At 37.3% G+C, this 101,317-nt stretch overlaps 1 protein-coding gene and 1 pseudogene across 8 annotated transcripts; one reads left to right on the forward strand and one right to left on the reverse strand.

Moving 5' to 3' along the window:
- Positions 1–15,276: 15,276 nt before the first annotated feature.
- Elmod1 (ELMO domain containing 1) lies at positions 15,277–84,776 on the reverse strand. 8 transcript variants are annotated; one of them, XM_048795595.1, is made up of 13 exons: positions 84,447–84,776; positions 62,237–62,326; positions 54,649–54,783; positions 49,975–50,120; positions 49,822–49,850; positions 48,911–49,008; positions 45,089–45,218; positions 33,595–33,728; positions 29,648–29,716; positions 29,129–29,152; positions 25,467–25,517; positions 24,025–24,158; positions 15,277–16,691 (listed from the first exon to the last, which is right to left on the reverse strand). In XM_048795595.1, exons 4-13 carry the CDS (start codon positions 50,117–50,119, stop codon positions 16,519–16,521), a joined length of 987 nt encoding a protein of 328 aa, XP_048651552.1. In that variant the 5' UTR covers position 50,120; positions 54,649–54,783; positions 62,237–62,326; positions 84,447–84,776; the 3' UTR covers positions 15,277–16,518. The 8 variants fall into 8 exon arrangements, with proteins under 8 accessions (XP_048651552.1, XP_048651551.1, XP_048651554.1 ...); XM_048795594.1 differs by lacking the exon at positions 84,447–84,776 and adding an exon at positions 57,948–58,076; XM_048795597.1 differs by lacking the exon at positions 84,447–84,776 and adding an exon at positions 57,948–58,076 and having other exon boundaries at positions 49,975–50,158.
- On the forward strand, positions 73,646–74,804 carry LOC125613893 (annotated as a pseudogene).
- Positions 84,777–101,317: the final 16,541 nt, after the last annotated feature.

Here is a 101,317-nt window from a genome sequence, read left to right on the forward strand (position 1 = left end):
TAATATGGGTTTGAACAGCATTCATGACATTAATTTATTCCATCTAGTCTGCCGAGTTAGATCAAGATCATCTCCTCTATTCTCTGCCTCCACTAATTCATTTCACACAGAGATTTACAGAAGTGAGTTTAAACATGTGGGTCTAGAAATTAATTTAGATGGTCTCTAAGTTTTTTCCCTATGTTATATTTTCATCATTCTGAGAATCAGAAACTTGTCTATGGTTGTTTCAAATGCTTTCAGCATGAAAACTCTCTTAAAGTCATTATTTTACATGAAAGAATAGTTTGTGGAGAATCAAGAAAGTTTTTTTGAGCCAGAGAAAAATGTGATCAGAGCTGCTGCTTTTGGTAAGTTAAATTTCACATTGGAATAGGATGTATTAATTGGGGAAGTTGTACTGGGGGACCTATTTTGAGACTGCTTTGGTTTGGATCTGGAATGTCTTTCAAGGGCCTGTGTGTTAAAGGCTTGGCCCCCAGTCTGTGGTGCTGTTGGGAGGTGGTGAAATTTTGGGGGAGGTTGGGCCTAGTGGAAGGAAGTTGGGTCACTGCGGGCATGTCGCTGAAGGGGATATTGGGACTCTAGCCTCTACCCCTCCAGCCCCTTTGCTTCCTGGCCACCATGAGCTATGAAATCTTACCTGCCACATACTCATACTATGACATATTGTGCTACCACAGACCCAAAACAACATGGCCAAGTGGCCTGAAACATCTGAAACTGTGAGCCAAAGAAACTCTTCTTCCTTCTAAATTGACTATCTCAGGTATGTTGTCATAGTGATGGAAAGATGGTGAATACCGAGACCAAAAGAATAGTTCATATATAAATTCATAAGGACCTGAATTAGACAGGGAGTGGTCAGTGAAGGATGAGCCGTAAGAGTGGGAAAGGAGGAATGGTCTGCATAGTAGATCTAGTAAGATTGAATACTAGGGTAAACTGTGGTTGACAACAATTATTTGCATGTTTCAAAATAGTAAAGATGATTTTCAGTGTTCCCAACACAAACAAATAATAAAGGTTTGAGGTGATGGATATGTCAAATATCCTGATCTGATTATTATACATTGTATCCATGTATTAAAATATCATTCCACACTCCATAAATATGTACCGTTGTTCCATGTTTTATTCAGATTATACTCCAAGCACTGATTCTCAGAAGGTGAATTACACCGTTAAAAGTTCAAACATTCTTTTGGGCTTCATGGCCTCGTGATCTGACTTTCTTGTTTGGCTGTCCATATAAATTAAGCAACTAATTGTGAGTCTCCACTGGGTGATCTGAACCTAGGAGACTCAAGCCTGGCTCTAGGCCAAGCTGAGGTGAATAACATTCACTTTCAACGTTCTTTTCATCCCTTTCTCTTTCTTCAGTCCTTGATGAATCTGCAGAGAATGTGCTATGCAGGCACTGTTCTGGCACTACCTGAACAAAGAAAGCCGAATTCCTGGCCTGGAGGAGCTTCAAGTCTGGGGAACAATTACAATTTGGTGACACTGTTTGTAAAGGACAGGCACTGAGCTGAGCTGAGGGAATAATAGAGAGCTTCCTCAACCAAGACTTGGAGGTTCAAGGATTTTCAGAGGAGCTAAAATTTGAGTTAAGGCAAGCAGAGGAATTAGACACTGGCATGAAATTGGCTCCACCATTGCTATGTACTAGATGTAAGACCTAAAGCAAGTTTTGAGCTTCACTGAACCACAGTTCTCTCATACATAAAATAGGGATGATTACGCCTACTCCACAAATTGTTGTGGAGGGCGTAGAGAATGCTTGTCAAGTATTTGGTACATAATGATAATAGCAAACAATTGTGTAGCATTTACCTGTACCAACCATTATTCTTATTCAACAGTTATTTGAATTTCTCAGGCAGTTATTCTCAGGCAAGTAAGATCATCAAATCCTTATAAAATCCCTCGGATGTGGATGCTTCTTTTCTTCTCATTTTATAAATGAAGACACCGAAGCCAAAGGTGTTAAATAAGCAGCTAGCTTTTTCGTCACTCGTAAGTGGTTAGACTGGAATTTTAACCTATGCTTTTAATTGCTATCCTATAGAGTCTCCATAAAAAGTACAAAAATAAGGGGTTATTAGTAAGAAGAAAAAACACACAAAGCAGAGGAAACAGTATGTTTTAGCACAGGAAGTAAAATATAACACTGTGGCTTATCAATAAGACTGGTTCTGGTGGGATATTACTGTATTCAGTTAGGATTTTCATTAGCCAGATAAGGAAACCAACTCAAAACAGCTTAAGATAAAAGAGAATTTGTTAATAATGTCAGGGGCTCACCTGATGGATAGGAGGTTGAAGAACCAGGCTTTAGAAACATTTAGGATCCACAGAAGCCTATGGATACCAATAGGCATTGTGGGAAGGGAAGAGTTTAATGAGCAGCACCTAGAAAGAACAACACCCACCCTAGCCCAGCTGGCTCAAGTTCAAAGCCCTTGGAAAATGCCCTAATGGTGGAGCTTATTAATGTGTTCTAAGGATGGGGGAAGGAAGATCTGAGCTTCTCATCTTCTACTAAGGGAAATGGTTTCCAAGAATTATCCTCTCTCCAAAACACGCAGTGAAGAGTTATCTCCCACCAGAAAACTGGGTGGTATTGGCATGGACTATTAGGTTGGGATGGATATCAAAAGCTCGGTAATGACCTGGAGAAGTACGTGTATTCAGATTAATGATAGTTGATAGAAGTGTCATTCCTGATGTCATCGAATAAGTATTTATTTGAACTCTGAGGCTTTGAGTTCCCAGAAGAGACATTTGATCATTTTTTCTCACAGTCATAAAAGTCGACATGGCCTCATTACTCTTAGGGGATTTGAAACATTTCTGGAAAAAAGATAATACCCAAAAGATTATTCTTTTTTATCATATTTGAAGCCTAATATGTATAGCTCCCTCATCCTCAGCTTTGAAATGACAGTTTTTTGGCTTTTTCTCTCTTCTTACAGTTCCCTGGTAAAGAGCTGATTCTTTAACTAAAATTAAGGTAGATGAAATATCCCAGAAATTACATGTTCTGTTTTATGGCTGGGTTCTTTAATACAGAGTGAGAGAATTTTTAGAAGTGGAGGAAATGTTAGAAATTGCCTAATGTCTTCATTTTCTGGATGAGAAAACTAAGCTCCAAAGACTTTTGTGGCCAGCCCAAGGTCAAACAGAAACAAAACTCAGGTTGTTGATTTTAACTCCCTACTTTTTCCATTCTGATTCAGATTCTTCAGTAAACTGTCTGAGCTTCAAAATTTGCAGGGATTATATTCTCTCTGGGGATTATAAAACGGCTTCTCTCCATTTTTCCTGCATCCCAACATTGTCTCTTTTTAGTTTCTACCTCATTTAGCTCTTGCATCTGGCCAGTGAGTATTTGATCGTATTGGAAGGATCATTATGTTCTCTACACTCTGAGTATTAGTTTCTTCTTCTCTGCTCCTTTATTTTTTGCCCAGATACCCTGTGCCACATAACAGTATTTCAATACATGTGTGAATGGAAATTTGTAGATTGACTAGTTTGATTTCCCAATCACTCCCCACCTCCCCCCAAATTTCTGTACTTCAAGCCTCAGGCTGCCCGCATGCCCGCTATGGCAACCTACTTAGGCTACAGCTATGTGTTCATCTCTTTCCTACTCTGTTTCTAACCAACAAAATGAACCCACTATCTTGGGCTTAGTTACCCTTGTTAACTTTGATAACCTCATTATTAGGCATAAATGGAGAATGTCAGTTTCAGATACCTTCAGCTGCATCATAAACTGCCATGGAAATTAGTGGCTGATAAACCCAATCATTTATTATTTCTCATGAGTCTATGTTTGGATGCATCTGCTGCTGTGGTAGAGCCTGGTTAATCTTGGCTTTTTCAAGCATCTGCCGTTGACAGACAAACCGGGGACGGGTTGATCTAGGATCACTTTGATAAAAACAGCGTGGCTTTTGCCACCTGGTCTTTGGCCTTCTGGAAGGCTAACCTAAACTTGTTTTCATGGTAGTGGCCAAGCTCAAATAGAGAAGCAGTGAAAAATTCAAAGGTTCATTTTCAAGCCTCTGCCTGTGTCATGTTGATACTATTGGTGAAAGGAATGCACAAGATAAGCCAGTAGTCAGTGGAGGAGAGTAGACAGATTAAATCCAGGAAATTGTGAAAATTGGGATGGTCTAGTACAACATCCAAATTGAATTAAACATCAAATTTTTTGTGTGTGTGTGTGCACGCACCCGCGCTCTGTTTTAGTGCAAGATAATAATAGTAATCAGTGGAGTGTACTTTAGTTGTTGCTTTGGCCCTCTGATCCTCTGTTCATTTCTACCATTTCTTGCAAAAGTACCTGTTTTCCTCAGTGACTCCTCCTCTTCGTGGTGTATGTAATTTGGGAGAGCGGCACATGACCACATTTCATCAATCAGAATACCACCTCCCCCTAGCCACAGTGTTGTTCAGGGATGGACATATTTCTCAAGTAGGGCTAGTAAGGGTCTGTATTCAAGATCTTTATTTGAAGCAGCCTTTCCCAACAAACTCCTTGTCAGGGCACAAAGCTAAAAGTATCAAGCTTCGTTGCTTTAGTTACTGACACTGTGGAGCCAAGAGATGGAGACAAACTCAATTCAGTGATGTTTTTTGAACCGCTAGATGTATCTATATCTGAAGCTAGATGTATGACTTATTTTTTTCAGTCATGTGTGTAACCGAAAAAATACCAACCCTAACCTCATTTTCAGTCATGTGAATTAATAAGTCTTGTCTTTTTATCTAGATGAGTTCAAAGGTTAAAAACACATAAATAATTAGATCATTTACTGCAATAATAAGCACTTAATATGTGTTATTGCTTGTTTATACCAATTTGAGTTGGGTTTTCTGTGGTTTGCAGCACAAAGAATCCTAACTGATGCAACTAATGAGAAAGATGTCAAAAGGATCCATTTACAAAAGCAACAGGAAAAAAACTTAAAAACCAAAGCTATAGGGATTAACCTACTGAGAAATAAGAGAGACAAAGGTGAAGACAATGACAACACTTTATTTAGGGACCAGAATAAGACTTAAGTATTTGGCCTGGGAATGTGGCTCAGTATTAAAGTGCTTGCTTGGTATACATATGGCTCTGGGTTTGATTCCCAGCATCACAATAAATAAATAAATCTGAATATTTGAAAAGAGGCAACCAGAGCCTGAATAGGAAATTCCTCATTTTAAATAGATAAAATTTCCATAAAATAATCTACAAAAATGTTTCTTTATTGGCCCCTTATTCCTTTCCTATACACTGATCCACCTACCCCAACTCTTTAAACAGAAACTCTTCTCCTTCTGTAATCATGGACTAATTCCTTCTGATTTACTCTTTCAAACATTTTCTGAGTCTGTTTCTTCTTCTGCATGCCTGCCCCAAACTTCCAGTTTGGGTCCTTATAAACTGTCACCCATAGTGCAATATCAACTTCCCAACAATCTTGCAGACACTTATTTTTCTAAAAATTTTACTGGTTCTTTTTAGTTGTACATAATGTTAGGATTCTTTTTGACATAATTATAAAAGCATGGAACATAATTTGCTCTAATTCAGTCACCGGTACTTCCCCTTCTCCTCCCTGCCCCTCTCCCTGTTCCCTTCTCTCTACTCTACAGATCTTTCTTGCAGACTTATTTTTGATGCTTCAAATTCACCCTCTAGTCCCAGCTCTTTAACAAAGCATTGAAGACCATCATCATCATCGTTGTCATTCTTACCCCATACTCCCTGTTGTCTGACAACACTCAGTGGCTTGCAATGCTCTGCCTAGACTCTGCTCTACCTTGCCTTCATCCCTTAGTTCATGTTGTCCCTGAGAGTGGCTTCTCCCACAGCACCCAATGTTCAGCAACAGACATTCCAGTTGCCTCCCTGAAGGGCAATGACCTGTTTGTGTGTTTACCTCCCAGCTTAGCTTGCAGGTAAAGAGTGTCTATCATTCATTTTGGTATCCTGGTGCCTAGTACAAGGCCTGGTATGTAGCACGCCTTCCATGAAGACTTGCTGATGAGTAGATGAAAGAATGCATCTACTCATTGGCTATCTAGGTCTCTGATTGCACAAGAGCAGGAGAAGTGACTATTTCTTTGATGGATTTTCCAACTATATAATAGGACCATAAGGAAGCCTCCTTCAGGCTGTGAGTGGGAGGAAACAAAGAATATTCAGGGTTGAGCAGTGAGTTGGAAAATGAATGTGGTCACTTGTGCTGAAACTGTCATTCTGTGCAGCAGCAATAATAACAAAACATAAATATTCATGTTCATTATACAGAGAGTTATGAAGTGTTGGCAGAGGATGTGCTGTCTGGAATTTTTGCTTCAGTACCTGAAGTTATTACTGATTAAAAACAAAAACAAAAACAAAACAAAACCTAAACCTAAACCCAGTGGTCTCTGAGAGCCAGCAAGGTGATGAGAAACTCTCCCAGTAATGGCTGAGCAAAAGGAGGTTCCTGGTGAGTACCAGCCCAGAGGGCTCCTGTCTGCCAAGACTTTTATTGGGAATATCATTAGGGTCAGCCCCAACTCCTGGTTGAAACCCAAGCCTGATTATTTAAGACAGTTACTTCTTGTCTACCAAAGAACATGCAAACATGTTGGCTCCTGAAGCTATTCTTTCTTTCTCAGAGAGTATTATTTTATTATTTAAATGAAAAAAAAATTTAAAGATTATAGGCACTATGTATACTCATGGAAGAAAATGTGGAAAAAATAAGATGTATAAGATAAAAGTAACCACTAATACTTCTACTCAAAGATTACTATTTTAGCATATTTTCTTTCAGTTATTTTTCTAAAAAATACAGAATTTAACTGCTGAACTGGTGGGATCTGGTTGTATCTGGAGAGGGTTAAAAAAGCTGGTTTTGCAACATATTCTTGCCAGTTGCTGGCTGAAAAACTGTGATTGGGGCTGTTCCCATTATCATTATTTTTAATAACTTAAGTCATCTAGTGTCAGAAGTCATCCCATACTCCTCCCTATATTGCATCACTACAACCAAGAGTTAGCAAATTCTATTGTTCTCACATAGTTCGTACTACTCAAATAAATTTCCTCCTCTTTGAGGGACACAGTCTTATTCCCTCAATCTCTTTGGTTCAGGCCCTTGAACCAAACCTTGACCTAATACTTGACCTCATAATTAATGCAAAAATTAGCTCAGAATGTATCACATATTTAAATGTAGAGTATGAAACTATAAAATTTTTAGAAAACAAATGGAAAATCTTCAGGTCTTAGGGCTAAAAAGAATTCTTAGGCTTATCCAGGCAGGGAATGCACACCTATAATTCTAGCTTCTCAAGAGGCTGAGAATTGAAATTTTGAGGCTAGCCTGGGCAACTTAGAAAGACCTTACCTAAAAAAAGAAAGAAAGAAAGAAAAGAAAACAGGTATATAGCTCAGTGACAGAGTTCTTGCCTAGCTAGCTTGTGCTAGGGCCCTGTGTGTGATCCTTAATAACACACACACACACACACACAAAACAAAACAAAACAAAACAAAAAAACAACTTACACTTGACACTGAAAACATGATTCATTAGAGGTACATTGATATATTGGGCCTCACCAAATTTAAGATATTTTGTTTTGAGAAAGACTTCCTTAAGAGGATGAAAAGAAACTACAGACTGGGAAAAAGTATTTGCAAACTGAATACCTGACAAAGAATTAGTATCTCATATATACATAAAAAAATCTTAAAATTAACCAAACAATCCACTTAGAAAATGGGCAAAATCATGAACAGACATTTTACTACAGAGGATATAAAATGGCAAATAAACATATGAAAAAAGATTTAAAATCCTTTGTCATTAGGTAAGTGCAAATCAAAACCACAATGACACATCCCTGTACCCCTATCGGGATTGGGGATTGAATCTAAGAGTGTTCTACCACTGAACTACACCCCCATCTCCCCTTAAAAATTTTTTTTTTGGATACAGGGTCTTTTTTAGTGGCCTCAAATTTGTGATCCTCCTGTTTCAGTCTCCTGTCTCAATTTTCTGAGTTACTGGGATTACAGGAATGTGCCACCTACCCAACTTCCTTCTATAACATTCTTGAATTGATCAAACAATAACAATGGAGTGGTTGCCAGGGCTTAGAAACAGGGATTGAAAAGGAAAATACATACAGCTATAAAAGGGCAGTGCAAAGCATTCATATGGTATTGGAACCATTCTAAATATTGACTGTGATGGTGATTGTATGATTTTTTTTCTATAAACATGAAAAAACACACAAACACAAACACACACTTCCAAATTAGTACATGTACATCTGGTAAAATCTGAACAAGACAAATGGTTTGTTATTGATGTCAATTTTCTAGTTGTTATATTGTAGTACAACTATGCAAGACATCATTGGGGAAAACAGAACAAAGGGTAGATGAGATGGCTTTATGTTATTACTTATAACTGAATATTGTATGAAATGCAATTCTTAAGAAGTTTAATAAAACATGCTTTCAAAAGTTGGAAAACACCTAATTAATGTGATTAAAATGTTAATCCATAAAAACAATAAACCCACAGAAAATTAGTGGTATTTTAGATAGATCCTGTTTAGATGGTCCACGTATACATACTTTTGTGTAAATGGAGGTAATTTTTAAAAAGAAGACCCTTCACATTTATGTAGTTTATTCATTCATGTTAATTCAGTTTATATTTAAAAAGGGTCAGGATTTAAATGGGTAAGAATGAGCAGGGAAAAGACATCAAGCCAAGAAATTAGCTATGTGGCTTATAATAAAGATACATATAACCTCAAATCTACAGCTTCATAAGGATGTTTAAGTAGCTTTCTTATAATTGACATGTGTTTAATATTGTTTTAAGTTCATCATCTTTATTCTAGATCATGAAAAAATGTTCAGATTATTGTTATTCTGTGTGATACTCTTTGGTTTATTTAAGAATGGACTCTATCTTGTTCTGCAAATGTTTTGTTCCTCTCTTAAAATAAGGTCAGAACAGTTGAACCCTCAGAATTGCATTATTTGGGTTGTATTGTTGCCTTTAAAATTCCTGGGTTCATTCGAGGAAGCACAAGGCTTTTGAAATAACTTCCACGAATAGTCACTTTTATTGACTGAATTAAGCCCCCAAATCCAATAATATGTATTAGAAATAGTTATTTGGAACAAATTAAGGAAAAATGAAGTCATAAAGGTGAGGCCCTAATCTAATAGGATTGGTGACCTCATAAGAAAAGATCTCTTCCTCTCTCCTCCTGTCTCCATATGCATGCAGCGAAGAAAGGCCATGTGAGCACACGGTGAGAGGTTGGCCATCTGTAAGCCAGGAAGGAGGTCTTCACCAGAACTTAACCATGCTGGTACCCTAATCTCAGACTTTCAGCTTCCAGAACTGTTAGAATGTTGTTTGAGCCACCCAGTCTATAGTATTTTGTTATAGTACCCTGAGCAGACTAATATAGTTGTCATGGTACACCTAGGTAGTTCTATTCACTGAGAGGAAAACTTTGACTAACAAGAGTTTGTTTCCTCCAGCATCTAGGAGGCTGGCCATCCTGACAGACATCTTGAGAGAAGGAAACTCTTTGAGAAAGACCATCAGTGGGAATCTGTACCTGGGGCAGCAGCAGATTTGGCTATTACAGAAAGGTTCCTAAGAAACATTCGAGATGGGGAGGCAGCCCATCCTCCAAGGCTGGTGTCCAGGGTGATGGCCATCCTCCTCCATGCTAACTTGTTTGCACCTCCAGAGATGAAAATAGAATGCACAGTCCTTCTTTGTTAGAGGTAGGCACAGGGTCAAGTTACACTAACAGGAAAGTTAGGGAAAACAAAGGGTATGTTTCATTCATTTCGAAATCATTAACAGCTAAGGCCAAACCTTGTCAGGTTTCAGTGGAGAGCAACCAGATCAATATTCTCTAAAGCAGTACTTCTCAATTTAATGTGCACATAAATCACCTGGTGAGGATGTTAAAATGAAGATTCTCAATTCAGTTGGTTTGAGGAGGGGCATGAGGTTATTAATTTCTAACAATGCTCATACTGAGGGGACAAAGACTAGATTTTGAGAAGACCCTAGACTATGAGGTTACTGAGAACAAGGCCAATATCTTGTTTCTAATTTGATCCCCAGACTTGGCACGATGCCTGGCATGAAAATAAATTTTTGATAAATATTTGCTGAATTGAATTAGTGGGGACACTGACTATAAGGATAAATTTTATAGATTAATTTTCTGTTAGAATAAGCTCTTAGCTAAAAATCAAATGGACAAAAACCAAACCATAATTAAACATATATTTATTACTTTGGAGTTTCCCAAGCACTTTAATTAATAATACCTTATTTTATTTTTGCTGTTACCACAATCCTTTGAAGAGCAGTGATCATTATTATTTTGTTATGGATGGTGAAGCAAAGTCAGAGAGGTTAAGACAGTGACTTAAGGAAGGCCAGAGAACATACACTGACCAGTACATGTTTTTTTTCTGTTGTACTCTGCAGAAAAGATAAAACTTGACCAACAAAAAAAGATACTTTTGGTATCCTACAATTTGAGTTCATGTCTGTATTTTTCTATATGTTATACACTTGGCGCAGAAGAGCTAACATGTCAAAAATGTAGTATGGTGTGAGGAGATTTGTCAAAAATAGCCAGTGTGCTCTCTGGGCTACTTGGACAAACCAGCTGCCACCGAAGCCTCCTTTCTCCCAGCAGAGTTTGCACCTGGACTTAGCTTCCCCTAAAACCAAAGAATTTCTTCCCAAGGGCAACATCCCACAGACCGAAAGTGTTGGGAGCCAATCTGGACAGGAGCTATGTATATACCTTTAAGTCCTGAGTAAAGAGGTACTGAACTGGTATTGCACTCATTGCAATGCAATTGGACCTTACCTCCACTTGGATAAAAGAGGTGCAGATCCAGGAGTGGGCGTCACCTGATGGAGTTGGATTACATCCACATGTTTGTTGTAACCCTACCCCTTGCTTCATTTGAATGGCTTCTCCCTAATAAAACCCAGTGTGCTCTTTCTCTTTCTTGCCTGCCTTGTCCCCCTCATGGGAGCTGTGCAGTCACTGAACCCAAAGAAAAGGTACTTTGTGTATCTGCATCTTTATTTAGTCAGCCCAAATTCACTTGGAGTGACCCTGATTGGTTTAGTTGCGTGTCCCCCAACCAAGGACTCCAGGTGCTGGGCTCCACCTGGTTTCCAACTAGCTGGAGGTAGATCCAGCTTGCCTGGCTCATCACTCCTCTGATACAGCTGCTTTTCTGCTTACCATAAAAGAAAGACAAGTGTGATATGTCTCTATATACCTGAATTCATATCTGCTGTTAGAGTTTGGATCCGAGGTGTCCCAGAAAGCTCCCGTGTTAATGCAGGTGGTGAAGTGATTAGATTAGGAGAGCTGTAACATAATCAGTCCATCTTAGTTTGAATGAACTAACTGTAAGCAGGGAGTGGTTGAAGGAGATGGATCACTGGGGATATGCCCTGGAAGGGTTTATCTTCCCTGCAGCCCCTTCCCCTCTAACTCTGCTTCCTGGCCACCATGAGGTGAACAGCCCGTCTCTGCCACCACCCTTTCACCATGATGTTCTGCCTCATCTTGGGACTAAAGTGGTAGGGTCAGCTGACCTTGAACTGAGACTTCTGAAACCATGATCCTAAAATAAATATTTCCTCCTCTAAATTAGTCTTTTTAAAAATATTTTTTTAGTTGTTGATGGACCTTTATTTTATTGATTCATTTAAATGTGATGCTGAGAATTAAACCCAGTGCCTCACACAAGCTAGGTAAACGCTCTACCATTGAGCCACAGCTTCAGCTCTCTTAATTGGTCTTTGTCTGGCTTTTTGGTCACAGTGATTTAAAGACAATACCTACAGTGTGTCTAGTGCAGTACCTGTCAAGCCTTGGGGCAATGGAATGCACTCATACTTTCTTCTCTTGCTGATTCTGACTTCAGAAATTTCCCTAAAAAAGTCTGTTTCAAACCCGGAGCCCCGTGATGCTGCAGAATGCATCTGAACCCATGTGTGCTAGGCAATCAGAAAGGGACCCCTTACCTGGTACTGCACGGGGGGGCAGGGAGAGGGGGTTAATTATAGTTTTACAAATTTAATTTGTTTTCCCTTCTCTTTGACACACTTTCCTAATTGCCATAAACCTGTCTTCTATGTCCCAAAGCATAGCACAGTCCTAGGTAACAGATAAAAATAGCCAACATTTCAGTCTTGTAACCTTGCCCTGACCCTTATCTTTACCATCTCTGCTGAGTTTCCATGAAATATCCCAGGGAATTAAGGACAACACCATTTCTGTTAGTTTTTCTGATTAGCAGCATTCTGGAGGTTATCTTAGGTTGACAGGTCACTAGGGAGATTTTCTTTCTGAAGAGTGCACCTGTCCAAAGCCCCTTGTATTTCTCTTCCCACAGAAATGCCCTGCAGCATCCGGCCTGAGGATGCCCTCAGCTATGCCCCACAAACCCAGCTTGATGAGGTTTCCCTCCAGGGAGCAGGAATGAAATATGCAGCACTACACCACCTGCCTAGGAAGGCAAGGATCAGGAGAAAGAGCTTAAAATACTATCAGAACTGTCATGTATCAAAGGGAGAAAATTCTGATTAAAAAAAAAATGTGGGAAGTCCTGAGGAACAGTGAGGTAGCATTTGTGATGTGCAGGTTTGAATTCATCTTGCAGATATCTGAACAAGAAATATTTATTAACACATACTGCTTGGGGCAGTATGGTGTGTGTGTGTGTGTGTGTGTGTGTGTGTGTATAAGCACACACATGAGTGGGTCTGAGCATCGTAGGTGTTTATAACCCACCAGTCACCTGGAATAGTAGAGAAGAATTCTAGTTAGATAGATTGCATAGCATAATGATTAGATGTCTGGGCAAAAGGCCATTTGTCTAAAGGTCTAGCTTTTCCCTTTACCTTTCTCTTGAGACCCTTAGCAATAAGTCAAGAAAAGAAAGTAAGAGTGCAAACTCACAATCCCAAAGACTCAAAAGCTGAGGCAGGAGGATCTCAAGTTTGAAGTCAGCCTGGGCAATTTGGTGAGGCCCAGTCTCAAAATAAAAAATGGAGCTCAGTAGTAGAGTGCTCCTGGGTTCAATTCCCAGTACTAAGAAAGAAAGAAAAGAAAGCAAACAAAAACCATTTGATTTCATAGATTGTCAGGAGATGACACAGTCCTGGGACATGGCATAAGAGCTCATTAAATCTTAGCTCTTGAAATGGAATCCAAGCCAGCATCTTTTCCTTCTTCCAGGACTTCATGTTATCTCTGTTCTGCTTTCCTGCCTTTTGTCTCTAGATTAGGGCAATTATCTCTGTTACTTCCTGGAGAGTTAGAGGCTTGGCTTTGATAGAGTACTTGCCACTATGGCTCAATTTCCCACATGTGGATGTGGGTTCACTGTGCTGAGAATTTTAACTTTTCTTTTTGTCTGTCCCTTTCTCTTCTCTCTATCATCCCCCATCCCCTGTCCTCACGTTGTACCAACTCTGGTCCAGTCCTCACTCCCAATTTGAGTCTTATCCCTTATGTTTTATGGGTCAATGTAATCTGTAGCCATGAAGTTGGAGTGCCAAGTTTTATTTCCCCATTACTAATTTTGGCACAGTTTTTGAAGTTGAAATTCTCAGCACAGTCTAAGCCCATACCTTTGAAAGGTCTCTGTGATTTGGGGTAGAACCCTATGATATACTTCTCTTGCCAGAGATCAGAAAGTTAAAAAAAAAAAAAAAAGGTTGTATTTGCCTAACAGAGTTGAGTGGACAATTCTTACATTTATCTCTTGGTCTACTGTGGTCACCTAACATCACAGTTTCTTAAACTTCCCAGTTTACCTTGATGTACTAAAGAAATTAAGAGCATCTTCTTTATCTCTCAAAAGTGACCTGGCTTGGAAGATATGCTATAAAATTCACTCTGTCTTTAGGAGTTGGTGTATAGTTAAGTTTCTTTTCAAATATAGGAGAAATGAAGACTTTTTTTCCCCATTACATTAAAATAACAAGATGTGTGAGAAGGAAAGTCAGGTTGAAGTCTCAAGTTCCAGAAATGGTGTTCAAAAAACATTTTTTTTTCTTTTCCTATAGTCCAAGCTGGAATATATTTTAACCATAGCAAGCAGTGTTTGAAAAACACTTGCAAGAAGCTTGCTACACGATTTACATTTTACGTGGTCAATCCTTGTTCAATGGAATAAATATAAGCAAGCTAAAAATACTCTGGGGAAACACATGCGCGCGCACGCACACACACACACACACACACACACACCACATTTCTGGAGCTTTTGGAAGCTTCTCTTTCTCACCTTACTTTGTGTTACTGGGTAGCAGGCATCTTCCAGAAAGAGGTGCGAATGAGAAATCTAATAATATTCAGAACTAGGAGGAGTTGGCAGAGCTTTTTCAAAATTGTGCAGCCATGTTAAGATACAACAGAGAGACAGCATTAAAGGAGCTGAGAGGGGAAACTCTTAGCTTTGTTAATGTCAACTATCTCTACCTGAACAGAGGAGACATGAGCTGGTGTAAGTGCCACACACTATCAAGCCATGGCAGTGACACGGGACCACAGCGGATAGAAAGAGACAGTGCCCACATGTGGCTGACAGAGGCTGAGCTGCATATACAATAATGCCTTCATCTCCAGCAGCTGCAGCTGCACTGGCAATTGAGCACTCTTAAGACAGGCCGCTTACAAGGCTTGCCGTTTCTCACTTCCCTGGAGAGGAATACACATTCTTGTCATTACTCATGATATGCATCACATGTTAACCAACTCCTTCTCTGCATTCTAAGAAAGGGCAGGGATTCTAACAGAGGCAATGCAAAATGCTGCCACCAGGTACAGGATCAAAAAAAGGCAGAGGATGAATCACACAGTCCTGGAGGAACTAGATTAGGTGAGGAAACAATGGGTGGTATGTGTTTTCCTCAGCTGTCTAGCAGTGGCCACGCAAGATGGTATAGGAAATAAGGAAGAAAAAGCTGGATCTTATTCTTTCATTAAAGCACCATAAGACCTTGAAAATAAAGAAGTTTTTCAGACATAATTCATGCTAACTCACACCCAGTTAATCTGAAAGATGGCATGATTTACAATCAGCTTCAGGTCATCTGTCTTTGACATTCTACCCGATATTTGCATATTCAGAAGCTGTACGAGCACAAAAATTATTAATATGAAATCCACTCTCCATTACAGTAGAATGACATGTAATTTATTCATATATCTGACAGTTAGGCAGTACTCAAAATTCATTTAAATAAGCAAGTGATTACACAAACATCTAATAATACTAAAATTGATAGTCTGAAAGTATAAAATACCATGGGTATGAAATGCCATGGTAAATACTATTCAACAGACTACAATCATAATTCCAAACTAAATCACATTTTTTTGAAATGATTTTTAGCAGTTTTGGAATGATTTCACTTTACTTTTTCCAAGCAATTTACTTCTTCCACTGATAAGATCATTATTTTCAAGAAATATTGCAGAATGACATAGTTTTGGTTTCTCTCTTGCAACACATTTTCTTGCAAATTGTTTTTTAATATTGCCCATTGACATAGAAAACAAACCAGTCAGCACTCAGTTCCCCAAGCAAAGATGCTTGGATCAGAACAGTGCTGAGGGATAACTCTGAGTTCAGCAAGAAGAGGAGGGCAGTGAAAAACCTTTTGCAGCTTTTGAAATAGGCTTACTTCTCTTCTGAGGCTCCAAGAATCATGAACATATTTAGACATCCAAGCCAGTGAAATTATGAGAATAAAAAAAAAAATCATTTGATCACCAGATGACCATGATACAATTGCAACTGGAATTAAGTTACAAAATAATTCTGCAGAACTTCACACAAAAACAGCTCCTACCTAAAGTTACTTCTTGTAAGCCTCATTACATTTTTGTGAAGCACAGCTAGGTTTGCAGGAAGAGTTTGGCTTATCATGTGTCTGTCTGTATTATGTTAAAGTCTTATACTTTATCAGAAATGAGGTCCAAGCATGAACCTGGCTTGAAAAGCTAGCAGCAGTAGTCATGAAACATATCAATAAATTAAAAGGCTTTCACAGAACAAGATTCAGCTAAACCTCTTACATACAAAATACAGCTAGTGAAATACAAGTCTTTAATGTTGAGTTATGAGGGGGAGGAAAAAATTTAAAAAAATAGAAAACTCTTTCCATACCTGGGTGTCAAGGCAAGATGTAACACTGTATAATGCCATAATATGAGCAGTCACTGGAGGACAGATAGTCCAGAAATAGTGATATTTGGGGATCTTGGAATTATGACCAAGAGATGAAAATACTGTATCAAAAGGCATGCATATAATCACTGTGTGCATTCAGTGAGTGAGCTGTGACCTAAGCAGAGACCTAACACGACAATGAGGCAGTGTTCCAGGGTATCCATTAAAATCAGCGTGGGCGACTACATGTTGATTAAACCTTCAGAGGCAGCAAAATGCGGGCACAGCGCCATGTCTGGATTTTGCAGCTGTTTTATGATCCTCTTGCGGAATTTCTCCCTCACACGATTAAATTCCATTATGTCCATGGGATCTTCTTCAATCCAAAACTTGTGAAATTCATGCATCAAATAGCCTGTTAGAGATAAGGCAGTGATAAGAGCACAAGAGATAAAGGTTCTTAAACATATTAAACAACCATCCTGAATGAGTTAGGCCAAAATCACAGAACCCATGGAGCTCAAAGAAACTCAAAATTTAGCAAATAAGACTATTTAAGATTATTTTGGGGTTGGAGGGTAGCTTGGTGTTAGAGTCACTTGCTTAGTATGCTTGAGGATGTGGGGTTTGATAATCAGCACATCAAAAAAAAATTCTTTATTCTTTAAGACCAGTGAAGCAGAAGCTAGCAATTGGTTAAGATTTTTACAGTTGGTCTTAAAATTATTCTCAATTTCAGGAAGCAGGAAGACAAATCAGTTCTGCCATCTCTTGAATATGGATCACATGGGGAATATATTCTGAAAGGCCAACAGTGACTACTTCATCCTTCTCCTCCTAATTAAATTAATATAATGGTTCAATTTTTCAAAATTACTCTGCTCCACCTTTTTTGTTTTGACTTTTGATTTAACTGCATTTTAAATTACCCTGACAAATCAAACAAATGCATTTTGACAATCTATTATGAGACAATAAGAATGGTAAATCAACTCTGAACAACCCAGACTGGTCATTAAACTATGTGAAATTGATAATAAGACTTCCTTGCTCTGAAACATAATTTCATATTCAAATCAAAAATGTTATCTATGAATGATCTGGAGTGGGAAAATTTTGGAAAAAATGTGAAGTCCTTGATACAAGAATCTATTGTGTCTGTTTCCCATAGTGCCCCCTCCCCTCCACCACATTTAAAATTGAAATGTGGATTGTTTTTTTTTTAAAGACAATTATAGGTATTTGTATGTAATAAATTCATTGCAAACTCTATCTTAGAAAAGATAGAAATCTATCTTAGAAAAGAGTATTTAAGGAAATAATCCTATCAAAACAAACATTACACAAGCTTTTTTGTTTGTTAACTTTAGAAAGTATTTGAAAACAGGAGCCAAGACTGGAGCAAGACACCTGGTTCAAATATCAGCTCTTTTACCTCTTTATGTGAACAGAAATGAAGACTCATATTAGAAAGAATATACTCAGTTTGAATATTAAAAAATTAACAACTTTTGTTTTTCTGGTAACTAGCAATGTATGGGAATCCTTTTGACAAAATTCCATAAACAGATTTTAAAAATCCTTATTCATATATATAATACAAATTAGAAGTAACCTCCCCCCAACATATATGGCCAGGTGTTGACCCACTTGTACTCTTGTTCCTCCCATCAATATTCTTCTCATTATTTTTGTTAGGTATGCTCATACATCCATAAGTACACGGTCTCTACACAAATATAGGACAGAGAGAGAGAGTATTTATTTTATGTTTCTTTTGGGTTCACTGTTCCATTTCTTTTAGGACTAGTCTGTCTTTGGGCTCTTCACATGCAGTAATTGACATGACTGCTTTTAACATTTCTGATAAGAGACACAATCCACCCTCACCCAACTGGCCCGTGGTACACACACTAGGGCTGACTATCAGAAAATACTCAGATCAGCAGTATCAGTCACCTGGGAGCCATCTTCTCTGTGTTCATCTGATGCTTGGATTCCCCAAGGCAGCCCAAGGTGGCATCCAGGCTTGATGGTTCCATGGATGAGAAGCTTGTCTCTTAAAATGGTTCTCACATGGAGCCTAAAGCTTTAGGTTTTATGGAGCAAATTCAATCCTCAGTCAGATCCTTCAGATCCAAGTATCTGAAGTGTGCTTTATGCCCAGTGCTTATCTCATCTCCAGGCTGTGCATCCCTATTTCTCCTCACCATTTCTCACATACCCTGTTGGAGTTTATTTATCAGCCTGGTTGTTTTGGTGCACACCAAAGAGAAACTTGTTTCCTCTAACCTCAGTCTTATCCAATGAAAAGAAATCAATCATCTGCCCATTTCAGTGACTGAACAAATTCTTAAAATATCCCAGGAGTGATTTGGGGTACCAAACTTGCAATTCATTAAGAATCCTGTGTTACTAAAGTTTGAGAACCTATGGTCTAGAAGATGACATCTTTTTAAGTTTCCTTGGCTTCCTTCTAAATATTAAGATTTCTATGGTTCTAAAAGAAATCTATGATAATGTATAATTTCTTCTCTTAGTATATAAAATACGCATAATTTTCCTGACTGGTTTTTGAGCTCAAATAAACATACCTGAGCTATTTTGCATGGAAAGTCAAGTTTCTAATACTATGAATTAAAAATGTCCATGATGTATCTCATTAATATCTTATGAGTGACAGCATCTTTACTCCTGTTGACAATGATAAATACGTACTGTGAAAAGTCATCTTTTAAAAATTTTATTTTTAATTGCACTATTTATAGGGTACAATGTAATAATTTGATACATGTATACAGTGTGGAATGATCAAATTAGTGTACATAGCATTTCCATTGCAAATGTTTATCATCATCTTTTAATAATTCATTTTTCTGCAACATACATAAAAATGTTCATTCTTCTATAATATGTAGATATATTTGGCAAATACTCTAAAGATGATGTAATGTGGCACAGAGTTCTAAAATAACGCAGTTCCATTTAGTTTTTTAATAATGCTTTCATTTACAGTATCTTTTATATATTATATATATTTTTAAGTTGTTGTTGGACCATTTATTTTATTTATATGCAGTGCTGAGAAATGAACCCAGTGCCTCACACAGGCCAGGCAAGCACTCTACCGCTGAGCTGTAACCCCAGCCCAGCTCCATTTAGTTTCCCCTGTTTTCTATCTTATGCACAATTACAGAACAACATCTTGGAAATTTTAAAAAATTGGCTAGATGAAGTGGTTCATATATGATACCATTCTCATGATACCTCCTCTTAAGGCTACAAATTCAAACTGTAGAGCTTGTAGACAGATTCCCTGGGATTCTCTCTATTCATTAGAAAAGCAATTAGAGATCATATAACATGATTGTAATAAAAATGCAGAAATGGTGGCCCAGAATCCCAGGTACATATTACAGTCATAAAATTCTTCTCATTTTATATAACATGGGGTGTTCAAAAATTCATTTGGCCAATTGGCCAGGTAATCCATCCTCCAATTACAAATATGTAACAGATACAACATTAGGTACTGAGGATGAAGAGAAAGGTCGAGTTCTGTGTTTCCTAATTTCTCAGTCTCCTGGAGAGAGGGAGACAGGTATGCAATTTCCACTGATGATCTGTTAGCTCAGGAAGCTAACAAAGCAGCGTGGAAAGCAGGAGAAAACAGAGGCCAAGCTATGGCTAACAGTCTCTCACTTAATTCTTACAACAGCTTTGTGGGGTAGGCGATGGAGATTTTATATCTCTATTTCACACCAGAGGACACTGGGCTTAGATAAGATTCTTGAATGGTGCATAGTTACACAATGACAGCAGGAAATCAGGACCACAAACCAGTTGATTTCCCACAGCCGCAACAGCCAGCCTTTCCTGTGCATTCTGTTCCTCTGGTTCTTATTCTTATTGAATAGTTCTTCTTCTGAAGGTCAAAGAAAAGACAATTCCTTTTCCTCTTCCGGCCATTGTGTGTTCCTTTGCTCACTAGCCTAACCTCACTCCATTTCAATGGGGGCTGTGTGTTCAGTAGAGCTTTAGATTGAATGCAGTTTTTGTAACATAGTCCCTTGGCAGTGCAGTGTCACGGAATAATGCTGTGAAGTCATAATGATGGAGCCATTATGTTCTTATATTCTTCCACCTAGATGAAATACTTATTTTGAATACTAATTTGGCTTTCCATCTCAAGCCTGCAGCAAATTTATTGCTGCTTCAATGTGTCTTGGTTTTGCTTCACTGCATCGGGTTAGTAGAGAGCAGAGACGTGTGCAAGGACACAGGTAATTACAAAAATATTACAGAGGAGACGTGCAGAACTGATCATAGTTGGTGAAGGAATAATGAAGCTAGGGCACAGTTTGCTTCCTCTAAAGACTCCCCAGTTCCTCTGCCTATGAGCCAATCCACAGGGAACTGCTGCTGTTTCCAAAACCTGAGGAGTGCCTTGGGAAATAAGTAATCCTATGGCATGCTTACTCATCTGCTCTGGGACTCTCAGAAACATTTCAATCCAGGACAAGGCTAAAATTTTCCAGATCATATAGTGTCCCCTTCCCCCTATAAAGAACATTGCCCAATATTGTAGCTTCCTTTCCATTCACCCATCCATTCATCCATGCATTCAATAAATAGTTACTCAGTGTTTACTCTGTACGAGGTTCTGTGCTGAGGGTATGGCAGTGGACAAAACAGAAATGCTATTTCTCTATAATTTTAACTTTGATTATTTTCCCGGGAAATGCCCTTCACTGTGTGGCACTGATTTTCTTCCTCAATGCTGATGAATTTCAAATCTGTAGCTTGTGCCATTCAGATTCTTCAGAGCTCCAGAGCCTTATATTAGAATGTCCATTCTGTGGCTCTACATGGATTTCACTCCGCTTGTCTAAAATTAAACTCATTTTATTTTCCCTCAGAATTTCCTTTATTTCCATAAAGAGCATGGAAAACACAGAATAGGCTAAGTGTAATGGACTAAGGAAATGTAGCATGAGGTTTTATTTAGCTATATGTTCATGCTCTTTAATGTGGCCTTTGAAGCTCTTTGAGATCTGGCCCCATTCTACTCTAATATTCCCAGTATCACCTCTAGTCACACTCTGTCTCCTCCCTGACACTCTCTGCTCTACTACTTGATTCCACTTTCTTCGGTTTTGTGACCTTTGCCCTGCCACTTCCTCTGGCCCAACCACTCAGCTACTATTGCTTTATTTTCTGCCACTCGTCCTTCAGGTCTCATTGAAAGTGGCAGTTGCTTCAGGGAGCTTTCCTTAATTCCCAGACTTAGTGAACTAGGAAAGCCATAGGTATTTGCAATTTTTAAAAACTAGCTTTACTTTCTCAATCACAAAAGTCTTGCCATAATGTTTTACTTTCTTGTTTAGATGTCTTTTTCCTCCCAGAACCTGACCTGCAGTAAAATCTCAATATTTGTTAGAGATGGTCAGAGTTATTACAGGAGTAAATATAATCATCCAATTGTCAAAATAGGAGCTGTAATGACATTATATGTGGGACTCACATTTTCTATGGACAAGTTATAAAGTATATGCATCTTTAAATTTCCTTTTAGTTTCTAACCTAAGTTACACATGCATATTGTTCAGAGTCAAATAGTTTAACAAGTCTAGTTTCAAAAAAAGAGAACAAAACAAAAATATTCCAGTTTCACTTGCCCTAATTCTTGCATTTCAACTCTTTGAGCTGATTATTTTGACTACTGACCTCTATAGTTCTAAATAACAAGGTTTCCATTGCTTGATATTTTTTTAAACTATTTTTTATAAGAGATGAAGACTTTGCTCCCTTTCACCCACCTAGACATATGACCATTTATTTTCTCATCTCTTCTTAGATTTTTTAACTGCCTTATTTCTTATTTGCTTAGTTTTCCACTTTAACCTTAAACCATCTCTAAAGTACGCCAATGTCCTCTTAATGTGCTTGAACGTGATAGATACTATATTTTTTATGGTATTGGGAATGGAACCCAGTGGTGCTTTACCACTAAGCCACATCCCCACTCCTTTTAATTTTTTATTTTGAGAAAGGGTATCAATAAATTGGTAAGGCTAGCCTCAAACTTGAAATCCTTCTTCCCCAGCCTCCAAGTTGCTGGGATTACAGGTATATGTCGCCATGCCTAAACAAAAAATGGTAGATAGTCTATCAGTTTTATATTCTGCAAAGAGTCTACCAGAGCCTTCTGTACCTGCTAAAATACAAATTTCTTTGAGCCTATTGCACAGACTTTATCTTGGGCTTTCTCTTCACATTACCCTAAATATCCCCTTCACTTCTCTCATGGGATAAATCCTGTCTTCTGGATCCATTTATTCATTTTAAGATTATTCTCAGGGCTGGGGATATAGCTTAGTTGGTAGAGGGTTTGCCTCCCATGCATAAGGCCCTGGTTTCAGTCCCCAACACCACACACACACACAAAAATATTCTCTTGTTGTGTGGAATTACATCTATTAGGAACTTCCTGATAAAAGTACCAGAAAGTAAACTGTTCAAGATCTTGCATTTTAAAAAGTGTTTATTCTATTTCAGTATTTAACTGGTAAGTTAGATGGGGACTAGAATTATAAACTAGAAATCATATTCCCTTTATGTTTTCTTAAATATTTGCAGACATTTTCCCATTGTCTTCTAGACTACAGGGTTGCTATTGAGAATTCCAATGTCATCTCTAGTCCAAATTCTTCATATGACAACTTTGGAAGATTTCAAGATCATATCTTTCCAGTGTCATGATATTTCACAGTGGTATTTTGGTGTGGGTCTATTTTCATCCACTATGTTGGTGCTTAGTAGTTTAAATATGAAAGTCCATCCTTCAGTTCAGAAAATTTTTCTGATCTATTTCTTTGGTTCCCTTTCCTTTCTTTTCCTTTTTTCCAGGACTCCTGTTTTTCATCAATGCCTTTTTTTTTTTTTTCTGGGCAAGGTTTTCAACCTTGTCTTGTAATCTTGGAGATTTCATTTCTGCTAAAACATAGATCTGGCAGTCAACTCAGGCTGTGTAGAGAGCTGTACTCTTGAGTGCTATACCATGTGGGATCAGAGGGAGAGAGGCACTTGCAACTTCTTTAAGTCAGACCAGAAGCTGACACATTGAATATCATGCAAAGCTGGAAAGAGTAAAATTCATGAATCCCAAAAATATGAGTGTAGTTTCTGAGTGAGAAAGTAATCTGTTTTAGTCAGATTTTTTTTTTTTTTTTGTCACTGTGATCAAAAGACCTGACAAGAACCACATAGAGGAGGAAAAGTTTATTTTGGCTCATGGTTTCAGAGATTCAGTCCATGATTGGCTAACTTCACAGCTCATCATAACAGAAGGGTGTGGCACAGGCAAGCAGCTCAGGTTATGGCAACTGGGTAGCAGAGAGAGAGAACTCTGTTCACCAGGAACAAAATGTAAACCCCAAGGTCATGCTCCCAATAACCTACTTCTTCTAGTCACACCCTGTCTGCCTATAGTTACCACCCAGTTAACCCACATCAGAAGGTTGATCCACTTGATTAGGTTGCAGTTCTCATGATATAATGAGTCATCTCTGAGTATTTCTGCCATGAGTGGGGGATATCAAATAAAAAATTCACAACCAAATAAAAAATTCAAAACCAAAGGAAGGAGTTCAAAGGGCCCAAAGCAGCACAAAGATTTCTCAGCTTTGATCCTTTTCTGGAGTGCTCTATAGACACTTGTATTGATAATTAAATGACAGAACACTTACAGAACGTTTGTTGGAAGTGAGACAATGTTGGAGCTTCTGGAGCGATGTTGTAGAAGTGGGTTTTTAGTGCTCCACTGACCAGTAGATTATATGCCAGATCAGTTATATTGATGCCCACAATTGCAAATGAGTACCTGTGAAGTGAAAACCACAAAACCAATAGTGTTGCATATATGGGAAATAAGCATTTTAATGATAACCTGGGTTTTCAATTCCTATTACATTATCAGAGTGGCAAATTGCTTTCTTTTCCACCCTATCAAAACCTTGACTTTTATAATTGATCATAAGGTTTAAATAATGCATACCCAAAGAGTTGAGAGTTCATATGGTTTGACTTGGTAATTCTACTTCCAAAATATCCAAGTGGCCTGGCACGGTGGCACACACCTGTAATCCCAGTGTCTCAGGAGGCTGAGACAGGAGGATCATGAGTTCAAAGCCAGCCTCAGCAATAGCAAGGTGCTAAGGAACTCAGCGAGATAATAAAATACAAAATTGGGCTGGGGATATGGTTCGGGGTTGAGTGCCCCTGAGTTCAATCCCTGGTACCCCCCACAAGATAAATAAATAAAAAATTTAAAAGCCCAAAATATACAAAGTGGGCAAATCTTTATACACAAAGATATTAATCACAGCATTATTTATAATAGCAAAATGTGAAAACTATTCAAATATCCTAAAAAAAGATGACTAGAGAAATAGATTACAGTAATTTCATATACCATATTACAGCTGACTAAAACTATATTTTTAAATACTATTTAAGCAGGATATAAAACTTTATGTATTTAACAAGCCAAGTTTAAAATATATACAAATGTGCATGAAAAAAAAGGCTAGAATGAAATGCCACAAAATATTAATATGGGTACACAAGAATAATAAGATCAGGGTGATATTTTGGTTTACTTTCTATGCTTCAGAATAAATCATATATCATTTAAGTGAGAAAAATTTAAATAAGCATATTATCACAAAATGTATTTTATAGTCCCTTTTCTATATGCCTATTTAAAATGAAAGGAGAAATAAGTTTTAAATACTCTTTCTTATTACAAACCTGCACAAAAATATTTTTGGATGAAATGGGCATTTTAAAAGAGTTTCTAAAGTAAAATTTTATCTAATAAGTTCAATACTTGGTAAAAATCCTTCAAAGAAAGCTACCAAATCAAATTCTAAGTGGTGATTTCTAAAAATCCCTCCCATACAGTTATAACTATCTAAACCTCATCAGTTGGTTCCAAAGTGGTATAATGAAGTCATAGAAATAAATCCCAACACATATAAATGGTCCTTTTTAAAATTCAACAGGCTTACATATTTCTATCAGGACAAGTGGAATTCCATCCTTGTCACCTTTCACAGCACTCTTGGGGCACTTTTGCTCTGTTTGTGGTTTAGTCTGTCATTCTTTGTGTATGAAATTCCATACTCACCCAATTGCTTTATCCATCCTTTTCTTCTCCCATTCTGTTTTGCTGAATTTGCTGAATAAATGAATGAATAAATAACATTTAATCCTTTATGGGTTCTTGCTTTCTTTTACTGCTTATGTTAAAGTAGCTAACTGTATGCAGAGAAGTCTAGAACTTGAATCAGTTCGAGTATTGTCAACTTCTAAAGCAACAGTGAAAGACAGCCTTAAAGGCCAAACATTAAGTACTCCTTTATACCCTGTCATTACTTATCAAGTACTCCTCCTCCGAAAGTTTGCCTGGCATCTCTTTTCCCCTAAACAGAGGTTGCTTTACACACTCATGTTTCTTCACCGAATTTTGTTGGGTTTTCATCTCATGGTATTCATCCTGCCCAGTCCTATATGTGATGCCTGGTTCACAGTAGGTGCCGAATAAATGTTAGTAAGTAAATGATTGAGTCAGGAAAAGAAGGAAAGAAGAAAGGAGGGGGAAGGGAGAAGAAGAAGGGGAAGAGGGAGAAAAGACAGTAGATAAGTTTTAAAAAATTCTGTTCTCCAAGTGCGATGATACTTCTTCTAATTGAGCTCCATTTTAATCTATTTTATAATTTGAGATCCTGAATATGACTGTTTGAAGAATTTTCTGAAAATCCTGCCTTACATTCTATTATTTTGCATACTGTGTATCTGCCCCTTCCCAACAACATCTTGTAGGCAGAGCAATGTTCCACTCTTCTTCATGAATGATGTAACCTTCTTTCAGTGTTTTATGCTGAAAACTGACATTAGCACTGAAATGAAATAAAATGTAAAAACTAAAGACGTGAATACTTAGCTTCTGTCTAAGCAAAAGAAAGGAGAGTCCTCTCAAATACATGGCAAAACATGCAGATAATACACACAGCACACAACCACAAAAACATTAGGCAAAACTGATATTTAACTCTGTATGCTTTCTGGCTATGTAAATGACTGGCTATAATTAAAAATGACTGCTTTTAATTCATTTAAATATGCCATCTGTTTTTAAAGTATAACTTCTAACCAACAAACCAGTCAGCCAGAGAGGCTTCAGAAGATTTTTCCTTATAATACTCATATACAGCTGTGCAAGGTGGCATACACCTATAATCCTAGTGACTCAGGAGCCTGAAGCAAGAGGATTATAAGTTTGAGGCCAGCCTCAGTAACTTAAAGACCCTGTCTCAAAATAAAATTGGTAAAAACATCCCTGGGTTCAATACCTAGTAACAAAACAAACAAGCAAACAGAAAAAAAAACTCATTCAAATTAAAAAGAATTTTGTGTGAAATTTTAAAAAATTGTATGAGAATTTATGAGCATCATTTCCTCTTTAACAAAGTCTTTTTAGCACGTAGTGTCTCTGTTTGTTAAATTAAATCTTTATTTGCACTGGAAAGTATTGAAAAGGCCAATATCTTCCAATTATTTGATTATAGAATACAATCCTACAACCAACAACAAATGGGATCATTTTCTTCAGAAAAAATAAATCAACATAAAAGCTCACAGTCATAATTCTCCTTATAAACTGATTTACTTGTATCCCTCAAGTTCTTTCTAGACTCTAAAGGTAGATATTTAGGACAGCAGTAATACATCATGCCTGCTGAAAGACAGGGAAAGAACTTTCCCTAGTGTGTATGTTGACTTTTCACTGTTGAGCACCTGAAATATTCAGGGTCTGACAGAACCTATGTTGATATCATAATTGACTTCTTTCAGACATCACTGAAGAAGAATAGGAGTATTTTCAATACATTTTGATTTGTATCCAGTGACATTTACCATCAATCTGAAACAATAAATACACAAGCTTCCTCTATTCAATTGTATTGTAACTTGAGGGATAAAACATGGTAATTTTACAAATAATTTTTTTTAAAAAATTATAATTTTATCTTATGCTTAGTAAGCACAGGACACACTCACTAGTCTCTTCTTAAATGAGAGTAGTCACATAAACCTGCAAGTAATTCCTCTCTGATGGTGGATACAGGAGTTAACTATAAAGACTTTTTTTGAGAATGGTTCACAGACAAAAATCTCTTTCCAATGGTTAATCAAAAATATTTTAAGCTTGACATGAGTCAACACAGAGGAAGGGTGGTACAGTTGGCACAAGCTCTTTTAAACAGATGTATGAATGCTGCTATAAAAGATGTAGGTGTTCAACCTGAAGACATATCCTATGTCAACACACATGCTACTTCCATACCATTGGGAGATGCTGCTGTAAACAAAGCCATCAAACATCTTTTTAAAGACCATGCATAGGCCCTTGCAGTTTCTTCAATGAAGGCAGCCACAGGACATCTTCCGGGAGCTGCCGAGGCAGCTGAGGCAGCTTTTGCTGCATCAGCTTGTAATTATTGAAATCTACCACCTACTTTAAACCTGGATTGCACAGAACCAGAATTTGATCTCAATTATGTTCTGCTAAAGGCACAGGATAGAAAACTGATAAATGATGTATTGTATCCCTCAAGTTCTTTCTAAACTAATACATTGTTTAGGTAAAGGGGTAAGGTAAAGCGTTCAAAAGGGTAAAGGGTTCAAAAGAGATAAAGGGTTCAAAACTTCCTTTGGTTTGGGGGGTACTAATGCAACATTTTGTATAGCTGGCATGTAGTCATTTTTAATTTAACAGTGGTTTTAAAAATGTTTTTAAAAATATTTTAAGCCTATTGTTACTTTCCAGACCACGAAGGGTTCATGTTTCTGGCTCGCACTTCTCTGGCACCAGAGAGCACACACAGACTCTCAGCCAATTTTAATTACAGAAATATCAATTCAGATGAAGTTACAACAGCTTGATTTTAACCATCTAACAAATCAAGAAAGAACAAAGCAATTTTAGTGTTTTCTTAAAATAAATAAAAATAGGTCTCTCATTCTTGAGCTAACCCACATTCCACCTGGAGTGTGCCTACCTTCACTTTTCACTTTCTAATAAAACTCTTCCTTCTTTTGCTAAATAAATGAAGCAAATGAATTTTCAGTCTTATAAAAGATTATAAATGTAAACCTAGGAAAGTGTAATGTAATTTCATGAACCTTCACCAAATGGGACTGTAATGAATATAATAAGGAGTGGGAGTCTAAGTCATCCTCTACTGAATTTTGAGAAAGTTATGATAAAATTTTAGATTTGTTTAACCAACATGAACACTAATAACTAACCTGCCATCATGCTGAGGGAAAAAAAGTGATACAAAACCATGACTGCAAAATAGTGGAACTACTTATAAGAAGAGCAACTAATAACACACACAGACACACACATTAGCTGTTATATACAATCAAATCAGATACATAAAACAGAAGGGAAGATTTTCTCTATGTAATGAAATTCCCACATGAATTGTCCTTCCTGGGGTCAAGTGTTCCCCCTCGAGGTAAAGGATTTAAAACTTCCTGAAACCGGGTACAGTCATGGCTATCAAAAGGCACTTTGATATTTTCCATCAGATTTGTTTAATCAGATTTTCAGCTCATTAAGACACAGCCCCCAAATAATTAATTATAACAGATAAAAAGTTGAAAAATGTTTGCTTTTTGAACATTTTTCATAAATTTATATTTCCTTTAAAAAGTCTTACCACTAATCATTCTCAAATAAATAAAAGCAATAAAACATGAAAGCAAAGGGGAAAATACCTTATTTCATCCTTAGTGATATCCCTTCATGTAATGAATTAAAGAAAAACATTTAGAAAGGTAAATTAAAATGCAAATAAGTTAGAATCCTAAAATTTACAAAAAAATTAAAAAAATTAAAAAGCTTCAATAATTCCAGACTTCCTCAGTTGGTTTCTTACTTCATGACTTCTGTTCCTTCTTTCTCCCACCACACTTGCTTGTTTCTCTGAATTCTTTCTCCCATCCCCGAACTTCTTCCTTGCCTACCTCTCAATCTTCCTGGACCCAGTGACATTATCAGTCTCTTTAACTATATATCTTGCTTGAATGGTGCCACTTTCCATCCTAAATCCTGGAACAGTACCTGAAGTTTTGCTCCTCCTATTCAGCATTTGTCAAAAGGGCTTGTTTGAGAGAACTTTAAATCTCATTCCTGGTGGGCTGACTCTCCTGATAATCTTTATCTACAGATCCATGTAAGAGGTCATCTTTACCTAATTCATAAAGCCTAATCCATCTTTTATTTTCAACAGTTACCTGCATTTTGGATGAAGAGAGTCAGAGAGGACCTGCTGAGCTGCTGTAGAATCCCTTTCTGCAAAATACCTGCAGTTGAAGAAAAACAAAACAAAACAAAACAAAAGCCATAATTCTGTACCGGCAGAATAAATTCACTTTTATCCAGTTTGAGGATATTTTGAACACAGAGATGGGTACTAGCATAAGATTATTACTAGTTTCAGCTCCTTTAGAGAACAGTTTTTTATAATAGGTGCCACCCCCCACAATCTGACATGGCAGAGTGGTTGTGAAAGCCACAGTTTCTATGTGTCAACTAAGGCAATGTAAATTGCTGTGGGATTTAATTTGCAGAAAACATTTTTTAAAAAAGCATAAGAGGTTGAGGTTCATTGGGATTTTCAGAGAAAAGGAAAAAGGAAGCTTGCCCTGATGATTAAGACCCCACTCAGCCAGGTGCAGTGGTGCATGCCTGCTGAGGCAGGAGGATTTCGAGTTCAAAGCCAGCCTTAGCAACAGCAAGGCACTAAGCAACTCAATGAGACCCTGTCTCTAAATAAAATACAAAATAGGGCTTGGGGATGTGGCTCAGTGGTTGAGTGTCCCTGAGTTAAACCCCTGGGACTCTCCCCCCACCCCAAAAAAAGACCCCACTCAGCATGTACTTTTCTGCTCTGCTCCTCCTTCCCCTCCCTATAAAAGTCCATTATGTTCCTGGGTCCCCCAAGATGAAGCTGTGAGGATATAGCCCCTCCATCTTCTTCTGGGCTGGCCCTTGAATAAACCTGATTCCTTCCTGCCAACTCTGGTTTCCTGAGTATTGGCCTTTGAGCAGCAGCAGCACAGACCTTGTCCTGGTTACACTGTTCATATTTCTTTATCTAGTGTATCAAAACAATTCTCAAATAATAAGACAAACAACCTCACAGAGAATAATGGGCTGAATGGACCCTTCATCATTTTAGTGAGTGCCAATCTTGTCTCATTTCATTTTCTTTTTAAAAAATGTTTTTATTTTTATTTGTTCTTTTTAGATATACATGACAGTAGACTGTTCATTTCACTTTCTTTAAAAAAATTTATTTTTTAGAAGTAGTTAGACATAATACCTTTATTTTATTTGTTGATTTTTATGTGGTGCTGAGGATCAAACCCAGGGCCTTGCACGTGCTAGACCAGCGCTCAACCCCTCATTTCACTTTCTTTATGGTGGGTTGGCTCACAAAAATAATCAGTTTTAATATGTGAAAATTTTTAATCTTTTTTTTCAGTCAATACTTTTTTTTTGTCTGTAAGAGATCCCACCTTACTCATGTATCTTAAAGATTTCCTCCAAAAGGTTAAAAAACCTTGTTTTTAACTTTCAATTTTTAAATTGAGATGAGGCAGAGATTTAACTTTTATTTTTTCTAAACGGAAGGCAAATTGTCCCAGTTCCACTTGTTCAAAAACTCAGCCTTCAACAGTAGATTGTGACATCACCTTTGTCATTAAGGTCTGCTTTCTGTTCAGTCACTTTATATGATAATGTAGCATTTCAAACATTTTATAAGAGAATAGGTGATGATTAAACTTCCTAAATTTAAATCAAAGGGAAGAATCTAGGGAGAAAATGAGATGACACAAAAAGTGACTAAGGTTTCATTCCTTTTAAAAGTATATTACTCCCTCTCCTCACTAATAGGTTTGTGTCAAAAGACAGAAGAATTTATTCAAAAGGACTCTGTCTTGAAAAATAATGACTAGTGATAGCTGAATTTAATCATAAAAAATATTAAGTACAATTAGTCGGATCACAGTAAACATATAAAAGCACAGAGTTAAGAAGCAGTATTCTAAAAATAGAGAAAGGAAAAAAAATGTCAACCACTAACAAGGGAATGAAGACACCAACTTCCCACCTGAGAATTGGCAACTAAATAGAAAAATCAACCATCTCTCCACCTGTATTTTAGAGAAACCAAATAGCTATAGTTAATAAGAAAAACTTCTTACAGAATTCCAGGCAACAATTGTGGGAAGAATAGCAGTAGAAAGGCTTTTTTTTTTTTTTTTTTGCATAATAAATTAATTGGTTCAGCAAAAACCATGGAAGGAGGAAAGGCTGATGGGGGATATACAATACAGCCATCAGGCCATGACCCATCCCAGCACAAGGGCTGAGAGTGCTGGGATGACACAGACTCCTGCTGTGATGTCAACCTAAATCTCTTCAAGCTTTTCTGAATACCTCCAATTTTCAGGAAATTCAGGGATGGTTACAAATGCAAGCAGACAAATCTGGACCATGGGACATTTTACAGGACAATTGACCTGAAATCTTCTCCAAGTTAATGACAGAGGAGAAGAGGTGAAAGAGGGAACAGTGGAGAAGAGACTATTAATTTATAAAGACCCAAGGGACATATTCACTAAGTGCAATGCATAGGTCTTATATGGGACTGCATTTGAACAAAAACCCGCTGTAAAAGACATTTTTTTGAGCTGGGCGTGGTGGTGCATGCTTGTAATCCCAGTGGCTCCGGAGGCTGAGCAGAAGAATCAGCAAGTTCAAAGTCAGCCTCAGCAACTGCTAAGCGCTAAACAACCCAGTGAGACCCTGTCTCTAAATAAAAATAAGGCTGTGGATGTGGCTAGTGGTCAAGTGCCCCTGAGTTCAATCCCCATACCAAAAAATTTTAGAGAATTGGGCAATTTAAATATGGACTAGTTATACATTGTTAGCAGTAATAATGGTATTGTTGTTAATGGAATGCTGACACTTTTTAGAACTACCTATGGAAATACTGAATAAGATTGGATAGGTAATGGTCCCCAATTAGGGAATTTTTCAAATGTAAAGGCCATTCCATGAGAATGATCAGAAAAAATTCCAAATATTCCAATCAAACCTTTGTCCTGGGGTGGAGGTAGAAGGGTAGGTGTGCACAGAAGGGAGAGGGAACCTGAGTGGAGGTTACAGGAAAGTTCAAACTCAAGGTCTATAAATGCACAGCCAATTAGAAGGTCATGGGCAGAACCAATACCATTGGTACTTTTCCAATACCTGTTTTGCAAAGATTTTGACCATTAGCTTTTGTACTTTTCCAATACCTGATTGGCATAGATATAGATCAATCCCCCTACCCAGTAGCTGTATCAGCTCCTAGCCTAGTATGCTTAAGTGGCAACCCCTACTGGGTCCCCTCTCCCCCTGCAGGAGCGCTCTCTCTCTTTCTCTCTCTCTCTCTTTTCCGGTATGGGGATTGAAATCAGAGGCACTCAACCATTCTGAGCCACATCACCAGTCCTATTTTGAATTTATTTAGAGACAGGGTCTCACTGAGTTGCTTAGCCTGGCTTTGAACTTGGTCATCCTCCTCCCAAGCCGCTGGAGTTACAGGCCTGCACCACTTGCACCTGGCTTTTTTCCTTTTCACTTGAATAAATAAATCCTACTCTTTTTCCTTACTCTTCCTTGTCTGTGGATTTCATTCTTTGAATTCAAGATACAAGAACCCAGAAAGATGCCACTGGCAGGTGGATGGGATCTGCTGCAACACTACAGCAGCAGAGGCTGAAAATCCAGTTTCAATATGAGGGGTGAAATGACAAACAGTATAGGATTTTCATTAACATACTTCTGTCAGAAAAATAGGATTACAAGTATTTCAAACCTTGACAATTAATGAATCTGAGTGGTCAACATAAGATGTTATAACATCTTCCTTATTTTTTGCATATGCTTAGAGTTTTCATAATAAGAAAATAAAAAATATATTTGACAACATTTTAAAAAAATATGTGAAGTCTACTGAATTAGAAGAAGATGCTGGTAACTTTTTAAATTTTATCAATGTGAATTACCTTTGAGAGAACTTGAATGTTTTCTTGGACTTTTTGGGAAGTGACTTTTATAAACAGTAACTCCACTTTGTCATTTCAAAACATCACTCTAACATTCAATAATTCTTCATTGTACTTACTGCAAATTGTATAGTCCCAGAAGTCCCATTCCTCGAAAATCTGTCTTAGGATCGTCACCTTGGAAACCTATTTCACACCACTGCTTAGAAATGCGAGATTCCAGTGGAGTATTAGGCTTCAGGAATTTCCATAACTGAAGACAAAAGAAAAGGGAATTTCCCTGTTGATATGCACATGTAAATATCCTTTCCTACTGGTTTAGATCATGTAAACTACATTATGAGAAAGGAATTTGCAAAGCTGAATATGTGCAAATATATTATAATTAAAGATATGACCGTCTTTCAGTTATCTATAATAACAGGTCTCAAAGTATGGTAAAGACTCCTTGGAGGTACCAAAGACCTTTTCAGCATAGGTAGTAAAAAACCAAAACCAAAACCACTATTCCCTAATAAAAGTAAAAGATTAGTTACCTTTTCACCCTCATCTCAGGAGTGCTCTGAAGGCAATAGAATGTGTACTTGTGTATTTTAGCATTTTAAACCTTCCTGACTTGATTTCTTAATGGAAATTAGGTAGGTGACAATCTCCCACAAAAAAAGCTCTTTGGAGTTCTCTAAAATATTCAAGAGTATAAATGGAAAGGGGAAATTTTGAAGCCATTTATTATTCATCTCCTCAGAAAGCACATTTCTAACATTAAATTAAGACATTTAGCTACATTGTTAACAAAAAGAAAAGTGAAATTACTTGAGTTTCATTTATTAAGTTTTACCTATAACAGGAGTGAGTTACGTATTATTGTCTAGCTGAACAAAGGAATACCGGTGAAGTTCATGATTAAATCTCAAAGGATATTGTCATGTTTAAGAGTTACCAAAAAGAATATCAATTAAAATCAATTATATTCTAATGGAAAACATAAATTATAAACATTTTATACTCTTTACTGCCTACTAAACTAGTTTTATTTTTCTAAGTTTTCTATAGACAACCAGATTTAGCACATATCATTATGAGAGAGGGAGGGAGAGAGGGGGAGGTAAAGAGAGAGATTGAGACTTACAGTTATATAAATATATAATACTTAAATTATTCTTTATTTAGAGAACAGTAATACAAAATTACCTTTCTTTACAGTGAATTGTGCCATGTTACACAGTATAAACCATAATATTCAATGACAGAAAGTATGAACAAATAGAAATTTGCAGTTCGTTTTCCTTTTTTTAAAACTCATTTAAAATGGATTCACGACTTTATTCTATCATCTTCTCTATTTTTGTGTATGCTGAACATTTTTCACAATAAAAAGTTTTAAAAATTAAATTTTAAAAATTACATAGGTGTAGGTTGAAAGAACATTTAACGCCAGAATTTTTTGCTTATAATTGTAACTTAGTACCCACTGATCAACCTTTCCTCATCCTTCCCTCTCTTCCCCAGCCTCTAGTAGTCCCCAGTCTATTCTCAACTTATGTCAGATCAATGTTTGCAGATTCCACATATGAGTGACATCATGCAGTACTTGTCTTTCTATGTCAGGTTTATTTACTTAACATAATGATCTCCATTTCTGTCCATGTTGTTGCTGATGACAGATTTCATTCTTTTTTATGGCTTAACAGTATTTCATTGGATATACGTCCCACACACTCTTTTATTTCTTCATCAGTTGATGGACACTTTAGTTGTTTCCACTTCTTGGCTATTGTGAATAGTCACAGTGAACATGAGAATGCAGATGTCTCTTTGACTGATTTCATTTTCTTTGGATATATACATTCTAGTGGGATTGCTGGATTATATGGTGGTTCTATTTTAATTTTTTGAAGAATCTCCATACGTTTTTTTCACATGGCTGTACCAATTTGCATTTCCATCAACACAGCATAAGTATTTCCTTTTTTTCCAGGTTTATGCCAGAACTTGTGCTTAAGTCTTTTTTAAAAAAATTTTTTTAATTCTAATCTGCTATATATGACAGTGGAATTCATTACAATTCATATAGAACACAACTTTTCATATCTCTGGTTGTATACAAAGTATATTCACACCATTTGTGTCTTTATACATGTACTTAGGGTAATGATGTCCATCTCATTCCAACATGTTTTTTACCCCCATACCCCTTCCTTTACCCTCCCACCCCTTTGCCCTATCATCTATTCTTCCCATGCTCCCCTTCCCTAACCCACTATGAATCAGCATCGTTATATCAGAGAAAATATTTGGTATTTGGTTTTGGGGATTGGCTAACTTCACTTAGCATTATATTCTCCAACTCCATCCATTTACCTGCAAATGCCATGATTTTATTCTCTTTTATTGCTAAGTAATATTCCATTGTGTATATATACCACTTTTTTTTTTTTATCCATTCATTTACTGAAGGGCATATAGGTTGGTTCCACAATTTAGCTATTGTGAATTGTGCTGCTACAAACATTGATATGGCTGTGTCCCTGTAGTATGCTGTTTTTAAGTTCTTTGGGTATAGACTGAGGAGAGGGATAGCTGGGTCAAATGGTGGTTCCATTCCCAGTTTTTCAAGGAATCTCTATACTGCTTTCCATATTGGTTGCACCAATTTGTAGTCCCATTAGCAATGTATGAGTGTGCCTTTTCCCCCACATCCTCGCCAACACTTATTGTTTGTATTCTTAATAGCTGCCATTCTGACTGGAGTGAGATGAAATCTTAGAGTAGTTTTGATTTGCATTTCTCTAATTGCTAGAGATGATGAATATTTTTTCATGTATTTGTTGACTGATTGTATATCCTCTTCTAAGAAGTGTCTTTTCAGGTCCTTGGCCCATTTATTGATTGGGTTATTTGCTTTTTTTGGTGTTTAGCTTTTTGAGTTCTTTATATACCCTAGAGATTAGTGCTCTATCTGATACGTGAGGGGTAAAGATTTGCTCCCAAAATGTAGGCTTTCTATTCATCTCACAGATTGTTTCTTTTTCTGAGAAGAAACTTTTTAGTGTAAATACATCCCATTTATTGATTCTTGATTTTAATTCTTATGCTACAGGAGTCTTATTAAGGAAATTGGGGCCTAATCCTACATGATAGAGATTAGGGCCTACTTTTTCTTCTATTAGACGCAGTGTTTCTGGTTTAATTCCTAGGTCCTTGATCCACTTTGAGTTGAATTTTGTGCATGGTGAGAGATAGGGCTTTTAATTTCATTTTGTTACATATGGATTTCCAGTTTTCCGAGCACCATTTGTTGGAGAAACTATCTTATCTCCAATGTATTTTTTGGTGCCTTTGTCTGATATAAGATAATTGTAATTTTGTGCGTTAGTCTCTGTGTTCTCTATTCTGTACCATTGGTCTACCAGTCTATTTTGGTGCCAATACCATGCTGGTTTTGTTACTATTTCTCTGTAGTATAGTTTAAGGTCTGGTGTAGTGATGCCACCTGCTTCACCCTTCTAGCTAAGGATTGCTTTAGCTGTTCTGGGTCTCTTAGTTTTCCAGATGAATTTCATGACTGCTTTTTTTATTTCTATGAGGAATGACATTGGGATTTTGACTGGAATTGCATTAAATCTGTATAGTGCTTTTGGAAGTATGGTCATTTTGATAATATTAATTCTGCCTATCCAAGAGCAAGGTAGATCTTTCCATCTTCTAAGGTCTTCTTTGATTTCTCACTTTAGTTTTCATTGTATAGGTCTTTCACATTTCGTTGATTCCTAAGTATTTTATTTTATTTTTTTGAGGCTATTTTAAATGGGGTAGTTTTCCTCATTTCCCTTTCAGAGGATTTGTCATTGATATACATAAATGCCTTTGATTTATGGGTGTTTTATATTTTATATCTTGCTACTTTGCTGAATTCACTTACTAGTTGTAGAAATTTTCTGGTGGAACTTTTTGGGTCTTCTAGGTATAGAATCATATCATCTGCAAATAGTGCTAATTTGAGTTCTTCTTTTCCTACCCATATCCCTTTAATTTCTTTTGTTTAATTGCTCTGGCTAATGTTTCAAGAACTATGTTAAATAGAGTGGTGAAAGAGGGCATCTCTATCTTGTTCCAGTTTTTAGAGGGAATGCCTTCAATTTTTCTCCATTTAGAATGATGTTGGCCTGGGGCTTAGCATAGATAGCCTTTATGATGTTGAGGTATGTTCCTGTTATCCCTAATTTCTCTAGTGTTTTGAACATAAAGGGGTACAATATTTTGTTGAATGATTTTTCTGCATCTATTGAGATGATCATATAATTCTTATCTTTAATTAATCTGTTTATGTGATGAATTACATTTATTGATTTCCATATGTTGAACCAACCTTGCATCACTGGGATGAACCCCAATTGATCATGGTGCACAATCCTTTTGATACATTTTTGTATTCGATTTGCCAGAATTTTAATTGAGAATTTTTGTATGTACGTTCATTAGAGATATTGGTCTGAAGTTTTCTTTCTTTGATGTGTCTTTGCCTGGTTTGGGAATCAGGGTGGTATTGATCTCATAGAATGAGTTTGGAAGTGCTGCCTCTTTTTCTATTTCCTGAAATAAATTGAAGAGTATTGGTATTAGTTTTTCTTTAAAGTTCTTGCTCTTAAAGAACTTGGCTGTGTATCCATGAGGTCTTGGGCTTTTCTTTGTTGGTAGGCTTCTGATGGTATCTTCTATTTCATCGTTTGATATTGGTCTGTTTAAAATGTGTATATCCTCCTGATTCGATTTGGGCAAATCATATGACTCAAGAAATTTGTTGAAGCCTTTGATATTTTATATTTTATTGGAGTACAAGTTTTCAAAATAATTTCTAATTATCTTCTGTATTTCTCTGGTGTCTGTTGTGATATTTCCTTTCTCATCACATATGTTAGTGATTTGGGTTTTCTCTCTCCTTGTCTTCGTTAGCATGGCTAAAGGTCTGTCAATTTTATTTATTTTTTCAAAGAAACAACTTTTTGTTTCGTCAGTTTTTTCAATTGTTTCTTTTGTTTCAATTCATTGATTTCAGCTCTAATTTTAATTATTTCCTGTCTTCTACTGCTTTTGGTGTTGATTTTTTTCTTCTTTTTTAGGGCTTTCAGATATAATGTTAGGCCATTTATTTGTTGACTTTTCCTTCTTTAAGGAATGAACTCCAGGCAATGAACATTCCTCTTAGTACCGCCTTCATAGTGTTCCAGAGATTTTGATATGCTGTGTCAGTGTTCTCATTTACCTCTAAGAAAAATTTTTAATCTCCTCCTTGACATCGTTTGCAACCCATTGTTCATTCACTAGCATATTATTTAGTCTCCAGATGTTGGAGTAATTTTTATACTATTCAGACGTCCCAGTCCTCAAAATCCTAATTTATGCAAAGTACTTGGTTTCACATGTGTTGGGGATGTGAGGGTGGGAGAATGGATGGGGAGAAGAAAAAGAGAAAGAATAAAAATATCAAAGGAAGAAACCAGGATTGTTAATTGTTTTGGTTGGAGATCAGTATTTTTCCTGCTTCCCTTTTCATCCAATAAGTGGGGTTCTCTGTTGTTAGCTGGTATCTCCGCACTCAGGATGGTGAAGGTAACCAGAGTGAGAAGGCTGGTCCTGGTGCAGGGCACCTGGAAGTGAGGTGTGGCACCTGCCAGTCCCTGAAGGGAGACTGTACCTCAAGGGTCTGTTTTTGTATCTGCTCGTATGACTTAAGCAACAGGTCCTATCTCCCTATCTTGGCTGAAGATTTCCAATTCCTGGTCTTTCTGTTAGTCTCCAAAATGTTGCACTCTCTCCTTCTCCCTTACTAGTTCCCAATTAAGGGACCTCTCTCACTGGGGCTCCCATGGGTGGTGCCCTGGTTGCACTGCGCACCATCTCACTGAGAGCTGTTTTGTATTGTGGAGTTACTGTGCTGGGTTACAGGCAGCTGGAGTGAGGGGGGAGTTGGAAACTGGGTACCTGGCCAGCTGGAGTTCCGATCTGGGAGCTTCCCCCACCAAAGATGGTGAGGAAGTTGACCCAAGATGGAGGCGGGCTGCTTCCGGCACTGGGGTGTCAGGTCAGGTGGGGGGAGCCAGGCGATGGCGTGCCACGTGTTCAGAGATGAGCTCTGTGGCATGCAGTGTTGTGGCTGTTGGTGGTCTTCAGAGCCTGTGGTATGTCCCCAGGTGCAGGCAGACTACCACACATAGGGGACTATAGTAGTAGCTGCCAAGTTGCAAGATGGAGGCACCTGGGGAATCCTTGGTTGATAGATAGGGGTCCACAGGGGAGTGGCAGCCGGAGTTCCTGTGGGTGGGTAGCAGCTGAGTGTCCTGTGTGGGAGTGGAGCGGAGTCTGGGATTTCTGCACTGGTGCTGAGGCAGTGATCCTGCTGAGGCACTTGGGAGCTGGGTGTCGGGAGCCAGGAGTTCTGCTCCAACGCTAAGGCCTGGAACCCTGCGCAGGGGGCACAGCACTGGTGATTTCTGCGCAGGATCAGCTGTGTAGGGGTCTTCTATCACTCTCAGAGAAGCAGTATTCCCACTAATTGAGATCCGGGTCATGGAGCGACACAGAATGCTGCCTCCCTCTGGCCTGCCATCTTGGATTCCCCTCATTTTCTTTTATTACGGTTATTTTAGACATTAAACAAAATTACTTACTATTCATATTATTCAGTATTTTATGTTAGTGCCACAATAGGTAATTTTATCCAAAGGGTGAAAGAAAAAACCTTAGAATAAACTTGTCATGCCTGAAAACAAAATTCAAACATAATGTACAAAATATACTTATATAATCCATATAAGAATTTTCCAGTGCTCTGCATTCATCGAAACAGAATGTTTGAGTTTATTAGAAGACACCAAATAATGAAAGACCAGGTAATGACCCTAAGAGAAAGATCTCTTTAAAAAAATTCTTCAGGAACTGATTTGGTTATTACCATAATTGGAAGTCAGTGGGGGAGAAAACAAAACTATATGGAAATAACATTAATTTGAATAATAATTTGAAGCAATCTCAGGGTCCTACCCTGTTAAAAAAAAATATGGAGTTTCATCCGGTGAGTGGAGTAAAATGGCAAAAGGAAGCATTTCATTTCGTAAATAGGTTACAATCCTCATCTATCGGGTAAATGCTAAGTTTGAGAGAGTTAAATTTTAAATAATAAAATGCTTTAAAAAGAAATGTCATTTTCATAGTTTATTGATTTGCTATCAAAGGAGAAACATAGAAACTTCTTTCTCAGAGGCTGAGATTCCTCTCATCAGGGGAAACAGGGTTTTTTTGTTTCGTTTTATTTTTTGTTTTTTAAAAAGAGGTGATCCAGAGGAATCCTGTTTCCTCAATTACAGAGGGGAGCCTCAGGGAGGAGAGAGCTTTAGAGAGGAGAGGATCAGCAAGGAGAAGGTCAGGGAGAAGGTTGGAAAGAAGAAAGGAGGGATACAGTTAAAGTACAAAGTGAATCACTGTTATAATGGCAGACTAGACTAGTGGCTAAAATTTCTTCTTGAATAAATTGTTAATCCTATTTGCTTTGGTGAGGGTCACTTTCTTGGAAGATGAAAGCCAGTTATGTTGAAATACTTAGATGACGTATCTCTCTATGCATTTGTATATTTCTGTAAGAAACCTTGAGCTTTTTCTCTTCTAATAGGCTCTTCCCTGAAAAAGTAAGGGTAGGAGGCAGAGCACTCTTGCAGGGTGAGCTCATTTCTTGCACTAGGAAGCCAACTTTACACTCGAACTCAGGTGATGGGCCTTTTCTATGGGGGCCCTGAGGAGTCCAGTCATCTAAGACCGCGCTACTTGGAGTTGAGTTATTACAGAACCACCTGCCAAGTGCAGGAGACCAGGGGCTAGAAACAGTGGTGCTCACAGCAGATGACAAGCTACAGATGTGGAGGCTGCCCTCTGAGTCAGACTATCAGGCAGCATGGGCTGTCTTCTCTGTTGATTCCACTTCTCTTTGAATGGAGCCCTTACACAGGCTTATTTGGACGCTTCAGTTGTCTCTCATCTGCTGCAGAACAGAAAGGATGAGGTGGTTCTTCCACCCTGGAGCCAGAGTATTCAAAGAGAAGCATCTTTTCATGGAGGCCACCATGGGACTATCTCTTCCCATTAGTAAAGGGCTTTTTAATTCTGGCTTGTATGTTTTCTAGTACATGCATGAATCCACCTAAATTTCTGCCTTTATTCTTAACTTGGTAGAAAACTTTTAATAGAAACACATCTGCTTGAATAATTCATAAGGGCAGTGGTGTATGAATATAACAATATTATTCAATTTAATTCCAGTCTGTGTTCAAATGATCATAAAATCTAGAATTTTTGTACTTAAGGACTCTAAGTAGCAACATTGATAATTCTTACCTGTTCTTATAAAGCAAAGCACTTAAACAATGTGGCAATATATTACCTGAGCTTATAAATCAAGGGGTCACCAAACTTTGGAGAGAACCATCTGGTAGAGGTTTTGGGCTTTGTGATTCATATGATCTCTGTAACAACTATTTAACTTTGCCTTTGGAGTAGGGTGGCAGACAGATACTATATTAAAACAAATGCATGTGGCTTTGCTCCAATAAAACATTACTTATAAGCATGGATGGAAATACAAACTTAGCCACAGACCTTGGTTTGCTGGCTTTTGCTCTGAATAATTTTGTGAAGTAGGTAGCAAGGGTATTCTTATCCATCTTGAAGATAAAGAAGCCAAAATTTGGGCCATTAAACACAAGCCATTGGTCAGCCCCCAGGAAACAAAATGGATAAAACATGGTTTCTCTCCCAAGGACTTGTGCAGTACTACAGTTAATAACCCTTCCTAAACATGTGAGTTTGCACAGTCACTCAGCACTCAGCCTCAGTTTCCTCATCTGAAAAATGGGGAAAGTACCAGTTATATCAACACAGTTTGTTGTGACAACTAAGTAAAAATGCTATAATATTAGGCTGAGGATATATCTCAGTTGGTGGAGTGCCTGCCTTGCATACACAAGGCCCTAGGTTCAATCCCAATCCCCAGCATTCCCCCCCAAAATGCTGTATATTTGGTCCATACCAAACACTCAATGAATGTTTTATTTTCACTGCATAAAGATCCCACTCCTGTGTTTGCTTAGAGAGCTAGAAAAGGTCTCCAAATTCTGGGAATGAGGATTTAAAAAACAAGCTGGCTTCTGCTGTGAGAATAATGGGTAGCAGAGGGAGCAGCATGAATAAGTTCATTGGCATATGGGATGGCACGTCCTATTCTAGGTCATGGTGACTGACAGAGCATGGCAGAAATGCACTGTCTGTAGTGGAGATGCATAAGATGTCGCTAAGGAAAATATAGTGGAAAGGGGCCAAATGCCAGGCTAAGGTTACATGGGCTTTCTACTATAAGACACGGGAAACCTGAAGGGTTCAATGTAGGTAATTATATGACTAGATCTGTATTTTAGAAAAATCCTTCCAGCAGTATTTTAGAAGATGGAAGGGAAGAATATAATGGTTAGTGACATAATTAAAAGGCTACAACACCCCACGTTGGAGATGATGGCTAGAATAAGACAGCGGGAATAGAAAACATTTGAGAGATATTTGGGGATGCTCTATGGAAAAGACTGGGGTATTTTTGTAGATGCAGAATATATCCCAATTAGCCTGCAAGTCATTGAAAGGCAGAAAAGAAGCCTTTCCTCAAAGTGCCTAACTCAGTGCTGGACATCACTGCTTTGTCATTTATTAAATATGTGAATTAGAATCTGGACTAAGACACTTATAGTTTTCTCATCCCCCAAATAAAGATAACAATCATTCTACTGCTTACCTAGCTGTAACAACCAAAATAACACATACATAATAAAATTATAACCATTGATAAAAGTCATGTCATAAAAATTCTTGACATGAACTAGAATACCTCAAATATTCACCTTTATTTGTTAAAAACCTACTAGATGTGAGCCCACATGCAATAGATCAGCTAAAGATGCTGCATAGCAGGCACCTACACCAGAATTTATTAATTCTGAGGCTGTCTTAGCTTTTTTAATGTATTGTTCAGGCACTTGTGACCAGTCTGCTAATTATACCACCTCTTCTTTTTACTTTAATTCACCTGTTAATTCCCACTGTTAGATCCTTTCTTTGAACTTGACTACCTGAATCAGAAAATGGTCAGGGAAAAGAAGGCAATGAAATAAGATGGAATTCATCCAGTGAGTTAGCTAAAACTAAGCAGCAAAAAAAAAAAAAAAAAAAAAAGGAAGAAGAAAAACCATTGCCAAGAATGAGACTTCTTCAATTTTTAATGATTCACATTAGATACTGCACTAATTAGTAAAGACAAATGTATCATTTGCTTAAGTACTTATATACACAAAAACATACACTCCTTCACACAAAACACAACAGAATACATTTTTAAAATTATGTCTTCTATTGACATTTTTCAGTAAAGCAAAATTAAGGCAGCTAAACAATGCTTCATTCCAATTTTGTTACTATATTTTATAATTCTAGGAAGAGGCAAAGAAGCACCCTAATTCTTAAAATCATCTATTTTCAGAAGTGAATATACCAAACATTTCAGATAACTAGTTCTAAAGGTTGGTCTGAAACCTATCCTTTGGTCTTAATTTCTTTAACTAAGAATTCATTTTTGTTAATGGTTCTGGGGATTTAACCCAGGAGCATTCTACATGACCTTACCAAGTTGCCCAGGCTGCCCTTTAACTTGTGAACCTCCTGCCTTATTCTCCCAGGGAAAAAAATATGTGTGTGTGTGTATGTATGTGTGTGTGTGTGTGTGTGTGTATATATATATATATATATAAAATAGGTATAATATCTATAATATATATAGGTATACATCACCATGCCCAGCAAAAATTCAGCGTATTGTGGGAAAGTTTTATTAATGTTTCATAATGCACCATTGGGGGATGAAGTTTAGTGGTAGAGTGCTTTTCTAGTATGTTGAGGCCTTGGGTTCAATCCCCAGTACATAACAAAACAATACATTATAAGATTCTCTAAGATTTTTAAGGTTTTCTTTGACAGCCAGGAATAGTTATTACTCCATATTATTTTCCAACAGTTTTAATATGCCAAATATAAACCTTTACCTCCTCTTTGAACACTCTCCAAGTCACATGAATAAATAATCAGCATTAAGATCTTGGGTAATTTCCCCAGAGAGCTGTTGCTGAAGCAGAAATCAACTTCATCTTGTTTGATGTGTATTAAAAGTCATAAGTGAAAATCTCAGGACACTCTTTGATAAATGTTATTTCTCCTATTGACTTTCAACACACGTGAAACAATCTAAACTTGAGCCAAACATGAGAGCCACAGAAATCACCTCTGATGCTTTCTCAGATTACAAAGTAAACAGGCTTTAAAGTCAACTTCTCATATGACTTTTCTGACAGGAAATTTACCTCCAACCTCTGACGCAGCAAGAGAACTCGGTCTTACCAGCCAGTCACCGTGCCCATGTCTTACTCATCCCCATATCCCCAAAGCCCAGAGTAACACGTAGCACATAGCAGGTGCTTGGCCAGCATTAGCTGACTTACGTGACAGGCTGAAGTGTATTCAAAGACTAACCTTCAAAAGCATTTCTTCATGTTGGGGATTATCAGAATCATAAGGTTCCCTGCGCAGTTTTTCCACATCTGCGATAAGGTTTCTGTAACCAACGATTTGAAGAAGGCAAGCCTGAAGAGAGATTCCCAACCTAAGGTGTTCAAAAAGAGAGGAAACACCCGTGAGGAAGAAATCAGACACATACTTTGGTCTTTGCTCACATGACATATACATAATAGAACTTTTCATGTAAATAGAATATTCAGGAAATTGTTCAAATATAACCTATTTAATAGAAGCACAGTATTTACTGAAACTTCACACATAGGTAACTTAGAATATGGCTAAAATTTGTCTCCCATTCTGGCTTTTTCTTAAGCTACACTATGACAGTTTGGCTTAAATACAAGGGCACTCTTTATGAAGGTGACTTGAAAGTATGTAGAAAATATAGGTAATGATAATGTAGGTAATAATAGGTTCTTAGGGATCATGTAGACCCCCTAGATGAGTATATAAGAATCACTTGAGAAGGATGTATATGAAAGGGTGAGGGAAAAGGTAAGGGGGGGAAGAGAGTGAGAAAGTGTGAGAGCGCCCCCCCACAGGGGCTTTGGGGCAAGAAAATTTCAAAATGAAACAGAAGGAAACAACACTAGCACCACTGCCATCTCTGGGGAGTACACCCAACAGATGAGCCAGTGACAAGAGAAGTCACAGCTTTACAAGATTTCCCAGCACATTCAAACCACTCTTCTTGTCTGGACACACAATCTGCTTTGCTTATTATCAAGTAGTTCAAATTCTGTCCTCTGAGCAGATTCATTTCTATCATTCCCCTGCTCTATCTTCTTATTTTCAAATAGTTTCTTCTAATCTCATTTCCAGGACTCAAAACAATTCCCTATTCCTTCAATTTTCTCTCACAGGACATGGTTTTTAGATGCCCTGTCATCTTGCTGAGCCTGCTCAGAATGAACACTACTTGGTTAACAGCTCCCTGGAGCCATATCACTGAAACAGGAAGCAATCTGGCCACACACAGAGGACCATCACTTCCGCTCATCAGAGCACCCTTTCCCTCTTCCTACAACATAGGAGGTAAAACAGGATCTTTCTAAGTAGACACATAATATTATAAGTTCATTAAACAAGTGACTGACTAAGCACCAAGATCTGTTTTACATAAAACTACCATCATCCTATGCAGCCTGTTCTCATTTGTGACATTTTAAAATCTGAGGGTAATACTTCACATTTATTTATTCTTTTTTCTTCCTTCCTTCCTTTCTTTTTTTTTTTGGTACTGGGGATTGAACCCAGGGGCACTTTATAACTGAGCCATATCCCGAACACTTTTTTAATATTTTATTTAGAGACAGGGTCTAAACTGAGTTGCTTAGGGCCTCACTAAATTGCTGAGGCTGGTTTAGAACTTTTGATCATCCTGCCTCTGCGTCCTGAGCTGCTGGGATTACAGGGGTGCACTACCATGGTCGACTTCTTTATTTATTCTTTCTAAATTCTTTTTTACTTTTATTTCTTTCTAAATATTTTTTTAGTTGCAGATGGACACAATACCTTTATTTTATTTGTTTATTTATTTATTTTATGTGGTGCTGGGGATCGAACCCAGTGCCTCATGCATGCTAGGCAAGCGCTTTACCATTGAGCCACAACCCCAGACCCCTCTTTCTAAATACTTTAGTCATGTATTTTTTTGTGGTTCAAAAATGACTGAATGTTGGTAATTTAATCTGATGCTGTCCAATATATTCTTGCTCCTACTTTACTCACTCTGAACATTTTTGTCATAATAGAGGTGGTCATTTTAATCACAGTGATGGTGACACTATCATCATCATTGGGGGGGTAAATGAGATGCATAGAATTAAGTCTAAAATTGGGGCAAAGGGTCTACTTCTTCAAATATAGAGGAATAGAGGGTAATTTTAGAAAATCCAGAAACACTAAGCTCAAAATTATGTGTTCAATTAAATGGCCTTCATCATGACACTTATTACCATACTAACAAAAACTGAAAAAAAAAAAAAATCAAATCCTTGGGCACTTTACCCCTGAACTCTATCTCAAGCTCTTTATATTTTTAATTTTGAGATGGCCTCACTAAATTGCTGAGGCTGGCCTTAAACTTGCAATCCTCCTGCCTCAATCTCCAGAGTCACTGGGACTTCTAGCCAATGACACATTACCTGTCAAGATATTTAAATTTAGGAAAGGGCACAGCAGCATTAGTCATTCAGAAAATCAGTGTAGGACTGAGAAGAGAGTTACTTTTGAGGGAAAGAAGAGGATGAAAAAAAATGAAAGAGGCAGGAACAAGGTTAGTTAAATTTTTTGTAGTAATTTTTAGTACTACTGTGAGCAGCACTTAAAAAGAATGTAATTAAAACAAAGTGAGATTAACAGTAGTAAATCTTTGTGATTTAAAAATGTTTTCCCCAACTCTAACCATCTATTTCTTTATTTGCTTGGAAAAATATTTAATTTTTTTATATCTGGTTCTGTCAATAATAGTACAGGAGAAAAGAAAAGGTTCTGGAAACCACATTGAGATATGAAAACAAACAATGAGACAAACCATAATGAAAAATGCCTAATGCCTATTCCTTTTTCTAAAGGACATGAAAAGAACAGATGCAAAGAATGTTTTCCAATGTAACTTATGTAACTTTCATAGGACAGATAAAGAAAAGACTTGCTATTCAATGTAATCCAATCTGTAAATATGATTAGAGGACTAATATATCCCTTATGCCCAGTTGTAGTCTTAAATTTTTGGTTCAATCTCATTTAGAATGAACTGCCTTTTTATCACCTTCCCAAAGGAATAAAATACATGTCAGAAGGCTTAAAATACATTTATTGCCCAATTAAGTCAACCTTAATGGCTGAATAAGGGAATGGCAGTTAATAAGGTGAAGTGGCTACAGAAGAATGCTACGGAGAACAGATAGAAATGGAATTTTTGTGACGAGCCCCTGGACAGCTAGTATCTAGAATCCTTACAAGAGGTGGACCTGTGCCAAGCACGCTCTGACACTCCCTTCAACTCCAGCTCCCTGTCTTTGGTAATTAAAAGCCTTTCTCAGAGGTAACATCTAAAGTTCTCATGTACATAGATCTAAAAGACAGTTTGATTGTTACCCACCTAAAACTGTCTCTAAATGTATCTGAATTTGAAATTTATTCTAACCAATGTCCTAAGCCCCAAATTTTACTGAAAAATTGCTGTTCCCCGTGGAAAATATAAAACTAATTTTAAATGTCACGAACACTGCCAAATGCATTTTAATACTTCCAAGATGAGAGGAATAAATTATAAAGTTCTGAAGTCTTCATACAAAAACCATCTCTTCCGCCCACACATGCCTGTCTTCTTGATGAGCAGGTAGGAACTGTCTCCAAGAATATCAGCCTGTTGTGAAGGAATATTCATGAGGGAACTGAAGGAATATTCTAGCAGAATCAGCTTAGGTATAGTTATGATTTGAACGTTTACTGTTAATGTAAAACAGGCATTGAATAGAGCGGATGTCAATGAATGGGCTTCCTTTGTCTCACAGTCCCACGCCAGGAGTATCCCCCGCCTCAGAAGCTAAGCATACACCATAACAGAATTGTCAAGTTCCTGCCAGTTACAAACATGAAAAGGTACCTTTTTTTTTTTCCTTTATTTTCATCTGAAAGTTGACACACTGCAGATGATTACTTTAGGATGAGAGGGAAGGACAGGGGAGTGGGAAAGAGGGAAGAAGAGAGACAAACAGGTGGCCACATGATTCGTGTTCCAATTTTCTAACATACGAAACATATTCTTACTGTGGATTTATGTCGGGATTAATTTTTTTCAGTTCCATGATGTCGTCTATAGTTTTTTCAATGGCATCAGGGTGAACACTCACTGAAGTCTGCAACAGCTGGAAAATACACTTTGATCAGTTCCCTTTTGGTTAATGCCAATGGCTTGAACAGGGTCTACTGGGATAAAGGCTTCAAGTGTTAGTTCAAGCTTTGGTATGAAGGTGTAAGCTAAAAGCAAATACTGATTTAACCTACTTGAATTCTAACAAATTTGAACTTTTCATGATAAGGTTAGTGCCATTTTCCTGAAAAAGGTAATTGATGTAAAGCAGAAATATATAAGACTTTTGTTTTGTTTTTACTATTGTCATCAGTTTCAATGTTGTATTTTCTTTTCCTCCCTCGATAAAGTCCCCACTGTTAATGGGCATTCTATGACTAAACAGGGAAGAACATTGGAAGAAGTTCTTAAGGATGCAAAAATTAAATATTAAGATAAAATAACCAAACAACTTGAAAAAAAGCTTTTTTTTTTTCTTTTATGTGGATGCTCAACTATGTGCCATAAAGGCTAATTAAGTGACTTCTTTATTTTACTGGGAGACCTTAAAGTTAGTATAAAGTTAAATCATTTGAATAGTGAGGAAATCCTAGAGAGTTAATATTGTTCCTATATTCAAGAAATATTTCACAATGTGAGAAGATATATAAAAAAGGGTTCATTCAACAATGAAACTATAAGTGCCTCACAACTCTGCCTAGAAATTCAAATGTAGAAAGTACAGTGGTTTGTGATGGGCAAATGATTCTTTCTTTTTAACTTGCATTAGTTTTCAATCAATTTATAATTTTGTTTCTTAAAATTTTTACTTTTTATGATAAGCCTCCTATGCACAGTTGTTGAAAAATAAGGAAACAATTTTACTTACCTTACTTTTAGAATCCCTCAGTGATGTTTCTGTTAAAAAATAACAAAAAGTCACTCAAAAATTACCCTTTACAAAAGGCTGAAAATTACTATAATGAAATTAACATTGTGTCCTCACTCCCGTCAACTCTGCATTTTTCTTTTTTCGGCTTACCAATCTTCATGGTTCTAGAAGCTCCAGGTTTGGTATTGTAGCAGATCCGTTGCAGTTCACATCTTCCAGTTAGCTTCCTCATTACAAACTTCAGGCAGCGCCACAAAAACTTACAGTAAAAATACAGGCACACCTGGATCAACATTCTATAAAAAACAAAAGAGAGCACCCTTCCAATAGAACTCTGGAAGAGAACAGAAAGCAGCCACCACCAGCAAGAAAAGCACCCCACAAGAAAATCAGCAATTAGATGTAGGGGTTTGCAGGTGTACATCTGTGACTTTATTTGCAGGAACTACACTTTCTGTATGAAACTCCAGAATCCCCCTTTCTAGAAAGTTTGATATTCCAACAAACTGAGCATGAAGCATTGGAATACTTTGTCCCTCCCTCTGCCTAAAATGTTTTGGAAATAACTAACTGCCTTGCAAACAGAATTCTTCAATATTTTTGTGCTAATGCTGTATCTAATATTAGAGCGGGGGAAGAAAGTCTTTGCTTTTCCCTTGAGTGAACAGCCTCTCAGCTCACCCTTGTTCTTTTCTAGCCCTTCCTAATGGCATTTATTTATTTAGCCACTACCTGTATTTGTTTCTTCCCCCACTTTCATTCTTTCTTCCTTCATCCTGTTCTCCATTAGGCACTGCTGTCCTCCCTGAAGACTTGGCTGTGTGGCCACCTTTTTCTGCCAACCAATCCCAGCATTCATTCCTTGCACTTGTAGGAAGATTTCCCTATCAAGTCACTGAATGAGCACTGCTGACCTTCAATTCTCTTCAGAAATGACAACATTCCTTGATTAAACTTTTCAGAAACTATAAAAAAAAAAAGTCTCTTCTTGGCTCTTATTATGTGAATTTGTCTTTCATGCTGACTTTTCGTTTTAAAAATGTAAGCGCCTACTACTTTATGGAGACTACTGGTCAGAGCCTCAAGTGACTCAAAGTTTTAGAAATAAAGAGTACTTGTCACTCAGGACCTTACATTCAACCCATCTTCTCTTTATATTATTCATTCCTGGGAGGCAGAAATATTTCTATTACTTCCTGTCAGTGTCATTTCTAAAAGATTTTTTTCCCCTCAAATGCTCACTGAATTCTACCTTCAATCACTGCCCTGCCTGGGTTCTGAAATAAGGTGATCCAAGGCCATTTAGATTAGTTAGAGTAGTTAATTAATAGCCTTGACAATGTGATCCATCCCCCCAAATGAACCAATTCCTCGGTTGCTCAAATTGTTCTGGTTCCAATATCTTTAATAGCCTTGTGTTAAAAATAAAAATTCCAACAGTCTTATTTGTACAAAAGCACAGGGTCTATATCTTAAAGTGAATGCAAAGAAATATATGACCAAGCTGATACATTAAGATAACAATGCAGGCAATAACAGTGTCCTAGAATATCTAATAACATGAAAATGTGCATAATATGTTTTTCAAGTAGAAAAAAGTTACAAAGAGATATGTATAGAATGATCTTTTTCTTTAAAAAGCAAAATAAAAAAGTTTTAATAGTGATATATAAATACAGGGGGAGAGAAGGGCAGGATACCCATCAAAAATGTTAACAGTGGTATCCTGGGTAATGGTATTCTCAGTAATTTTTATTTCATTTTTTTGATTAAGTATATTTTCTTTTTTATATAACATATATGTATTATTTTATTGAAGAAAAAAATGAAAGTTATAACAAAATTTAGAATACATAAAATGATCACCCAACACCATTACAATAGTGCATATGAAATTTCTATATTTAGTCAGTTACTATAAAATCAGTTGGATTCTGCTCAGACAAAAAATGAATTTACTATGTTATAAAGCCTAACATTCAACTTCTCAAGTCAAATATGTTTTAAGATCTGTTAGGATTTAGGTTAACAGCTTAAAAAAAAAGTAACACTAAAAATAAATTTCGTGGAACATTTTAATTAGACAAGTGAGAAGATTTATAAAATCTCAACTTGTTCTCTTGGAAAATGTTCTTCATTTTTCAACTATTGGATAGCTATGCCAGAAAAAAAGATTGAGCAGTGTCTTTGTTAACTGGTCCCCTGCCAAATGACAATGATATTAATTACTAGGAGACATTATTCCTATTATTAAGTCAGGGATAAAAGCTTTCCACGATTATCTCTTTAATATGCAATTTTCAATAAAGTCAGCCTCACACATGAGCCAGAAATCAAATGAAGCCATGTTTCAAGTCTGTGGATTAGAACTCTGGCACAGCTGGGATCACATGATCATCCGGTTATTGTAGTACTAATTCCTCCTAGAGCAAAGGGTCCTGACAATTGTTTATGGAGTGCTACATGGATCCTAAATGTCCCTCAAAGGCCCATATGTTAAAGGTTTGTTTCTCAGGGTGTCACTATTGGAAGGTGGTAGAACCTTTCAGATGTGGGGCCTACACATGAAGGGGCTGTGGAACTCTGGCCCTCTTTTCATTCTTTTTTGCTTCCTGGTCAAGAAGGTGAGTGGTTTTTCTGTCAGGTGTTTCCACCATGATATGCTGCCTTGGTACAGGCCAAAAGCCATAGGGCCAACCCGTCATGAACTAGAACCTCCAAAACTGCCTCAGGTACTTGCTGTCTTAAGGGAAAGTTGACAAACACACAGAGCATGTTTGTATTCATCCTACTTAGGGTACAAGGCACAAACTATTTTATAGTTTAAATTAAGCTATAGAAAAATTTCCCCCATAATCATTATATCAGATCTATGCAAAGATGTGGCTATAGGCTTAGAAGTGTCATTCTTGGTGGCAGGAAGTGCCTATTTGTAGAATGACCTATAATTTCTCCCACTGATCTCCTTGTGTATGAGAAGAAAATGCCTGTATTGCTGTTTTGCATCAATACAGTTTGACATAAAGAAGGAAACAAATTCTGTTGGATTTTATCTTTTTCTTTTTTAACTCCTCTGAGGATGTTCATACCATAAGATGGGAAAGGTGGTGCAACCCAGTAGAAATCCAGTCAGGGTTAAGAATGCAGCATCATTTCTGAGGGTTCAAACACTCTGTGAAAAGTATGACATCCTCTCCCATAACCACATAAACATTACAAATCATGGAAGAAAATGCCCATTTTATTGATGAAATGACATTTATACACTGTTATCCTTTTGTAACTTCTAGGCCAGCAGTCCTGATAATGCTATTTATTATTTAAGATATATTTAAAATTTTTCACTTATTCTAATGGGTCAGCATAACCCACAAATATTTCATTAAAAGAATGGCTTGCCTTGCTGGGCACTGTACTTTTTTGCTTGCTAAGTACTATACTTTTTCAATTCAGATAATTAGATTAATGTTTTGACAAACATAATTTCTTTTGCATTTAGGTCCTAAGCCTGGTCGAGGAAAGACATGGTCAGAGATGGAAACACCAGAGTCATCTCTTACGTATTTTTGATGACAGAAACAATACTCAATTGACTTCCTCATGAAAGGATGAGATGAGCAAATTTGCCATATGCAGAACTCAGGATGGGTGCTCACCCACACTGCTAGGAGCTCGCTTCTTAAATTATTTGAACCTATTTGGCTCCCTAAGTCATAAAGTTCATAGGAAAATTGTTACAGGTTGAAAGCAGAACAATAAGAACAATTAAGTATTGAAAGACTGATAATTTGGTTTGGTAAGTTTACCCTGAAAAGGAAGAATCTAAGAAATAGAGTTGCAAATGCTCTTGACTGGTTGGTGTTGGAAGGAAATAAGGAGGGAAGGGAAGAAGGAAGAAAGGGAGGAAAGGAAGGAGGATGGAGAAGAGGATGGGAGGAAGAAAAGACACATCTCTTTGGAAGTTTGGGATTCACTGTACCCTTTCCTCCTCCTAATTTCCTTTGTTTTACATCCTGATCTTTCTGACTGTGTTCTCCCAGAGGAGGCTTTTCAAATAGACCTTGAGACAGACCTCCTTTGCTTTCACTTGCAAAGACTCTCACCCTGTCCGCCTCTGCTCTGCTCCTTTCTCCTCCCAGCCTGAATCAGCAGATCAACAAAGCTGAGTTTTAACTGGGACAACTTTTGCTCTTTTTTTCTTCACAATTCTAATCTAAGTGTTTTTAGTTCTGTTGGAGGTTTTCCACTCACTGCTGATAAGGTTGATTGTTAGGTTTTATATGAACAACAATTACACCCGCAAGTCTAGAAGGAGAAAATACTGACCACCACTTCATATTTCTAATCACTACATGCATAGGCAGTGTCTCTTTTGCATCTGTTTCTTGTTTTTTTAATCACAGCTTTTTGACAGTGTTCCAAAAAGAGTTGCTGCAGCTTCCCGAGATGAATACCACACTTAAGCACTGGGAGAATCTGATTCAATAATAAGAGCTACTACATGTCCCATTTCCAATATTTTCTGTTACTGCTGTTTATTTAATATGCTACAGAGTGAATTTTATGGCTGAATTCACACCAGCCTTTTTCCAGAAAGCAATTATGATCACGTTTATTATTTAACATCCATTCTCTAGCTTGAAGCAGAATAGCCACCCAAAGTAAATTATTTAAAATGGATCATATCTCTGCCACCAAATAAAATCGACCTCCTGTCTTGTGCTGCTTTGTTAACAGAATCCATTCATCAGGGATGGGTCTGGAAAACAGAACATTCACCTACAACCGTGTGGCTCCTTGCCTGAAGGTGAGGGGAGTGGGTACCTGTAGTGCAAACTACTCCATCATCTTAAATTTGTGACTCAGATGTCTTCTTTTGGAAAAATAAGAGAAAAGTGGCTTATTTTGAACAATTTCAATGAATGTGCTAATGAAAGTCAATTCTTGCTTGAAGAAATCCTGTAATAAATAAGAAGTATACTATTGGTGAGAAAGGAGACATACAAAAAGAAAAAAGAAAAAGAAAAGATCACATTTCTTAGCTCAAATCAGTTTCCCAAATAAAACACTTTTCATCTAAATTGCCAAAAAGAAGACCAAGCTTCTCAATGTTTCCAGAATTAAATACACTTTCAAAAATGACTTTTTAAAAAATTTTAGTTATTCCATTGAAGTTCTTTATTAGGGACACTGGCAATTGTTGGGGAATTAATGTATCAAAAAGTGTTTGGCCTACTAAATGGAGCCATCTCTAGAAGGAGCTTTCGACCAGGAAGAGAGGCTTCAGAGAACTGGACACATGAACTGGAAATGTAAAATTCCATAGAGAAACTATCTAAGAGCCACTAAGTCAACAAGCTTTTCCCTCCCATAGAGCAGGGCTGAGGCACAAAGACCCTGTGCCCAGGTATATTGGGGTCCCAAGGTCTTTCCCATCCTTCTTTATCTGTATAGATCACACTGCCTTCTGATAAGCAAAAATTAAGGGGGTTGAAGGGTAAATATCTATCATAGACCAATATTATTCCAATTCTATTGCTATAGCAAAGGGCACTATCTTTACATTCCTGGGAAATTTTATCTGTGGGCATGGAGAGCAACAGTTGATTGTGGGATAATTAAAATAATAAGTTAATGATTTATCTTTTCCGTTCAAGGAAAAGGAGACACAGAATAATAAATTTAATCTATTAGTGACATTATTATTCAAATTAAAAATCTAATGCTTGGATACATGTATTTTACAAGATTTGTTTTTAAAAATCAGATTTTTTTTCCTTTTTGGATAATATATGTAAGGGAAAGCAGCAAACACATTATACTTTCACATTTATAAAGTATTTAAGTACAATCTCAAATGTACACTTTTATTGGTAAATAAAAAAATATTTTAAAAACAACCAAAATTAAATACATATGTAAATAAAGGGTTGTCACCAAAGGGTAACATTAATCCTTCATCATCCATCATAGGCCTCAAAATAAGGGATAAGGGAAATAGCCCTGTTATTATTATAGATTTTCTACTTAATTTAAAAAATTTAAACCACCAGCTTAGAGGAAATTAAGTTAATTTCTGTCTTAAAGACCTAGAGGAGTTGAAGGAAAGTGATTATGAATAAAATAAGGAGAAGCTGAAAGAAGATAACTGGAAGGTAGTTTACTTATTCCTTCGTGGAATGGAAAAAAATCCAAAATGAACTGGCAATGACATATAGAAGAAAAAAAAGCAGGCACTATGGCAGTGGCAAAAGGGAACAAGAGCCAAGGACTTAATTTTACTTTAAGTCATGTGATGCTGCAGTAAAGGAAAATGACAAGAAACTGATAATTTGAGAGAGAGGAGGTGAAGTACCCTCCACTGAGACTGGACAGAAGGTCAACTCTTGATTGTCCTGCAAGGAGGACCCTCCCAGAAAATCAGCATGCCTTCTCACTTCAGAACAAGAGTGAAAACTGCAGTAGATACATGAATGAAATTCAAAGCAACATTTATTGAGTGCCATGGCTTTCACTGATCTTGTTAATGCTCTGCAGGAGGGGCTTAATAAACAGTTACATGTCCAAAGAGTTGCCCCTGAAAAACTGAGGGAAAGCAAAGGGCAGGAGAACTGGGATGTAGACGACAGAGCTCTAACAGCATCCCTGGCATCAGCTCGATGGCAATAAGCAGGCTCAAGGGAGGCCACCTGCAGGAAATTACCTAGAAAGAGATTTAGGTGAATGGATTTTAATGAGTGTGGAAACAGTTTTTGTTTTGCTGCAGGGAAAATAATTTAAAGTATATATGCGTATACATATGTGTATATTTGTTTGCATATCTATATAAATGTATATACACATAGTTTGTGGGGGTGTATAAATGTGTGTTCTATATACACACATATAAATATAGTACATACATGTATATATTTGTCCTAAATGAGAAAACTAACTGGTGGAAACACAGTCTATAGTGACAGACGAACTTGGGTGCACAGGCCAAAAACTTTGCCCTTTTCAGGATTCAGCTTTTACATCTCATAAACTCAATCAATGTCTCAAGCAATGCTAATCAAAATCTGGGGCAGCTGAACAGGCATATGCCTTCGGCACTTCAAAAGCAGTGGTGCTGAACAGAAAGTATGCCTAGACAGTCTAGAAATCACACTTCAGATATAGTCCCCACTTGCCACTATTGAGCTGTGTGACTTTGGACAAGCTACTTTGTTTCTCTGGTGAGTTGCAGGGATTGGAATAGATTTCTGGCTCTAAGAGAAAGCTAGACATGTGTTGAAACAGAAAAAGATTTTTGTCTGACTCTCCCTTCTCTTGGTGGTCCACTTTGAAATCGGGGTAAAAATGCTACCATACTTCAGGGCTATTTTATTCTGGTTGCAAAGGTATCTAAGAACTTGAACTCTGCAATGTATTTTCTACTCAAGTCTAAACAGAGTCTACATCCCACAAACCTGGACCACTTATGCTGTGGCACTTAGTCATACTTTCTTTGCTTTGTTCACAGTATCTTTACCTCCCATGTCCTCTATCCTTATTTTAAAATATTAAAGTTCTAAGGGGCTGTGCACGTAGCTCCCTGGTGGCCCTGGGTTTCATCCCAGCACCAAAAAAACAAAAAACAAAAGTCTTAATCCTCTTTATCCCTCAACGAAACCTCTATATGGACATTCCTTCACAAAATGCCTGTAACCTGCCATGGATCACACTTTGTTTTATGTCTTGGTTTTGAATGTATACACCTCATCTCCTTACCAGACAGTGTGTTACTTTGGAGCAGAGACCATCTCATATTCATTTTTGTATCACCCACAAAGACTCCCAGTGGGCACACAGCAAGAGAGTAACATGAAGCACAATGAGAAACAGGCCTGTGTTCAAATATCTTGTGCCTTTGAACAAGTTACTTAATTTTGCTCTGCTTCCTTGTCTTGCTCTGTAAAATGGGCTAGTAAGTCCTATTTAATTATGATTTCTATGAAGAGAAAATAAAAGTAGCATAATACTGGCATTATTAGCAGCAAATGCTTACTGAGTGAATCAGAGGACCAAGATATTAGTCGAGTATGAATGACTTATAAAATCCCATTTACAGTTATTTTTGCTAATGATATGCCTTTATTTACCTAATCATAATAGTAAAATACTTTCCTCCCTCAATTGCCAGGGTGAAGGGATAAGTCTGCTGTATGGCTCAAACATTTTCTCCCACAGAGGTTTGAGCTTGACAGATGTTTTCCTTTATTTGCATCTGCCTGAGGAAGGAAAATAGGCAAAGAGGTCCTTAGTCAAGAAGTTGAGGTTACAAAGCTGGAATGGTTGGTAGCAATTATTTATATGGCATTACTTTCAAATTCCATTTATTAGAATTTTCCAAAATTAATAATGTTCTGATTATTTAAAAAAATGTATCTTGGTCTGAGGATGCAGCTCAATGGTACATTGAATGTAGGTAGGAGATAATGGATAAGTACCTCATAGTCAACCATTTGACTTTAGGCATGTTCTGCATGAAAGGAAAACAAAGTATAAAATGGATAAGAAAATGTGCTTGTGGTTGAGAACGGTGGCACAAGTCTGGAATTTCAGCAACTAAGAAGGCTGAGGCAGGAGGATTCCAACTTGCTTAGACAACTCAGCAGGACTCTGTCTCAAAATAAAAAAATAAAAAGAGCTAGAGATGTAGTTCAGTGGTAGAGAGCCCCTAGGTTCAATCCCCAGTACTAGGGGGAAAAAAAAGAAAGAAGATCTTCAGTACGAATCTGTGTCCTATCTATAAAAGTGTGTCAATTGAATTAAAATTCATAAAATATACTATAAAAATTAAACTCTACCCTTAGTTATATTTGGGGCTTAAAAAGTGCCCTCTCACCACATAAAATAAAGATAAAAAAAATTCCCTTTCTTTTACTGATCACCTGTAGGCTCTTTTCCCCCTCCTCCTCTTCCTCCTTCTCTACCTTTTTTTTCTTCTTCTTTCTCTTCCTCTTCCTCCTCCTCCTCTTCTCCTTCTTCTTTTTTATTTTTTCAGTACTGGGGACTGAGCCCAGGGTCACATTTCCTGTGATCTACATCCCTAGTCTTTTTTATTTTTAAGGGTCTTGCTGTGTTGTCCAGGCTGGCCTCGAATTTATGATCATCCTGCCTTATCCTCTTGAATAGCTGGGATTATAAGCATGTGTCACTGTGTCCAGCCACAGGAACATTTTCTTATCTATTTTATCTTTTGTTTTCTTTTCATGCAGATCTGGCTAAAGTCATATTTGGGTACTATGAGGTACTTATCCAACATTCCATATGTACATTCAATTTAAAACACACTCTGGCCGGGCATAGTGGCCCACACCTGTAATCCCAGAGGCTCACTCAGGAGGCTGAGGTAAGAGGATCACCGAGTTCAAAGCCAGTCTCAGCAAAAGCAAGGCACTAAGCAACTCAGTGAGAAACTGTTTCTTAATAAAATACAAAATAGGGCTGGGGATATGGCTCAGTGGCTGAGTGCCCCTGAGTTCAACCCCTGGTACCTGTAAAAAATAAAAACAAAAACAACCCACATTCTTTAAGCCAGTGTGTTGGCTCACACCTGTCATCCCAGCTACTCAGGAGGTTGAAGCAGGAGAGCAGGAGTATCACAAATTGAAGGTCAACATGAGCAGCATAATGTACTCCATCTCAAAAAACAAAGAGCCATACACGTTAGTTGAGTGTACTAAGATTGTAGTATTTACTTCTTTTATCTCAAGTAATTCTTTTCAAACACCCTAAATGTTTTCTCCATTATTTCATACTCACTAATGTATCTAATGGTGGCAGTGAGCCACCGTTGGTGAGGCTTGAATGGCCCCGCCAAAACTTATATTGAAATTTCATCTCCATTGTGAGGTATTTAGAGATGGGACCTTTAAGAGATGATTGTGAGGTATTTAGAGATGGGACCTTTAAGAGACGATTAGGTCCTGAGTGCTTTGCCTTCGTGAATGGATTAATTCACTCACCGATTAATGGATTAATGGGTTATCTTGAGAGTGAGTAATCTCTGTGTGCCCCTGTTATCATATCATACCCTGCATAGTCTTGGGACTACAGAATTCCCACCAGCCAGTAGGGCTTCACCAGATGCAGCCCTTCAACCTTGGACCTCCCAGCCTCCAGAGCTGTGAGCCCAACAAACCTTTATTTATGAATTACTTGATCTGAAGTTATAGCAACAGTAAACAAACTAAAACAGGCACCACAAATTTTAAAGTGAATTAAATCTCATTCTTTCCTTCAACCTGCTTTCTTTCAGATTAGCCTAGTTTCTTCTGAGGCTGGGCATACAGCATTTCATTCTAGAACATCTCAGAAGTTGACAGATTAATTTCTCTGTGGGTTTTTAAATAATGCTGAATTCTCAGTAAAAGTCAGCTTCTCATTCTTCATAATATATTTGCTGAGTTCAGGATTATCACCTGATTTATTCAGGCCATGTTTACATAACCTTCTCCTTGGTTCAGATAAAAAAAATTGCCAAGATTGTCCAACATCTGTGGGAATGGACTATAGGGAATAAATGTCAGTCTAAATCTGATGGAGTCAGTGAAGCAGGATTATTACTTCTTGCCCTCTTATCCTTCCAAATTCCATAAACATTAACATATAGTGAAACCACACATGTTATAACTTAATAAAAATACTAGAAACAAAAGCTAAAGGATGGGTAATGACTGAATCTACTTTTATTACTTTAAAAATCAATGGTCAATTAAAACCCTCAAATTTTTTTCTTGATGCAATGTTATCCTAGCTTTTGTTTCACATAGTCAATGCCAAATAATATTTAGAAAATGTGAGTGCCAAGTTAAGAGAAATTTTGTACCAGAATACATAACTGATAGGGATGTACTGGTTCTATTATCATTGGTGCTGGGCTATGCAAAATTGTAGTGGTAGATTTTCACTATACCAGTTCTAAATCATTATATACAAATTGATTCTAAAATATAATCTCTACTAAATGTACTGTTGCCACTATTCAACAACAACAACAAAAACTAACAGAATCAAAAGCTACAATCTCTCCTAAAATGGCTGGTTCTGAGTCCACTCAAGTTTTTCTAAAACAAATAAGACACTGAAGAAGAAATTCAAGTGCAAGGCTTGGCACAAACCTTACCACCACCATTACCTCTTACACAGGGTGCTCCTGACTTCTAAGCTTCAGCTAACACTAAAGCTTTCTGTTAACATGCTTCTGCAGTGAAAAGACCCACATTGACATTGGAGAGGCATTCATAAATACAAATTTTTCACGGATGTGTAAACAGATGGGTTAATTACCATGGCAACCAAAAACATAACAGGTCAAATACTTGGCTGGCAAATGTCTTAGTGATATTTCAAGTACTATCCTTTTAACATAGCTGAGATAAACAGGCTGGAGAGTATTCTGTGCAATAAAACAAACCGATGTCTGGAAGTGGTTTCACAGTGACCTGCGGATAGGTTTCCACAATTCTAAGATCCAGTAAACACCAGCAGCCATATCAAAGCACAGTAAATCTACACAACCTGTCTGTGCCTCCAGAGACAAGGGAACCAAGATCAGTGGGAAAAATAAAATCTTAGATTGCAGCCACTGAAAGAATCAATTTCCTAAAAGAAACAAGCCCACTAATGATTTCCTTAGAGAAAAATCAGAGCAAAATAAGAATGTGCATTAAGGTAAGTCACTATCTTGAGGCAGAGAATGCCAGTCTTCTGGAAAGTGTGTTGAATTTTCTAACATTCAGGATGAGAGTGACTTTATTTTGTTATATTTTAATATGGTATAAAATTTCACAGGTAATTCCATTAGTCCTCTTGAAAATCATCCTAAATATAAGTCTCAAAACAAAAACACCCTAAACACACCATCATACAACATACTCAAGCTATTCAGTCTTCAGAAAACCAATCATAAATACAGATTTCAGAAATATCATTGAGGTAGCAAGAGCAGAGCCTAGAAGAAACTAGGCTAATCTTGTTCAGATTGGCCAGCCAACCAAAATCTAAATTAAGGGATATTTAAAATTACTTATTTCAGGAAATAATTTTATACAAATGTATTAGTTGGTTCCTTGACTGCTGGCTCCAAGCCTCAGCTTTCAGCCCAGCAGCATACCATACCATTCTTTAGAGACACACGCCATCAAGGTTGTCCAAACTACTCATGATTTTGTGCCCATGTTCTTTTGTCTCCAAGTGCTCTGTCACAGGATCAATGTGCATTGAGGGTTGGCGGAGGAACTTTATGACCAAATTATTCTTGTCCAAAATGACAAAACAGCAGACCTGGTCATAGGATTACAAATGGTGAACAGAAATACTACCCTAACTGGCAAAAAAGTTTCTTGGCTCTAGTGGGCTCATCCAGGAAGCCACAATCACTTACCTCAAGAAGTGCTTCATTGTGCCTCTGTTGACTATCCAGATGCTAGGCAAACCGTACTTCCAAATCTGCTTTTGTCTAAGTAAGTGTGAACTGTGGGAAGAAATTAGATATATTTACTAATTAGGGGACAAAAGACCCTAAACCAAAAATTTCTGCTCCTGAGGTAAGTGGACCAGAACACCATCTACACAGTTCACAGAGCAGACAGTTCAGGGGATGAAGGTTACAACTATAGCCTCTCACTTTATAAATATATAATATATAATAAACCTTTCATTTTAAGTCACTTGCTGGAGAAATTATTAGTTTCATGAGCTTCAATATTAAGGTTTTTTTTCACTCTATTTTGGGCATTATTCTTGTATCTTGAGGAAGGGTATTTATAAGGAAAATAAAAATAAAGAACAATAGATGTAACTAACTATCTTGATTTCCAGATACCCACCTTGGCAGCCTCAACCCTTCAGAAGTACAATTGAAGAAGAACTAGAAACAACTGATAATGTTATTAAGCTCATACTATATGCATATTTGAAAATATCACACTGAGCCCCACTAAAAAGTACAATTAATACAATATTAATAAAATAAAAAATAGCGATAAGGAGTCAGGTACTCCAAACAAATAAATGATTCTCCAGGTGCTATTTTCTGGGGCGTGGGGTGGGCAGAGCTACAAGATTTTTATTTGCACAGCACTTCTAAGTTTACAATTTGCTTTCACAAAGCTTACAACATCAGTCTTCTTCATTCTGAGATGGGATAAGACAGACTGGAGAACACAGTGTCTGGGAAGTGACAGCAGAGAGGAGAGGAGTCACCTCTGGAGAGGAGAGACAAGTGGAACAGCAGCTCTAAGAGGATCATGAGGAAACGCATATATGAACAAATGGCAGAAGACAGACACACAACTACCAACTAGAATAGCCCAGAAATGGGGGAACTCAGCCCCAATCAAAGCCAGTTTTTCAATAATATATTTTTTTCTGCAAACATTCCATGCATAGTTGAGAGAAATGTCTATACAGCAACTTAAGATTGTGGTTGGTTCATTACCTTTGGGAAAAGACTCAGGGCTTAAGCATAGGGAGAGGGAAAATAATCTTTAATTTTATAAGTTTTTTTTCTTAAAATAAAAATGTAGGAAAATAAAGAAGGATTATTCATTTTTGGTGGTGGGAACATACATTATTTTTGCAATTTTGTGGCTTTTAAATATGAATCTGAATTTTAATTTAACTTGGTTAGTGTGCACCCAGCACTCTGATCATGGCTTATAATACATTCAGCAATAAAGGGACCCAGGGATCCTTGGACAATAGTTTATTTAGGGCCGGGGGAGGGCAAGATGAACCTGAAGTGCTCAAGACAGACAATGTAGGGTATGTCAAATAAACACAGCTGCAAACTGAAAGAGCTCTCAATGCCCCCAAATTAGAATAATCTAAGCAATGAAAATAAAGTAGAACTGATTATGGCCCAAAGCATAACATAAAGATTCATGGTTTCATACTGATGTAAATATATGACCAAATAAATAAATGTGGAGAATATATAAATCTCTTATACAAAAGAATTTCAAATAGTTTATGTGGATAGTCTACACTCAAGGAGGTGAAATGTAACTCCTTACCCTTTAAGTGAAGGCAGGACTTACAGATTTTCCCAGTACAGTATGCAAATTGACCCCCCCAAAAAAGCAAAGTAGAGAAATCTGACAGGTACTGCCTTGGTTAAGTGTTGAAGGCTAATATCACCAGTGAGACATCAGGTTAACAGCAGGTAACTTGACTTAATATGATGAAAATGGTACTTTACTCCTAAGGTTTCCCTTCACAAAGCCCCCCAAAATCTAGTCTAATCATGATGAAAACTTCAGATGAATTCTAATTGGAGACCATTCCACAAAGTACCTATTTAGTACTTCTCAAAACTCTCATGATCATAAAAAAAAAACAACAAGGAAAATCTGAGAAACAATCAAAGGAGATGTATGTCTAAGGAGATATAACTTTTAAATGTTATGTATCCTGAATTGTATCCTCAAACAGAAAAAAGACATGAGATAAAAACCACGGAAATCTGAATAATGTATGGATGTTAGTTAATAATAAGGTGTCACTATTGGTCTATTAGTTGTGGTGAATGTCTTAAAGTTAACAATATGGGAAGCTGGGTGCTAATATAAGGGAATTCTCTGTAAATCTAAAACTATTCTAAATTAAAAAGTTCATTAAAATGTGTTAATAACTATTATACTCTAGACACAGAGTTAGGCACCAGGGGTCAGGGTGAACTAAAAGGGCATGACTCTATCCTTCAGATTCAACTGTCTTGAGGGAGGATGGGAGAGAAGATGATATAGAAAAGCAAACCATATGTAAAAACAGCATTAACCCAGGAAAAGGGTGACAGTGAGTAGGAGAGATGCCAATCCTAGCTGAAGGGCTTAGGGTTTCCCCAGACAACACATGCAAAACACTAGAAGCAAAACAAAACACAATGTGTACAGGGAGAAATGTTCAATGTGACTTAACTCATTGAGAGAGGCAGGGAAAAAGAGGGATGGCAAAATATGGAAAGGTAGACACTCCAGAAGACCCCACCTACAACTGTTGAGAAGAGAAGCTGAGAATAATTTGAACTGCAATGGAAAGAATTCTTTAACTTTCATCAAAGTTATTATTATTATTATTATTCACTGTTTAATTGTGACCTTAATGCTACATGGACATTTATACAGTTTCCTATTTTTTTCTTCTCATCTCTAGCATTTTTGAAGCCAGTTATTTTACATGGATTAGTTTTTGTAAACTTAGGATGTCTGATTAGTATAGTTTAGTTTTGTTTTATATTCTTTTATTTTTATTTATTTTTGGCAGAGCTGGGGAATTATTCTTTTATTTTAATTTAAATTTTTACTTTATATAAATATTTTTTCCTGCCTGTTTCCCTTGATTCTCTCTTTTCTTTTCCTAACAGCCAATCTCTATTATTTCTTTCTTTAACTCTTCCTTTAACCTTTCACTTCAACCTTTCCTTCTCCCTCATAATCATCACATCCTATATCACTTCTGTTCTCTCCCTGTATACCATTTGAAAATGTAAACCTTTTTGCACACTTGCTGTTTTTATTATAGGCATAACTGATCATATCATTTCTGTTTACTGTGATAATTAACATTGTAGATGTCACAGTAGGAACTATTTGGTCAATGCTGTAAATTGTTTGCATTGGTTGTTATTATTTGTCTCCCCCTAAACAGAGGCATGGAAAACCTTCAGAAACACTATAAGACCACAGGGTAGAAATTCTACTGCCTCAGATTCATACTGTTAGATGACAGCAGACACACAAACAACATGAAAAAGCAAGGGAACAAATCACCCCTAGCAAACCAAGATATTCTAATAAATAGAATCTGTTGCTACCATAGTGGAAGAAATGTCAGAGATGGAGTTTAGAATGTACTTAGTTAAACTGATCTGCGAAGTAAAGGATGATGTAAGAGAGCAAACACTGGTAGCAAAAGATCACTTCAATAAAAACATAGATATTCTGAAAAAAAAAAAGAAAAACAGAAATCTTTGAAAAAATAAACCAAGTTAAAAATTCAATAGAAAGCATCACCAAAATACTAGACCACTTGGAAGTCAGAACCTCAGGCAATTAAGACAAAATATATAATCTTGAAAATGGAGTTGACCACAGAGAGAAGATGTTAAAAAACCATGAATAGAACTTTCAAGAATTTTGGGTAACATAAAGAGACCAAATTTAAGATTTATTGGGATAGATGAAGGTGTGGAGATACAAACCAAAGGAATGCACAATTTTTTCAATGCAATAATATCAAATTTCCCAAATCTAAAGAATAAAATAAAAAATCAAATACAAGAGGCTTACAGGACCCTAAATGTACAAAATTATAACAGACCCACACCAAGACACATTATAATGAAAATGCTAGCAAACAGAAAAAATAAGGATAAAATTTTAAAGGCTGTGAGAGAAAAACATCAGATTACAAATAGGAGGAAACCAATTCGAATCTCAGCTGATTTCTCAACCAAGACCCTCAAAGCTAGGAAGGAGGTCCTGGAATAACATATATCAAGCTCTGAAAGAAAATGGATGCCAACCAAGAATCTATTCTATATTTGGCAAATTTAAGCTTCAGATTTGAAGATGAAATAAAAACCTTCAATGATAAAACAAAAATTTTAAAAACTCACAGCCAGAAGTCCTGAACTTCAGAATATTCTCATCAAAATACTCCATAAAGATGAAATTTTAAAAAAATGAAAATCAGCAAAGGGAGAAACTACACTAAGGAAATATTAAATCAAAGAGAGAAACTAATTTAAATTATAAAGTAGAAATAAACCAACATGACTGGGAACATAAATCATATCTCAATGATAACCTTGAAGATTAATGGCCTAAAGTCATCAATTGGATTGGATTAAAAAACAAGACCCAACAATATGCTGTCTCCAAGAGATTCACCTCACAAGGCAAAGACATCCACAGACTGAGGATGAAAGGATGGGAAAAAAGGTATCACTCACATGGATTATGTAAACAGGCAGGGGTTTCAAACCTCTAAAATAGACCAAGTTATGTAAGCTATATAATTGTAATTATACAATTGTAATATTACCTTAATACATTTTTAGGGGTTGTTTTGATAGCTTCCTTTCCACTGATATTAATTTTTTCTTGATTAAACTTGTTATATTTTCATCAACTTTTAGCTGTATTAATTCTTTTCTATTTCACATATTTCTGCTCCTACTTTTTTTCCTTCCTTACTAATTTGAAAATAATTTGATTGTTAATATAGCTTCTTTCTGATACAAATACTTTAAGTTATAAGTGTTCATCTGAGTACTATTTTGTTCCCAAAGATTCTGATATTTTAAGCTTTTATTATCACTTAGTTCAAAGCACTTTTAATTTACTTTTCTTGTGCTTTCTTCTTTTATCTGTGAGATATTTATAAGTGTGCCATTTAATTTTGAAGTAGTTGAGATGTGAAGGTGGGGTTTTATATATCTTAAGGTGATTGATTTTCCATGGAATAAATCATGCAGGAAACAGTCTACATGCTTTCAAACTTTTTAAATTTCTCAATGCTTATTTTATGACAGAATATAGTTTACCTTATTAATTTTCTACTTGTCATTTTTGTGTATAGTTCTCTGTAATAACAAGTAGGTCAAGATGGCTGATAATGTTTAGCCTTCTATATCATTACTCCTTCTTGCAAAGTGAAGGGACTTACAATCTCTAAATACGATTGTGGATTTGACATTCTAGTTTTATTAATTTTTACTTTATGTACTTTGAAATCTTGTTATTAGGTACATATACATTTAGGATTGTTATACTTTCTTGAAGAAGTTTCCCTATTCTGGTTATGAAATGTTCCCCTTTATCTCTGAAAATACTGTTTCTTGAAATTTATTTATATTAATAGCTCTCCTTCAGATTTCTCATGCTAATTTCCCCCTTCTTTTGCTTTTAACCTATTGGTATATTGATATTTAAAGTTTGACATATAGTTATTGTTTGCTTTTTACACATGTTGAATATTTATACCTTTTAATTATAATATCTAGTTCTTTTATATATTCTTTAAAGTATTTTTTTAGTTGTCAATGGACTTTATTTTGTTTATATATAGTGCTGAGAATTGAACCTAGTGCCTCATTCATGCTAGGCAAGCACTCTACCACTGAACCACAATCCCAGCCCTAATTCATTTATATTTATTATTGATATTGTTGGAAATAAAGAACATCTGACATGAAGGTCAGTGAGAAATTGGGTAAATGATAGGTTTGGTGATGTAATATTTTGGAAAATGGGTTGAATATTCCTCCTGTCAGGTTCAGAGAGAAGATTGTTGGAATGCTTTTGTTGCAATTGTCATTCTCTTATTTGTCATTTGGTACACAACAACAAATTTATTTTATTGATTGTTAACACTTTTTATTTTGCAAATAAAAATGATATATACAAAAACTTTAAAAAATATAGAAAGGTAAGGAAGGGTCAGGTCACTTATTTCACAATGTCAAGAAGTTTGAACCTTATTCACTGTGAAGGAGGAACTACTGAAAGCTTTCAAACTGAGATGTGAAATGATTAGATTTCTACCTTAAAAAAATATACTCCAATTGTAGTATATGAAGAATGAATTGTACTATCATTTTTGGTAGCGACACCTTTGAAAAGCTTGCTACAATACTATAGGCAAAGATAATGGAAGGATAAATCAATGGACAAAGAGTGTGAAGGATTTGACAAATATTTAGAAGGTAGGATTGATAGGACTTTTAATTGACTGATTAATTGGTGGGTGGTGAAGGAAAAGGAAGAATCAACATTATGCCCATGTTAATGAATGGCAACTGGATAGATGGTAGAATGATTCACTAAGGAATAGAACTTTGAAGAAATACTTATGGGGGTCTGGGGATATTAGAGATCACCTAAAAACTCTCATTTCATAATGATATGAATAAGGGAAAAAATATAATCTTGAAGTTAAAAAAAACACAAAGCTTGCTTTTTTCTGTATGATGGATTCTAAATTTATCCATTAAAAAAAAACTTTCTTGAATGTGCTGGGCACTGTGGTAGTAATGCAATATGATATAAATACTGCAAGGAAGCTGTACTACTCAAGGTAAAAAAAATTGGCAAATGAGCAGGGACTGTGTATGGTGGTTGAGAGCACTAATTTTGGAGACAGAGTTTATGTGTCGGATCTACTACTAGCTAACCAGTAGCTTTAGGCAAGTTGCCTAATCTCACTTAGGCTAAATGGGGAGAGTAATTATAACTACTTTGCAGGGTTTTTCTTAAGGTTAAATGAATTAAATAAAGCATATAGGTACTTAGCATAGTTACAGGCATGTAATTGGCACTCTGTGAGTGGGTACTCATTGATATTATTAGTTTGTGATTCTTATTATATCCTCATCTAAATTTAAAGATGATTTGTTCAAAAAATCACTTAGGAAATTGTCAAATTCTGACAAGTTGAAGTGACTTGAACTGGGACAATGAAAGAAGTGAGGAATACAAGTGAACAGAGGTGAAGAAAATTTAGGAGGTAGAATCAATTGAAATTACTGACTGGATGGGGAAAGTGAAGGAAAGGAAAATAACCATTAGCTTTAATTATCTGTCTTCCAAACGGGAAACAAAGATAGCAATTAGATGTAATGTCCCCCAAAGAAAATAAAAACAAAAAATGGCTTTGGGAGATTCAAGACATTCTGTGCAAATGCTATTTAATTCATTTCTTATTGGAAACTCACTACACAACTTTGCTAAATGTTTTATGAAGAAAAACAAAAAATAATTTAATTTAAATTATTGGGGGTTTTTTGTTTGTTTTGTTTTAAAGGAGGGTCACTTGTTAATGCCCTATATGGTTAGCTGGATAATTGGTGTAATAAATCATAGTCTGGGTGCAGTGTATGGTACTCTGAGCCATTATTGTTAAGAAATACCCTTTGATACGCTTTTCCATGAGTGGTGTCACAGTTTATTTACTCATTTGTGACCAAATGGGCATTTCCCAAGTGGCTGTGCAGGGCCTACAGATGGGGAGAATTTAAGTTTGGGCTTCATCTGTACCATATTCTAACAACAGTGTGGCCACATAAACTTCTTAAGTACTTTACACACCAGCCTGTTAACTCTAACTTGGTTAAATGTAAGTTACTTACCTGGTTTAAATCTGTTTTACTAATTGAAAGATACAGATATTAACTTTGTTTGTTTCATTAACAAAAGTTATACTACCTGTTTCATAGTAATCAAGGAACACTGCTGTGTGCTGACTCTTTTGCATGATGTCCTCTCCAAAGGGATTTTATCCTGGGATGGACATCAGAATTATGGGCTCTATTTTAAACCTCTAATAGTGTTCCAAAATGATCTGTTTTGTTTCTTTCTCCTCTGGACTCCTGTGGACTGGTGTAATGCCTGGCACAATGAGAACTCAATATGTATTTGTCAAAATGAATGTTGTATCTTTTTAGAAACATGTACCTTCCCAAATGGAAGAAAAATATGTGTATCTTCCTTTAATCAAAATAAAGAATACAATCATAATCCTGGGTTTCCTAACCCCATCAGTGTAGTGTAGTGATTTCTTTCCATGTGTGTGAAGACATTGCCCTGAACTCATTCAAAGGGAAGGATCAAACGATCTGGCTTGCCAGATCAAACACCCCTAGAGATCAGTTGATACTACAGTGCTGGGCTGCCGTTACCTACCTCTTCATTATTTTTTTTTTCCAGCTGAGAGGAAAGAGACAGCAATGAGTGGTCTGCTACTTCTGAAAACTCATCCTCCCACCTGACATCAGGGGACTTGCCCTGTCTCCTTTGAGCAAGAAGCCCCCTGAAGTTCTTTGCAAAGTACCACGTACCTCAGGGTAACCCTACCTCTTAGAAGTCTATCTATCCATTGAACACCCCAGGGAATGAATTAGAGACTCAACTAGAGGGAACAGAGCTTCTTTCTTTAAAATCTTAATTCCTACATGAGAGAAAAACCTCCTTTCTATGGAGCTTTTCAAATTCTGTATTGTTGGTAACAAGCAAAATATTTGTGGACTCAATATGTTTATACAAACCAAAAAAGACAATCTACAAAGTAAATACTGTTTCATTCTATAATCTGCCTGATTTGGGATTATCCCAGAGTTGAAAAAATGTTGTATAAAGAATATTTTTAAAAATCTAATTTGAAACATTCTCAACTTAAGGTTTTGTGAAATTAATAATAACAGTTAATGTTTACACAATACTTGCCAATGTGCCAAGCAATATTTTATGGACTTGACTTATATTGGCACAGTTAATTTTAGCCATTTTATGAGATGAATAGTGATTATTATCGTTGTTTTTCAGCTGAGGAAATTAAGACACAGAGAGGTAAGGAATGTTCCAAGGTCATATGGCATAGCTAGTATTTGGCAGAGCTGAGATCAAACCCAGGCTGCCAGTTTCATAGGTGCTACTCTTCACTGTCATATGCTGCCTTGGGAGACCACTGAGGCATAATTCTGGGTTGATATCAAAGAGTGGAGAATGCATAGCATATTCACTTTAAACTAAACTGCAGAGCTAAGGATAATCAAGGTCTGAGTGTACACCTGCACCTCAAAACCTAGTGTTCTCTGGGAGCTACCTGGGGAACTCCTATAGACACTTATTACCTGGTCTAACCATATGTACTTGTGGTACTTTTATAATGCAACAAGATCATGATAGTGAAATCCCTCAATCAGGCCATCAGGTAGAGATTTGGGAATCTAGCAGAAACATATTTAGGCTTCTATCCTGTTCCCCAGTTCTTCAACAATGACTATGTCTGGGTGGAGAAGGTAAGATGAAAACGAAAGACAAGTATACTGGTAAAGGCCAAGACTAACAGATACCTTAAGCCAGTGTAGTTTAAATATGTATTTAAATCAGCTTCCAGCTCCCATTAGCTCTTTATCATGCCCTGCATGTGTGCATGCCTGTGAAAGATTTTCAGTAAATTTGAAAAAGTTCTTCCAAACAAGCCTGCCAGCAGGAAACACATCTGTGTGGGCACACAAGGCAGGGACACAGATGGTTTGTGGATAAGCAGTAGTTGGGAAGAGGCTGGGCTCTGGCTGAGGCAAACCACAAACACAAAATCATCAGTCTTAAATCAGCTCTGTCTAGCATCAGACTCAGATTGAGTGAATAGATGGGTCTGAATTAATACATTCAGACAGTGACTGTTTTCATCTTGCTTCATATTTCATTAAGTTCTAAGGAGCACTCTGTCTATGCAAGGGAAACCAGAGAGCTGAGGAACCTATGGTCTTCAAGGATATAATGCAATAAAACTTTACCATATGAAACAAAAAGACACAGAAAGGAGGGAAAGGGAATGGAAAAGAAAGGAAGAAAAACATTTTCTAAGGCTCTGAGTATTTGAAGAACGTATGAAAGAAACATAATTTTTGACTTTATACAGATATGCACATGAGGAAAAGAAAGTAAGCATTATGAAAAATTACCACCCCAGAGAAATGAAAATCTTTCAAATTGTGCATTTACAGTTCAAACACGCTACCCAGCACATCACATTAGAGGTATAATGCTCCTACATAATGATCTCTCACAGGCCACATTCCAGAATCTTCCATTCCTCCTTCTCTGACAATTAGCTTGAAAAACTCTCTACTGATATGCACTAAAATGACATCTAAGAGGGTTTTTTCCTCCTTTCTTGGGGAATAAAAACTCATCCAGAGTTTATTTTTGTGGTTTATAGCAATGGAAGTTCAAGCCAACCCTAGAAATCAGGGCTGCCTGTAAATTTACTTATGATCTGCTTCAAAAGTACAGTGGTTTTTCTGACTTTCATTGTGGTCATCCACATCCAGACACTGGTTTCATGGAGGCAGCAGAGTGTGGGGTGGCAGGGGGAGTAGGGTTGATGAAATTTGTTTTGATCTACAAAAGAATAGGAAATTTCAAAATATGAAAACATCAATCCATTTGGCACAAAAAATAATCTAGATTTTATATGTTCTCAATTATATATTCTAGTTTTAAAAAACAAATTTCTAAATAAAGTCACAATATAAAATGGTAAACTTAACATTTGCATAAAAATTAAGTGGATTCAGTTTTGTTGCTGTAAAATGATGTTTTGGAAAGATTTTTGCTTTTGTCTGATCAGAACACATTGGAGGCATTTATCTAGAAACATCTGACAGAAAGACTAAGTAGACTGGGTCATCTTCAAGTCCTTGGAGGTAAGCAAGGTACCCTGCTCTTAAGGCAACTGCTAACCCTGACCACACAGAGGAAGTCATAGAATTCATTTATGAACTAGACTATTAGATGGGGATTTGCAATGAACTCCTACTATAAAACCAACAACAAAAAAAAAATAGTTTTTAACTCACTTTAGAGCTAAGATTATGCATGACTTGATAGATGTTTTCTGAGTGATTTACAGTGTTAACAAACATTGAATACTTATTGAGTAAAACAGTGATATTGAAGAAGGAAAAGTGGATGCATACAAGGTGTGATCATATCTGTAGTAGATCAGTAGACCTGATACTTTAAAATATTGAGAAGTAGCAGTCAGAACTCAGGAGTCTGAGACAGGATCACATGTCTGTCTGAGGCTAGCCTCAATAACTTAGTGAGACCCTGTCTCAAAATAAAAAATAAAAAGGACTGGGGATATAGCTCAGTGGTAAAACATCCCTGGGTTAAATTCTTAGTACAAAACAAAACAAAAACCAAACCAAAACAACAACAAAAAAGCTGTCAGTCAATATAAATGCTAGAACACACCCGAAGAAACAGTTAAAATAATTAAAATGGGTTCTCTTGAGAAACAGAAATCTGGAGATGGATTAGGCCGTGAAGATTGCTGTCTTTCCATTGTAAGTCCTGCAATACTATGATTTTCTTTTTTATACTGGGGACTGAACCCATTGAACTACACTCCCAGTTTCCCCCAGCCCTTTTTTAAGTTACTGAGGTTGGCCTCAAATGCATGATCCTTAGCTCTCAGCTTCCCAAGTCACGGGGATTACAAGTGTGTGGCACCATACATAGACTGTGATGTTTTAAATAATGTGAAAGTGTGATTTTAACATAAATAAAAATTAAACTTAAAAAGAATGCTGCTGGGTTTGGAGGTCCACACCTATAATCCTAGCTACTTGGAAGAATGAGGCAGGAGGATCACAAGTTCTAGGCCAGCTTGGGCAACTTACTGAGACCCTGATTCAAAATTTTAAAAAGGACTGGGAATGTAGCTCAGTGGTAGAGTGCTTGCCTAGTATGTGTGAAGCTGTGTGTTCAATCCTCAGTAACATACAAACATACATACACACACACACACACACACACACACACACACTTCCCACCTAAGCAGAGGTACTAGAGATACAGTACCAATAAACCCCTTGAGATACAGTACCAATAAACTATTACCTACTCTTTTGAAAAACAAAGAAACTAAGTCTCAAGGAACTATAGTGTTGCACGCAACAAATGGATGAATTTAACAAATGCAAGCTACTTCTAGAACAGTATCCAGCCAGGCCACACATTGCAGAATTGTGTTGGATTTGATATAGAAGAGGCATGGGAAATATTTAATAGGAATGTGGAAAAGTTTGAGTTAAGAAACATTGACATGGTTCAATGTGATAAATGCTCAGTAGCTACCAGAATGTCCATGTAATCAGATATAGTGATTATGAATCCTCCTTTGGGGACCAAAAAAAATAATCAAGTGAAAAAAATATGTCTTTTCTAGAGAATACATTGGAAAGAGCAAGAGTACTCTTTACATAAATCCTCAATGAGAGACTATAATCAAAATAAAGTAACAGAATGAAAATATCAAGATAAAATAGAAAATATCAGATTATTGCAGATCTGTGATATAACTTTTCAGTATCCTACAAATTTCATAAATAGAAACCAGTGGATATAGAAGTAAACCTAATTATGTTTTCCTTTTAAAAACCTCCAAACATAAAAACGAAGCTTAAAACCTAGTTAAAATAAATGAAAATTTTGTCTATTAAAAAAGTACCACAAATTATAAGTATTTTTCCAGTGGTTTAATAAATATATTGTTATTATGTATTTTTTTTTTATTTTTTATTTTTTTATATATTTTTTTTATATTTTTTTTATTGTTATTATGTATTTTTTTGTGCTGGGGATTGAATGAAGGACCTTTGTGTGCTATGCAAGCCCTCTACCACTGACCTACATCCCAGCCCCATGACTAATTATATATATATTTTAAAGTCCTTTAAAGACTTTATCTTTTAGAGATACACATTAAAATGCATACAAATGAAAAGATGATACCTGGGATTTGCTTCAAAATAAAATAGGTGCAAAGAGGGTAAGTTTGTAAGAGATCAAACAGCATTGGTTATGGGCTAATGATTTTTGGATATTGGGATCTATCACACTAATCTACCTACTTGTGTATGTATATGTATGTATGTATGTATATATATAATTTTCCAAATATAAAGTAATCAAGAAAGGTGTTATCCACAAAATTGAGAATCATTGCAAGTAAGCTAACATTTTCTACAACCAAGAAAGATTATGATTAACACCTGAATTTGTTCATAACAAAAGTTAAAGGTAAATTGATCACTCTTTAACCACTTTGTGAAACTATGAAACACAATAAAAATATTTAATTTGGTGTTTAACTCACATCATTTCCATGATTGACTTAGTTCTCTTTAGATCTCTTTGAATCCTCTGGTCTATAGCTCTCAATATGCTGTTTGGCACAGTCATTATTTAAACAACTACTTAATGAGTTCTTACTTAGTGGTACAAAATATAATAATGTATATTGATGACATCTTAGGTTCAGTGAAATATAGTAGATGAGTTGAATAGATAAAAGTGGCAATTAAGACGTGACACATTCTAACAATACTTCATAATTTTATAAAGTTAAAAATGAAAGAAAAAATGTGCCTCTTGGAATTGATGAAGCATAATATTTATTTTCCTGAAAAGTATCTTTTATTATTCCAAACCTTTACCTCCATACTAAATCAATCTTTAAAATCAATTGAATTATACATTAATATTTATCTCCACCTTAAGTTTGCCAGTGGTATCCCTACCTCCTCCTCCTACCCCCATATCACTAGTTTGAAGATACTAGCTTTGTATATCTCTCTCCTTTTGTCCAACACCAAGCAAGGTGCCTTATCTCATAAATAATTAAGAGAATGAATAAACACAGAGTACATTTCAAAGTGCTGTGTGCTCAGTAGGTCCTAGTGACTGACAAATATCCCTCTGTAAACATGGACTTAAACCTTGTACCAGTCAGGGTATATTATTCAAAAACAGAAATTAGCTCTACCTATTCAAGCAGAAAAGGAATTTCTTCTGGAGATGGGTAACCCACAGAATCTTTAGGTGGACTAGGGAACTAGGTTTGCAGGTTATGTAGCCAAAAATGAGGCTTGAAATGATGACACAGAAGAGACCAGTAAAGACACCTCTACTTCCACCACCAGGCACAGACTGGTACTGTCCCCATTGACCCTCCGGCATTGAATAAAGGACTTTACTGACTTGAACATGGGCCATGGAAGAGTTTGGACTGAGGGCCCAGGTCTATGGTGCAAGGATGTCTAGGAAGGAAACATAGGAATAGGTTCTGCCTTATAATGCAGGAGAGCTGGTTAAATTTAGGTGTCAGGTAGGTTTTCCATGGAGTACCCAGATTCAACATTACTTCTGGGTAGTCTGTAAAGGAATTTCTGGATGAGATTAGCATTTGGATTGGTGGATTTGGTAAAATATATTGCCTTCTACAATGTGGGTGGGCATCATCTCATCTGTTGAGGGCCCCAAAGAGAACTAAAAACTGAAAGAAGGCAATAAGGAGAAATGAGCTCCTTGCCTACTGGTCTTTTCTTGCCCTTGGACTAGAATTACTCTAACAGCTTTCCTGGATCTCCAACCTGTACACGGTGTATCATGGGATTTCTCAGCTGCCAAAAATGAGCTTCTCAGCTGCCAATTCTTCATAGTACAGTTCTTCTATACATATCTCCTATTGGTTCCCTTTCTCTGAGAACCTTGACTAATAACAGTCCCTAACATGGGACAGGGGTTCAGATGGCAGTGCTGGAAAGAAATAACAAGTGTCCACTCTACATTGTAAACAAATACCTTTGAAGCCAAAACAAAATACAGAACGATGATAGAGTACACATAGAGTACACTCAAGAGCAAACACATATTCACCTGGTATACATACAAATGAAAAGATGATACCTGGGATTTGCTTCAAAATAAAATGGGTGCAAATAATTTGTATGAATTATAAATTAATATGTATAATTTAGTGATTAGGTACACTGGGCAATTTATTTTAGAACTAAGACACTTAGCTATTTTATAGCTAATCAAAATAAATATAATCATTTGGAACTAAGAATTTCAAATATGATCTTAGATAATTTTTTAAATGTCTAGAAATTGACACTTTAACTTAGCAGTAGTAGTTACAGAGTAGATGCATTTATTTTAAGTTATAATCAGTCAATTACCTAGGAAATAATTCAGTGGAAAATAATGTTTTATATTCATTATAAATCAAAGAAATGAAGTGAAATAGTTACATATATGTCAATAAGGCTTAATTAGACATTGGTGGGTTTGTTTGTAGGTGCCTGGAAACTCAATTTAAACTGCACAACCAGATTTAGAAGATGCTTTTAAGGTCATCAAAGCTAACATCCCACCTAGTAAAGGCATTCTTTCTTACTATATCCCTGACAGGTGGTCCAAAATACATCACTTTATGGACAACATGCTGTAATTTTTGTTGCTGACCTTCTTTAATCTGGACTTTATTCATCTATGAGTCCAAATAAAGTATAACACTAATTTCTTCTCCACTATTAGCTAATATTCAAGTGAACTAAAATTATTTTTAACAACCCAATTGTTGGTAATCTAGGACTTCAAAACCCAGTTATTTGGTGACTGCTTTTAGAAACTAAATGGACCTCACATCTATCCTTTTGAAAATATAATCTTAGCTTCAGTTCTTGCTCTAAGCTAAGAGACATCAAGTTTGAATCTGGTTGTTATTCAAATTCACTGTTTTATTTTTGAGCTTTTTGAGATGATTTCTGCATATTTGAATCATTTAGAAAATTTTAGAAATGTTATTATCAAGTAAAGAATTCTAAGGCAGGTCAATAGAAATCTTCTTCCACCTCTATGAACATTCTTTGGATACAGATGACCAGCTATGAGATGACATCTCAAACCTCATTTCTGCATTACACTTACAAAAATTATTTAAGAGCCTATTTGATAGCTATGTTGTGTAAATGTAAAAATTGTATGAGTCTGACTGTATTTTAAATACTCTAGGTTATCTTAAAGTTAGAGGAATAGTAGGGGAAATACTTGGTCCTTTACAGAACTCTTCAGTGAAGCAAAAACTATAACCCAATCCATCTATTTTATAAGTCTTGATTTTCATTTATTGGGCTCACACATTGGGCTATGTACACACACATCATACATGAGACAGACTATAAAGTCAAAATTCCATGTTAGGTATTTGAGTGAAGGTTTTAAAAATGTAAATACATGTATATACATTCCAGTTGAAACAGTTCTGATAAACGTTTACCATTTTAAGAGATTGTAAAGTTAAACTTCTCAATTAAAAGCATTTATTTAGATTTTTGCTAATTTAATGGATTCTAAGGCCAAAGACAATCTGAAATTAAAATGTAAATGTTCTGCTGAAATACAGAATCTTTAGAAAATCTGGCTTCCAAATGATGGAGCTGTAAAATATTCCTCTGCTCCTTTTAAAGAAAAAAAAGAAGAAGAAATGTATAGTAAATTAACTCCAGAGATTGATTTACATTTTAAATATTTATAAGGCAAACTGGCAAGTGAAAAAGATTTAGGGAACAGAGTTTATGTCGATGTTGATATCTGTGAAACTAAAACACAGCTGTAGAATAAATAAATTATTAACTTCATCATGAATGAAACCTTTAAAACATATGGCAGATTTTCACCAACTACTTGCACAAAGAAAAGTAGGAAGGAGAATTACAGTAGCTGAAATAAACTCTTATACCAAGCATTTTAATTAGTCAAGTCCTAATCCCAAAATTAAAATAAAAGCTGGGGTTGTGGCTCAGTGGTAGAGCGCTCATCTAACATGTGCGAAGCCCTGGGTTCGATCCTCAGCACCACATAAAAATAAGTAAAGAAAATAAAGTCATTGTGTCCAACTACACCTAAAAAATAAATATTAAAAAAATAATAATAAAAAGATAAAAGCTACATTAAAAAGCTATGTAAAGAACTTTGAATCTGCAGTCACAAACTTGTTTGAGACTGATTTTTCTTTTTGAGACAGAGAGAGAGAGAGAGAGAGAGAGAATTTTTAATATTTATTTATTTATTTTTTTAAGTTTTCGGCGGACACAACATCTTTGTTTTTTTTGTATGTGGTGCTGAGGATCGAACCCGGGCCGCACACATGCCAGGCGAGTGCGCTACCGCTTGATCCACATTCCCAGCCCCGAGACTGATTTTTAAAAAGGGAATTTAATGAGCTTTCCTTAGAGATTTATCACAATCATCTCACTTTGCACCAAAAGAAGGAAAAAATTAATTTGTAAATTATTTCAATGGCATCTGAAACATCATATAGAGCACACAGACATTATACATCCTTAGAGCCCTAGCAACATTTAAAGCTCATTTTATAGATATAGATATTGAAGTTGACACAATATTATTATTTTAAATGCTCATATCTTCCAATCTTTAACACAAAACTGACATTAAATATGATTTGATTTGCTCATTGTTAGCATAAGTGAGCTGAAAGGTTAAATCTCCTTTCAAGAACATTGTGTCTTTAGGATCTTTAAACTCAAAGTTTTTACTAAGGACTTAGAATGTGAACTGAGGATACAATTTCAGTTGAGGCTTTCCCTGGGTAATGGTCCATATAAATTGTCATTTGAGATCAATAAAGTAAGCCTTTCTTTAGTAAGCTGTATCCATATGAAACCTTGTTGAAAATGAAACCAATGGTCTTTTTGCCTTGAAATTTTAGCAACTTAAATATGTCCTGATCACTACTTTTTACATATACTCTCAAAAATATTATGTAGGACATGTTTGGCTGATACTGCAAAGAGGAACAGTATAAATAATACCTTCTGTATTTTGAAAGATGATTACTTGATAAGAAAGTCCCTGATGGGAGTGATGGTGCATACTGGTAATCCCAGCAGCTTGAGAGGCTGAGGCAGGAGGATTGCAAGTTCAAAGCCAGCCTCAGCAACTTAGTGAGGCCCTAAGTAACTTATCGAGACTGTCTTTAAATAAAATATTTTTTAAAAGGGCTAGGATGTGGCTCAGTGATTAAGTGCCCCTAAGTTCAATCCCTGGTACAAGACAAAAACAAAAACAAAATGCTGATGACAGCTTATGTGGACTATCACCCAGCGAGAGCCTCAACTGAAATTATGTGCTCAATTCATGTTCTATGTCTTTAGTATATACTCTGAATTTAAATGACCTACTCATCAGATATTTTTCATAAAGTAATTTTTATGATTTCAAAAATTTATTGTAAAATATGAAGTAAAAATTTAACCATATATATGGATACTCAAGTATATGATGAGGGCCTTCTGAAGGATGGTCCTTATTCCAAATTTGTTGACAGCAGTATAATCTAGAATGGTACTCTATTATCGGTTGTTGTAGTTTTCCCATTTGGAATCTTCAAAAAAATGAGTTACTGTTCTGTGCCTACACTGTGTTGGTCTGATCTTCGACTTCCCTCGAATCTTCCTATCCTGAGTAATTGTGAAAGTACTTCTGGGTCTTCAAAGACACAAATGTAAGTGGTGTGCTACTGCTTTGGAATTAATTGCATTTGGAACACTCTAAGTAGGTACTCTTGGATACTACAAGCATATGGTCGTTTTCACATAGTGCTATTTCTGTAAAATATATATTCTTCCCATCATCAAAATCTGCTTCCTTAAAGATGGATCAACCAAATCAGAAAATGATAGCAATTTAATGTTTTTTTATCTACTTGAAGCAACAGATTTGCTAACATCAAAACATCTGCTTATCTTATTTCAGGAATTTGTACCAGAAGTAAACTGAATATTGATCAGCATCTCAAACATTACATTTAAATATCTACTTTTATACAAAAGTAATAAAACTTTCAAAGAATACATTCCCATATCATGTCATCACATCATGACTTTCCCTGAGGAAACCAGGATAGTAGTGGAATAGTGAAAGAGCACTCAGTGTGTTCATCAAAGGGTAGATCAACTGCCTTTTTGGGGTGGGGCGGGGGAGGGTATCAGGAATTGAACTCAGGGACACTCAACCACTGAGCCACGTCCCCAGCTCTATTTTGTATTTTATTTAGAGACAGGGTCTCGCTGAGTTGCTTAGCACCTCGCTGTTGCTGAGGCTGATCTTGAACTTGCGATCCTCCTGATTCAGCTTCCACTGGGCATTACAGGCATGCACCCAGCCAGTATCTGCCTTTTAAAATACAACGAAATGCATTCAGCTAAGCTCCAGTACCAGTCCCTGCACTTTTCCTTTCCTTCTCCCTCCCATCAGCAACTACTTAAACTTTTTCTTTTAGATTCTCCTTCTCCCTTCCCTCATTCTCAGCAGACCTCTGTGTCTTTTGAGACCATCAGGTAAAATTCTTCAATTTCCAGCTGTACTCCACTATCTATAAACCTATGACTTTTTTTTTTTTTTTCCTTCCAGGATAAGATCTCACACTTTGTTCTAGGCCAGCCCAGTCAAAACTTCTGGGCATCTCAATTGTGATTGGAGCTGTCCAGCAGAATTCAGTGTCTCTCTCAGGCTCCTACAGCAGACTCCCTTCCTCTTACCTCCTGCTTTTAGCATAGCAAATCCCCCATCTTATGTTGCAAATCCCTTTCCCACCCCACTTCTCAACTTTGCATCCTTGGCACCTCCCACAAAGCCTAGCAAACAGAGGTATTCAGCAAATATATATGGAATGAAACTACTCATTTTTAAGCATGGGTTATTTTCAATAGCTTAAACCAGCACTGAGCTTGTCCCAGATTGTCTACAGAACAGCATATGATTTCTGCTCTACTTTATTTTTTTCAACCCATAAGTGACCCAAAAAGGAGGAATAAAACATTTCCATTAACTAGAGTTGCTAGGAAAAAAATACAGGCTGTCCTGTGCAAACTGAATTTCACATAAACAACTATTTTTTTGCATAAATATATCCCAAATATTGTATGAAATATATTTAAACTAAAACAGTATTCACTGATTTGAAGTTCAAATTTAACTGGGCAGGGTAGATTTTTTTATTTGTTAAATCTGGAACCCCTACTAGTAACTGTTTAAAAATTCTCAAAGGACTCAGGGATTGCTTCCTTAAGACACCTAGAAATTTGTATCTGAGCTCTTCAAACTTCTCAGATAGCTAGATTTTATGTATATTAATGCAGCTGTGTTTATATCTGAGTAGCTCAGTAATACACTTTAGGAAATGCTGCTTATTATGTAAGATTTTCACTTACTGTGTTAATGTCATTGATTCCTTTTTAATACCATCTATCAATTATTTTATACAAAGAATACTATGATGTTGGCTCAAAATCCTTGAAAAGCTAATATTAATAAAAGTTATTACTAACCTAAGTTAAGTCCTGGCTATATGTATTAATAACAATTTTTGAAAATGTCCTATTTTCAAGTAAATCAGCAATATACAATAAGAAATGTATCTAAAGCTCTCATTCTGGGATTTCTTTTCTTTATTAATCAAGCACAGCAATACATACTGTTCTCACTAACAGACTGGGAGAAACAGTCTGGCAGGCGGAGGTGGAGCCAGTGATGTAACTGCAGTAGGTCTTTGTTGGGAGAGCTCTCCCTAAATGTAAAACATCTGTAAATGGGAGAGCTTCAGCCTCACTATGTTGGGCTGGCAAGAGAAAAAGAGTTCTTCTTTGATCATCCTGTCCTGGGAGGTGTGATATTTTAGTTAACAGAGGAAATCCTCATGGATCTTTAAGAATATTAAGTGGACAGGGGTAGCAAGGAGTACCATTTTAGAGTACTGACTGTGTGTCTGTGTGCCTGTTTTCTGATTAAGGGTAATGGTGCAATGGAAGTTATATTCTAAAGTGTAGGGGAAAATGACTGAACCTGTTTCTATCCTGAAGTTCCCTACAGTAATGGGTTCTTTTCTCAGTGTTCTTGACAGTGTTGTCCTACAGAGAAGGCATCCATTTTTTATTCCCATCAAAGAGATTAAGGAGAGAGAGAGATATCTCCCAATGTAGAGGGATGTACAAGAGTGTGCCTTTGCCAAAATTTCAACTAGACTGTCCTCAGAGAAAACTTCTAGAGAGAGAATGACTAAGTCTGCTGTAACTACATGGTGTTGTAGGATGATAATGAATTAAGATGTTTATCCCAATACCAGCACACTACCTTCTTTCCACCATAATGGCAGCACCAGTAAAGGACGGTTGTCAAGTGACGGACACAATACTGCACACACTGCAGAGATGCAGAACAATGCCTGGAAGTCTGCCCACAATTGGTCTTTCCAAATGACAGGTTCAATTTATGGTACCAATCTAGAGCTCACTGGGTGTTAGTGACATCTTTTTCCTCCTTGATGAGGGAAAGCGATAAAATTTAGAAGGCTCACGGCACTGGTTTGGGGCTTCCACCTGCCTGTGCAGAGCAAAAAGGCTGACAAACATACTCATTAAACTTGATCTGAAGCAAGTGAGATCGTAAGGTCGTTTCTGAAATATTCATAAGGCGTGTTACCGGACTCGCCACTTAGAGGGTGAGCTGAAACACCGTGAGCCGGAGCAGCCAGTGCCCACACTTGGAAAACGCACTTGGAAACACAGCAAGACCCACGGCTACACTCCACTCTTCGGGTTTTAACAGCTCTGTCCCCCACTCGCCTGTTTAATCCTACCTGCTCTGGAAAGAGAGCTGTTTTAAGTGCAGAGTTTCCCAGCAGTTGGAGGAGGCGCCAGCCCCTCATCAGCTCCTCCAGGTGGAAGCGCCAACGACCCTAGCCCGGCGACTCCACTCATCTGCCTTGCCCAGCCTTTAGTGACCAAGCCCACAGGGAAGAGGGTTCCTCGGGATCCGGACCGGCCACTCGTCCCACCCAGGCAGCCCTTTGTCCCGGCTTCCCATTTTGGCCTCTGCTTTGGATCCCTCCCACCCGATTCCGGTGGCGTTCAGTCGCTAGGCGACCTGCGCCCAGGCCGAGATGCAAACAGCCTCTGCGCTGACCTGCGGCGCGGCTGGTGTAAATCTCAGGGGGCAGGATGGGGAAGAGGATTATGATCCCGGGTGACCCCAGAGCTCCTGCACCGAAGCAGTGTGCACTTTCATCTAGGTCCCCTCTCTGCCTCCAACCCTTAGAATTTCTGCTGCGCCTCAGCGCAGCTCGCACTATGCCTGACGTCCTCGCAGCCACCTCTCTCCTCTTCAAGGGCATTAACCTTGCCCCGTGGATCTTCTGGGGCCACTACTCACCTGAGCTTTTGACAGTAAAAGGCTCAGCAGCTCCCAGCGCTCAGCAGGGCGGTCTCCATCTCTGCTTCTTCCAGCGTTCGGGCGGCGCGCTTCGCGGCCCTAATCGACGCGGTTGGTCTCTGGCGCCGAAGCTGGACAGAGGCTGCCGCGGCTGCCGCACTGGCTGCGGGCGCGGGAGGGGCGGGGGCGGGGCAGGAATCTGGGTCGCGTGGAGCTGAGCAAGTCGGGATGCACCTTGGGCGGCCGGCTCCGAGGAGGCGACCAGGAGCAGATGGGGAGGGCGTGCAGAGGTTTCCCTGGGAGCACCAAGCGGGCGGCGACTGAGCATGCTCAGTCCGGGAGCCCCGGGCGCGGGCGCGGTGCAGGGGGAAAGAGCGTGGCCCCCAGAATCAGAGTCTTGAGGGAAAGGGTTAAATCTGCGGACCTGACTTCTGTGGACCCATTGGCATGGTATTGGTTGCAGTGACCCAGTTTAATTGCGCCTGGGTAGTTGAGTGGAGGCGTCCACGACTGGAAGATGGGTGAACCCAGGGAGACTTGTCAATGGGAATTTCGAGCAGTTCAGCGCAAGGTGTTTTCCCTACCCGCTTTCTAGAGAATTGTCCAGAAGTCAAAGTTTGTTTTTAGTTTAGCTTCAACCTCCGACATCCCATGGAGCGCGAGGCACTTCCCCATCCAGATACCCAATCCTCATCTGTTTTCCTGTGACAGGAGACTTCAGACAACTTCCCCCGCCTTTTCCTGACTCCTGGACCTGTCAGGTCAAGTTGTCAAAGAGCCAGCTCTTTAATTAGGAGTAATTAAAGAGAGATCGTGTCTGTCTTCCCAGGTCCATATCTGCGTTTCAACCAGGGCTTGTGAAACAATACCTTAACCCCGCTGTTAATTATAATGGAATGAATTATAGGCACAGTGGTCTGGGGCTATTTGGGGAACATCGTTTCGCAGGGCAGTAGGTTGGCCCTAGAACCCACTTCCTCCAACCCCACCCGCATGCTCGTGTGTGCACACTTGCACGCGCGCGCGCGCACACACACACACACACACACACACATATATATACACACACACACTAGGAAACTTGACCTACCTTTCTTGGGGACTGTATTTCGTGTTTCATGAGACAGCATTGGGTTGGGCAAAGAGGATGAGCTTTAAAGTTAAAGTTGATTTCAGTCTTATTTTTCACCCTCAAGCAAATTATTTGGTTATTTAGCCATTCTGCACTTCTGCCTCCTCATCGTGAAATGGAAGGTGGTAATAGCTACCTCTCTGAGCTGTGTGGAGAATTACCCCAGGCAGCAGGCTGCCAGAAAGCCACAGTAATCAGTTCTGGTAGAAAAAGCCCCTGTCACATAGTAGATGTTCACTGAATAAAAGTTTGTGGGTTCTACTTCCACTATTCTGTTTTTATGAAAGTTTGGTTTAGTGAGGTCCTTAAATGGTGAATGTTTACCTACCATCCCACACAGTGAATGGAAAGTGATGGGGGAGGGACAAAAAGTTTAATCTCCATACTAAAATATTTCCTTTCTCTATACCCAAGGACAGCATTTCTGTAATTGCCAGTGTCAACCTGGATTGCTGGACTCATATCCTAATCATCTCTTCCAGGATCTTATACCACTTGTAGTTCCTTACCTTTACCCACCTTTAGCCTCTATTTTTGTCCATAGTTATTCCCTCTATCATATATCTACCTACTGTTTGAATAACTTAAGTTTTTCTCTCTGATCCTCTTATTGTCTGACAGTGAGGCAGACTTGGCACCACTTAGAACCAACTTATCCAAAGCATATCTGTCTACATGTACTCCATAGCAACTAGTGATTACCTTGCCATTGTTACAAGTGAGCAACTCCAGGCCAAGGTCTCATTCATCTTTGTATTACAGAACTTAGAAGATGATCAGCATGTATGCATGTCCTCAACTCTATTTGCTTCCTCAGACCATAGTTCTTTTCTGATTTGTCTTTATGTTAACTCTAGAATTAATTCACTAGCATTGGGCTCTATTTTTTTTTCCTTTTCTTGGTCTGTTAATTTCCTTCTAGTCACAAATCCGTATGTTTCTTTACTTCTGGATGCTGAATTATTTTTGTATAAAAAAAATCTTATTTAGCAGATTAACTCACAACAACAGAGATGGTAATTGTAGAAATTGAGATTATGTGATCTAGCATTTGCAAGTAAAAAGTAAAGAATCCATAGAGGAAGATGTTGTGCCCAAAGTTAAATCAGGAAAGCGGAAGAGGAAGGGGAAGACTTAGGAGGTGCTGGGCTGTGTCATCCACTTTGACTTAACATTGGCTCATTACAAGTGACACAGAGGTTGAGTCTTTTCCAGGCAGGTGGATATAATTCTTTGTTCAGGAGATCTCTTATTGAACATCATCCTGAGGAATGTATTTGAATAAAAATTTGTCCACCCAGAGATTTATTTCTTTAGCAAGTTAGATTGTGCAACCGGCAAGTAGGAATTTCCTGTTTGAATCATTTTGTGGGTGGGGTAGAAGTCGTGGCCCATTTTTATTTTCAGTCTAGCTCTGATCCTAAGCATTGTGACTTGGGGAATTTGTAGTAGGAGACTATTCTTTGATGCATTTGTTTGATAACAAATCTAGAAAGAAAGCCTCTGGATTTAAAAAGTATTGAGCCTTGTCTAATTTTATTTAATTGTGTCAAGTTTAGAAATTGATATAAACCTCTCTGTCTTCCAATAGAATGAATTTTATAGACCTATGGAGTTCTGGGTACAAAACTGAAGTGGCAGTTGGACTCAACATGCCTATTAATTAAGCTATAGTGATAAAATTGTGACTGGGTTTACATGCGAGTTAATCATCACATTAGAGAGCAATTTAAACCAAATAAGCTGACTCTTAGACATGCTGCTGTGGCAGTAGTTCTTAAAATGTGATCTAGAGATAGGCTTTTCCAGTGGCCCAAGGACTGGTCCAAAATGCAATTCATTTAATCATATATCCCCAAGTATATATGCCATGCTAGATGGCTAGACGTTGGAAATACAAAATGGGTAAGACACTGTCTGAGGTATTCATATTTGGAAAGTTGCATATCTCTCTCTCTCTCTCTCTCTCTCTCTCTCTCTCTCTCTCTCCAAGTGTGAGATTTTTCTTAAGGTTTGTTTCTAACGTAGAATTAAATTCATATTAAACTCCCTTATCTTCTCATCTCAATCATCTAGACTCTTTTGTGTGTGATCTTTGTTTAAGATATCATTCCCCCATAACAAAGACCTTAGTTTTTAAACTCAGTTGAATGTTGGTGTACAAGTCTCTACTCCTGCCAGGTAAGTTTAAGGGAGCATAATTCACCTTGAAGAAATAACTGATCTTGCAAGAATATAAAAGAAAGAAACTGATGTCAAAGAATGGGATAAAACTTTAAATACTTTGTAAAGTACTGACACTGTGTATAATGTTCCTGTTTAGAAATCATAATGGACCAATCCTTTATTGGCCTTTACTAATGGGAAGCTACTGAGAAAGGCATTGATATTTATAGGTGGCAGCTCCTATATCAGAATTTATTTTTAAGGAGGAAATTTACATTTTTAAGGCATAAAGTTTAGCCAAGTCTAGCATATGGGAGAAAATTTAGGCTTCTGTAAATCTATGAAAATCAGGCTACAAATCAGATTAAGGAGCTGTATTATTTCTTCCTGAAAATAATGCAGTGTTGACGTGAAATCCTTTGGTGAAACTCTGGAATGTTTTGATGCCAAGATAAACTTTGGGGACAGTGCAAAATTCCCACAAAATATTTGGCATGACCAACAAATAAAAAATGTATCTCTTGAAAATAAAGAAACCAGATGTGGTCGAAAATATACAAAACTAATCAGCTGGGCATGGTGTTGCACTCCTGTAATCCCAGCAGCTCAGGAGCTGAGGCAGGAAGATCACAAGTTCAAAGCCAGCCTCAGCAAAAGTGAGGCACTTAGCAACTCAGTGAGACCCTGCCTCTAAACAAAATATAAAATAGGGCTGGGGATGTGGCTTAGTGGTTGAGTGCCCGTGAGTTCAATCCTTAGCACCACCCCCTCCCCCCAAAAAAAGAAAATATACAAACCTAGGTGGGACTATCATTTACTTTGTAAATGGTGCTGGGCTAGACTGGCTGGCTGTGATATCATTTCCCTTAATGGTCCAAAACGCAGCCAGTTTCTTTGACCTTAGCAGTGGTATAAAGGAAACTCAAGTACTAACATTTAAATTGTTCATTGCTGATCCTAAGTCTGAAATTATCCCAGCATTGTTTTAGGTGGAGTAGTGAAATCTACTATCATTGTCAATGCCATCATTAGTGACTACTGAGAACTAGAACTCACGGCCTCTCTGGTGGTCAGGTTTGAAGGAATCAATGTCTTGGAGTCTCAGAATGAACCAAACAACATCCAAATTCCCTTTACTTCTGTTGTTGACTTGGAGGATAGAGTTGAAATGGTTATGGCCAACATGGCAAATAAATGGCCCCTTCCTTCTAATCCACTAGAGAAGGAAATCTTCATCCTACAGAAAGGGACAGGCCCCTTATCACTGGGAAGACAATAGTTATCCACTAGGTAAAAGAAAAAAGAAGGGAAGGGTGGAGGAGAGTTTGTAACGAGGAATTAAGGATCTCATATCTATTCTTTTCTCAGGAATATATATCTAGATAACCTAATAATTCTGATTTCACATGTAGTCTTCATGACCATAACAACCTCTTTTTTCATGTTATGGTCTTTATCAAAGTAAACCTGTCAGTAGATCATACTTTGCTGACTTTTGGCGCAATTTATATAGTCAAACTATGAGAATATAGTGAAAAATTAGAATCAGGTCATTTTAAAATTATTTTTTATTGAAGGGGATGGGTACTGTGGCTTTACATTTCATGGCATCATGTATTTAAGTGTATTAATTATAACATTGAGCCACCTGGAGTGAAGTGCCTTTGAAAGTCTGACTTTTCAGCTTTCGAAATTGCATAAAATAGATGTGTTTAGAGTACCTGTTCTTTCTTTTGTTGTTGTAGAAAGGGGTTTCTTCTATGTGAAGCATCTAGGAAACTCAACATTATGACTGCACAAGCATTAAATTCCTTCATTTCAGCAAGCATTTCTTGAGTGCCTACTACAAATAAGACTCACTTCTAGGAAGGATTCCACATATTTAGGTTCTAAAAATTAGCCATAGTCCAAGGATAATATTAACTGAAGATAACTTAAAAATGGTAAATAACTAGTACTTATACATGTTCTTACTATAAGCCAGGCACTATCTGAAGGACTTTACATATTAACTAAAATGACATGAGGGATTCCACTAATCTCTGACTTAATTGTTTTCCATAAATTTGAGAATAAAGGAGATCATAATGTAAGGGTCCCGCGAAACGTGGGAGAAAGAGACCACCAAGTGACCACTCATGCAATTGGCAGAAGGGGGATTTATTGAACCAGCATGCTGGGGCTCCGTGCCCACTCAAGAAGGGAAAGCAGCCCAGAGCCCCGAGCAGGGGCTGAGCACTGCTTAAAACACTTTTTGGGGAGGGCGGAGGGCTTTGTATACATCAGAACAAATCATCATGAGGCGCGGGAAAATTGAACAACAACTCCTAAACATGATTAGTTCATTCATTGGCGGGAACAGGTCAGGCTGGAGTGATAGGTCATTCCTAAGGAGGGGGTTACATTTAAACTGATTGGTCCAGGCCCTGCAATGCCTACGTGCGACCACACAGAGCCCTTATTAAACAACCAAATAGTCAGGGGAAATATTTACTGGGCAGTTCCAAGCATTGTCTTAACAGCTACAGAAATTTCAGGTTTTGCAGGTAGCATAGAAACCTAACAATACCTAATCCTTTACATTTTAACTCAGACCTTGCAGCTTAGAAACTTTACAACACCCGGTCTTTTACCCTTTAACTTTTACGCTTTAACTTCAATTTCTTTTACCCTTACAATAAATTATGTCAATGTACTGAGAAATAGTTCCCTTTTAAAATCCCTCTTTTTTCTGCTCTCTTCAGCCAGGTTTTCTTACAGCCTTTAAGGAAGGGACTACTTTAGATAGCTGGGTTATTAATATTTTTTGTGGGTTTTTTTTTTGTAATTTTTTACTTGTTCTTTTTAGTTACACATGAGAGTAGAATGTATTTTGACACATTATACATACATGGAGTATAACTTCCCATTCTTGTGGTTGTACATGATGTAGAGTTACACTGGTCATATATTCATATATAAATATAAGAAAATTATGTCCAATTTGGTCTACTGTCTTTCCCATTCCCACCCTTCCTCCCTTCCCTCCATCTCCCCTTGTCTAATCTGTATTAACAATTTTTAAAAGCAGAGAAGCAGCCAATGAAAACAGGGAGAACTTGGAGGCTCCGGAGCCATCAGTGGGTGAATTAATATGTCTTTTTATTTATAACAACTATGCTTTTTTGAAACTAAAAAACATACTTTAGTTAAATAGAACAGAATCCGATTATATTTTTCCTGGTTTCTATTCTGCTCTTATCTCTTGATCAAAGTCCTTAGTGACTTGAGTTGTTCACATATGAAGGTAGACAAGTATCCTAAAATAAAAACGTGGGGGATAAGCAAGCATCCAAGAGCAAAACAGAAATTGCAACAGCAATGCCATTATCCTTTCAGCATCCCAGTTTTCAGGCAAAAGAAGTGAGTTGCAGTATCCACAAAGGCTTTTGTTGTTTTGTAATTCTCAATAAAATAGCAGAAGAACCCACTAGAAGAATGACTAGAAGCTCAATCTTAATGAAATATAACTCATAAATTCATGGTATATTGAAAGATGAACTAAAGACATTTTCATTTGTGAGTGGAGAACCTGATAAGAAATTTCTAGTACACTTCATTATTTGGGCAGTGCCATCAAAATTGTGGATAGTCTATATTCCAGTTTAAGCTGGTTTTTGTTGAAGAGGGGAAAAGGGTCCAGGAATGCTTGGAAGAGTAGCTCTGATTCAGAATCACTTGGGTAAATATTTTCCAAATAAACATGCCAGAACATCACCTAGGCCTCATGAATCAGAATCCTTGGGGGGATGGGGCCCAGGCCTGAATATCTTTTAAAAATTCCCTCAGGTGATTCTAATGCACAAAGCTGATTAAGAACTGCAAGGAGATGAGCCAAGTCCTCTAAAAGCAGCCACTGAAGCTCATTTGTTTTATATTTTATTATATTCTTACAATTAAATAATAAAATTTATATGTTGCCTCAGGCTGAACCTTCTAAACAGGCCTATTGTGGATAGACTACATTGTGGTTATTTCCTTTCTTTGCCTAAGTGAAACAAGTATTACTAGCATAACACGGAGAACATTTAATGGGCACTCCACAGAGAGAAGCAAGAATGCTAGTTTCCCCAAAATACTTGCCATCCTTTATCATTAACATTTATTAGGCTATTGTAGGCATGGTATGGCCACAAGGGACTGGGCCAATTTATTTACAAGGAAACATGATGTAGCAGACAGAGATGGGGAAAGAGTTTTATAGCAAAACACTTTTTTGTTTAGAATAACAGCCAGCACTAGTAGAGCCTTTCTGCCAGGCCTTATTCAGAAAACTTCACTCAAATTATTTCATTTTGTACTCAAAGTAGCCTTAAAGGTGGATTTTATTATTATACAAGACCCACATTATAAACAGATGAGGAACCTGAAACATAAGTTTGCAAATCTAGTGTTGATGAAGGGAGCAAGATCAGGAAGTCTAACTGGGGAGCCCACATTTTAACTACATGTGATATTGTCTCAAGGCCACATTAACTGATGGATATTTGGTAAGAAGGAATGGAGGGTATAAGTTTTATTCTGGCTTTGTCTTTTACTAGATTGTTAGTCAAAATCAGTCTCATACATAGTGGAAATTTGGATGTATTTTGAGAATGGTAAGGAAGAGTGGATCTCACCCATGCCAAGAGACCACACACTCCTCTTCCTTTAATCCTGTTACCTTCTGTGTGCGTGTGTGTGGGTATGTGGGTAGGGTTCCTGGGCATCCAACCCAGGGCCTCATGCACTACCACTGTGTTCCCAGCCCTCCTTTTCTCTTTTCTCTTTTTTTTCTTCCCCCATTCTTTTTCCTTCTCTATTGGTTAGACCATTAGTCCATAAATGCCACCCACAGAAACTTCTTAGTGTTATTGGTGATCCTCAGGTATAAATAGCCAGGGGTAGTGGGTGGAAGGACAAACACTACTCCAGGCAAAAAGGAATAATAAAAGCACAAGGTAAGAATGCTCTGGAGAAGAAAAGCAGAAAGAACCAGGAAGGTATGTAAGCTGAGTGGAGAGAGGGAGGCATCCCAAGTGGCTCTCCTAACAATTAGGACACCAATTAGGTTTATAGGAAGGCTAGAGGGAAGGGAGGAGCCTACATGTTTGAGATGACTGAGCCTAGGCTTGCAAAAGAGGTATGCAGTTACATGCAAACCACATCCATGCAAAAGTTAGAGATGTCTCTAGAGGCCAGTGAAGGTAAAAGGATGCACAGGTCTTAGGCTGGGATGGACCACTACCAAATAAGACACTTGTCTTACTTCAGTCTCAATGAAATTACAACATCATACACTGTTAGAGTGAAAGAGACCTTTGAAATAATTGAGTCATGATATTTGAAATTTAAGACAAAGAACCTTTATAAGTGGCCTTCTACTGTGAACCCCAGACCTCAAAAGCAGGTCTGCTCTCAGTAAAGTTGGGGAAGGTCAGTGTTCCTCTCCTCTCCTCACTCCACTGTGTATTGTAACTACTTCTTGGGAAACCCAAATAAGGCTGACCATTTAAAAAGCAGTGGTTTGGTCCAACTTCACTCCATTACAGAGAAGCAACTAAGGTGCAGAAAGGAGAAAAGACTTGCCAAAATAAAATTCTCCTCACTTATACCCCCTTGCAGTATGTTCTCTGCTGAGTCATTCTGCCTTTAAGTTGGCCAACAGAAGGTTAGGTGCAGGGGTGCACATCTGTAATCTTAGTGATTTGAGAGGCTGAAGCAGAAGGATCCCAAGTTCAAGGCCAACCTCAGTAACTTAGTCAGACCCTGTCTCAAAATTAAAAAATAAAAGTTGACTGGGGATGTATCTCAGTGGTAAAGCACCTCTAGGTTCAATCTCCGGTGCCAAACAATAATAACAACAGAAAACAAACAAAAAAACCCCAAAAGCAAATATAATAAGTCAACCCATGTATACTGAGCACTATCAATGTTCAGGACTTGATCCTGGATGCTGTAGGGTAGGGTACAAAGTATAAGCTGTGGCCTTCAAAGTGTTTATAGCTTAATTAGGGAAAACTGAATAACAATATGAAAGTAAAACAGCAGAAAGAGACTGGGAGGTGGTGGTTTCTCTTCTATGAGGATTGGTTTGCTTGCTTTGTTTCCACAATGGGAGTTTCTTGAGCACACCGGGAGTTGCTTGACCTTTCACCTATAAGTGCAAACATGCCCAGTTGTTACCCTCAGACCTGACCCAAGCAGTAGGATTTAAAATCCCCACAAGAGGGCTGGGAATGTAGCTCAGTTGGAAGGGTACTTGTCTTCCATGTATAAGGCCCTGGGTTCAATCCTTAGCACCACACACATACAAAAATCCTTACAGGAAACTTCCTTATGCCAAGTTGCCAAGTCTGAGGTTGCTTAGCTAGGTTTTTACAAGAGCTTCCTGCTGCATATTATTATTATTTCGGAGCCCACACTATGCGAACTTAATTTCTCTGAGAAGTGAAATTCTGCCTTGCTTTTTGAAGGGTAGGGTACAAAGTGTAAGCTGTGGCCTTCAAAGTGTTTATAGCTTAAGAATTCTCTTAAGGAGTGGACTTTATTCTTAACTGAGTCCTGAGACTTTTTATCTGAAGATGCTTGCTGGAAATTCCAAGAATTACCTGTTGTTGAATATTTTGTTTTGTGTGGTCACTTGTGTTGAGATGACTCTGCTACTGTATGCTGCTTGCATGCCACAAGTCTTCATGCCCTTTGGACATACTGTTTCCTGGCAATACCCCAATCCCAATGGACAGATGTCTAGTTCTACAAGTACTTCAGAATCTTCCCTTTGGGTTTCAGTGGATGGTGCAGACAGTGGCTGAAGAGCTTGGCTGTTCTAGCTGATGGTCTCTCCTGGTCTTAGCAGCTATTGAACTGACTGAACATGCTGTGTCCCTATTTGGATGCATATATACCTTTCAGGCTTTATTTTGTTATGGCCTGACTTGAAAGTTAAGTCAGACTGACCCCATTCTGCTCAGACATCTCACCCCTTGCAGAAGCTGGCCCCCTTCCTATAAGAGCCAAGTCTCATAAAAGCTGACACCCCCACCCACTTGTACCCTGACCACAATGTCTTTAAACTATGGAGCTTGTGCTAGCTTACTTCCTGAGTAGGTACAAGAGGTGCAAATTTCTGAGCACATACTTGTGACTATACTTGCCTTTCCCACCCCCCTCCTTTGTGGTTTTTCTGTTTTTAAATGGCCCTTCCATTTGCATTCAGTGCCTTGAACTGCAGAACTGTCTGCCTTCTGTTCCCTTGTCCCTGGCCAGAATAAATCCTTTGTCTTTATTTCAAAAAGACCTGAAGTTTTATTTGGGATTTTGAAATAGCACCTTAACAATTTCTAGTAAGGAATTCAAGATTTTTTTTGACAACCTAATTTGCAATGAATAAAAGCTGTGGCTCTGGTGTCTAGAGAAGAAGTTGCCACAAAAGAACGCTGTTCAACAGCTTTATAGCTCCCTCCTCACCAAGGAGGACTGACTCCTGAAGACCCAGCATTCCAGACATGCTGTCATGGTGTGACCTACTTCACTGAGAGTTGGACAGGTGGAGGAGCCACAGAAGTTCTGTCTAGTTATTTGTGTGGACATGCCTTTTTTTTAGGGCCTAGAATCTAGTAGCAGACTCTTCAACTGACTAGAGGATAGTTAGGCTCAAAGTCTTTTGGCTAGGGGTAGAGAGTGGGGAGTTAAGAAACTTGCTGTGCAACAACCTTCATTCAGTGCCTCTGTGATAGGATTTATGGACAAATGCTGACAAAGTTTTGGGGAGAGGCCAGTGATGGTATGAGAGAGAAGCAATAAACTAACTTTTAAATTCGAAGCCAGAGATCTTTCTCCAATGGAGACTGTATCATGGAAAAAAGCTCAAGCCACAAGTGTTTGCTGCAGACCCTTGTAACTGTGGCAGTCTGAGACGTCTAGCCACATGCCCAGTGTACCAAGGGTGGAGATAGCTCTGCTCCATATTAAAGATCTTCTTCTGATTTTCTCTGTGTCATCCACTTCTAGCTCTTAAACAGATTTGGAGCTCTGACTTCCTGGCCAATGATAAGTATGGAAATTATCTTGTTTGGAGGGATAGGACTTGCATTTTTCTTTTTTCCTCTTTCCACATTTTTTATTGGTACATTATAGTTGTACATGCTCTCTTCCAATAGGACTGGGTCTTTTTCAGCCTTGGCTATGTCTTTAGTGCTATTAGTTGGAGACTAAATCTCCAGGTCCATGTTGGCACTTGCTTCTCAGATGTGTTCTATTCTTAGTACTATTTACTTGGCTTGGAATATTTCAACTCTAACTTTGTACACTTGACAGCTGGGTCTTTGCAGACTGTCACTCCATAGTCTCTGGTCTTTCAATGTGGAGACCAGTGTTCCATCACTAATGAGCAACACTCTCAGCCTCCCCTTGATGTTTCAGGAGCTATTGGTATTCTGTCCAGGTGTTTCATGACCACAGTGATGAAAGTCGGAAGCCCAAATCTTTCGGATTTCCTTGAGGATCTCTTGTCCCATTTGCACTGTGGCTGTGGGGCACTCTGATGTGACATGCCTGTCATCATCAACCTCTGGACAAGTTATTTGGCAAGGAAGGAGGCCAAGCCTGACCAATAAGGAGACTATTATCTTGGAACCTGATATTAAAGAGGACTATTTGGACCTATCAGTACTTCTCTATAGCTCTTCTGTGTATCTCATGCTAATCACTATCTCCTATAATTAAAAAAAAAAGACATGTGACTGGTTCTTATTTAATCCTGGGCTCTGAATCAGATTAACAATCCAATAAATACCTGTTAGTCTCAACCCTGTTCATAAAACCTGAAAAACATGGCCAACAGAAGTCATTCTCCTAAAGTACATTTGCCCTCAGGAAATGTAAATGGATCTCTCAGATCTAAGTGTTTTTGTTTGGAACACCAAAGGTTCTCTTCATCAGTACAGTTTGGCCCCATTTCACTACTTTCAAAGTCCCTAGGTATTTAAGCCTCCTATCACCATCCCTGTTTTGAATTTTTCCAGAAAAAATAAGGGTAGTTCTAGACAGTCTGGAGACCAAGCCACGTTTTACAAAGCAGCACAACCAGGAAAGTAAGGCATTGTACTAGAAGCAAAATTCTTACTGTAGGATCTCTTCTTCTTGTGGTATTAGGTCTGATTTCCCCTCACTCTCAATCACCTCTTCAAGATATTGGGGAAATCTTCATTGACCTTTTTTAAATTGGTGAATTATAATTATAGATAATAGTTGGCTTCATTGTGAAGTATTTGTACCTGTACACATGTTTTGGTTATTGATCTTCTTTAATCTGATTGGTTAGTCCCTCCTTCATTCCTCATCACTACTTACTTTAACAGTTATTTGGCAAGGAAGGAGGCAAGATCTACACCATCAGATTTTTATCTGCTCCCAGGGATACCTAATATGGGCCAAGAAACTGAATTCCCCCAAATACGTCATCATTATTTGGGATTACCAATACAGGGGTGGGACTTCTGTTCTCCCAAGAGGCCTGCCCTGTGCTCCCACCACTACTTTAATAATTGGCGTGAACCAGAGGTCCTGCCCAGATTGTCAGCCCTGGAAACATTTTCAGTCCAGTCAGATTTATGTCTTGCTTTGTTTGGGGACTTGTGGCTTAAATCCTAGTCCATTTTCCTGCTTTTTATTTCAGTGGTTCCCTGCCTCTGATACTTGTATTTGACTTCTCTTGTTATTAATTGGGATAAAATTGGAGAGATCCTTTATTACTCTGGCTTAGTAACATCAGCTAAAAGACTTAACCCTTGATTGTGGGTTAAGGGGACTCCTCTCTGCACTCTGAACAGAAGCCTGGATCACTTCGTGGAAATGGCATCTTCTAAAGACCTCCTACCAGCCAGAAGCAGAGCTCTTGAGAAGAAATCTTTATTTTCCAGTACTGATATTTGCCTCAGGATTCCATTCTCCCTACAGATGTTCCTGCTTCTATTGCTGCCATCTCCTGGTGGAAGATGATGGCTACATTAAAACAAAAACAAAAAAACAAAACTGGGCTAGCAACTTCCTGTTTTCTTTAGGCCTTCCTTAGATCCCCATGTTTTTAACAATTTGCCACTAAGACATTAAGAATTCTCAGTCAAGTCTTGTGTAACCACTCCATCTTATCCCAATCTTCTTGGGTTTAGAATAGAACCAATTAATGTGAAGTTACTGCTGTCATACATTTCTGTTAATTTTACTGAAAGAACATTAAAAACTGGAGGAATTTGTAATATGGAGAAAGACATAAGGAATATAAATCAGATAGCTCGGTTTGATGGCACAAGCCTGTACCCTGCTCCGGATGGGATGGGGGTGCTCTGAGCCAGGAGGATTGAAAGCTCAAAGCCAGCCTCAGCAACTTAGTGAGCCCCTGTCTCAAAATTAAAAAAAATTAAAAAGGGCTGGGGATGTGGCTCAGTGGTTAAGTGTCCCTGGGTTCAATCCCTGGTATCAGAAAAAGAAATTAGATACTCAGAAATCCCAAATGATGACATACATTAAAAACACGTGTTAACATAAGGTCATGGTCTTCTGATACTACCAGGTCAATAGTTCAACTTCACAAAACTTCATTTCAAATAATTCTTGAAAGTAATCTATTTTTAATTTGGTACATGTCTTGGCCTATTTTTGCTACTATAACAAAACACCTTATACATTACCTAGTCTAAGCAATAGAAGCTATTTTGTATATTTCTGGAAGCTGGGAATTCCAAGATCAAGGCACTAGCAGATTCAATCTCCATTGAGGCCCTGTTCTTCATGAATGGCACTTTCTTTGTGTGTCCCTTGTGGTGAAGGATGGAAGGGCAAACACACTTCTTCCATCCTCTATTATTAAGGGCACTAATCCCTTTTAATCTCTTCCTAAAATTCACCATCTCTTAATAATATCAGGAATTAAATTTCAACATGAATTAATTAATAAGGATGGGGGAGGAATGTCACCCTTTAGACTATAGCCATATGTTAAATTTCATGAAGAAATGGCAATTAATTATTCTTCATCCTGAGGAAGTCAACAGACTTTCCTGGAAATATTGAAAAGTAAATTCCAGATCTGGTAAACTGACTTGACTACATGATTCCATAAGACTTATTTTAAATAGGTGACAAAATGAGGCTATCTGATCTTATGTTTGATTTGGACATCTAAGACAAGAGACTAAAATAATGCTCTTTTTTTAAAAAAATAATATAGCACATAAACTTTCAATTAAGATTCTGTATGCGCTAGCTTCTTTGAAAGTTTCAAAATTACACTATGTAAATTTTTCTTGTGTGTGCTTGCATAACAGATGAACTCACTTCAACAAGACACTTATCATATTGGTCATGTCTATATTTGTCTCATTACACTTGTATAAACCTCAAAATATAAAAAAGGTATATCTTCTCATAATGTCTGTCCCTCAGCAATAGTGCACGAGGTCAGTCAAGAGAAGTAACTTTGGATTGGATCGTGGCTTCATCACTATCTGATCTTGGGAGAGTTGCTTAACCTCTCTGAACCTCAGATTTCATTTGTAAAATTGGGAGAATTAGACTTTTGAGTTCTTTTTTTAAAAAAAGAATTCAGTAATAGTGTATATTCAGTATTTCGTACTTACTACTTCAATAAAAGTTAGCTGTAGAAAAAGAGGTATGTGTTCTATAAACTGCACCCCTTTATTCATAAATAAAAATACACACACATAAATGTAAGGCACTCTTAAAAATATCTCCTATTTATATACTCTGTCTTAGTTGCTACATGTGCAAAATGGGATATGGTAATGCCAATAATTAGAATTATTTTGAGACATAATTTCATGGATTCTTAAAAAAGTTTCTCAGTTTTTGGATCATCAAAATTCTTTGTTCTTTGTACCTTAAAGAATTAAAATATTCCAACTGAAATGAAAATTCCAAATATAATAGAAATCTGGCAGCTGGTCACCTTTGGGAAGGTTGTTAGACATTTATCTGTATTAATGAATAATGTACAGTGTTTTTCTTCAATGGTTGTACATTTACAATAGAAGTAGGCCTTTTTGATAAACATACAAATTACTAGACTCCAGTCCCAGAAATTCTGGAGTACATACTATAATTCATTGATGTTCAAAGAAACTATTAACATCTATATTTGTTCTCAATTTCCTCATTATAGCTTGTCTGGTCATAAATTACATTTTCAGGGGCCAGAGATGTAGCTCAGTGTAAGCACTTGCCTAGTAAATACTAGGCCCTGGGTTTGATCCACAGCACCAAGAAAACAAACAAAATTACATTTTCAGAGCTGGGGATGTGGTTCAAGTGGTAGCGCACTCGCCTGGCATGTGTGCGGCCTGGGTTCGATCCTCAGCACCACATACAAACAAAGATGTTGTGTCTGCCGAAAACTAAAAAATAAATATTAAAAAAAAATTCTCTCTCTCTTAAAAAAAACCCTACATTTTCAATAAGTACTCCAGTGATTTAGTGAGGCAAGTAGTCTAACAACCACCCTCTGAGAAACATGCCCTAGTGCAGTGGCCTCTGAGGGTAAGTATGTATAACTTAGGGGATCTGGAAGATTATATTGGAAATTCTATTTATATTTCTTATCTAAACGAAATTTCCATTCACACTTTATAGACTAGAGCCTTCATTAGGTCTGAAAGTCTGATTGTCATGAACTCTGAGAGATGCTGTCAAAGAAAAGCAGAGGGGTGCTCACAGGCAGGGGAACTGCCTCTGACACCTCCCTCTTTTGATTTAAGCAAGACATGATTTTTTTTTTTTTTGGTCTGGTAAATGGATGAAATAATGCAAAACTACTTTTGCAAAATGGACAAGTGGGTTAAAAAGCTCCAAACTCCTTACAGTGAAGTGAATAAAGACAATAATTCAAGCCCAAGTAACCAATACAAAGTGGTAAAATGATGCTCTAGTATGGGAGCTTAGTTAGTCATAATACAAGCAAAAGCCAAGACCATCTAATCAGATCTCACAGAGTCGATTCTCCAAATTAGAAATGATTGCAAAAGCTATGTGAAATACAAATTTATACCCAGTATAGATAATGATGCAGCTTGTATTTTGGGGGCAAGTATCTTTGGGTCTTAGGATTAAGCATAGCATGAAGCCATCAAAGTAGCAAGACACTTTAAAATGAAGTATTTATAAATTCTTAAGAGATTTTTTTTTCTTATAGAGTGAAGGGGAAATATTTTAAACATTATTTTATTGAAACCTTTAAAAATCCACAAAATCTATTCCTCTAGCCATCCCCAAAGATTTTCCCTCACTTTAAATTGCCTGCTTTTTCCTTACTCTCTTCTACTTGAAAAATATGTTGCAGGAAAAAAAATCTGCAGTGTAAATAGGTCTTCAGACTTAAGAATAAACAAACTATTTTTGAGAGGTTAATGCTTCACAGCTTAAATTTTATGTTTTGCAAGTGACCAAGATATAATCCTCCAAGATGAGTTTTATGTTTTGTATTACAGATTAAAGTTTGGTTTCATTTCTTCTTCCTCTTTTTTTTTTTTTTTTTTTTTTT

Source organism: Marmota marmota, unplaced genomic scaffold (assembly GCF_001458135.2).
Source record: "Marmota marmota marmota unplaced genomic scaffold, marMar, whole genome shotgun sequence".
Classification (NCBI taxonomy): Eukaryota; Metazoa; Chordata; class Mammalia; order Rodentia; family Sciuridae; genus Marmota; species Marmota marmota.

What these genes read in the sequence shown, in the direction of transcription:
- Elmod1 (XM_015490055.2), bottom strand. An exon ending in TTCTAGAACCATGAAGATTG is followed by an intron (nt 49,851 to 49,974) that starts GTAAGCCGAAAA and finishes ATTTTTTAACAG; the next exon opens with AAACATCACTGAGGGATTCT. An exon ending in ATCACTAAGGATGAAATAAG is followed by an intron (nt 25,518 to 29,128) that starts GTATTTTCCCCT and finishes TCATTTATTCAG; the next exon opens with CAAATTCAGCAAAACAGAAT.